The sequence below is a fragment of the Rhinolophus ferrumequinum genome, chromosome 9 (assembly GCF_004115265.2).
Source record: "Rhinolophus ferrumequinum isolate MPI-CBG mRhiFer1 chromosome 9, mRhiFer1_v1.p, whole genome shotgun sequence".
In the NCBI taxonomy this organism is placed as follows: Eukaryota; Metazoa; Chordata; class Mammalia; order Chiroptera; family Rhinolophidae; genus Rhinolophus; species Rhinolophus ferrumequinum.
Window position 1 is genome coordinate 24,283,823 of NC_046292.1, and position 144,179 is coordinate 24,428,001.

The following is a 144,179-nucleotide window of genomic DNA, read 5'->3' on the forward strand; positions in this document are numbered from 1 at the left end:
ACCTATTTTATGGAGTTTTTGTGAGTAAATACTGAGTATTTCATGAGTAAATAAATATGAAATACTTAGAACGGTGTCTAGGACATAGTAAACACTCAGTAAATGTTAGCTATCCCACTTATGGGGACAATAAGACTAAGCATTTGAAATGAAAACTGTTCTCAATATCTGAAAACTTAGAATTTCTTACTACAGACCAGGTGTTAGGAAAGAAACCAGATAGGCCCAGCCAGTAGCCTCCTTATAATGAGGCAAATGGGGTCTCCCTCTGGTCTCTGTACTTTGGAGAACCTTCCATACTTTTGAGTATATAACGCACAAACACACACACACACACACACACACACACACACACACCCCACAACTTATTAAAGGATACATGTATGCCTCTGTTTTAATCTAGAGCTGTTGAAATTACATATAGTCACTATGTTTGACAAAAAGGCTAAAAAAGATAGTACAATGGATAGTACTACATAAATATAAACTTTAATTAGAACATTGGCATGATATTTTTTAAAGAATATTGTATTTTGTTATTTAACCAACAAAACCACGATATTTCCAGAAAGGAATAGATATTTTCTAGATATAGTAGAAATGATTTTGAAATTTAATGATAGAATGGACAAACATATGAGATGGATAAAAAACTAATGATAAATTAAGTAATCATCATCTGAAATGGAGAGTTCAAAACGAGATTAGTAATTTAGTGGGCAACATAGTGAGAGAAGAAATTATACATAAAATTTCTAAAAATAAATATTACCCCATTTAGCTAGATTGTACAGGAATGAGTCATTTTGAACAAAAAACTTTTAACTTTTTTTATTATAGTAAAATACACATAACAAAAAATTTACCATCTTACCCATTTTTAAGTGTACACTTCAGAGGTATTAAATACATTTACTCACCCCACTGTGCAACCATCACCACTATTTGTCCCCATAACTCCTTTCATCTTGTAAAAAAGATGGTAAATTCAAAACCAATCGTGTCGATAATTACATTAATTGTAAATACTCAAAACACTCCAATTAAGAGGCAGAGATTATTCACTTTAAAATTCTAAAAGAGGCTAAAAGCAAAAGTATGGGAAAGATATAAGATGCAAACACTAATAAAAATAAAGTGATGTTTCCTCTTTCACTTTTGATATTGGTAAATTATATTAGTATCTGACACAGTAGATTTCAGAACAAGGACTATAAACAGAGGTAAAGAGCTACATTTCATAATAGTAAGGAGTCAGTTAAACAAGAGGACATAATAATCCTAAATTTACATATATCTACTAAAAGAGCTTCAAGAAGCATGGAGAAAAAACAGAAAAGAGAAAGGAAAAAGTAGACATATCTACAATTATAATTAGAGATTTCAATGCTCTTTCAGCAATTGATAGAAAAAGTAGACAAATATTAGTAAATATATAGAAGACTTGAATATTATCAACCACTTTGATCTGACATTTATACAACATTCCACCAACACTGGAGAATAAACATTCCCAAGTACACAGGGAATGTCCACAAATGTAGACCATACACTGAGCCATAAAATAAAGCTCAATAAATTCAAAGGGATTGAAATCATGCAGAATGTGTTCTCTGATCATAATGAATTTAAATTAGAAATCAAAAATATAATTACATGTGGAAATAATGCAAGTGTTTGAAATTAAAACAAAATAATTCTAAATAATCCCTAATCAAAGAATATGTCACAGGAAAATTAGGGGAAAAAAAGTTAAACGGAATGAAAATGAAAGATGTATGACAATGCAACTAAAATAGTGCTTAGAGAGAAATATATACTTTGGGGGGAATACTGGGGTACAGTGTGTTTCTCCAGGGCCCATCAGCCCCAAGTCATTGTCCTTCAATCTAGTTGTGGAGGGTGCAGCTCAGCTCCAAGTCCAGTCACCATTTTCTATCTTTAGTTGCAGGTGGCACAGCCCACCATCCCATGTGGGAATTGAACGAGCGACCTTGTTGTTGAGAGCTCACGCTCTAATCAACTGAGCCATCTGGCCACCCCGAGGAATGTATACTTTTAAATGCTTATAGTATTAGAAAAAAATAAAGCTCCAAAATCAACAATCTACAATTTTACCTTAACAAGCTAGAAAAAGAACATATTTAACCCAAAACTAGTAGAAGGAAAGAAATAATAAAGATAAGAGCAGAAATCAAAAATGTAGAAAACAAATAATTTTAAATTAATAAAATATAAAACTGTTATTTAAAAGATCAATACAATTTATAAACCTCTAATTAAGTTAACCAAGGAAAAAAATGAGAAGGCACAATTTATTAATATCTAAAGTACAAGAGGAAACATCATGATCCTACAGGCATTAAAAGGAAAATAAGATAATATGAGCAAACTTACTCCAATAAAGGCAGTAATTTGGATAAAATTGACTAACCCCATAAAAGAAACAAATAGCCAAAAGTGATGAAGAAATAGAAAAATTCAATATCCTTATACTATTAAAAAGTCTGAATTTTTACTTAAAAACCTTACTACAAAGTCCAGAAGCACAGATAGCTTGAATTGTATCAAACATCAAAAAAGAATACTCTTGCAATAGACTGTTTTTTGTGTCCCCCAAATTCATATGTTAAAAATCCTGACCTCCAATGTGATGGCATTAGGAGGTAGGGCCTTGGGAAGTAATTAGGTCATGAGGGTAAAGACCTCATGAATGAAATTGGTGCCCTTATAAAAGGGACTCCAGAGAGCTCTATCTCCCTCCATCACAGTTGTAAGAATTATCACCACTATCCATTTACTCCCTTATATATCCAAACATTGTATAAGACATCTTATGAAAGCTGCCTCGTCTGGGTAAAATTGGGTGTGTGAAGGGGCAGTACTTTGCCAAGGCCCTATATCTGGAACATGATGGAACTGGGATTTCATTCTGAGTATCTCTCACTCCAGACCCCCTGCTTTTTCCCATTTCTATCTGAAGCTTCTGTCATGCCTTAATTTCCAAGCAGAATTTAACCATCCAAGCAAAATACTTTGAACTAATTGAAATATTAAACTTTGCCATTTTCTTTCAAATCATACTAATAATAGAGATGGCAGAGTAGATAAACACAGTGCTTGCCTCATCCTGTGAACACATCAAAATTACAACTAAATTGTAGAACAATCAACCTGGAGAACCATCTGAAGTCTAAATGAACAGAAATTTTATAACAAAAGATATAAAGAAGAAGCCTCATTGAGACAGATAGGAGGAGCAGAGACATGAAACCAGCTAGCCCCAAATCTCCATGTGGCAGATAAAAATTGGGACGGATTTCTCGGCCACAGAGGTTTCCCAGGGAGGAGCAAGGGACTCCAGCCTCACACCAGGCTCCCCAGCCTGGAGTACTGGTGCCAAGAAAAGGAGCCCCAACAATATCTGGCTGTGAAAAACAGTGGGGTTTCCAACCATCTGGGTGGGACGGAAGGCTGCAGGAAACCCCGGACATCTTCTTAAAGGGCCCACACAGACTCGCTCACAGGTACTCACCCTGGGCTCCAGCAGAGGGATGGTGATTCAAGGGGCGTCAGAGACATACAGGCAGTGGACTGAGGTGTGTGGCTCGGGGTCAGGGCTAGAAGATAGTCATCATTTTCCCTGTGTAGGGTCCTCCTTCCATGCAGCCTGCAGGTGGGCGCCATCTTTCCTGTGTTGAGCCCGCCCTCACACCCATGGCCAAATCTCAATCTGATTGGCCTGGTGAGCTCTGCTTGCTCCAACCTGCTGACTCACTGAGACCCCGCCACACCCAACTCCGCACTGCCCTGAGGCTTTATCAGCAGCTGAACCTTACAGGAGCCAGCAGGTGGCAGCAGGAATCAGTCTGTCCTGGTTTTTTTGCAGAGCTACCCTAGACCCAGTACTGGTGGCAGCCATCCTCGGTTCACAGAGTGGCCTCTCCCATGCACCTCCAGGTCCAGCATAGGCAGCAAACAATTGTGGATTGTTTTGTAGCTCCTACCATGTAGTCCCCGACCAGTCAGAGGCAGTGACTAACCTGGCCTGCACCAGAGCCCCTCAAAAGAGGCCCCAGAACCAGCATACTTGGAGGTTGGCTTCAGACCACAGCAGAGCACCACCCAATTAGCCCCACAAGTGGCACACCCAAAAGGTGATCTCAACAGGCACCAGAGCCCACTGGGGCAAAATCCCACTCCATGGAGTAAGCCCACCGCACAGTAGCCCATAAGTTGTGGATGTGGTCAAACCCCACAGCCAGTCAGCCTGAGGGTCAGTCCCATTCATTGATGTGCCAATGGCAATCAAGGCTCAAATATAACAGGTTGGCACACACAACCCACACAAGGGATACTTCCAGAGCACCCAGAGCAGGGGACAAGGGAGACTGTGCCACTGGGCCCTACAGGGCACTCACTACATAAAGTTACCTGGCCAAGTTTCGGAGACACAGCAGATCTACCTAATACATAGAAACAAACACTGAGAGGCCGCCAAAATGACAAAACAAAGAAACACATCCCAAATAAAAGAACAGGAGAAAACTCCAGAAAAAGATCTAATGAAAAGGAGGCAAGCAAACTACTAGAGACAGAGTTCAAAACACTGGATATAAGGATGCTCAAAGAACTTAATGAGAACTTCAACAAAGAGATTGCAGGCATAAAAAAAGATATAGAATACATTAATAAGAACCAGTCAGAAGTGAAGTATACAATAACTGCAATGAAGAATGCTCTAGAAGGAATCACCAGAAGACTTGATGAAGCAGAGGATGGAATCAGCAATTTGGAAAGCAAGATAGTATAAAACACCCAATCAGAAGAGCAAAAAAAGGAAAAAATAATTTTTAAAAAAATGAGGATAGTTTAAGAGAACTGTAGGATAACATCAAGCACAACAACATTCTCATCATGAGTACCAGAGAAGAGAAAAAACAAGGGATAGAGAACCTGTTTGAAGAAATAATGACTGAAAACTTTCCTAACCTGGCAAAGGAAATAGACATACAAGCCCAGGAAGCACAGAGCGTCGCAAATAGGATGAATTCAAACAGGCCCAAACCAAGACACATTATAATTAAAATGGCAAAGGTTAAAGACAAAGAAAGCATCCTAAAAGCAGCAAAAGAAAGGCAACTTGTAACTTATAAGGGAGCTCCCATAAGATTGTCAGTTGATTTCTCAACAGAAACTTTGCAAGGCAGAAGGGATTGGCAGGAAGTATTCAAAGGATGAAAAGCAAGGATCTACAAGCAAGACTACTCTACCCAGCAAGGATATCATTTAAAATCAAAGAACAGATAAAGAGCTGCCCAGACAAGAAAAAGTTAAAGGAGTTCATCATCACCAAACCAGTATTACAAGGAATGTTAGAGGGAATTCAAGACAGAAAAATAAAAAATAAAAAATATGAATAATAAGATGGCAATAACTATCTATCAACACTTTCAAAGTAAATGGATTAAATGCTCCAATCAAAAACATAGGGTGGCTGAAAGGATAAGAAAACAAAACCCTTCCATAGGCGGCCTACAAGAGAACTCACTTCAGACTGAGAGACACATATGGACTGAAAGTAAAAGGATGGAAAAAATTATTTCATGAAAATGGAAATGGAAGAAAAAGTCTGGAGTATCAATACTTATACCAGATAAAATAGACTTTAAAACAAAAACTATATATAATGAGAGACAAAGAAGGACCCAGTAATCCCACTACTGGGTATTTATCTGAAGAAACCCAAAATGCTACTTTGAGGGGATGTTTGCATCCAAATGTTCATTATAGCATTATTTACAATAGCCAAGATGTGGAGGCAGCCTGGGTGTCCATCGATGGATGAATGGATAAACAGGAGGTGATATATACATATGATACACACATATATATGTATGTGTGTGTGTGTGTGTGTGTGTATATATATATATATATATATATATATATATATATATATATGGAATATATAATGGAATATTGTTTGGCCATGGAAGGGAATGGGTTCTTGACATCTGCAGCGACATAAATGGACCTGAAGAGTATTATACCGAGTGGAGCATGTCAGACAGAGAAAGACAGATGCAATGTGATTTCACTTATATGTGGAATCTAAAGAACAAAATAAACAAACAAAACAGAAACACATTCATGGATACAGAGAACATTTTGATGGTTGCCAGATGGGAGAGGGGTTGAAGGGGTGTGAATGAAAAAGGGGAAGGGATTAAAAAGTACAAACTGGTTGTTCCAAAGTAGTCAGGGGGATGTAGGGGATAGCCCAAGGAATATAGTTAATAATATTGTAATAACAATGTATGGTGTCAGATGGGTATTAGATTTGTTGAGGTGATAGATGGGAGGGGAGTTGGGGGGCAGGGTGAAAAAGGTGAAGGGATTAAGAACTAAAAATTGGGGGGCGGCCGGATGGCTCAGTTATCTAGAGCGTCAGCTCTCAACAAGGTTGCTGGTTCAATTCCCACATGGGATGGTGGGCTGTGCCCCCTGCAGCTAAAGATTGAAAACAGTGACTGGACTTGGAGCTGAGCTGCACCCTCCACAACAAGATTGAAGGACAACAACTTGGAGCTGATGGGCCCTGGAGGAACACACTGTTCCCCAATATTCCCCAAAAAAATTTTTTTAAAAAAAAGAACTACAAATTGGTAGTTACAAAATAATCATGGGGATGTAAAATAAAGTATATGGAATATAGTCACTGTTAATATTAGGTAATACTAGGTTGGTGCAAAAGTAATTGCGGTTTTTGCAAATTTTTTTTTTTCATGTTGTTGTTTTCAACCTTTTAAACTACAATTACTTTTGCACCAATCTAATAACTATGTATATTGCCAGATGCGTACTAGTCAGGGGGATCACTTCTTAAATTATATAAATGTCTAATCACTACACTATACACCTGAAATTAATATAAAATAATATAGAATGTAAAAAAATCATACTGATATAACTTTTTCGCAGTTGATATTTTTACAAAGATAGTTTGCTCCTATGGACTACACTTTCTCTATGAAAACTGCTGCTGTTCTTTGAATTTTCACGGGTAACTTACCCCACCTCTGATTCCAGCTAATGTCTCGGGACAGAAACCCTGCAGGCTGCAAGTGAGGAGGTTATTTGACCACTCAAATTCCTGAGTGCCTAAGGCCAATAAAGTTTTTTTTTAATTAAAGTTTATTGGGGCCGGCCCAGTCGCTCAGGCGGTTAGAGCTCCATGCTCCTAATTCTGAAGGCTGCTGGTTCGATTCCCACATGGGCCAGTGGGCTCTCAACCACAAGGTTGCCAGTTCAATTCCTCGAGTCCCACAAGGGATGGTGGGCTCCACCCCCTGCAACTGAGATTGAACAGGGCACCTTGAGGTGAGTTGCCTCCTGGATGGCTCAGTTGGTTGGCTCAGTTTGTTGGAGTGCATCCTCTCCACCACAAGGTTGCCAGTTCGATTCCTCGACTCCCTCAAGGGATGGTGGGCTGTGCCCCCTGCAACTAGCAATGGCAACTGGACCGGGAGCCGCGCCCTCCACAACTAAGACTGAAAGGACAACAACTTGAAGCTGAATGGCACCCTCCACAACTAAGATTGAATGGACAACAACTTGACTTGGAAAAAAGTCCTGGAAGTACACACTGTTCCCCAATAAAGTCCTGTTCCCCTTCCCCAATAAAATCTTTAAAAAAAAAAAAAAAAAGGAACTAAAATTGTTAAAAAAAAAAAAAAAGTTTATTGGGGTGACAACTGTTAGTAAAGTTACATAGATTTCAGGTGTACAGTTCTGTAATACATCATCTATACATCACATTGTGTGTTCACCACCCAGAGTCAGTTGTCTTTCCATCACCATATATTTGATCTCCTTTACCCTCATCTATCACCTGCCAATAAACCATTTGATAACAGACTTTTCTTATTTTGTTTCCATCAGTATTAAAATGCTAATGATTCTTTCTTCCCAGAAAAACTACCATGGTAAAATTTACCATGTAGCATAAATTACTCATGTTTACTGATAGATTTGCTTGCAGCAAGAGGTCAATTAATTTGTTTTACTTTTATATATAGGTTGTTAACTGAAATTATATGAATGTTAATTCTGCTTATTACTCTGTTATAAAAGAATCCCAAGTCTTGTCAATGTTACCTTCTTTCTAGTCCTGAAATAAATCACTTGATTTTTTGTGAATTCTAATTCTCTGTTGAAAATATCTATTTTTTCATTCATTTTGTCCATATTTTCCTCTATTTTTGTAATAATTTTAATTAGTAATATGAAATCCTTGTCTTATTCCTCCAACATATGCGTCATTTATGGGTCTGCTTCTATTGTCTATTTATTCTCTTAATGACCAGTCACATTTTCCTGCCTCTTTGCATGTCTAGTGATTTTTTTTTTATTGTATACCAGACATTGTGTATAAAGGATATTTAGAACCTCTGTATGGTATCTCCCACCAGAGATAGTTCCACTTTTCTTTTGTTAGGCAAATACATGTTTCCCTGAAAATAAGACCTAACCAGAAAATAAGACCTAGCATGAATTTTCAGGATGACATCCCCTGAACATAAGCCCTAATGCATCTTTTAGAGCAAAAATTAATATAAGACCTGGTCTTATTTTTGGGGAAACACGGTAAGATAAGGGACAAGTTACCTCAATCTAATCAGGGTTTAAGTGACACAGAGCTGGGTTGTAATGTTAGTTTGATTCTGTCCACCTCCAATTCATTCACATTTTTAGGCTGACCCTTTTAAAGGTTTTGACTGAAAGTCTAGTGGTTCTTTGTCTCCTTGACCCTGAAAGATCTGCAGGAGCGTCAATTCTGCCCTTTGGAATTTCTGTACTTGGCACTTCAGCCTTTTTTCTTACCTGCTCTTTACCCCCACAGCTTCAAAATCTGGAAAATTTCTTGGGAGGAATACTAAGCGATATTTTTGTATCAGGCCTCATTTCTCTAGTTGGACTTTCTGTCCTAAGCATCTCAAGATTGTAAGAGATTTTATTTTGCATTTTAGAAGCCCTCAGCTTAGCTTCCACATTCAGTCTCAGAATCTGGAAAATGTCCTATGATTACAATCAACTGTGTTTTCAGCGGCTGAAAATTTTCATCTCATTGAACAGCCAAAAGACTTGCTGGTTCCTTTTTCTACCAGTAGAGGCTCTCTGCATGGGTCAAGCTTAATACTCAGTTCATGCACAGAATGAGCAAATGCTCCCAGGTTAGAAAACATCCATGACCATCAACTCAACTCAGAAGGGATACTCCCTTGATAAATACAAATCCCTTCCTGAGTTCCAATTCTTCTAGTCATTGTTGCTTCCATAGTTCTGCTGTGTCTTTAAAATATTATTTTTTAAATTTATTTGGCTCTTTCTAGTTATTGCAACTGAAAGGCAAGTACCAAAAGTACCAACGTACAAGTTTGGCTTGAATCATGAACCAAAAAAAAAAAAAAAACAGCTTTCAATTTTCAGCATTGATTTAAAAGATTGCCAAGAAAAAGTCTATGGACATGATGCTAGTATGACTGACAAAAAAAGATATACAAAAAAAAAAAATGATATACAAAGTAAAAGTTTGGCCACAAATATTCTTAGGCCATAGTTTGGATTTACTAAAAGACATGCCTCCAGTTGTGCTGATAGCAATGACATTTTTTGGAGTAATTCAGAGATTATATACAATGTTTTCTGGATATGGTTAAAGATGGAATATATTGATGAAACACATTAAATTTGACCTCAGAATCACTCTCAGACACATGGTGAGAATCTCAACTAAATGCCATTAAATCAATTACAGTTAATTTATATAAAATGTGATATGTAGTAGAAAAGTTAGAAGAAACAACTGAAATTCTCAAACAAAGAACAAATCACGGTCATTTGTGGAAGACATTAATTTTGAATATGTATTATCAACAGTTACTTGATTTGCACTATTGCTTGCTATTAAAAATGTTAGTAAATGTTAGTAAAATCTTATAAAAACAGTTTACTAAGTTTAAATATTTCACTTTAAAATTAAAAACATATTTCTATATATACTATAGAGACTGCTTTTTGGCTGTTAGATTGAGGTATAATCTTGATTGAAGAGATATTTGAACAAATTTAGCAACAAGTTGTCACTTTGGTTTTTTAAAAATAACCCATCATTGAAAATTTTGAAAAAAAGAACTTAAGAAATTCTTTGTGAATATAGAAATAGTTTGAACAAACAGGGGGAAAAAATCACATTATGAATGATAGTGATTTATATAATAAAATTAAAATATTTTATATTTTTGTGATAATAATTTATCATACATGACCCAAATACAATGTTTAAACATAATATGTAAAATTGAATTCAGTCACCTTTGATAACTTGCTTTCAGTCCTGAAAACCATAGCTTTACACATATTTTTCTGTCTGTCATTACAAAGGTATATTTGTCAATGTAGGTGAATGGAACACATTTCATTTAACAATGTGTTCCCTTGATTTATAACTTTTGACTATTTAGACATATAGTATGTAGGCCTCCATGTGCATGTACTCTTGCCCAGGACCTCACAAATGCTAGAGGCCAGCGTGAGTCTAGCACCCAACCACAACACATTTCAGAACTAGACAGGGGTTCACTGAGAATTCAGGGAATTCTCATGAAATCATGAGGAGGCATGATTTAATGACAATGTCTTTCTATGAGGGCTAGATGGTGGGCATGTGTAGAAAGGCAGGGCTGGGAGAGCCCTAGAAGTGACTGTTCTGGGAAGGAAGTCACAGCCCCTGAAGCTGGAATGTGGTCCAAAGAGGTGGCTCCAGGGTCAGTGAAGGATAGCTGCAGCCACAGCGGGAAAACACGATCCTCCTTCAAGCGCTAAAGGAGAGGGAAATATATGTCATGGCAAAGAATCCGCTGCAGAGAATGCATAGAGGCCTGAAGACAGAGAGAGAAATCAAGCTGAACTCTGAGAGGCTTCCCTATAGAGGTAGAGGGAGCAGGCGGGGCCTGGTCTGGAGGTGAAGATTCAGGTAGGAGAAGGCCGGGTCACAGAGGATGCAGGGCTGGCCAAGGAAACCCGGCAGGTGTGTGCAGAGCCAAGGACCTGGACCAGCCCTGGCCAAGGGCAGGAACAAGGTTGGACTGGGTTCAGAGACCTGGAGTGTGATTGAGCTGAGGAGAGAGTGGGGTCTGGTAGAGAAGGGAGCATTGTTCTGTGTCAGGAGCAGCTTCCCTGCACCACATTTGGACCCCACCGCCACAGGGTGTGGCCTGGGTGACACAGGAATTGGGCATTCCTGGCCCTGTAAGAGGAGGGGGAGTGTAGGGCATACTAACTGATAGCTGCTGAAAACAGATGGCAGATGAGTTCTCCCTGGATCCCTGGAGAAAGGGGGTGTTCAGCATTTAATCAAGGACAAACGTGGGCTCCCTTCTATTTCATCCTGGATTGAGGGAGGGTCTTACATCAAATTCTTGAAGGTTTGAAATAAATAAGGGGTCCAAGAATCCAAAAGGATTGCCAGTACAAAGCAGTCTGCTCTCTCTCATCCCTCAGGCTCTTTGCCTCTGGGTCCTCACTACAGGTTCCTGTTCTCCTGTGTGACAGGGAGGGAGGGAGGGAGGAGGGTGATTCCCAGTCACTGTAACTCTAGACAGAGGCCTTCTTTCTACCGTGTCTGACCTCCCAGATGCAATCGACTCTTAAGTTCTTTTTCCCCAGGTCCGACACAGAAGACTAAGTTAGACATTTCCCAAAGGAAACTGACTACTTTACTAAGGGAAAAGTCACATCAAAAGCAAGATAGTACAGACTGCAGGGATGGATGAGCCCACAGGGAATCATTTTTTATCTGGACAGAATCAAATTCAGCCTCAGGAGATTCAGCTGGCTCTAGTGCGGACACCAGAGCAATTTATTCCACCAGAGCAAGTGAATTCATGACGTGGACCCAGGCTGCCTCCTGGCCTTGGCACGAGATGCTGGTCAGCATTGCATGGAATGAGCCCACCTAATTCCCAAGGAAGGAGAGAGAAGTAGCAATTACTCTAGACCTACCAGTGTGTATTTGGGCTTTTGTTTAATTCCTCCAACAAGTAAGATAGGCTAAGATTTGGCTGGTGTGCGGTCTTAGGTGACACCCCCACCGCCACACCACCACCAGGTTTCAAATAGATATGGAGGAGACTGAGAAGCTTTCTAGGAAAAAGAAATGAATTAACCATACTCATAGAGAAGAATCCAGATTCAAGGAGGAGGCAGGTGCTAACTCCCACTCCGGGTAAAGGCATGTAAAACAGGGACTGTCACATATTATTGATGGGTATGTAATGGGTGCCGCATTATATACTGGAATAGAAAACATCTGGAAAGATACACATAATAAGAAACTGTGAACAATGGTTACTACTGGAGGAAGCTTTATTTTCTATTTTACATTTTTTTCCTACCGCTTTGAAATATTTTCATGAATATGTGTTACTTTTAAAATGAACAAGGAAAAATTTAAAGAAGGAATAAGGAAACGATGGAAGGTAACTTATGAAAAAAAAGGAGCTTACCAAATTTATCATTAGAAGGCAAATTCAGCAACAGGGCCTAAAGGTAAGACAGGTGGCTGATTGGTGGACCCTTCCTCACCCAGCCCACTTGGCAACATGAGCACACTGTTCTGTCATGAAGCTTGAACTCCTCCAGGCCCAAGCAGTCTTGCTGTGGAGGCCCCAGTAACATGGCTGGGGAGAGCGGAATGGTTCCCTTCCCCAACTGAAGCCAACCACTGAGTCTTCAGCACATAAGGAGGGAAAGCACTGATGGCCAGAGCCATTGGCAGGGATTTGCACCCAATGACAGAGTCCCAGCTCAGCTGAAGCAAAAGGCAGCACAGCTGGAGGATACCTGTCCCAGCTCCTAGCAGGATGAAGGTCCAGCTTGGTTTCCACCAAGTCTTGGCACAGTGGAGGTGATGACACAGTTGCAGGTATCCAACAACAGCAGAAGGAAACAATCATCAGGAATGGATCAGGAATGCATCCGGGTAACACAAGCGTGGAGAATCCCAGAAACACCTGAAGAAAATCTACCCGAGACTGGAATGTCTGAGTGAGTGCTTGAGCATTTTAACCTAATGATATTCAGCTTTCATTCATTCATCCGCTATACTGAGGTCTTAACTATGTGCAAGGCACAGTGGTGAGCACAGGGGATACAGCCATGAATAAGGTAAACAAGGAATTTACTAAGTTGAATTGGTTGAAAATAAAATTGCCAATATTCAACCTTTTTGGGTCTACAAAAATGGCACTTTCTCATGGGTCAACATAAATACTTCTGGCAAGAGAGAAAGAAAAGAAAACCAATGAATTACCCAATTAATTGCTCGATTACAATTATGAAAAGAGCTATGGAGGAGCAATCAGATCTAACCCAGTCGTGTGTGTGTCTTGGGGGGGGGGTTGTTTGCTGGTCAAGAAAGGCTATAAATAGTTACTTCTGAGGAAGTGACAATGATGAAGAGGAATTAACGAAGTGAAGAAAAGCAAGGGACATCATTCCTGGCAAAGTCAGGTGCAAAGGCCTGGGAGGGCAGGAAACTGGTCTGTTCCAGGGACTGAGAAGGTGACTGAACCCATGCGGAAAGGCAGAGGTAGAAGAGGTTGAGAGCGGGTGGGAAGCAGAAGCCAGACCAGGCAGGGCCTTGTAGGCCATTTTAACGATTTGGGTTTTATCCTAAGAGATTTAAAAAACAATGGCATATTTTTTTTTTGTATCCAAAAGCTGGCAAAGTCTAGGGAACATTCAGGCTACAAAGAATGTTCTATCCCCTTTCCACAGACGAGCCCAGCACTCTACAGCTACGCAGCTACCATGTTTCTCCGAAAATAAGACCTAGCTGGACAATCATCTCTAATGTGTCTTTTGGAGCAAAAATTAATATAAGACCCGGTTATACTATATTATATAAGACCCAGTCTTATATGTATATATAAATATACTATATTATGTAAGACCCGGTCTTATTTTATATAAGACCGGGTCTTATATTAATTTTTGTTCCAAAAGACGCATTAGAGCTGGTTGTCCAGCTAGATCTTATTTTTGGGGAAACACGGTAGTATGTGGTTGCATCAGAATTGGAATCTAGGTCCTTCCAAAGAGCTTTCTCCACTGAGGATGCCTCTGGCAGGGTGGCAGGAGTGAAGCAGGCGGAGGAGCCAGGACCTCTCTAGAAGGAGGCCGAGGGGGGCCACGTGTGCCCCAGGCTCACCCACCCCCGGGTGGCAGCTCAGCGCCCAGCAGTCCTGGTAGAAGCTGCACAGGGAGAAGCAGTAGACGAGCGGGTCCAGGCAGCTGTGGAGGCTCAGCAGCACCAGGCTGAGGGTGTGCGGAATGTCGAGTGTGGAGGCGGCACGGCTGTTGGGCTGGTTGACAAGCTGTGAGAAACGAGGAAGAGGCAGAAGTCCCAGAAACCTTGGAAATTTCCAACCTGGTGACTGGGAGGGTGGAGGTTCCCCTCACGGAGCGGGTACGGTTCAGATACGTGGGGGTACAGGCATGTGCAGTAAGCCCAAGCAAGGCAGAGCCAACTAGGGGTTCGGGAGAAACCAACCTGAAATACAGAGAATCCAACCCAGAAAGAACCCAAGCCATCCAGATCAGTGCGGGAGGGAGCAGGGCATCGATGGAGGGCCAGTCTTACGATGCACTGATCCAGAGGGACAGGCCTATACATAGTGACCTTCGACTTGCCTTTGTGAAGGTCTTCTCCTGACGCTTGCCTAGAGTACCTTCGGCAAGGTTGGTTGAAAAGGTTTCACAACTCTCAGACCTTCCAGCCTGTTTCCCACCTCCTCACCTTTTGACCACAAAGAAGTCCTGGGTCTGACTCAAAACTTTGGACAGCAAATCAGAAAGAGCACAGGCCCTGGAATCAGGCAGATTCTGGATACACACATTTATTTGCCATGTGACCTTGGGCAAATTACTCAGCTTACTGCGCCTGTCTTCTCTGCTGTAAAATGGAGATTAAAAGACCTACCTCACCGTATTGTTGGGAGGGTTATGAGAAAACATAAGTAAAACTCTGAGCACCGTGGCTGACCCTGGGGAGATACTTCATCAGCATTAGTTCCCTTCCCTTCCAGGCAGCACACAGATAACTGTGTACACCCACACAGGCACACACACAGCACTAGAGATACAGACGCCAAGTAAGCAAAACAACACGAAGATATCTGGGCATATTCCTCTTCTCTCCCCAAGGCGGGTAAGTGCACAAGCCAATGTCCTCTTCCTATGTTGGACACAGACACACTCCTGGGGTGTCCAAAACTCGGTTCCTCCAATATCAAAATTTGTACTTCTGCCTTTGAAACTGTCAGGCTCCCCTCCTCTGTGGGACCCTGAGTGAGCGGTAATACCCTCCTCTCCCCTCCCTCGCAGCTCTGTCCACCATGGCTGCCCCACCCTGAACCTCCCCCTTGCCATCCCACTAGTTTAGTCTTCTCTTACCTATTGCTGTTCTGGCTGCTGCAGCTCTCTCTGGGGCCCTTGGGTCCTAGCTTCACCTACACATCCTAGACCCTCCCTCCCATCAACTAGTTAATCCCAAGACAGGACCTGAAGATTGGGCCCAACAGCTGGAAGGGCTGGGGACCACCTGTGGCAGTCAGGGCCCAAAGGGAAGGGAATGTCATTGCAAGGCAAGAGGGAAGAGGGAGGGTGGGAGGAAGGGGATAGAAAAGTCTAAGGAAGCCCTGGCAGCTGAATGTCATTGTGTTGACCTGACGTAGGTTTAGGCTGCGGAGTGGGGGACACATTTCCTGGGGCCTCGCTTCTCCTTGGGCTAAGGAGCCAATGCTGAGCTCCTGTTGCTGTCAATCCCAACGGTTCCTCCATACCAGCTGGCCAGCCCACTCCTCTAGCACCCTGCCTTTTCCACAGCTGCTGGGGGGGGCCCTACAGCCAAGCTTGGGGAGCCCTGTGCAACTAATCTGCGTACGGGCCAAGCCTTGGTAAACAGGAACCCTTAATCTAATGCCAGCTGTGAGAGGTTTTACTCAAAGTCCTGGCTGGAGACAGGCTGGCTGTGGCATCCTGGCGGGGGAGGGGTGGAGAGATGGAGGCCAGGGTCCTAGGGGCTCCAGGCTCTACTTTCCTGAGCTTCAAAATTTTCATGCAGAGGGACAAGTCTGGAAAGCAAAGCAGACTTAATCACATTGGACAGATCATCCCATCTACCTTCAAGTTGAAGAGAGCACAGGTGCCATGCCTGCCCACTTCCAACTTGGCAGCTGGTGCAGTGCGAAGTGTGTGTTCTGGAGTCAATCAGGCCTTAATTCTAGTCTCAGGTCTGACACATAGGCACTTAAGCTTTCTGAGTCCATCTTCTCATCTGTACAACAAACCAGTATTTAATAATAGCATTTATTGAGCACTTATTATGTGCCAGGCACTACTGTCAGCACTTTAACTCACTAAATCCTCACAGCAACTCTAAGAAGTAATTACCACTATTAAACATATTCTGCAAAGAAGCTAGTACGTGGCAGAAACCATTATTTACCTTCCTCTCTTCTTTGCACTCTAGTGTGGGTAAATCTTAACTAGTTTAAGTCCATCATGGGAATTCCATTCTCCTTGCTAGTGACTGGTCTAGGAATAGAAATGTGACATAATTCTGGTCAGTTAGATATGAGGGGAAATCTAGGGGTCTTCTAAGAGAGCTTTCCCCTCTCTTTTCACCTTTGGATGTTATGTGTAAATGTGACATCTGGAGCTGCTGCAACTATTTTGCGACTCTGAGGGCAGTAGCCAACAAATTGACAACAGCAGAGCAGAAAATTGAAAAAACATGTCTTTGATGTCATCATAAGGCAGCCAAATTACCCAACATTGAAACTAAAGCTATGCTATCTCTGGAACTGTTATGTGAGCAAAAGCTTCCATATTGTTTTGACTCTATATACGTGGTATACATATACTAGTACATGTATATGTACTTCATATATACTACTGTATGTGAGTATGTAGTAATACATGTATATATGTGCGTGTTATATATATATATGGTGAAGATGGTTTTTGATGTGACAGTAGGTATCCTAACATGGTCACTTTCCCTTGAGAGTACACACACACACACACACACACACACACACTCCCTGCTGACTCCGTAGAACCTCTGGGATTCATCCCAGGCTTCTGGCACTACTTTAACAGGCAGCGTCCCTTGGAGTTGACTGTCCCCTACCTCCATGTAGGTATCCAAGGAGCACTGCACTGAGTGCCCCACCTCACCACCAGAGGCTGGCAGTTTCAGGTCCTGTAAAATGACTCAATGCCCACATTTGTTAGCTTTGCAAATCTAACGTGCCCGAGATAAAAAGCAATGTGAGGGAATACCTCATGTGACTCGGAAGGGCACAGGCAGAAGAAGGCACTTATACTCTGCTGCACTCAATGTGCAAATTTTAAGTATGTAATAAAAACCTTAAAAATGTGCATATCTTTTGAACCAGGATCTTCACTTTTAGGGAAATAAAATATGTATGCAAAGGTGATTTACTGTGAGGTTTATAATAGCAAACCATTGGGAACAATCTAAATATTCCTCAGTGGGCGCTTGATTAAACACATCCTCACAGTGGAATACTATGCAGACATTAACATCAACAACGTAGAACAGACATGGAAGGGAGTATATTAGCTTTAAAAAGCCAGTGATAAAGTAGTACATATGGTCTCATTTTTAATTTTAAAAAAATCTATATAAAGGCATAGAAAAGAACTGAGAGGTAACAGTTATACAAAGGAATTGAAAGTAGTTATTTGGGGGCATTAAAATGTTGGGTGATTTAAATTTCTTTTCTGCTTATTTTCTATTTTCACATGACAAGGAGAATGTTAGTAAATGTCAGAAAACAGCAGTAAATGTCCGAGAGGAAGCAGGGCCAGGTAGACAAGATGTCTGTTTCAACAGTGTGGCCATACTTTGAGCCTGGATGTACTGTATTGGTAACAAGGTGGTGGACTCTGTGTGTTCCATGTTCCTGCTGTGACAGTGACAAGGCACAGACAGGCAAGAGACACCTACTCTCAGGATTCCTTGAATGTTCTTGGAGTCTTCCTCCTAGGAGGTCTGACCACTTTCTTAGGTTGGACTAAGAGCCGGCAGATATCCAGCAGCAGCCAGAGTGCCAGGCAGACGACAGCTGGGATGCAAGTGTTCAGTGACTCTTTCAGAGACGCCAAAGTGAAGATAGCCCCTGGAATGGAAAGTGAGGTCTCTGAGACTCCCTGGGGGAACCCAGGAAATCCAGGACCTCAGGGCTCTCCATCCTATGCTAACCCACTCCAGCTCAAGCACTCCCATTAAGTACCACCCACTCCATTCCACACACACACACACACACACACACATGCACACACATGCACCCTAAACAAACACTCAGCTGTCTGGCCTCCCAAAGAGAGCAGGACCCAGAATCAGAAGCTTTTTGAACTACTAATGTAACCTCTCTCAGAGGGCAAGAAAGAAACAACAATCCAGCCAAATAGGGCAGGGAAGTGGGTAAATAGGCATTTTTGAAACATATTCTCCCTCATGCTATTCCTTTCTTAATCCTACTGGAGGGAGGGAGGCCAAGGGTTTGGTGGTGGAAGTAAAGGAAAAATCTGAAAATGAGGGAAGCTCCAGAAATGGAAAGGAAAGCCTGGGGGAAGGGTGGTAGTGGTGGTAGCAATGGTGACACAAGGCTGGGACACACAGATGAGCCTGAAGATGTCTCGCCTTTGAAGCAGCAGCTGTCTTTGTACATCAGCAGTTCCTGTGGGCAGAGCTGCTAGGAGAGGGCCCCTCCAGGACTGCTTGACCCAGGAACTCTGCGTTTCTGTTCAGGGGGCTCAGCTTTCCTGTTCCCAACCGCCAAACACATAAGTGGCAGCTGCTACTCTATCCTCTCATCTCAGGTGTGGGATCAGGGGAGAACAGTAGGGGCTTCTAGGTTACAAGACATCTTTATAAATGGAATACCACACAGCCAATAGAACTGATGAGGTAGAAGGCATAGCTGACATAAAATAGTGTTACAGTATATTACGTGTGAAAAGCATCTGTCCTAGTCTGAAGACCATGGAAATCACAGTACAGCAAGAAGTGCTCCTGGTTCGAGAAAAAGGAAGGGTGGCAAGAATAAAGGGGAAGAGAGGAGCAGCCAGGTCTTTCCATCATCCTCCCCAAGAAGTCCCCCTTTCCTGTGCCCAGGTGGACCCCTCCTTACCCATCATGAGCACGGTCAAAAAAAAGTTATGATCTCTTGCAGCATCGGTGGACCCAGGACCAGCAGCAACCCAGCCAGCAGTTCCAGCCAGCCCACAGCCACTTGGTAGCTCATGGGATCTGCCTGGTAGCTGAACACCAACAGCAACACGTCAGTGAACTGGATGAACAGGGCTTTCTAGGGATGGCAGGGAATGCCTGTCAGCCACTCACCAAGGACGCACTGCCCAGGTGCCCCACAGGGACATTTAGTGCCTACGTCCTCCACTCCCCCAACAAAGGAGCTACTTCTCTAGGTTAGGTCCAGGGCTGAGGTCAGCCTGGAAAGGGGAGAGCCTCTCTGGGGGCGCTGAGCTTTAGAATCAGGAAATGGGCTTTATGCTTTAAGGAGAAGGGCTGGATGGTGATGGAGACATGCCGTGTTTCCCCGAAAATAAGACCAGGTCTTATATTAATTTTTGCTCCAAAAGACGCATTAGGGCTTATGTTCAGGGGATGTCATCCTGAAAAATCATGGTAGGTCTTATTTTCGGGGAAACACAGTAGACTTGTTTTCTCACCAGACTCAAAGGAGATTACAACCCAGCCCCAAATTTCAGGAAGAGGAATCAAGGCTTGGGCCTTGTGATGTGTTGTCAAGGCCTCGGGAACTATGCAGGGAATATTTGGGCTTGGGCGAGAGCACGGGAGGGCAGACTGTTGCTTGTTAAACAGATTCCACCCTGAACATCACATGCTGAGTCCTGGATCCCACCACAGTAGAGACAAGAGGAGGTGAGGGGCTTGTGACTCTCTTGCTGAGTCGGGCTCTGTCCTGGGCCACATGACAACACCCCAACCCTCAGGTTAGCTCCCTTTTCCTGCTCCCCCACCTCAGCTCTGCCTGCCCTACTCAGCATTTAAGGAAGAAGCTCTAAGCTATCTGGCTCTGGAGATGAACTTCCGCAAACCTATCACTACTCTAAGCCAGGAAAGGAGGGGAGAATCCAGGCCTTGGGAGAGGGAGGCTGTCAGGGTCTCCAGGCTTGCTATTTGAGGGGTTTGGGAGATTGCTGGGCATAAGAACATGAAAGTTTTAGTGAGAATCTGGAACTAGACATAAGGTGGAAGGATGGCTTCTAAGGCCTCCCTCTCAGGTTCCATTCTCTAGGAAAGGGCTCTGTGGATTCTAACAGGAAGAGTGTCTCTTTTGGGTGCTGCTTTCTAACTAGCTGTGTAACCCTTGGAAGGTACAGTTCACCTTCAGGGCGGTTTCCTACCCTACCAAGCAGGGATTAATAAAACCCTCACCAAGCTCCCAAGAACTCAAGCAAAGGAAGGAGGGGATAGGGGCGGGTAAGGAGCTGTGACCCTGTTCCATTCCATCTTCCTCCCCCAGTCCCGGAGCATTTCTCCTCCAGCTCTAGATTTGCCTAGGCGACCAGTGATCAGCTGGAAGGGGACATGCCCGACCACTTCCATCAATGGAATACCCAGAGAACTCAGAGGAACTCCCCAGGCGGGCGCCCACGTCGAAGTCGAGGTCCAGGTGCTCTGCCCCCAACCCTGGCGCCACTTTACCCAAAGTCAGGTGCCTCCGCCGGGTACGGGCAAGGGCAGGCGGGGGAGGGGCGCGCCGGGGTAACGGCTGGGGTAACCGCTGGGGCCCACCCGCCCGCCGCCCGCCGCCCGCCGCCCGCCGCCCACGCCACGCCGCTCACCATCTGCTGGCACGCAGGTGCCGCGATCTGCTCTGCGAGCTTGGCCGCCCACGGTGAGTGCGAAGAAGCCGCTCAGCAGGACACGCAGAGCAGCGAGCCGGAGCGCCAGAGCCGGGCTCGCACGCCCCAGGGCAGCCCCCCCCACCTCTCGAAAACCCGCCCCTGCCGCCGGTTTATTTCCTCCCGCCACCGAGCGGCCTGAGGACCTGCGCCAGAGCCTCCCTTTCCTTGCCTTCCAGGGGTGTTGCCACCCTCTCATTTTCCCAACACTGGTTGCAGGAGAGATGGCATTCGTTGCAGATGAGGACACTGAGGCCCACTGGCTCTTAACTGACTGTCCAGGCCCATTTGAATTCAGGGAAAGTCTCTGTCTCCTAGTCCCCACGGGCAGAGTGGAGGCAAGCATGGCTATCGACGTGGCTCACAGAAGAGCTCCGTTAGCATCAAAAGACCAGGGCTTCATTCGTGTCTGTGCCGCCTAGCTTTGCGTTCTGAGCTGTCACCTAACGTCAGCGGGCCTCAGTATCTGCTTCTGTAAATGGGGATAACGCAGTATCAGCCCTCCTAAGTCTGTAATACACCTAGCACAATGCCTGGCACATGTAAGAGCTCAAAAAGTTAGCTGCAAATCAGTAAGTTATTAAATTAATAGTAATAAACCAATAGCTAGTCATAAAATGAATTGCTCTTTTGTGTCATTACCTGAAATATATTTTCCCTCTAATTTCTCTCAGCTGAAATTGTAAAAGGTGCTTGAAAATTCAGATACTTGCAGCCACAGGAAGAAAGGCTTTCAAGAACCAAAACCCTACAGGCCACCCCTGGCCCATCTGCTGTTACCTGGAAATCTGTCTAGACCTGGATGGGCAAACTATGGGCCAAATTCCGTCAGCTTTCTGGTTTTTTTACTCCCTCCCCCTCCCCCAGCTAACGATGTTTGTTTACATTTTTTAATAAAATATTATAAAGGCATCTTTCATGACACAGGAAAATTATATGAATTCTTATTTCAATGTTCAGAAATAAAAAGCTTTATTGAAACACAGCTACACTCGTGTGTGTATTGTCTACAGCTGCTTTTGTGCTGTAGCCACAGAATTGAGTACTGCAGTTGCCACCTATGGCTTGCAAAGCCTAAACTAGTCATTATCTGGCCCTTTACAACAAAGGTTTGCCCTAAACCTTTGGGGGCCAGAGAAGCCCCCAAAAGGAATCTCAAACTCTCCTGCTGCTGTCATTTCCTGTTAGCCAAGTTTCTTAGATCTGTTTTCTACCTACCCACAACCTGCTAGAGTAGGAGGCTGAAGACAAAATGAAAATGTCCCATGTGCTTCTAAACGCCCAGCAGTTTCAACATCCAGATTTGCTATTACATAAATCGGGCCTCTCATTACCTACATATTTGTCACTAATCCAAATTATTCGATCAAGAATAAAATAGTTAAATTCTCTACCTTGGAATATTAAAACTATAATTATGTGTAAATGTGTAATTATTAAATTCCACAAAAAGAGAAAAATTATTAAAACATTTAATCACTGAAAGCACATATCCACATTAGGAAATTATATTTTAGGATACTTATCTCATACAAAATTTAACACAAAAGTATAGAATTTGATAATAAGCAATATGCATTTACTATTCTTTCTCCTTTACTAATTTTTCTATCCTTGGAATTAAAGATGTGACTGCAAGTCTTAGGGCAGCGCCAGAAACCAACAGATTCCTTTGTTTTGACTCAGTCAAAGCCGAAAATGTAGCATCACATAAATAAATAGTTGAAAAAGGCAATAAAAATTGCATTGCCTTTTCATAAAGTTCTGGGTAACTTGTCTTTGCATTTATCCAAAACTGAGTTACAGACATTGATTTAAATACTGATTGTAATTCTAAATCTGAAGATAACTGTTCCAGTTTTTCTTCTTCAAAGTCCGTGAGACTGCTATTTTGGTGATTCATAAAAGGATTAAGTATCCACAAATTTCCTGAACGTAAGTCTTCCGGTGGATAACAGTCATTGAACATTTGAGAAAGTCCTTCCAGGTGCTCGAAAACAATGCTTGCAATGCTCCTCATATTTAAGCCTGATGAGTTTGAGAATTCAGAAAATGAGGAGAACATGTCATAATCATTCTCCTGTGTGCGCTTCAACCACATTTTTAACTTTTCTTTAAATACATCCATTTTATTATACAAGTTGAAGAGTGTAGTCATAGTTCCTTGGAGACTTAAATTTAATTCATTTATAAGTGAAAAAATATCTGATAAATAGGCCAGCTTTGCAACCCACTCCTCATCAACAAAATACTTGGCCAGATCTGAATGCTTTTGATTTAGAAAAATTTCAATTTCATGTCGTAATTCAAATAATCTTTTTAAAATTCTCCCTCTCGATATCCAACGTACTTCAGCATGAAGTGGTAAATTCACATGCTCAGCCCCCATCTCTTCACACAAGATTGTTAACATACGTGAATTCAATGCATTGCTCTTTATAAAACTTAAAATTTGTGCTGACTGCAAAAGTATTTCATGTAAGCATGGAGACAACTTTTCTGCTGCTAAATGTTCACGGTGAATAAAGCAATGTGTAAATGCCACTGTATTCATCGCAACTTCTTGAATTTTTTCCTTTAAGCCAGAATACCTGCCAGTCATGCTTACAGCCCCATCTGTACAGAGACCAACACAATGTTTCCAATCCAGAGATTTACTATCAGTATATTTATTTATTAGTTCAAATATTTCAAAACCAGTTATTTGAGAAGGCATTTCAATACAACACAATAATTCTTCTTTTATGTCACTATAATCGTAATCAATGAAACGAATATAGCACAAAAGAAGAGTGATATTTGAGATTTCTGAAGACTCATCTATCTGAAGGGCAAACCACTTTGACTCTCTGACTTTTTGAATCAGCTGATCTTCAATGTCTGCAGACAGTTCATCAATTCTGCATCCAATCGTATTATTAGAAAGAGGAATGGTTTTCATTTCGTCTCCAGCACTTGAACCCAAAACTTCTGAACACATTTCTACTAAATATGGTTTAATTAATTCTTCAGCAATGGAGAATGGCTTCTTGCTGGCAGCAATTTGGAAAGCAATTAAGTAAGATGCTTTCACAAGTGACTTTTCAACTCGTAAACACTTTTTAAAAGAACTGTTTTGACATTCCGTTTCAAGAGATTTTTGTTCAAAAAAATCTACTGGTTTATTTTCTAATTCTGAATGCTTTGTCTTCAAATGATGAGAAAGATCTGCTGGCTTCATGTTTTCAGCAGATAAGATTTCTCCACAAATGACGCATTGTGGCCTTGGTGAACTTTCTTTTGATCCCGGACAGATAATAAAACCAACTTTTAAATATTCCGCATCATAAGTCTGGAAAAAACCTACTCTTTTTTTCTTTGCAGGTGGAGAATCAAGTTCCATATCACTTTGCTCATTAGGCATAGGTAAATCTGAATGAAATATTTGAATCTGTTATTTTCAAGAACAACTAAGCAATGTTCTTTATATTTTCCCCATGGATTTAAAATTTATAATTTTTTTTACTATTTATATTTATCAAAGGAATACACTAATTAAAGTTTAAACACAAACCATAATACTTCCATTATGCTATTAAATACTGAATTTTTCCTTTGCCCACAGCTTGGTCACTGACTGAAATAAAACTGTAGGCTGTGATAGATGAACTTGCAATGCTATGTATTCAATAGATTACTGGAATTACAGCAGAAGTCCATAGAATATATCAAACTAAGAAAGTTACTTAACTTTTTAAAAGTTCAGGAAAAAGAAAAAGAGAAAACAAATGTTGCAAAAAGTTAACACTTGGTGAAGGGTACATTGGTGTTCATTGTGCTGTATTTTCAATCTTTCTGAATTTTGAAATTTTTCCAAATTAATGTTGAGGGAAGAAAAGAAATGTTAATTATTGTATTTAATACCCAGTGTTAGTGAGGGTGCAGAGAAATGGATGCTCTCAAACTGGAACATAAATTGATGTAACTTTTTAGGAGGGCAATTTTGCAACACATATCCAAAGCTTTAAAAATCTATGATAGCTTTTGAATCTGTAATTCCACTACTTAGGATTTATCCTAAGGACATCATCAAACAATGGACAAAGATCCATTTATACAGCTTAATCAACATTGTTTATAATATTAAAAAACTAGACGCAATCTAAATGCCCAATCTTAGGGGGATGGATATGTTATATACATTGGAATCTATGCATCCATTAAGAATCTCAATGTATATTTAAATTTATATTGACATGGAATGGCTTCCGATGCAATGTCAAATGAAAACATAGTTCACAACAGTATATAGAAAACAACCCAATATTTAATATAGAAAAAAATCAAAAAATGTATAAACACACATACCCACACATTTAGATGTCCACAGATCCTCTACTACCTTCCACATGTGAATGTGTATATAAATTCATGTACACAAAGTATCATATTAACAGGAATACCAAATTTAACAGGAAGCAATCAAATTTACTGAGGAAATAAAACAGGATTCTCCTCGACTCTTACCAAAAGAATGGCACCCTACATAAAAACTCATGATTACTTGGTGATAGACTAAGCTTTTAAATACAGTATATTCTGTGACATAAAATTACCATTAAAAACAAAAATCAAAAAAATGCTTTGGGCAGATTAGGCTATGAAAGTAATTGAAAATATAAGGGACGTAGGATTAAAAGCTATAACATGGACTGGAGCAATTAGTTTTCAAGTATGAATTCAAGTAATTTTCCTGATCACCAACACCTCAGACATAGATAAATCTTTAACTCACAAATCAATTCATAGTATTCTAAAAAATAAGGTTAAGTCACTAATACTTTTAAATAAATTTATATCTTAGTAATTATAATAGCTTTTCTGTACATTTGAAAAATAGCAGTGCACACATGTAGAAGATGTTTGTCCACTCTACACATAGTGCTTTGTGCGCAGATGGGTTCAATTTAGTAATTGTTAGTGTTAATGACAATAATTATAAGGAATAATTTAGATGTTCAACATATGTGATCCAAGATTTAATGCATGTTTTCCCATTTAAGAAATTGTCAATGACTTTCTTTTCCTTTCTTGAAAAAAAACAAATAAAACAAAAAACAAACTTTCTACATGTGGAAAGCAAGGACACATACCTGTCTGACATTCCTTGTGTTGTGTATGTGGTTTGCAAGAGATGGCCTTGGTCTGTGTGACAGGCTTGCACAATAATGCTTTGTTCTTTAAAAGCCTGGAAGACGGGGAAGATGGAAGTTTCATGGCATCTGTCCGTGTATTTTCCTAGTTAAAAACAAATTCAGAAACCAAAGAGATTTTTTTAAATATCTTATCACTGACTATAACTGCTATCAATTGAAAGGTGGCATATATCGAGAAATATAATTCCTCTGAAAGAGTAATTGCAATAAAGAAGTCACTTTGGAAAATATGCACTAATTCCTAATTCTTCTAATCAGTATCAGTTCCATTTACTGATTTTTAAAACTACTCTGCCTATAGTACATACAATCAAAACAGACAGTTGCCAGATAGCTCAGTTGGTTAGAGCTGGGTGCGCTTAACAACAAGGTTGCTGGTTCGATTCCCATATGGGCCACTGTGAGCTGCGCCCTCCACAACTAGATTGAAACAACTACTTGACTTGAAGCTGACGGATCCTGGAAAAAAACACTTAAATAAATAAAAGTTTAAAAAAAAAAAAAAACAGGCCGGCCCAGTGGCTCAGGCGGTTAGAGCTCCGAGCTCCTAACTCCGAAGGCTGTCAGTTCGATTCCCACATGGGCCAGTGGGCTCTCAACCACAGGATGTCAGTTCAACTCCTCGACTCCCGCAAGGGATGGTGGGCAGTGCCCCCTGCAACTAAAATCGAACACGGCACCTTGAGCTGAGCTGCCACTGAGATCCCGGATGGCTCAGGTGGTTGGAGCGTGTCCTCTCAACCACAAGGTTGCCGGTTCGACTCCCGCAAGGGATGGTGGGCTGTGCCCCATGCAACTAGCAACGGCAACTGGACCGGGAGCTGAGCTGCGCCCTCCACAACTAAGACTAAAAGGACAATAACTTGAAGCTGAACGGCACCCTCCACAACTAAGATTGAAAGGACAACAACTTGACTTGGAAACAAGTCCTGGAAGTACACACTGTTCCCCAATAAAGTCCTGTTCCCCTTCCCCAATTAAAAAAAAAAAAACTAAAAAAACCAATGAAAACAATCTTTGCTGATTAGGACAAGTGGCTAGTCACAAAAATTAGATCCAACATCAGGCCATATCAAAAATATATTCCATATCGATTAAAGACCTCAATATGAAAAAAAATAACTTTAAAATCACTGGAGAATTTTCAAATTACCAGAACAAGGAGCAAATATTCTTAAATAAAACACAAAAGAATTAAAAACCAAGTAGAAAAGACTGATATATTTGACTACCTTGAATTTTATGCAAACAAAGGTCTTTAAAAAACAAAGTTGAAGGATAAGCAATACAGTAGGAGAATGTATTTTAAAATGTTTTTTCATTCAGTAAGTACTTACTGAATGTTTATCACAAGCCAGGAACTATTCTAAGTCCTGAGGATAGAGCAGAAAACAAGACAAAGCCCTGCTCTTAAAAGGCCTTACATTCTAGAGAAGAGACAAAGAAGATAAATAAGTCAAACAAATACGTAATGTGTAATTTTAGGTAGTGATTAAATGCTATGAAAGAAATAAAGCAGGGTAAGGGAATGGAGAGTGATGGTGTAGAGGAGGGTAATATTGGAGTAAACATCTGAGCAGAGACCTGAATATTCAAAAGGGCAAGCCATGCAAAGGCCTGAGGTCAGAGGATTCCAGGCAGAGGGACTGTAGGGAAAGAGCTTGGCATGCTTTAGGAATATCAACAAGAACAAGGCTGCAATAAAGGAAGGAGGAGCTAATATGATAAGTTTAGAAAGGTAGGCAGAAGCCAAATCATACAGATCTGGAAAGTATGAGTTAATAAAAACAATCAAAAGTTAGGATTGTATTTTAAATGTGATGGAAAGCCACTGGAGATTACAGATGCAATAATTCTGAGTTATGTAATAATTCAAAGGTATAAAAGTGTATACTTCAAGTTTTCCATGCCTGTCTGCCATCTATCCAGACTCAACCTTGAACATAAACACTATTCCCAATTTCTTATACATTCCTCTAGAGATGGTCTATGTAATTAAATAAGTTGCTTCTGACTACCAACGATAGCACATTATTAGCAAGGTTCTGCACGTTGCTTTGTCACTTATCAAGTTATCTTGGAGGTATATTTACATAACTTTGCATAAAGCTGCCTAGTCACAGCTTTATACCCTGAATGTACTTCAGGTAATCCTAAGTGCCTCTGCTGCTGAACATTTAAATGTTACAAATCTTTTGCTATTATAAACAATGCTGCAGTAAATATCCTTACACATAAATTCTACACGTGCTATTACATCTATAGAATAAGGTCTTACACGTGCTGTTTGGTGGGTCAAAATATATTAAAATCTGTATGCTATGGGCTTTAACAATGATGGTACTGCCGAATTACTTTCCATAGAAGTCGTATCAAATTAAATTGACGTTCAGCAATGCATGTGAGCCTGTTTCCCAACACTCTGGTCAACACAGTATGATCTGACTTTCTCAATAAGTGAAAAATAATCTAACAGTAGTGTGGTTTGGTATTTTTCACGTTTAAGCATTATTTGTATTTCCTCTTCTGTGAACTGTCTATTCATATCCTTTGCTGTTTTCCTTTACCTTTTTAAAAAATTGTATGCATATTGTTTTGAATGGGTAATATATGAGGTATAATCAAACTCAGTGAATGTTTAAATAAAAAATTTATTACAGTAAAAGACACATTGCCATTAATCCCCCCTCAAAATACTCCCCCTCGCTTGGAACACACTTATCCCATCATTCTTGCCACTTTCTAAAGCAGTTCTGGAAGTCCTCTTTAATGAGTGTCTTTAGTTGTACTGTTGTGGCTGCCACCAGGTCCTGAATCATTTTGACTTTAGGGAAGAGACAGAGGTCTCGCAGTGCCAGATCCGGTGAATAAGGTTGATGAGGACGCACCATAATGTTTTTATTTTACAGAAACTGCCGTATACCAGAAGCAATATGTGACATGGAGCAGTGTCATGATGGAGGATTTATACTTTAAAACACACCTTCTCTCAGCCATAGCTCACACCCGACTGACTGCACCAAACAAGTTGAAACTTGTCACACAGTTACTAAGGTTCCATATGCTGTTGTTTTTAAGATCCCTGTCTTTCCACTGGATGGTATTCGGCAACAGCATTCACGGTTTTTTGTGATCACAGCGGAAAGGCTCCATGTCAGTCATACTCCGCTTCTGGTATGGCAACTTCTGTCAAATAAAAACATTACAGAGGGCGCCGGATGGCTCAGTTGGTTAGAGCATGAGCTCTGAACAAGGCTGCCGGTTCAATTCCCAAAGGGGATGGTGGGCTGCGCCCCCTGCAACTGAAGATTGAGGGAGGCGACTGGACTTGGAGCTGAGCTGTGCCCACCACGGCTGGGGGACAACTTGGAGCTGACGGGCCCTGGAAAGACACACTATTTCCCAATCTTCCCAATAAAATTTTAAAAAACAAACAAAACACATTACAGTGTGTCTTCATCCAACTTATTTACTGGATCTGGCATCGTGCAACTTCTGGCTCTTCCCCAAAGTCAAAACGACCATGAAAGGTAAACCTTTTGGAAGAAGTGTGTTTGAAGAGAGGGCGAGTATTTTTTTTCTATTTTAATGATGATTATTTTATTCTAGATGAGTGATTTTGAAGGAGATTAATGGCAATGTGTCTTTTACTGTAATAAATTTTTATTTAAACATTCACCATATTGTTTGATCACACCTTGTAATATGACATAAAATTCAAAGATTCACATAGTAAGCAATGAAAAAATAATAATTGTCCCTCTTAAAATTCTCCCTCATTCAGTTCTCCTCAGAGACAACCACTATTATCTATTAATTGGCTGCTTCCCGAGATACTCTATACATATGTATAGGCATGTGTTCAAATACAAATGACAGTATGCTATACAGTTTTGTATTTTTTCACTTGTGTATGACTGCTCTATGTCTGTATATATAGAGCCACCTCATTCTTTTTAACTGCATAGTATTCCACTGTATGGATATGACATTTAATTTAACTACAGTCCCAACAGGTCCGCTGTGTATGCTTGTGCAGAGGACTCCATTTGCCAGGCCATGTGACTAAGTGTGGGATTGGAGAGGGGTGCATTTCAGGCTCTAACCATGTAGGGGTATTTTTTGTCTAATTAGTGCAATAACTCAGGATGAACTCACAGTGGCCCTGACCACTGTAAAACAACTAGTTTGTTTTCAAGTTTTTGGTACTATAAACAATGCTGCAATTAGTTTCCTTGTAACATACTTCATTTCATAAATATGTGAAATATATCTGAAGGATAAAGTCCTAAAAATGGAATTCCTGGGTAAATTACTATTTACATTTTAAATTTTAACAGGTTTTACTAAATTGCCCTCTGTAGCAGTTTTTGCAACTGCTGTTGGCAATATGTAAAACTGCCTTAACAGTGTTATCCATCATATTTATCTCTGCCAATCTGATAAAACTGTAGTTCTAACTGGCATTTCTCTTAATTTTGCAGTTGAATATCTTTGCATATGTTTAAGATCCATTTTTATTTCCTAATTTATAAACTGATGGATCATACTTTTGCCCATTTTCCCAGTGGGTATTACGTCTTTTTACTGATTCACAAAAGCTCTTTACGTATTAATATAAAAGAAAAAACCTAGCCTCTTATGACATGAATTACCACCTTTTCGTTTTTGTCATTTGTCTTTGAAATGTAGTTAAATTTCCCTAACAAATCTTTTATGGCTTCTGGGTTTTGTGGCATATTTAAGAAAGACTTTCCCCATTTCTGTATTAAAATTCTTTCCTATATGGAGGGGAGTGTGTATGAGGGAGGTAAGGGGATTAGAAAGCACAAATTGGTAGTCACAATATTGACATGGGGATATGAAAGACAGTTTGGGAAACATAATCAATAATGTTGTAAAGATTTTGTAGGGTGTCAGATGGGCACTTGTCTTATTAGGGAGACCACTTCATGGACTGTTTATATGCCTGGCCACTGCACTGTACACCTGAAACTGAAGCTGAATAATATTGACTGTCAACTATAATTATATATATATATATAATCACAGGATGTGGAGTACAGCATAGGGAATAGAGTCAATGGAATTATTAACAGCTATACACGATATCAGAGGGGTAGTTGATTGGGGGAGGGGAGTCATCACTTTGTGAAGGGTATAAATGTCTATTACATTGTTTTGCACACCTGAAACGAGTAAAAAAAAATTCTTTCCTATATATTTTCCTGGTACTTTTTTAGTATTTTTTTACATTTAAGTCTTTTCTCCACCTGGCCTTCATTTTGGTTTAAGTTGTGAGGTAGAAATCCAACTGTATTTTCTTCCACATGTCTACTCAGTCGTCACAACACTATTTATTGAATAATCTAGATTTCTTCTAATGATCTAAAATGCTACCTTTATTATTTCTAAATTCACACACACAGAGACACACACACACACATATATATATATATTTTTTTTTTTAATTTCTGACTTCCTTTCCACCTATTCATGGCTTCAGTATCAGCTGTTGTAACTATATAGCTTTATAAAATTTGTAGTTTTCCTATAAGTTTGGATACTAGCTCTTCCCTTTCTTTATTCTTCTTTTTCAGAATTTCATTGAAGGTTTTTAAGCAAGGGAGTGACATAACCTGTTTTAAGATCATTCTGGCAACAGATGGAGAAAAAAAAAAAACTGCAAAGGGCAAGAACAGAACCAGGAAGACAGGTAGGAGGTCCCTGCAATAATCCAGAAGAAAGATGATGGTGGCTCAGACTAAGAAGTTAGCAATAGAAGTGATAAGAAGTAAGGAACACTGGAGAGGAAGTCTTGGAGGAATAAAGGGTCCTGTTTTATACATATTGTTTGAGATGACTATTAATTATCTAAGTATAATTATCATCTAAATGTCAAGTAGGCAGTTGTATACATGAATCTGGAACTCAGAGGTCAGGGCAAAAGAGATAAAACTGGGAATCAGGCACCACCTAGGTGGTGTTTAAAACCACAGGACTGGGCCGGCCCGGTGGCTCAGGCGGTTGGAGGTCTGTGCTCCTAACTCCGAAGGCTGCCGGTTCGATTCCCACATGGGCCAGTGGGCTCTCAACCACAAGGGTGCTGGTTCGAGTCCCACAAGGGATGGTGGGCTCCGCCCCCTGCAATTAACAACAGTAACTGGACCTGAAGCTGAGCAGCGCCCTCCACAACTAAGACTGAAAGGACAACAACTTGAAGCTGAACGGCACCCTCCACAACTAAGATTGAAGGGACAACAACTTGACTTGGAAAGAAGTCCTGGAAGTACACACTGTTCCCCAATAAAGTCCTGTTCCCCTTCCCCAATAAAATCTTAAAAAACAAAACAAAAAAGACTCCACAGGACTGTATGAGTCCCCTAGGAAGTAAAGTATTTTGAGAAAATCGACAAAGTATGATGACCTGGAAGCTGAAGAAGGTATTTCAAGAAGGAAGGAAAGATCAACTGTGTCAAATGTTACTGAAAGGATGAGAAAAATGAACTGAAAATTGACCACTTGATTTGACCAAATAAAAACTGATAGTGACCTTAACAAGTGCAGTTTCAGTAGAGTGGTGCAGACAAAAGCCTGACTAAAATGAGCTAAAGAAAGATAACAGATAAGAAAATGGAGGCAACAAGTTGAGGCCACGTTTAGAGGAGTTTTTTTCAAAATAGAGAACAGAGAAATGGGACAATGGCTAGAGGGCCATGACGTTAAAGAAGGATTTTTTTCAAGAACTATTACTGCATGTTTTTGTGCTGATGAAAATGATGGGGGGGCGGGAGGGCAAATCCAGAATATATATAAAAATCCTATAAACCAATAAGAAAGAGACAATTCAACACAAAAATGGGTACAAATTAAAAACAGGAAATGAAAACTCAAATGTTCAAAAACAGAAAAATAAGCAAACTCACTAGTAATCAATGACATGCAAAATAAGACAGCAGTAAGATATTACTAAACAGATTGGCAAAATAATGTTTAAATCTGACATTGAATGATAGTGAAGCTGTGGGGAATAAGTACAATCATAAACTGCTGATGGGAATAAAAATTGGAATGGCCACTCTGTGGGGCAATTTAAAAACTAAAAATACAAATACACTTTGACCCCAAAATTCCACTCTACACTATACAAACACCTGCACACATGCACAAGGAGACATCTACAAGGATGTTCACTGTAGCAGAGATTCTTAATAGTAAAATACTGGAAGCAACGAAATGTGGTGCCCACATACAATATAATACTATATAGGAGTCCACAGGAATGTACCAAATCTATTAAGTATCATATGGTATTTTTAAAAACAATTATTAAATATTTTCCATGCATTTGTACATATGAATGTGAAAGATTAAAAATGGTCTGAAAGGACACACAGCAGACTCCTAATAGTAGTTACATCTAGAAACATGAAAAGGGAACTGGTGATAGTGATTAATTTTTTTAAAAAGAAATGGGAAGAATAAAAAGGTAAGAGGGAAAAAAACTGTGAGCAAATAAGCCAAATCTAACAATGGTTAATTCTGGATAGCAGGAACACAGTTGAGTAGGAGTTGGCAAAGAATGGCTCTGGGCCAACTCCAGTCCACTACCTGTTTTTGTAAATAAAGTTTATTGGAACACAGCCACTTACTGCACTAAAATGGCAGAGGTGAGGAGTTGCAACAGAGACCATATGGCCTGCAAAGTATAAAATATTTACTATCTAGAGCTGTATACAAAAAGTTTGCTCACTTTTGTAGTAGATGTCCTTCTTTGTATTTTCCTTTATCTTACCTTTCCCCCAAATTTAAGACCATTTAAATAACTTGAAGGAGATTCACACTAAAGTCCCAGAGAAACAAAGAAATAATTGTAAAACTGTCAAGTTTTTTTAAAATCATAGAGTATTACACTATTTATTATTATACTTTTTTTTTGTTTTAAGGAGCGCACAGTTCACAGTGGCCCATGCGGGGATCGAACCAATAACCTTAGTGTTATTAGCACCATGCTCTAACCAACTGAGTTAACTGGCCACTCCTATTATCATACTTTTCAATAGACAAAACTGAAAATATTAATCAGAGCTATTCTATAACACAGTTTAAATAACTGGTTAATTATAGGATTCCACATAAGGAAAACATATATAAGACAGTCACATTTAATGAGGGATATGTTCCTGAAAACTGAATAATTCAAAACTAACATAATCCAAGACTAACTGTCCTATACATATAAAATAGAGGAGAGATGCACTCTCAGAGTACATAAATCTACAATCAATATTTTTATAATACATATTAATATAAAACATAATGCATTAATACTTTAATCAATTATATAAGGATGTGGTTAATAACAAAATTATTAATTCTATAACAGTGATTAATCATGTGATTTTAAAATAAAATTTAATGTATAGTATAAAATATACAAATAATTACCAAGTTAACTTAATGATAGTTCACTAATGTAGTATACTGCCTGAAAGTAATTAAGCAGAAGCTATTATTACCATCTTCCAACAGCACAAATAATGGGAGAGTTAAGAGGTATCAAATTAGGACAAGCTCTCTCTCTCTCCACATTATGGTGAAGCTGGTCTGATTCTCTGAAAGACTTGCTAAAGAATGAATCTACTATGGTTTCATTTATCTCATTTTTTGTCACTGCGGACTTCTTGATGTGAAGATACACTGTCCATCTTTGGCCACCATGGAACAGCCATCCACATTTGGCTCATCTTCTTCAAAAATAGCAGTTGTTGCTGAAATATGGTCAAAAGCCTGTGTCAGTCACTTCACTGTTGGTTGATGTTCTGAGGGCCCCGACTGTTGCCAGGGCCCTCTTCCTGCCATCTTTGTTTTTCTAATTCTAACAAGTCTTCCTTTATTAATTCACAGGGAACAACCTAAGCAAAATGTCAACACCCCCTTACCAACCTTGCACAAATTTACCTTCTTTACCACTTTCACAGATTCTTTATTAGCAAGAGTCATGATGTCTTCCAAGTTAAAGCCTCTTTAAATTATAATAAAACTGAAATGTTTTGATAGCTTTGGAGTTAGCAGGTATAGCTTGTCTGCTCATTTTTATATACTTAAAACTTTGGTGGGCTTTAAAATGAGACATTAGTAAACCTTTTTGTTTCACGGTCACCTCCTTCCAAATCATTAAAACCACTTCATGCCTTAGCACAGATGATACCTTGGCTTTACGGGAGCATTATGGCAGCACTGATCTTGTAGCCCTGTTGCCAGGATTTTATCCATTTATTCTATTATCTTTGCCTGGTTACAAGATAATTTTGTGAACTAAAGGGTCTACCTACTTTAATGCTGCTTTTGGTCTTTTTGAACATTATCTCTAATATTCTGCAGGGTGCACTCTCCTACATTAACAGAATGAGATACTGCAGCAGTAGTTTGGCTTCTTCAGAGTTTTATCACATTTAAACTTCTGTTCCAAATTTATTGAATTATGGGCATATATTTTAGCACTTGCACCACCACTTAATGAACCTGAATGACATTGTTAGTTGATATTTTTAAAAATGATTTTTAATTGTATCAAGAGCAAATGTTGAGAGCAACACAACAGTCATCAAAAACATTAAGCTAAGATCTAACATCTTTACTTCATGTGATATTGATCAAGAATGATGGGAATTTTATTTTCCTGCTAAAGTGATGCTGAGACAGGACAATAATGACATAGTTTGTAATCCTTTCAGCCTGCCAGATTTGAAATTATATATTTCTTCAAATATTTTTTTTTTAATTTTTGGAAGTTTTATAATATTTCAAATTTGAGTCATAAAGTAGGAATTTAAATATTTTTACTTTGCACTATTTTCAGCCTCACATAATTCAAAGATGCATAAACTGACATTATACTGAACATTTTCAAGAAAATTTCTAGTCTAAAAGAAAACTACCTGAATGCAGTAAAAGAGAAAAATAAGCAACCAGATGGAATTGACAAGTATTTAAAGAAATTAAGGAGTCAGACACAAATAAATCAGGAATGCATTCTTATTCATGATCTAACTTTAACATTCAAAAACAAAAATTAATGCATAATATATCACTCCACTTTTTAAAAGACTAAGCTGCAAACAGAAATGTACTCAGATATATATTAGAAGGCTATATCCAAAATGAAAATAAAATGGCATTATCAGGCAAAATATTAACAATAAAACTTACATCTTCAATGATCTTTGTTGCTTCTTTAGTTACTGCACCTGTTACAAAACATACATTATTATCCCTAGAATATACAGAAGTAAACAGTGAGACCAAGAAGTTACTTTCCTTTCACTAAAGTGGTCTACAGTCTAGTCCAGAATTTCTCAAAAACGGTACAAGGAAACTCAGCATCAGTATCATCTGGGGTCCTTGGTAAAGGTAAGAATTCCTGGGCCCCAATCCCACCCTACTATATTAGAATCTCTGGTGGTAAAGGCAGCTAGATTAAAATCATTTGTGTTCTTAAAAAAACAAATTATAACATACCTCTTCCTTCCCTATCCATACCACCCTGCTAGCGACCCACTTCCCTCCGAGACAGAGGAGCATTTCCTCATATAAATGTAAATGTAAATATTACCAATAAGAGCTACTTAGACTAGACAACACTCACTTCCACAGCCTAATCAAATGCCTTTACATCAAGTCATACCTTTCAAAACACTGTTAGTGTTCCCTGTGGGCTGGGCAGGAGATACTTTTGCCAATGACACCACACTGGTTATAACTGGCGTTGTATTTGTCCTTGTAGAAGGGAGCGCCACTGAAACAGTTGGTGCCTTAGAAATATTTACTGATTAAAATAAAAAGGTAAGACCTAGTATAAACAAAAGGGACACACACACACACACACAAACCTGTTTAACAACTAAGTTTTCAAGGTGCAATGCAAATGTCTAACTGTACAACATTGGGTTAGGTGACTCTGGTCACATTAGTGTTCACTAGAACTTAAAGAGAGGCTGATTCTCTAAAATTATTAACTTCAAATGATATTTAACAGGTAAAAAACATAGTATTAACTGGGCTTTTCTATTCATGAATATTAAAACTCCTACACCTAAGCTTGCTTCAAATAAAAATTTAACATGGCAATTTATATACATAAGTTGGTGATGTAGCTCTCCATCCAGATAATGTTAACGCACATTATAGAAAGAAAATTCTACCCCCCACCTGACTGGTCTCAGGGAATGGATGATAATACAAAAGATTAGCACAAGGCATGTCTGGATTAAGGGGATGATTAATAAGACTGCAAAGGTACACAAGGGCCAGACTGCAAGGAGTCAAAGCACATGGATTCTGTCAATTCAGCAGCACTCCAGGCTTTGGTCAGAGAACATAATATCAAATGTTTTTAATCTAACCCAGTGAAGTCCTACAGCAGGGAGCCACTCTAAAAACATACCACGTAGCTATCTATTCATCTGGATATTTTGACCACATTAGCTGTCCTACTTGCAAAATTATTTTATTCTTAGCCAGAAAAAACTTTGCTACCCATGAAGAACTGGTCTACTTTATTTTTTGTGATATAATTAATGTGTTGTTCTTTTTCTCTTGGCTACAAGCAAGCTCTGGATCAAATCTTACACCAGTCACGGCAACTACATTAACATACTTATATCCTCTCTCCCTTTGTTTGCTCCAATTTTCTATTTTTATTTCTAGTTAATTAACTGAATAGCATATATCCCTTAGTGTAAGTTATTTATGTACAGATAAATTCAATCAAAAGCAATCAAATCTAATTTCCCTATAAGATTAGTGTTTCCACATTTATTATTCTTGGTGTGTTTGATTATGATAGCAAAAAACATCCGGATTAATTTTTCCTCAAGGGCAATCTTTAAAGATTCTTACAAGAAAATTTAAGGAAACTCAGGCTATCTGAATCCAGTGCAATTTTGTTTTTATTATATTATTTACAGCTGTGTATGCTGATAGTGTACCCTAGCACCGACATAAAGATCCCATTAGCTAAGTTTAATTTTACCTTTTCTTTGTGAAACAGGGTCATTCGTAATTTGCTGATGACAAAACTCCAAGACACAAAATAGGTTACAGAAATGTTTGATGTTTCCTTGCCATTTTATGGACTCACTTAGCTTACCCTGTCGTTTACAAGCATCACATTTGGCCATCTGAGAAAGAAATGTAGGATAGAATAGGCTTAAAACTATAAAATAATAAAAAATTAATATTAATCATAAAACCAGAAGGCATTATGAAAACAGGATATATGAGTCAGTTGAGATTACAAAATGCAAGGTTCCTTCCCACCTTAAAATACCGTGGTTAAAAAAAAAATATATATATATATATACACACACACACACACACACACACAAACACACACACGCGTCGGACAGTTAAGTTTATGAACTTTCCACCGTGTGTGTATGCGTGTGTGCGTATGTACCTGTATATGTATAGTATACACACACACTTAATTATTGCTTTCATATAGATATCCTCAATCAAGAGAATATAAAAGTTGATCTCCTATTTTCAAAATTACCAATGAAGGAATCTAAAGATAGGTTCTCTTTTTAAAAGGTTACAGGGCAGCATATTGCAGTAGAAAGAATATGGGCTTTGGAGTCATAAGCTCATATCTAGTGGTATCCTTTGTCTTGAGCACTGAGATAGGTCCTGGTCATATAATTATGAAAATACATACCTCCCCCCAAGAAGATTATATTTTGGGGGTAGGGAGACCAGTAAACAGGTGATTTCACTGGAGTGTTATAGGTACAGTCTAGCTGTCATCTACTAGCTTCTTCAAGGGAATGTTACTTAATCTCCCTGGACCTTACTCTTATTCCTTATTGATAAACTAGCACTAATATACCTACCTCTCAGGACAGTGGTGAGGATTAAATGAAATAACACTTATGAAGCATCAGACATGTCCTATTAGTGGTTCGATTAATATTAGCTTTTGTTGTTAGCCTTTCAAAAAAGTAATTGTTTTTACAAAGGAGGTGGACAAGGAGGTCAGTAATAGTCATTTGACCTATGAAGTGAGAACAAGGTCTGACTTCAAATTCTTCAGAGTAACTTTCTGACTGCGAGAGGCTTAAGGCAACATAACTATGTAAAGTTCTAACTTGAAAGAAGTTATAGCTAAGGTCAATGTGCCTTATAAGAAAGCAAATAATAAAAGGAACATACCCTCAAACAACGACAAAGTCTTCAGAAATTCTACACTCTTTACTCCAAAGATTTCAAGTTTATAATCAACTGAATTTTGCTTGGAGTTCATAGTTTATTTTATCCAGTTCTAAACACAAATTTTTATTCACATAATCTGAACATATTTTAAACAGAAAATAATTTTTACAAACCTCAGAAAGCCAGAGGTATATTACATTTACCTGATAAAACAGAACTGTAAATTTGGACATGCAATCTTCACAACAAAACTCTTCTAACTTGCCCTCTAATCGATTTTCTACCAAATTAGGGGATGTCTGGGAACAATAACTACACATCCTACAGTAGTTTCCCCACCGTTCTCCAAAGTCACGGGCAGACAGGTACTTGCAAACTGAGAACCAGAAGAGATGAAAAGAAGAAACAACAAATTTACATTAAACTTGAAGGAGGTAAAGTGACTTCCTACAGTCTTAGATAAAAACTTGAAGCAAATTTCTAAATACTCGACACAATTATTTGCCTTTAGGTTAAAGTATAGTCTCTATATTCACAAAACAAACTCATATTACCTTTTAAGTATACTCTAAATCAGCCATCTATATTTAGAAACATCAGAGGTATAAAAGTTTCTTAAGCCAAAAAGCCATAATTGCTTAAGTACCGTCTTCACAAATGGGTACAAGAACAAAAAGTTCTCTGAAGTTACAGCTAAACTCAGCAAGAGATTTTCTATACTCTATACTAATAAAATTGATCTCATTATATTTAAGAAGTTTTTCTTTACTAAGATTATTGTAACATTTAAAAGGATAGACTTTAAAGTGAAGTAAGTATAAACTCAATATAAAGGCCTCAAATTATACCACATAAAACAAAAATTACTTGAAAATGAATTATGGATTAATAGACCAACTCATAATGAATACTTCATAACACATGCTCTGTGGATAAAACTGAACTTTTTTCTTTACCTTCACTACAGAATGGCTTATCAACCCCTGAGAACCGTACAGTCTCCTTTATAATTTTCTGTAGTTTACAGTAGTCACACATTGCTATAACTTTATTTTTCTTTTTGTAGTCATCAGAGCAAGTCTTGCCACAAAACAGAAACATTTTACCCTGCAGAGAAAGAATACTCATTAAGACCTAATTAAACGGTTACTTTATTTTTAAGAAATCCTTTCCTCCTCGTTTAAAAGCAAATTAAATGATCATCAAAGATGAAGAGATAAAAATGTTTCTATTGGATACGTTTAGATTCAATCCCTTTCACGATCTCTCTTTACCTTGTAGAAAAGAAGTTCAGGTTTCGTGGCAAACAGATGGTTGCAGTGCTGACACTTGAGTTTAACAACTGCATGCGCAGGAGTAACTTGCTGGGCCTCTGAGGCAGGAGACTGGTGGCCCGCTGCTGCAGAGCCACTGATGATGCTTGCAGAAGTGGCAGAGGTGCTACCTCCTCCTGCTGACACCACTGACCCAGAGGGCGGGCTTCCTTGGCCCTGAGACAGGGGCACTGCTGAAGAGCTTGTTCCTTTTGGCTTGTTAAATACATTCTGAATGAACACAAATAAGGCCAACATTTTAACAACTGAGAAATAACGGAACTTTTCATCTTCTCATTTTGATACATTAATTCCCCTGCCAACATTTCTTTAAAGTGTGTAAAGTAGTACACAGAAAGAGTTTCAATGGCATACTTACAGAATACAAGGACCGAGAAATGCAGGCTTCTAGACAAACAACTTTAGTATACATGACCTTAATAAATTAGAGCAGGCCTCCCCTTTCCCCCAAGACACCCCTTCACCTGCAGCCCCATCACCAAGCAGCCTCTGACAACTATTAAGAACACTAGGCTCTCTCTCCTTATCACCAGGGACACTGCATCAGGAATCTTCCCACCCTGGAGGATCACTAAACTCTACTGTCTGTGTATCGCGGAGAGTGAGGAGAAGATATGACAAGTAAGTGGAAGCTTACAATTCCATGCCAGGAATTGCATCTGGCCCAGGATGAGAGGAAGGGACACATGAACAGATCATCATACCATGTATCCAAACCATATCCTAGCTTCCACCCTTCTAAAAGGGAGAGAGCCAAGGGAAAAAGTGAGAAGGAAGGACAGTTTAGGTGAGAACTCTGAATAAGGAAGAAAGCACTGAGGCTCCATACCTGGGCTCAAACATTTTGCAGAAATGACCTTTGGAACCACAATTGAACTTTTTTCTTTCTAACTTACAGTGTAATCTTTTATGGACCTTCAGCCGTTAACATTTTGCCACAGACCAATGCCTAAGAGAACTGCAGGGTAAAATACTCTTAGATCATACCTGGAAAGCCACCACACAACTGGAGCTGCAGAAGCTGTATATAGTTCCATTGGACATGGCTAGGTGATACTGAGGGATTGCTGAGGTTTTACAACTATGACACGAAACCTGGACTCCTTGGTAACAAAAAATAAAAACCAATGAATAAATGACACAGATGAAAAAATAATCCAAAAATGTATTAGAATAAAAACACAAATAATATAAAACAAAAATCAAGGAACTTTATTATAACCTGTAAAGCTAACTATAACTTCTTCAATTAAGTCCGATTTACACAAAAACTAATTTTGAACTTATGTGTTTTTTTTTTCTTTTCACATTCGAAACTACAAAAAAAAAAATCTCAACCAAGAAAATCAGTGAAAAACATTTTTCACTTAAACATCAGTTCTTTGAACCTACACCAATCTTGGGTCTTTATCTAACCATATAGACAAATTTAGTTTGTAACAAAATAAAGGAAAAGCAGTTACATTCTTCTTCAATAGTTATTAAATCTATAAATTTATCAAATTTAAACATTACCTGAAGAAATAACTGTCTTAACTCTGTAAGCAGATAAACAATTAACAGAGCAGAAAAGTTCTGTTTTTCCTGAGTCATTCGTAGTCTCAATCATTTCAGCTGAGGGCCTCAATGATTTCCCCAAGGCATATGGAGGGGTCTGGGCTGAATTCTGTTAATAAAATAAAATAACATTCACATACCTAGTACAAGCATACATATGCACATATTGTTTAAGAAAAGAATAAAGAGGGGAGTATTTGAGGTCTTGCTCCCTGGCATATGTCATCAGTTTGGTTCAAATAAACTCTTATAAAAATTAAAAAAAAAAAAAAGAATGAAGAAAAGCTACTTACAACTACTGCCTTTGGTTGAAATATTTGAGCATGACAACAAGGCCACACCAAGCATGGACTTTTCAGAAAGTTGGGATGTGGGAAAAATAAATTCTTTTAGATAATAATAAAATGTAAACTGAAGAAAATTAGTAACTACTCATATATATACTAGCAACAACATACCACATTAAAAGGAATGAATTAGATAGTCTTAACATTCTTTTCTCATTACAAATAATCAGAAAAGACCAGGCAATCCCTGAACCAAAGGGCCATCCTCAGTACAGACTTGGACATTAATCTAGGAGACAGTCTACCACTGTAAGGTTACTTAACTTGTAAGACTCTTTAGGAGGCGGAAATAGAAATGATGTTTAAGGTATATTATGTCATCCTGAAGAACTACTTGTTTTCAAGCTAAGCTTCATAATAAAATTTGCCCATAAGTTTATCATGTTTTAAGAAACAATAATAATAATGGCTAACATTTACATAAATTTCCAATATTATTACTTACTGAGTGTTTACCATGAGCCAGGACCCATGCTAAGCAATTTATATACAGTGCTTCATAGAATTCTTTCAACAATTTAGTGAGATACTTTAAAATATTGAATTAACAAGAAGTTTATCTTTAATTAGATAAACACATAAACAGAAAAGTCAGAGATTAAACTTATTTCATTCATCTGACTCCAAAGTCAAGCTCTTAACTGCTAAACTAACTCTATCATTGACACAATATAAGGTTTCTCAGTAAGAAATTATATGGGGAAATAAATGGTAGGAATACATAAATTGTGAAGTTTCACTACATAATCTTCCTGGTAAAAGAGGAACATCATTTATGCAGTTGATAGCCAGTAACAAAATTAGGAATGAAATGGATTTTTGGATCATATATATATATATATATAAATAAAATGGAGTCTATTCCTGTGAAAGTAATAACCAGACTGCCAAAAGTTGCAATTCCTAGAAAAGTGATACTTTTCAAAGATGAATGTCCATTACCAACTGCTCAGAGGAATTACATATAAATCAAACTTGCTAACTAAAAATTTTTTTAATTATTACTTACACCCTTTTTAAAAAGATAACTTTTTAAAGACCAAAATCATTCAGCAATAATTAAGTTGACACAAATTGATATATTTAGTAACCAAATGTATCAATTATTCAATAAAATAAATAAAAATTAAACTATTCTAATAAGGCAATGTTGCCAAAATAATTACAATTCATTCCAAAACACATTAAAAAACGTATTTTGTAAAAGGAAAAGATATACTTTAGATTCACTGATTTTTATCATCTTTTTAACTTTTGGTCATAGTTGATTTACAATAACATGGGATTTTCTTCACTTTGATATATCACAAAATATTTCAGACTGAGCTAATCATGAAATGACATTTGTGAATTCCTGGCCATGAAGGAAACCTTAAAAAATGATCTAGTTCACGTATATCATCTCACCCCTACAATCAATCTTTACAGTATCAGAACCTATCCCACTTTTCTGGAGGGGATATCACACACCAGGATTAACTGATGGGAAGGATCCTCTTTTATTTTGTATTTCACCCCTGTGCAGCCATCTCAGAAGGGGTGAGCCTAACTATATGCAACAGACTGATATTCATTCATACCTGCTTATATGCTGTGACACTTGTTGAAGTGAAAACCTTCTGGGACTGGCAGGGACCAGAGCTACTATAGCAATAGCTCCCACAGTTCTCACAACATTTCATGGTAAGGTTGTTGGTAGAGTGAAATTTTGAAAAACAAGCATCACTACAAAGACCATGTACCACATTTTGATATTTAACTTCAAATCGAATCTAGGAAATAAAAATACATACACATACAAAATAAGCAGAGCCAGTTAAAAATCTCTGATCTTTGATTAGAATCTCAATAAAGATAAAAGGAACTTACATCAGCATTCTTCTGACACATGCTGCACTTAGTTGAAATGCTATTGGTATATATGGTAACAACAGGTTTTTTCTTTAGCTCATAAGAAGAAAGGCATGACTGGCTGCAGAAATCTTTGCTGGGAGAAGAATTTTCAAATTGGGTTGTGATCACATCCTTTGAATTTAAAATGTCTCTAAAAATAAATAACAAAGCCAAAATGAAATGTGTTCTTCCTCTTTGTGAGCTAAAATGACTATAGTTACTAAGTACAGCTAATTTATAGTAGAAAATGGCTGACCCTGCATAAGGCATGTGGAAACCTGGGTTTGATGATTAGTTCTGTTACTTATCAGCTGAGTGACAATAAATGAGGCAACTACTATCTCAATTTCCTCATGTATAAAATGTTGTTTATAATACCTAACTTATAGATGTGTGAAGAAGAATTATACTTAAAATATATCCAGCCAGATACCCATGACAAAAACAGTGAGGCTTCCAGCTCTAACCAAGTTTCATCCACTGGAGCTAATGGAGTGAGCGGCCATCCCACAACTCCAGACCACAAAACACTTGTCCTCTTATTAGCCAGTAGCTGCCAAGAGTAGAAATCTGAATGAGACAAGAAATGAAATTTAAAAAAAAAATTTTAAATGCAAGATTTGGGAAACAGTGAACTACAAAAGATAAATATAAAAAATTAGCATGATATATAAAATTTAGCTATAAATGAAGTGAACAAAGAAACAGATAACAAAAAGGCTATTAATGTTTGGTAGCAGAGGACGGAAACAAGAATAAGACAAAAAGGACACAAATAATTGAGTGGTTCTGTGAGATTCCTAGAGTCATTTTATAAGAGTTCATTGTTGCAATAAACACTGACAGTAAAAACAGAGGCTGATTATTGATATTCTTCTGACAAGTATAAAAACTGAACAGTCATTAATCAGAAACACTAGTACAGGCCATAAAGTAAAATAATAATGGCAATAACATGATATACTATAATAATGTGTATTTAGTAATTACTATGTGGCAGGCATTGCTCTCTTTACTCAAATTATCCAATTTAATTATCAAAAAACTCTATGAGGTAGGTATTATTATAACTGCCATTTTATAGATGAGGAGACCAAATCTGAAAGGTTACATAGCTTGTTAAAGTCACACAGCTGGTAAGCAGCGAAGCCAAAATGTAAATCCCAGCAGTCGGATTCTGCAATCTATGGAGTTAATCACTTGACTGTTCTGACTCCCATCCTGTACCTTTATTATACAGAACTGTTCCATGGTAAACTAAGAAAGAACAACAACAATAACAAAGTACTTTAATCTCCTAAAACTCACCTAACCTTAAATATATGACAGTGAATCTTGGAAACCAAGTGAATATGCTTACACACAGGTGAAGTACTAACTTAGAAAAGTGATTTTTTTTCTCTAAAAACAGAGTAATACAGAATTTCATTTAATAATGTGAATCTATCTGTGTCATAATGTATGTATAAGTAAACCAATGAGAATGTCTTTTTAATGAAATATAAATATAAATGTGCACATAAATATAAATGTGTTCTAAACCTTACACATCCAAATGAATGTTACACCTTAACATTTATCTTTAAAAAGCCATACCTCTTCCAACAACATGGCTCCAACTTTTTTTCTAGTTTTTCTTTTAATTTATAAAAACTCGAAGAACTTTTTAATTTTATAGCCAAATATCATGTTTAACAGTATGACTAAGTTTAACCCTTTACAATAGTCAGCTGATTAGGCATCAAATAACTTTTGGCAATTTGCAAAAATCAAACCCATGCTGAAAAGATAGATTTATTACCTAACTTAGTCTAAAGGAATGTTTCATAGGTTCTGAAAGCAATGCCAAATCAAGAGATTAGAAAATTTTTTTTGAATAAGAACAGTAATGTGGTTAAAAAGTCCCTGACACTAGTGACTATTTTTAAGAGAATAATACGCATTTGGGTATATAAATTGTGCTGTGTTCTTTAAAATTTAATTCATTTTCTCTTGATATATGACATGTTGAAATAGAATATCTAAAAACAGAAAACTAAATTTACTTCTTCCAGATCAGTTTTATGAGGATGACATAAAAGAGTTAAAGTAAGGCATTAGAAAGGCATTCTAGAACAAAACTAAATTTTAATATTTAAGTAAAATATTTTAAAATTCCTCTTTCCTTTCAGTTGGAGATTTCCATTTTAACAGGACCTACTTTTAGATACCTAAGGCCAACACACTAAGCAGATAAAGAACCTGTCCTTTATCTCCAAAGACAAAATAGGGGCCTATAAATTATGTTACATATACACAATATTAATTATTAAAAATAATAAGATCCCACTTATTAAGCATTTGCTATGTGATAGGCCCTGTGCTAACACTGTCTGATTAAAATCTGAGGGAGTAGATAATTCCAGTGAAGTATCTATCAATGAAGAAACTGAGGCTTAGAAAAGTTAAATATCCAGCCAAGGTTATCCAGTTAGTAAGTAACAGAGCCATGGTCTAAAACCAAGTTCTTAACTTTTATTGCTCTACATTAGTAACTACTGACAACGTACTATATTCCTAGAATTACACTACCACAGGAACAGGCAAAACATGTCAAATTCTTCAAACATACTAAGGTAAAGAAAGAAGTTTGTGTGACTTTGTTGCGATTTCTTTCTCTTTTTGCATCTATGCATTATTTAAAATAACAATGATCCCCAAAAAAAGCTCACAAGCATTTTTTTTAATAAACATATTTTTGTGGCCATTTAGAGTTTTTACCTTCTAAAGAAAATAATTTTCACATACTTATATAACTGACATTATTTTATTCTATACTTCAGTAACATTCAAGATAACAAGTAATTTTGAATGGTTGTTGTCTACAATTACAGGATATATGAGAGGTCCTACAATTCCCACAAATAGTTTGTTATTTCTTTCCATAGTAAAATTTAAACTGAAAGACATAAGGAAAACTCATTTAGACAATATTTTTAACACCAAATCACTTACTTTAGAATTTGCAAATTTCTCAATTAGCCAAAAAGCTATTTTCATAGAAAGGTGCTAAAGAGATTGAGAGTAGCAATAGCATTTTGAACTAAACTATATACAACTAAACAAGTAAAGTAAAAAGGGATGGGATTAAGAATTTTATACTTCGAGCAGTTTGTGCAGGTTTTCTTGGGAGGAGGTAGTAGGCAGACAGGTGAAGGATATCTGGTGATGCACCACATGGAGCAAAAGAGATGAGGAGATCCTGTCTTATGATACGCAGTTTGCCCCTTGTAGAGCAGTTTTTTACAGCCAGAACAAACAGCTACAACTGGAACTGAAGGAAGCCATCTATTTGGACCAGATGATGCAAGAGGAAACTGAAAGCCTGGGGTCAACTGCTGAGCTTTAAAAAAAAAAAAAAAGTTTTAGGATCAACTGAACACATACACATTCTCTATTTCTTAAGACAAATTACCTCAGTCTTGAAATACAATATGAATAAAGCAATAAGCACTCCAGGGGATTTCAAACTTTTAAAATCATAATCCATAGTAAAAACTACATTTCACATTATAATCCAGGACACACATACATACATGTGTATATATGATTTAATAACTGAAACAGTAGTTTCATGAAATGTTTCCTTACTACAAACATCGTACTCTGATATAATCTTATTCTATTCCAATTTTTAAAATGCTGGTTAATACCAGCTACCCAGTTTGAAAAGCAATGCTTTGTCTAAAGGAAGGAAAAAAACCTACATGAGGTACTTTCCCTAAATTCTACTAGTCAGATATAACATATTAATCATAATTAACTTTTGCAGTTCTATTTCTTACCAAGAGGACTGTCATTAACTGAAAACACAGCACTAATTTTCAGTTCACTTTCTTGAGTTTTTGGCTTTGGGGCATGTCCATACTCCTTAAAGAAAAAAAAAAGAAAGAGAAATGAATATGGTGTTAGTTTAGTATCTACTAAGTTAACTAGAAATTCAAGCAAAAAAATAATTGTTATATTCATCTCTTCTACATTCTAATCATAATCACCTTTACAAGTACCTCAAAAGTTAAACTTTACAAGTTATCAAACTAGCTTTAGTCTTTACAAAAAAGGATCTTTCAGAACTCGAATATCTTTTATAATGGAATATCTTTTACTTTTCAAATGTAATCTTTATATATAGGGTAACAGACAGCTTTTTTTTTTTTTTATTGGGGAACAATGTGTTTTTCCAGGACCCATCAGCTCCAAGTCAAGTCGTTTTCAATCTAGTTGTGGAGGGTGCAGCTCATCGGCCCAAGTGGGAATTGAACCGGAGGCACTGCGCTCTCACCTCTGAGCCAACTGGATGCCCACTGGCAGCTCAGCTCCCAGCTCAAGCTGTTGTTTCCAATCTAGTTGTGGAGGGCACAGATGACAGGCCTATATGGGAATCGAACATGACCTTGGTGTTATGAGCACTGTGCTCTAACCATTGAGCCATTCGGCCACCCCAATAGACCACTATTTCAACACTGAGCACTATCCTTTTTTTAGGCTGTGTTTATAAGGGGTAAATTAAATTAAATCTGAATAATTTACAGTTTGTATCAAATTGGTAATTTTAGCCAAGAGATTTACAAGCTGTCATATCTGTTAATAGCAGAATGAATACAAGAGCTTCAATGTAATCTGCTCATTATCCATAAAATCACAGCCTAAATCAGATTTATGCTTAACATATTCTTTAAAATGTTTTAAAATATAATCATGAAACAAAATTTTAAAAATATAAATACCTATCTCGAAAAAGACGCTTTATTCTGAGATGACAACCATCCTACTTTTTTATGTGTCAAAATAGCCTTACATATTTCAAAATAAGTTTTTAAAAAGTCTTACTTTTCTGAAATAATGGTGAGAATATGTGGTAGTGTATTTTTAACCTCCCTAAACCTAGCAAAATAACTGACTAATGTATCAGTTCCCAAAGTTACTTTTGAAATTTCTTTGAACTATTAAATGCCAAAGACTAGGAACCACTGCATTAATTTACCACTTCCCATAATGTTCATTAGGGCACAAAGAAGCTGCTGCTTACAAGGTAGGAACTATGATACTTTCTTTATAGATGCGGAAAGTGAAGCTTAGAGAAGTTCAGCAATTTGTCCAAAAGTCACAGAGATACTAAGTGCACAGATGGGAATCAAACCCAATTATGTCTCTTCCCAAACCCATGCTATCTCCCCCATAAATGTACAAATACAACAAAACATAATTACTATAATAAACTCAAACCCTGGCCCCCAGTTGAAAGTAATTTCTCCTGTTATAGACTCTCAGATCTCCTTTTACTCATAGTACCTGTCATAATACATTTCATATTGATTTGGGTGATAATTTAATGTCTAACACTGCTCCTCCGCATGCATGTGCACACGACCATGTCCACGATGAATAGGGACCATATTTGTTTCTCCACCTCTATACAGGCAATGCCCAGCACAGTCAACATAACACAACAGAGAAGACTGGGTTCTGACAGCAGAAACAGATGGACCTTGGCTCAAACAAGTTATTTGATCTTTCTTAGTTTTAATTTCCATATCTATAAAATAATATTATCTAACCCATTAGGCCATTATGGGGGGGGTGTAAATGATTTAATACAAATAAAGTACATAGCATGATGCCTTACAACTAGCCAAAAGTTAAGTGTGATTTACACATAAAAATGCTAGTTCTATTTTTATAATTATGGCATTAAAAAATATTTGTTGAATAAATGAATCCAACTCCATTCAACCTAGAGTAGATGTTCTTAAACATTATATTTAAATAACAATATTTATTTAGTGACACTTGCAAAAAGAGAAATTAAAAGTACCTATATATACCTCCTTCAACTTACTAAAAAGAACACTTAAGATTCAATAAAAAATTACTCTGCCTTATCAACTCAATCTTTAATATTTTTTAAATATGCATGTTGCATTTCCCTGGTCAGCTCATTTTACTTCATAAAGTAACTATTCCAAACTTTTGTCACTCGTGAGTCCCAACTCCACATATTTCCTGCTCACAGTGATCTTTCAATTTTACCAAGAAAAAAGAAGCAACTGAGAACTCCCTCAACATCCTGATTTCCCCCTTCCACCATAACTACAAATTAATCAGCAAACTGTCCTCCTATCTTACAGGAAAAACATTCCTAGCCACAGCTAAAAGAGTGCTTGCATCCGGGATCCCTTTCTCTCTTTTCTTTCAGCACTCTATACTATCTTTGTGTATATTCAGCCTCTCTCCACCTCCATATTGGTTTCTTTCCCTCAACTTATATGAGGTGTGATCAACAAATACAGTGAATGCTGCTGCCGAGTGCCATCCAACGGAAAGGCAGGAATCTTCAATACAGGAAACAGCATGTCAAACCTTAGTAACCGAGTGTGACAAGTTTCAACTTGTTTGGTGCAGTCAGTTGGGGGTGAGCTATGGTTGAGAGAAGGTGTGTTTTAAAGTGTGCCGTAAATCATGGATCACGAACAACTCATTAACATGAAATGGGCAGTTTCATCCTCCATCATGACAACGCTCCGTGTCACACATCGCTCCTGGTACGGCAATTTCTGTCAAATAAAACATTACAGTGTGGGGGCAGCTGGATGGCTCAGTTGGTTGGAGCGCAAGCTCTGAACAACAGCGTTGCCGGTTTGATTCCCACATGGGCCAGTGAGCTTCACCGTCCACAACTAGACTGAAGGACAACTTGGAGTTGATGGGCCCTGGAGAAACCCAATATTCCCCACTACAAAAAAAAAAAAAAAAAAAAAGATTAAAAAAGCAAAAACAAAAACAGTGTGTTCTCCTCCACCTTTGTTACCGGATCTAGCACCATGTGACTTCTGGCTCTTCCCCAAAGTCAAATGACCATGAAAGGGAAATGTTTTGAACCGATTCAGGACATCGAGGCAGCTACAACAACACAACTAAAGACACTCACAAAAGAGGACTTCCAGAACTGCTTCAGAAAGTGGCAAGAATGATGGGATCAGAGTGTTCGAAGCGAGGGGGAATATTTTGAGGGGGATTAATGGCAATGTGTCTTTTACTGCAATAAAATTTTTTTAAACACTCACTGTATTTTTTTATCACACTTTTGTGTCAACTGATAGTCATCAGTGCCAACTCAATGCCAACAGGAATCTCCAATTTGGGGTACAGTGAAGGAGGAGACTTTATTCAGAGTAAACAGCTCAACTGTGATGTAGCACAGCTGTGGAACAGCTTAATTATGAAATATCATGGCTGTGGAACAGCACAGCTGTGAGGCTGCCCTCAAGTGAGGCAACAATCTCCAGTTAGACAGCTCTGTTCCTCTCCACTCAGGTCAGCTGAGACATGATAATTTCCACTCTGTTCTGGTCCGGCAAGTCGTCTTCTGTGTTTCAGGTTCAGCCAGGGAAAGTCTTCGGTGGAAAAGGAAAGTGCGCTCCTCAGAGCCAGAAGGGAGCGGACTTATATAAAGAGAAGTCTCTGGTCCTGGTCCCTGATTGGTCCATCCTCATGCAAATGAGGATTCCAAATCCTCAGTTTGATTGGTCCAGAAAGCACTGTTCTGATTGGTCAGTGAAAATGCTAATGGGGATACAGCTATACAGCTCCAATTGGATGGGGAAAATCTCAGTCCTATTGTAAGAGTTTGCTCAGACAACAGATAGTTTGGATGCCACATTAAAAAGTTTATGCTTTATCACATAAACATGAGAAGACAGGGTCTTTAAAGGGAGTAGTGTCATCAGATCTGTAAATAGTAAAGGCAGGCAGTTGAATGTGGGAGGCAGGAAGTTCAGTGCAGATACAGGCAGATTAGTGTAGGCTTCTCCCTGAAGCACGGCTTCTGTGATAAGCTCCTGTTTAGAAATGGTTACTTGGCTCTTTTTAAATTTTAGTCCAGGAACACTCGGTAGGTATCTTTTTTTCTTGGGTCAACATAAGGAACCTATTCCCTTAAGAATTTCTGCCCTCTCTTCTCTTTTTACAACCAAGCAGAGAAAAAGTATTCTGGGGCCGGCCCGGTGGCTCAGGCGGTTAGAGCTCCGTGCTCCTAACTCCGAAGGCTGCTGGTTCGATTCCCACATGGGCCAGTGGGCTCTCAACCACAAGGTTGCCGGTTCGACTCCTGCAAGGGATGGTGGGCAGCGCCCCCTGCAACTAGCAACGGCATCTGGACCTGGAGCTGAGCTGCGCCCTCCACAACTAAGACTGAAAGGACAACAACTTGACTTGGAAAAAAGGCCTGGAAGTACACACTGTTCCCCAATAAAGTCCTGTTCCCCTTCCCCAATAAAATCTTTTAAAACAAAAAAAGTATTCTGGTTCTTTCTCTACTTCCTCACTTTGATTCCCTCCAGAACTCAATGCTATCAGGATACTGCTTTAACTGTCTTAAGATAACCAATCATCTCACAATTGCCTAATCCAATGAACACTTTTAGATTTTATCTTTTCAGATTGCCAATTATTCCATTCATTGCCTTCCAGTTGTTACTTTAATTCATTACTATATCTTAGTTTCTCCCTCATTGATCTTCTTACATTTACCCCTAAAGTCAATCGTTCCCAAATTCAATGACATCAGAAGCCCCTGGAGGCCTTGTTAAGACATAGATTGTTGGGCTTCAGCCCCCAACATTCTGATTCAGTAGGTTTATAGCAAGGCCCCAAGAATACACCTTTCTAATAGGTAATGCTGAAGCTGCTGGTTGGGGGACTACTTTGAAGCTACTCTGAAGCCCTAAATTAATCCAGTTTCCAACTTTCTATCCTAAGCTCTACTCTACTCTCTACTCTTGTTCCTTTAATAATCTCATTCACATTCAAGATTTCAACTATCACCTATATAGGGTTACCAGATTTAGCAAATAAAAATATAAAACACCCAGTTAAATTTGAATTTCAGATAAACAACAAATAACATATATAACTATGTTCCAAATACTGCATGAAACTACTTATATAAAATAATCATTGTTTATTTAACAGTCAAATTTAACCAGGCATTCTGTATCTTATCTGGCTAGATCTACAACACTGTACCTACAAGTAGATAACTTTCTAATCTCTAAATACCACATCCATATGGCAAATGCCTCCCAGTGCAGATTACCACTTGAGTGTCCCACTAACCCCTTAAACACAACAGATCCCAAACTACGCTAATTACTTCCCCCCATATCCTTTTCCTAGCCCCTCAATAAATGGAATTATCACTCAGTGCACTGAGGCCAGGAACTTGTAAGTATTCCTTGACTCCACCTTGACTCTCACACCTCATATGCTATCTCTAAGTTTGATCAATTCTACCTAATTATATTTTTTCAATTACAGTTGACATTCAATATTGTATTCGTTTCAGATGTACAAAGTGGTTAGACATTTATATAACATACTAATCCATCCCAATAAGTCTAGTACCTCCTTGACATCATAGTTATTATATCACTCATTATATTCCCCATGCTGTACTTTACATCCCTGTGACTATTTTGTAACTGTCAATTCATACTTCTTAATCCCTTCACCTTTTTCCCCTAGTCCCCCAACCCCCCTCCCACCTGGTAACCATTAGTTTGTTCTCTGTATCTATGAGTATTTTTCTGTTTTGTTCATTTATTTTGTTTTTTAGATTCAACATGTAAGTGAAATCACATGGTATTTGTCTTTCTCTGTCTGACTTATTAGCATAATACCCTCTATGTCCATCCATGTTGTCACAAATGGTAAAATTTCATTCTTTTTATGGCCAAGTAATATCCCATTATATACACATATATGTACCACCGTTTCTTTATCTAGTCATCTATGGATGGACACTTAGATTGCTTCTATATCTTGGCTATTGTAAATAATGCTGCAATGAACACAGGGATGCCTATATCTTTTAGAATTAGCGTTTCGGATTTCTTCGACTACTCAGAAGTGGGATTGCTGAGTCATATGGTAGTTCTATTTTTAATTTTTTGAGAAACCTCCATACTGTTTTCCATAGTGGCTGCACCAATTTTGGTGGTAACCCCACCAACAATGCGCAAGTCCTTTTTTCTCCAGATCCTCCCCAACACTTGTTGCTTGTTGATTTTTTGATGACAGTCATTCTGACAGGGGTCTACCTAAATATCTTAAATCTATTCTCTTCCCACTTTATTATTGAACTATCAACCTCTAAACATACCACATTCTCCCATGTCTGCATGACTTGGCACATGCTGTTTTCTCTGCCTAAAAGTCTTAATGCACCCCAATAAATTTAAAAAATAAAATTTAAAAAAAAAAGTCTTAATGGTTGTAACGCAAATGCTACCTGCCCTGTGAAAACTTCCTCTCCTCTCCAGACTTAAGGGTTCTTTCCTCTATGTTTCCAATGCATCTTGCACAATACTTTTTATTGCAGTAACTGCTTAATACTGTGATTCTGTTATCTGTACAAAGGTGACACAAAGCAACAGGAAGAATACAATTTTGAAGCCAGTCAAAACTAAATTGCTATTCTAGCTGTGATGTTTCCTTTGAGTTCGGTAAGTTACTTAACCTCTCTTTGCCTCAGTTCCCTCATTTGTAAAATGAGGTACGGCTATTTCCCTCATATGGTTATAGAGTTTAAATGCAAATGCATAAAACATGCTTAGCATAGCTTCTAATGAGGCACAGCAACTCAAATAATTACCTCTCCCTTGTACTATCAATTCCATTGAAAGCAGAGGCCCTATCTTTTCATCTTTGTAGCATTTCTGAAAACAAAATAACACAACTTAGCCTGTGGTATCCTGATTAAGAATTTGGGTTCTTGAACTAGATTCTTGGGTTGAAATCCTAGCTCAACCATTTACCAGTTGTGTGTCCTTTAACAAGTTACTATCTGTGTCTTAGCTTCCTCATGTGTCAAGTAGAATAACAGTACTTAACTCTTAGGGTTGTGAGTATCAAATGGATTAATACATATATAAACTGCTTATAACAGTGTTCAACATGTGCTGTGGATTATAGTAAGCAGAAATAAAAACTCACTGAATGAATGAGAGCTCAACTATAACTTTAATATCCAAAACAGACACTTAGTATATCAGAAAATAAACATTTTCGCATTATTGTCTATTTTCCAATATTCAAATGCAACATGGAAAAATAGCACACACTATGTTCAAATGGCTTTTCTATCATAACCCACACTCTCATGAAAAACCATAACATATTCACCTTGAACAGTACTAATACAAACCAAAGAGAACTGAGTAGGTACCTATCTACTTAAATTTACAGTGTTCACTATTAGTGGGAGTTTCATTATCCTAATTTTTATATTCGGAAGGAATACTCAATTAACTCTTAGCACAATATTGTTAAACTTATATACTACAGACAAGCTATAATGAAAGAAATTTTTTTCTGGAATTTAAAAAACTGGTTTGGGGGGTGGTAGATGAGGTAAAGGGGATCAAACATATGGTGATGGATGTAGAACTGACTCTGGGTGGTGAACACAAAATGTGATTTATAGATGATGTAATACAGAATTGTACACCTGAAATCTATGTAACTTTACTAATAATTGTCACCCCAATAAACTTTAATTAAAAAAAAAAATCTGGTTTATATCCCAGCTTTGCCATGGGACCTTGGTGAAGTCACTTGTTTCAAGCTGTTCCCTCATTGTGAAAAAGAAGCTCTTTTATTCCAATTATTGAGTATGTACTTTCTGCCTGTCATTGTGCTAGGAAATGAGGATTCAGGTCAAAAAAGACCAGACTCTGTATGAAACAAAACTTATTGACCCATAGATGCCATAATAAAAGTGAAAGCAGTTTACAATGGGGAGAAAAAATTAACTCTACCTGAATGACATTAAACTGTATCAAAAGAGGAGAAAATTTTTGCCAGGCTACCTAGTTTAGGATACTGCAGGCAGAAGAAATGGCATGTTTGTGCAAAGGCAAGGAAACAAAACTCAACAGAATATACCTTTGAGAGAAACGCAAATAGTTTGCAGGAGCATAGACCAGAAAAGATGGGAAGGATGAGTGATGATACTAAAAAAGGAAACAAAGGCCTAAACATGGATAGTTTGGATGCCACACTAAAAAGTTTATGCTTTATGACACATAAGACAGGGTCTTTAAAGGGAGTAATGTCATCAGATCTGTAAAGAGTACAATGTCATCACTATACAGTGTTTTGAAGGAGATTGTGACTGAAGGAAAGAGGCTAACTGGGCCAGCCCAGTGGCTCAGGTGGTTGGAGCACCGAACTCCTAACGCTGAGGTCACTGGTTCAATTCCCACATAGGCCAGTGAGCTGTGCCCTCTATAGCTAAGATTGTGAACACAGCTTTCCCTAGAGCTGGGCTGCCATGAGCAGCTGGAGGTTGGTGTAAGCTGCCACGGGCTGCTGCCATGGGCTACCGTGTGCCGCCGGTGGCCAGCGTGAGTGGCCAGCGGCCATTGTGAGCGGCTGGCAGCTGGCCAGAGCTGCCGTGAGCTGCTATGAGGAGTGGACCAATGACTGGCAATCGACTGCCTCAGCCAGGGGGGAGCACAAGGCTCATAATACCGGCATGGGCCAGGAAGCTGAGTCCTACATAACTAGACTGAGAAACAATGGCTTGAACTGGAGTGGCGGGGGTGAGGGGGTGGGGGAGAAGTGGAAGAAGGGGAAAAAAAAAAGAAGAGGATAAGTAGGAAATTGTTATAAAAGTCCAAATGAGAAATAATGAAATAGGGAGGAAAAGGAAGAGATAGAGTCAAAAAATACTTAAAAGGCAGAATCCACAAAACCTGGCAAACAAATAGTTACTTCTGGCAGAAGAGAAAGATTTACCATCTGGAGGGAAAATAAGTGTCATGGAAGCCACCATCCCCCACCCCACATCCTGTAGACTGACACTACCTCAAACTCTTCTCAGCACAGCACTCTGGGAAGGCATGAATTTGATGAGTGAGACAAAACCTAATTGGTATCCCAGTCCTGGAATGATACTGCCTTTAAGATGGTATGAGAAATAAATATTATCATTATAATTATTTTGTTATTTATATTATTATTTATATTTTAAGTTATTGCTTTGCTTATACAATAAAGCCAGTAACTACAGAGTATAAAGCAAAAGAACTGTCCAAAAAGAAAAAAATCATTTTCTTGCTAAAATAACTAACTAGTCTCTCCACATTGATCTCCACAAATTTCCAACCTGGGTTCCTAAAAGGTAGCCAGATGATCTTTCCGAACATGTTTATCTTACTCTCCCACTTAAAATCCTACAATGGCTTCCCAGTGCTCTCAGGATAAAGACCAAAATTCCTAACAAGGTCCACAAGGTCCTGCATAATCTGGCCTCAAACTACCTACAGAGCCTCATCCCAGAAGCAGGATAGCATAGGCTCTGAAGTCTGACTATCTGGATTTGAATCCAGCCCTTGCCATTTACAATCCATGTTCTGTGGTAGAACTGCTTGACCTGTTTATACTTTGGTTTCCTCATCTGTAAAATGGGGTTGATAACATGGACGTGAGAATGGTGGCTAGCCCAGTCTAAGCACATGTAAGTATTAATAAGTCAATGGGCTGGCCCAGTGGCTCAAGCGGTTAGAGCTCCACGCTCCTAACTCCAAAGGCTGCCGGTTCGATTCCCACATGGCCCAGTGGGCTCTCAACCACAAAGTTGCCAGTTCAATTCCTCAAGTCCTGCAAGGGATGGTGGGCAGCGCCCCCTGCAACTAACAACGGCAACTGGACGTGAAGCTGAAAGCTGAACGGCGGCACCCTCCACAACTAAGATTGAAGGGACAACAACTTGACTTGGAAAAAAGTCCTGGAAGTACACACTGCTCCCCAATAAAGTCCTGTTCCCCCCTTCCCCAATAAAATCTTAAAAAAAAAAAATAAGTTAATATTTATGTCACGTTATCATGATATAATATACGCTACATATTGATGTATTAATGCCATCTATTAGTACTGTTGTTATGATCATCACCACCATCATCATCACCATTTTCATAACTTTTCTGTTCCAGGTCCCCTGGTCTTGCAGTTTTTCAGAGGAACCACACATCTTTGCAAATCACTGCTTTCCCATATGCAGATCCCTGTCTACAACACTTTCTATGCCTCTGCCTAGTCAATTCGTTTTCCATAATTCATCTTATAAATCCTTCCCTCTGGGAAGCCTTTCATAGCCAGTCTCTGCCTGCAACCAAAACTAGGTCAAATTGCCCATTTTAGACTTTTCTTTCAGAGCACTTATCATAGTTTATAATTATATATTTATCCCTTGATCAATTACTTGTGTAATGTCTAACCTATAACTCTATGAGGGAAAGGACTCTAGTGACTGGTCACTCCTGGATCCCCTAGCATAGAGGAGACCACAAATACTTAGCAAATAAAAAAATAAAAACTACTGTCAGATACAAAAAAAAAGGTACCAACTGTGGAAAAATGGTAACAACATATTACTTTCTTTTTACAAAATGAAACATCACATAGTTACCAAGCTCTTTCTTTCATTCAAAGAACAGAAAAACTGATTTATTCATCTAATGGGGGGGAAATATCAATTTGGGTTGTTTGAATTTATAAGCCAGAAACTGCTTAACTAAAAATATGAATTCACCAGATAGAAAAGGAATAAAAAAATTTTTTTAATAAAATGAAATGCTTACTTGAGCATTGTCAGGTTCTTCTTTAATTTTGTCCGGAAGCCCCTGTTGTGGTGCCATTGCTTTGCCACATTCACCATCCAAAGGTTCTTTCATTCTAATTTTTTACGTAAAGGAATTCCCCCGTCTATAAACTAATGGATTTCTTCTTGGTTATGGATAGCTGGGCTCCTAAAACACAACACAAAGGATTGGTACTAAGGTTTATTCTTTTTTTTTCCTTCTTCGTCTTCTTCATGTTTATCTGTTAAAAGCTTTGTGTTGAGCACAGGGCTTTAGGGTTGAAGCATTTGAAAAAAAACTTTTCTAAGGCCATGGCTAACTCTAGTCTCCTTTCTTCTTGCTTTCTGCTCCTTTAGAAGTTATCTTCACAAAAGAAAATATTTTGGCAACAGCTCCCACTTCCCCAACAGCTTTAAAGACAAGCACTCTGGTCTTTTATATTTTGAAAGTTAGAGGGAATTAGACCAGCAGACCAACATGTAGGTGGAAGTTGCCAAGCTCTTGGAGAAATTTCTGACTCCATGGAAATCAGTGCTTGGAGGCCCACCTCAGCTTTTATTTCTCAAAGTGGACTACACCGAGCTCCCCACCCCCATCTCTAACTCAGCCTTTACTGGAGGCCTCCATAGGGCCCCATTTCTTGGCCTAAGATGCCATCACAAGTAAACAATAGGTACTCCCTTACTTAAAGCGGACCACCTGCAGCTTTCAGGGTCTCCATGGGAGCCATGCCCAGGAATGAGCCCCTTTGAGCGCTGCTTCACCTTCGCCTTCCTGTAAACAAGAAATTCTATTAGCCATTAAGCAGACTTCCCTTTCCCTAGTAGTAAACATACTAAACAAGACGTAGTAAACCTAAAGCAAAAAGATAGCTCCCCAAAGTTATCTTTATCCGGGTAGTCAAGCCAGGCTTGAAATGGGCAACTGGTTTTTAAAAACCTGTTCTGAAAAGAGATGGGAACTTCGGTCCACTTGCCAGTTATAACAGTCAACGGGCGCTCATCCCTCCTCCTAGCATAGTATTCCCTCCGAAATTCTCGTCCCCACCAATAATTCCCAAGCGCGTCACAGATACAAACGCGGCAACATTGTATCGTAAGGAGAATACGCGACCCACAATCGCCTGCCAGTGCGCCCCAGCCCGAAATCTGCACCGCGTCAGCCACGCAGCCTGACCGGACCCGCCCCCGTCCGGCGCCCGCCCCGTCACATGGCGCGGCCCCGCCCCGCGCAGCCCCTCCCGCCGTCGTGGTCGCCCTCACCTCCTGGTCGCTTCCCTACCCGGGGAAGCACGACCGGGGAAAGAAGGAATATGACCCAAGACTCTTATTGGAGTTATCTTTTCTTACTGAAATCCTTTCACCAGACCCATCGCAACGCAACACCCTCACTACCGCGCTTGTGCAACACTGGTCTCCGTTCCCCCCCCCCCTTCCCGTCATGCTCCAAACCTGAGCAGGGTGAATCTTCCCAGCATTCCTCTTTCCTCAGTTATGGTTGACTTTTTAAAGAGACCGAGACCAATTGTGAAAATTAGAGGAAGGGGCTTGGGGGAGAATGTTTGGGACATTAGATGGCGCTCTAAGTGTTCTGCACCATTCTTTAATGCTCATTTCCAGAAAGGAGGCTAACAGAATATATTAATAAACAACAGCAATCACAAGACTCTGAATAGCCAAAGCAATCCTAAGGAACAAGAACAATGCTGGAGGTATCACACTCCCTGACATCAGCTTGTACTATAGGGCAACGATAATCAAAACAGCATGGTATTAGCAGAAAAACACACAGAGACCAATGGAATAGAATTGAGAACCCAGAAATAAACCCACATAAATATGGACAGGTAATTTTCAACAAGCCAAAAAACATACAATGGAGAAAAGATAGCCTCTTCAATAAATGGTGCTGGGAGAACTGGAAAGACATGTGCAAAAGAATAAAACTAGACTGCTCTCTGTCACCATGTACCAAAATTACCTCAAAATGGATCAAAGGCCGGTCTTATATAAGACCGGGTCTTATATTATGGTAAAATAAGACCAGGTCTCACATTAATTTTTGCTCCAAAAGACACAATAGAGCTCATTGTCTGGCTAGGACTTATTTTCAGGGAAACGCCGTAGTAGAAATGCAGATTGGTGCAGGTGCTATGGAAGGGAGTGTGGAGGTTCCTCAAAAAATTAAGACTAGAATTACCATATGACCCAGCAATCCCTTTTTTGGGTATCTACCCAAAAAATCTAAAAACATTTATCTGTAAAGATATATGTGTTCTCATGTTCATTGCAGCTTTATTTACAGTGACCAAGACAAGGAAACAACCAAAATGTCCTTCAATAGGACATTGGATAAAGGACATTGGATGATTGGATAAAGAAGATGTGTTATATATACACAATGGAATACTATTCTGCCATAAGAAAAAAATGAAATAATGCCATTTGTGACAACAAATGGATCTTGAGATTATAATGCTAAATGAAATAAGTCATTATAAATTAGTGAAAAGTTGAGAACCATGTGATTCCACTGATATGTGGTATATAAACAGAAAACAACAAAAGAACAAGACAAACAACTGAAAGAACAAAAATTCATAGACACAGACAATAGTTTAGGGGTTACCAGAGGGTAAGGGAGGAGGGTGATGGCCTCAAGGTTAAGACCAACTTAATAGTGCAGCTGTAAGACCACATTAGGAGGTAAACAGTGTCCCGTGGACCCTCTCATCTAGATAGAAGGGCTTCTAAGAAACATAAGGTCATTGTCCCATAGCAATTTGACACACCCAAAGTAGAGAGAGGTTTGTCTCAGAAGTATGGATGTGGTTCGGGGAGCATGGAGGGAATCCCAGTAAGATTCATGAAATACCCACAAGGTTTTTAAGGGAAGCAATTTGGCAGTTGACTAACCACTGGATTTTCTCAAAACCAAAACCTTAAATTATAAGGAGCAATGTCAGTTTGAAATGAAAAGATCTCTAGATTCCCCACTTTCTATGAGCAGAGAGAAGCTGAAAAAGCTATGCAGTGGCAAATATGAACCATTTCTTACGGAAAAGAAAGGTTTTCAGGGGGGCAAAGCCACGAGCCCAGAGTGATGTGGGAGAGCTCCCTCACTACAAAAGTTTTAAGCCTCCTTCACTATAGAAATTTTAAGTCTCCTTTTCCCTAGTTTCTTAGCTCCTTAGCCCCTGGCTTTGATTACTCTTCTAATCAGTTTCTGAGTCCTAGACTAAAGATTGCTCATAGCCTGAATCACAGAATGTCTCACAGATAACTGTTTAAAAGCTTGTGACTTCCCAACATCCCCCAAGCCATTCTGGACCTAACTTTTAGAATTTCCATCCCAGAGACCAAATAGGTTTTAACATACCCCCAGGCCAGTAATCATTGTCCAACCCCTTCTGACCTCAGCTCCTGGACAATTGACACCACTTAAATGACTGGTTGAATGGCCACAGGCTCTAGAGAGCTAACGGATTTATTAATTAAAATCTATTTTTCCTCATTCGGGGCCTTGGGGATACAGAGGATACCCCAACAAGATTGCCAGTGACAACCAAAGAAGCCAACATGGTCTTCCAGGCAGATCTCAGGATCCCTTCCTCTTATCTGAGATCAGATAGGGTGAGAGTTCTGCGAATCCCCCAAAAGGTAGGGACAGCTCTACGCCCCTGCCCAGCAGGAAGCAGATACAGAAAAACAGACCTTCTGTCCCTCAACTTCCCATAGAGATTTTATGGGGATCACGTCTCTCAAGGGGAAAACAAGGCAGGCAGTTAGACATAGGCATCACGTCTCTGCATTAACGCCCAAAAGACCTCCCCTCTCTGTCCAAAACTTCCCCTTTCCATTGTAAACAAATGGGTACTAGATATCCAACTAGATCAAACTGGCCACTCACACCTGCACAGTTTAAAACAGATGAGGTAGTAGCCTCTTATCAATCACAGGTGTCAATCAGGTGGTCAACACTCTGGGAAAGGAACAGCCCATTTGAGAGAAAAAGATAAAAACCACCAAGACCTCATTAGTCAGGGCCCTTGAGTCATTCTCTACTGTTCGGGTCCACTTCCATTTCTTTGAAGTGTACTATCTCTTCTAATAAACTACTCTTTCACCACTTTATTTTTGTGTCTTGTTCAATTCTTTGCTTGAGACGCTAAGAACCTGGACATCGTGCCGAGAAGGACTCACTCTCTGGTAACAAGAGGGCAGAAGCAAAAGCCTCCAAAAAAATGGATTAGGGAACTATTCCCATAGAATAAAACAAAGAACATCCCTGTCTTAGAGTATAAGAATCTGTATTAGTGGATGGGGGTGGAGGGTGGCTTTCTTTTCAAAAGGGTTCCAATTCCATTTGAAAAGGGAGAGTCTGTAGCACTGGAGAGGATGTCTGTCTGTCTGTCTGTCTACCTGCCTCCCCACCTCTCTGTGTTCCCTGGTCTAGAAGGTTCTGTCTGTGCTTCCTTGCCCATGCACTACCTCCCACAATGTTAGACTGGGCCTCTGAGTCCCCTCCCTCCCTCAGCTATACTGGCCTGGCTGGCTTGGGGAGTGATTGTGAATTTAATTATTTAGTTTCTCCAGATCGGTAGATTAATCCATCCATCACAGGCAGGCCAAGCCTTCTCCACCGCTCCCCCTCTCAGCACTGCCTGGCCAATCCCAAGAGAAAGGAACTACATTGCTTACCTGGGCCTGGGGACAATGGAAGAAGTTTTAATTAGGGTGAAGGAGAGTGTAAAAATTGGGGGCAGTGAGTGTTTATTTAGTGATGTGCTCAGATTTAAAACATGTGTATCTGAGAAGGATATATGAAGATGAACATTCATAGAAACATGAATATACAGGCAGGTGTTTCTGTAAGTTGTATGTGAGTTAAATTACTATAAATATACGTGTGCAGATACAAACAAGGGCTAGAAGGAGTTAGGAGTTGATTAGGCTGTGACATTCTCCTGAGTGGCCTCAGGCAACCTTGACAATGACAAGACAGACAGCTTTCTGCGTGTTGTGCCTCTCTGGGACCAGCCTCGGGTCCTCCCACAATGTTAGACTTCAGAATTGGAAAGCACTTTGGTGATTACATGGTTGAGGCTTGAGAAGTACGTGAATCCCTGCCGCGGCATTCCAAAAAGAGTCTATGGTCTCTATTTGCACACCTTTCAAGGCAAGGAGTTAACTCCTCCTTGGTAGTGGACAGCTCTGCCATCAGAAAGGTTCTGATGACAAACCCTGGCCGGGCCAAAGGAAGGTATCTCCCTTTCCTGCCCTCACCCACACTTACTTAATTCAGTTCTGGGGTTTCATCAATCACTGTGGCTAAAGTTATCAAGTATTGTTCAGCCAGAGCCACTGCTGGGCCCTAGAGACACATAGATGGATGAAGTAAATTTTGGCTTTTAAAGTTCATGCCTTAGAGGGAAGGCGGATATGGAAAAATTATAAACAAGAATAGAGAAGGGAGTGATTAACTTGGCGTGGGGGAAGAGGGGTGGCTTTCAGGAAAGGATTCCTGGAGGAAGGAAGACACCAGAGGTAAATCAGAGGGCAAAGTCAGGCAGAGGGAACTTTGCAGTCAATGCTGCCTCCTCTACCCACATACTCTCTTACTATGTCCCTAGCTTTAGGCTCTCTTCTGTCCTGCCAAGTCCAGAAATCCAGAGCAAAGAAAGCAGGCATAGAAATCCCTGAGGCCAGGGCAGGGTCAGGCAGAGTTACAGGTAGAGCTGAAGGTGCCACCATATGAAACCAGCAGTTAGCCAGCTGCCCCGTGGGGCCCAGACTTATGCTTGACACCACTGTGGAAGAGGCCCAGAAGGAAAGGACAAATCCTTGATGAGGCAGAATAGGGTTAAAAAAGTGAACGTGAAGCAGGACTGCCCAGGCCTGCATCCCCTCCCCAGGAACTGCCAAGGCTCATCCCCTAGAAATAAATCTGATGTCTAAACCCTCATAAAAACAGGAGATAAGACCCAACTGGTTTTCACTGGTTCTTCACACATGTGCAAACTGCCAAGACCTGCCCATTAGTTGAACTCCAGCCTAATGATAATGCAATTAGAATGGAATGAACATTAAGGCCTGCCACCCCACCTCTGTGGGTTTCTCTGTATGCATTCTGGGTAAGAGCATGCTCAGAAAAAAACTAGTTATATAACTAACATATGTCAATCAAGTGACCTCAGTCTATACGTCACATCTCCTGCCATAAGGAAATTTACCTACACTTTCCTGTATAAGGAAAAGCTAACCTAAAGTTAGGTGCAGTCCTCGGTCCTGGCACCATCTAGGCCGGCTTCTTTCTTCTTGAATAACTTACTTCCTTGCTCTCCTCATTTCAAGCTGAGTCTGTGAATTCTTTTCATCTTTTGTAAACGACCAGGGATTAATTCCATGGCACAACAGTCCTGATGCTGAAAACCCCCATCCCAGCTCACGCAGAGAGCTTACAGGAGGGTGTGGTAACCCAGGAAGCAGTCCTGGACCCCTGGACCAGAGAGTAGGAAAGGCCATGGGCCTGGACAAGCTCTTGTGTCATGGATCCCTGCTATGGACTTGGGCTCCTAACTACTGCTCTGCAGGCAGAAGTCTGTCAGCACCGTGGAAGCTAGGACACACCTTGGACTCTATGGTCACACCATCCCAGCTCAACACTGGTCATAGATTGTCAGACTAGAGAAGGCTCTAGGGCTCTAAGGAGGAAGAAAGGAAGGAAGCAAGTGAGTTCCTACTGGAACAGCCACTACACCGGATGCCAGGTGTTTCACACAAATTAATACCACAGCTCTTAACTTCAGCCTGGTCCCAAAGAAGGATACACATTAAACTATTAACAGCACTTATCTCTAGTGAGTAGAATGCTAGCGGACTTTGTTTCAATGTTTTACAGGATGATATATTATCAGGAATAAAATATTTCTAACAGCCAAAATGTCAGATGATCGATATATCTGTAATCTGCATGGATTTAACAAAGAGTCTCTAAGGGCTCTTCCAGCTTTAATAAGTTATGATCAGATGCAATAATTTTAAAAATATAGATAAGATATATACCTTATTTCCCACTTTGTTTATGTAAGGAGTCAGTCATTAGCATTATAGAACTAACTTCTGTCCACCCTCTCATTCTCCCTCAGTTGAGGTAGTGACTTCTCTAAATGGAGAGATTGGAAGGATAAACTGATTATGTGCAGTCTAGCCTCTTCCTCTTTTCTTTCTACATAGAAGCAAGTTGTCAACAGGGAACAGTAGTTGTTGTTTGGTTCTTCTCTGCCTTAAGCTTCACAGAGGCAGGCTTGCCATGTGGGGAGGCTATATCCTCCAACCTAGCCTTTTCCAGCGATGAAGGTGATATTTGCCATTTCTTGAGTCTTATTTCTCAATTGGTTTAGAAGTTAGTGGGGAAGAGGAGTACTAATTATTGGGGCCCCTAAAGACCCCCAATAATTTAGTTGAAAGAACACTAAATCAGGAGATGCAAGGTCAAGTTTGTAATCGTAGATCTGCCACTTATGAGTTGTGCCCTAGGGTACCTCACTTACCATTAAGGCCTCAATTTCTTATCTGATAGTGTCTAAATTCTTGATTATAAGCAACAGTAACAAGGAATGGTTATTTTAAGCCAAAAAGGGAAAATATGTGGTAAGAATATTTATTGGTGGCTTGTAGAATGATAAAAACTAAAAGAAACGGTTGAGACAATGGACAGAATCAGGGACCTCCCAAGATCTTGCAGCTTGATCCATATTACTGCTATTGCTAAAACAAACCTTATGCTAAACATTCTGTCTTTTAGTCTGGGTAAGCTAAATACTAAAATAATCTCCCAAATTACAGAGGTTCTACACAATGCAAGTTTCTGTCTCACACAACTGTCCAACATGAGTGCCACTGGTCTTGTAGCTTTTTTGGGCAGCTCTCCTCCAGGCAGTGTCTCAGGGACCCAGACTCCTTCCATCTTGTGGCTCTGTCCTCCTCTATGTCTGTGGAGTCCTTTTCATTCAGCCGACTGGGGAAAAAAGGGAAAAGATCTTGTGTACGAGGTTTATACAAGTCTGGCCTAGATGTTGGGCATCGTTTGTATCTACATTCCATCGTCCAGAACTCAAGTCACATGAATACACCTAACTACAAGGAAAATGTAGTTCATCTGTATGCCTAGGTGAGTAAGAAAATGAGGTTTGGTGAACATTTGACAATCTCTGTCACAACATCACTTGAACAAAATTCAAAGTTCTGAGAATGGTCATCTGATTGGCCAAGTTTAAGTCACATGCTAATCTACTGGCCATACCGTTTCCCTGAAAATAAGACCCACCCCAAAAATAAGCCCCAGTTAAGATCATCAGCCAGACGGATACATTTAGTACGTTATGATGATGTTCCAGAAGAGTATGACATGACTGTATTTGAATAAATGTAGGTTGTTATACATGAAAAAATAAGACATCCCCTGAACATAAGCCCTAATGCGCCTTTTGGAGCAAAAATTAATATAAGACCCCATCTTATTTTCGGGGAAATATGGTCTAAGACCTGGTCTTACTCAGGGAAACATGGTATCCGTAAGGAAATACAGGAATAATCTATCCTTCTTTACGAATTTCCCTAAAAAGGGGATCAGGGTGCTTAGAAACAGGGGAGAATTGGATGCTAGGCAGCCAAAAATTACAAGTGTCCAGTATATCTATAATATGCATAGGTTAAACAAGAAAGTCTGTAAGGGCTTTTCCAACTTTAATAGTTTATGATTCAAATGCCAGAACTAAAAAAATATATAGATGCCCCAAGATTTCTAATGAGGGCAATAGTCCTCCCTGAGTCCAGGACCTCCCTTACTCTCAGAAGACCAAATAATTCATAGAACAAGATAATATTTGTCAATGTATAGGAAAGCATTAGTGGTCAATGGAACCATATACTGTAAGAAAAGTGATTCAGAACATATTAAAATCGAGAATAGCGCTGCAAGGTCATGACCTTAAAATATTTTTTCCCCAGGTTTCTCACTACTACTTTAGCAGCTCTTAATAATTTTGCCAAACATTTACTCTCAAGTATACTCCTAAATCTTAAAAGCAGTCTTTAGTATTTTTATTCACCAAAAGAATCTGGAAATCATTGCAGAGTAGCTGATTCTATGGGACTGGAGGGAAAATTCAGTATGATTTTAGAACATTCTGTTGTGTTAAGAAAGAAAGAATGTTTCAAGGATGTCAGGAGTAGAACTAAAGGGAGAAAGCTTAAAGATGTACCCACTGGCCAAGTTGTAATAATTTGATTTTAAAACATAATTAAAGTTAATAACAATAGGTCAAATCTACAAAGACTATGCATTCATAATAAGACTCAAAAGAGAAAAATTAAAAATAACTTTAATATAAGTTTGAATACAATGTGATACATTTAATAATGAGTTATATGTGTACCTTTGCATTTGCAAGTATGAATGCATATTTTTTTCTTCTGTAAACGGTATGTTGATTTAAATATATCCACATATAATTTACTTGTATTTATGTTTTATATATGAGCAAGCAGGTAAAAATGAACCAAAAACTTATGAATATGCCAAAGCACCTTTTAAAAGTACCAAGTACAGGAAGGATCCGTCAGCACTAAGTGATTTCATTAAACTGTTATGACCAGATAGGAAAGTCCATCAGTTAGTTAATTAGCACCAGATTAACAATAAGCAAGTAAAAATAGAGTTCAACAGATATTTTAAGAATGAAAAGAGTGAATCAATCCTTCATCTCTCAGGATATAAAACAACTGCATGGCCCTGCTAATTATAATAAAGTACTGATAAGAAATACGTAAGGTTTTAAGCAGATTGATGTCATGTGATGGCAGGATGATTGATTAGGGACTACTTGTCATGCAAAACTTAGAGCTTACATCATTTCCAGAATAGAAATGATGTTTCAAAAATTAAAAACCATAGGAAAACACAGACTTATAGGTCTCACGTTATTAAAAAAAATTATTATAAAAAAGCATTAAGTTAATGGTCTAAATTACCTTGGACAGAAAAACTAGGTCTTATATCTCAAGCAAGAAAGAATTAGTTGATATCACAGATCACAGAACCTCAATTGGTCTAAAATTGTATTTCTTTTGCTACTGGATTTTGGAAGATTTCTGAAATCCCAGAAAATAATCAAAATAACATTACTTAAACTTTAAGAAGAGATCAAAGTAAATATAGGTATAATCTTAAGAGGTATAAAAACAGTGCAAAAATAATGCAATAATATCTAACCCATGGCACTGAATACGTTTAGCTATAAGTGTAGTCGACTTTGTAATCTGTGTATTTGTGTATGCTTTGCTGATGTTTGTGGTATATGAGGTACTCAAATCAACCATATTAAATTTGAAATTGCAATTTAAATTGTTTAAAGGAATTAATCAAATGTGTAGTCCATGTTTGATGCTCAAGAAAAAATGATCTAACCTTTCATTAGAAATATGACTTTGGTAAATTGTTACTAAACAACAAATTGTAAGTTTTCTTCCCCAGGCGAAAAAGCCCCTTGGAAATGAAAGAATCCATTAATAATTCTGAGTCATAAGGCACAAAGTAGATAATGTGCTTTTACTACTCCTTAGGAAGAAGAGGAAATAATAAATGGGAGACTGGAATATGGGGTAGGTTGAAAGAATTTGGGAAACTGTCGCATACACGTTCTGAGAAAGATGGACAACCAAACGGATAATTAGTCCACAGTGTGGTGAATATTGCAGAAGGGATGCTCTGGGAGCACAGAGGAATAAGAAATTAACCCAACCTATTACATACCAGATATAGTAGAATACTATGTAATTTGCAACCAAGCATCATGGAAGCCTCACATCAGTTCTAATTACAAGGATTTCTCAGAGTGTGGGGAAACCAGATTAAACCTAAAATGTCCCCATGGCTATGATCTAGATATATATTCTCCAGGCCTACCTAATTGAAAGGATAGCCAAGAAGTCTGTTTGCCAATGGACTTCTGGAAGAGAACTGATGTGAAGAGAAAAGATAAACCATCAGGACAAGCCTGCTACAGTAACAAGCCTCAGGGACAGAGGAGAGGCAACCAAACAGATACAGTGTCTGTCACTTGGATTTGATTCAACCTCAGTTCAAATGGACTCATGTCTAGGTCTCGGGAAGGGAAGAAAGACAGGACGAATGAGGTCTCGAGAAGAAGCAAGAAAGAGCAATAATCAAAACTTTCAATATCAGTTTTAACTAGAATTTCTGACAGATATTAACACTACCTTGGGACCCCTTTAATTGAGTATAACACAAAAATGGGAGAGATCATCTCCTCACTTTTATTATAGATATCAAGAGGTCCACATTACCAGGGAAAGAACCAGGAAAATGTTGAGTATAAACAAATTAGGGGGCTCAGAGATTAGTTAAGCAGCTTCTGCCAGGTTGTAAGTGATAGAGTTAGAGTTTGGATCCAAACATTGTGTGGATCCAATTCCTATCCCTTTTTCAGTTCAACATGCTCCTCCGTGATCTCCTGGCTTTGTTTATTTCATATGATAACTACTTCACCTGCAGCTCTCACAAGTGGAGGATGCTCCCTCTCCTATACCACCTGCCTTAGGATCTCAAGTTGAATCTACATCCCCCATGCTCCCTATTGTTGCTCTTATGTAAAAATTCATGTTTCTTTAAAGCTTATATCATCAGGCTTTATTAGACACTACTCCTTATTACTGGCATCTACTCATCTCCTAGTCACTCTTCAACACTCATTGAAGAATTTGGCTGCTAGCTCATTATTTATCTTTTCTGCTAGCTCATTATTTATCTTTTCTGCCATGATTTCACTTTCCTCATGGACACTTCTAACCCCCTATCTCTGTTTTTTAGCTTCTCATTTTCAGTGAACTTTCCCCCGTTCCACTTGAACTTCCCCATCTCAGTGACCACATCTTGAATCCTTTGATTGCCTAAAATTGCTCCACCTCTGAAAATATATTCAGATATCCCACTTTATAAACATAGCCTTTTGTCTTTTCTGTTTTCTCATTCAATTTCTCCTTCTAAAGCTATACTTCTATTTATATAAGCTATAAAGACTTCTGGTTCCTCGCTCTGTCTACTTTCTTCCTATTTACTAACCGTCTGCTGTCTTCTCCTCCTTTTATATTTTTTCCTAGTCACCTGCCAATATCCTAAATTCTCTCCTATGGACCTGCTATTGTACCAGTTAACCTGCTATTGTACCTACCTGGTACAATAGCAACTTCTCCATGCCCATCCCTGGGCTGCTTGCTATTGTTGGTAAAAATCATGCAGACTACCAACTTGATGCAAATATAAATTCAAGGTCCTCAGCCTCAACTGGGCTAATGGTATTGCCCAGAAATCATCCCATGCCTGTTCTCTCTTCCATTCTTCACAAAGACTATTTAGAGTTTCTCATTTCTTTTCAAATCTCTTACCCTATCACCTCATTCACAGCAGATGACCTGACCTCTTATTTCACAGAGAAAGTACTATAGAAGCCATTAAACAAGAACTTCCTCAGCCCCTAGCACAAAACTCACAGTTTTCTGCAGTTATGCCCACGATTCTTTCTCTCCTCCCATTACAAAGGAAGGAGTGTCTCTCCAGCTACCACTTTGTCTTTGTCACAGCCACACACCTCTTAGAAGAGCTGACAACACTCACTGTTTTCATTTCTTCATATCACACCCACTCCTCAATCCACTCCTATCCAGATTCTGCCTTCTATAGAAACCACTCTTGGTAAATTCATTAATGACTTTTTTGCTAAATCCTATGGAAGTTTATCAGTCCTTATTTTATGAATCAGCAGTATTGCTATTGTTGACCTCATCCTCTTTTAGACCCCCCTTTTCACTTGACTTTGTGATACCATATTCTCCAAATTTTCCTCGTACGACCTTGGCCGTTTCTTCTTAGTCTCTTTTTGTGTTCTCATCTCTATGAGATCAGACAATTAAGTTTGCGAACTCATCCTAGAAAAAGTGCTACATACCTCATTGCTGAGTATCATTACGGTCACCTTCGAAGTACTCCCCTTGGATGGTTAATAAGCTATGCACCGACGCCAACGCCTAGTCCACCCTTCAAAGCAATTTTGGAATTCTTTCTGGAATGGCCATCAGAGCTGTCATCATATTACCATTGATGTCCTGAATGTCATCAAAATGTCTTCCTTTCAATATTTCCTTTATCTTTGGGTAAAGGAAGAAGTCACTGGGGGCTAGGTCAGGTGAGTGGGGAGGATGTTTCAATACAGTTATTTGTTTACTGGCTAAAAACTCCCTCACAGACAGTGCCGTGTGAGCTGGTGCATTGTCGTGATGCAAGCGCCACGAATTATTAGTGAAAAGTTCAGGTTGTCTAACTTTTTCATGCAACCTTTTCAGCATTTCCAAATACTAAACTTGGTTAACTGTTTGTCCAATTGGTGCAAATTCCTAATGAATAATCCCTCTGATATCAAAAAAGGTTAGCAACATCGTTGCAACAAGTTTGTGAACTTAATTGTCAGACTAATTCTTTAATTATAAGTCTTCCTCAAGGTTTCTCTCTTTGGACGTCTTTTCATCTCACTCTACCCACTATAACTATACTTTCACCACCCACTTCTATGGCTGTAATGATCAACTCCATATGATGACTCATGAAGCTGTAACTCATTCCCAGATATTTCTTCTGAACTGTTTATCCAACTGTCTATTAAATATTTCCCCTTGGGTATTCCACAGCATCTCAGACTCAACATATCTAAAATTGAACCCATTATTTGCCTGAGTTCCACACCCCCTCAACTGCTCTCCTTCTGTGTTACCTATCTCATGGAATGATACCACTATCCACCAGGTTTTCTGATCGTCATACTTAACTCCTTCATCACCCACATTCATCTACAGTGATTCTTCTCTTAAACATCTCTTTAATCAGCTCATTTTTCTCCACCCCCACTTCCACTCTCCAGGTTCAGTATACCATCATCTTCTGATTTGGTTCAGGACACCATCATCTCCAATTTGGAGGCTGGAAGTAGATGAGGCCACATCATGTTAAGCATTATAAACCAGATTACAAAGTGGGAAGCGTAGAGGGAAGACATAAAAGGCCTTTGATCAGCAAGTTACTTGATCAGATTTATATTTCAGAGAAATTGCTCTGGTTGCTGCTGTTGGGTAAGAAGGGAAGAATAATTGTTATGTACAGAGACCACTTCTGAAGGCCAATTTGGAACCTAGACTGGAATCTGAGTACTCCATCTCCCAGGTATTTTAATTAAGTGAGTGATGGTCATTTAACAGACTCAGCACCTTGTTGAGATTATTTTCCCCTCTAAATCATCAGGAAATACATGTCTATATCCAGTAAAAATATCCTTCAGGCATGGAGGTAAAATAAAGACATCGTTAGAGGAGAAAAACCAAAATAATTTGTTGCTAACAGACCTGCTCTAAAAGAATTGCTAAAGGGAAGTTCTTCTGATAGAAGAGAAATGAATGGTACCTGAAGGAAACCTGGAACATCAATAAAAGAAATGGTAAATATCTCAGTAAACATAATATACCACTCTTCTCCTCTTGAGTTTTAAAAATCCTTGATAGTTTTAACATTGACGGGATTTACAATTCTAATACATAAGACAACTGTAACATAAAGGGTAGGGAGAAGATAAAGGGACTTATATGGGGTAAAATTTCTACATTTCACTTGGAGGTCAAATATTGATTCTAAGTGGACTATGAAAAGTTACTTATGTTTATTGTAATCCTAGAGTAACCACTAAATATAACATACAAAGAGATATGGTCATAAACAAAAATTAAAATGGAATACTAAAAAGTGTTCAAATTAGCCAAAAGAAGGCAAGGGAACAAAGGGAACAGATAACAGATATAAAATGATATACCTAATTTCTATATACTATATTAGGAAGGTAAGAATAACTGTTGGAGAAATAAACTTCAGTTACCAGTCTAGTACAGCAGATCCTCCAATAACATTGTTTCAGTGTTACTCATTATAAGGATGCCCTAGGAACTTAACTTGTCTGTATCAATTAGCCTGTGGTAAAATTGGTTTCGTTATACTTTGTTTCCCTTAAAGTCAGAACCTATGGATGATGTTACACGAAGACTTACTGTATTCAACATCACCAAAGGGTCTGAATTTGAGGTTAACTATAGAGGATATTTAGGGACCAAAACAGCAGGGTCAGCAGGCGCCTAGACATCACATTCACAAGGAGCCTCATAGTTAGACTTTTCATAGTATCTTAAGAAGTATGGTCAAAGACAGGATTGCAATAAATTAATCATTCAACTTTATGTATCTTTTATAATCCTATTATGACTTTAAGAATAGCACTTTTTTTTTTTTTAAAGATTTTATTGGAGAAGGGGAACAGGATTTTATTGGAGAACAGTGTGTACTTTCAGCACCTTTTCCCAAGTCAAGTTGTTGTCCTTTCAATCTTAATTGTGGAGGGTGCCGTTCAGCTTCAAGTTGTTCTTTCAGTCCTAGTTGTGAAGGGCGCAGGGCGCAGCTCAGCTCCAGGTCCAGTTGCTATTGCTAGTTGCAGGGGGTGCAGCCCACCATCGGATGTGGGAGTTGAACCGGCGACCTTGTGGTTCAGAGCCCACTGGCCCATGTGGGAAGCCAACGGGCAGCCTTTGGAGTGAGGGGCACCGCCTGAGCCACCAGGCGGCCCAGCACATTTATTTGATCCCATACATTTTTTTAGGTGTTGAAAGTGTTAAAACTTGTTAAATAGCATTTAAAACCTACCATGATTTTTGCCACACTATTTTGGGATTATGCTAATTGTAATATACTAAGAGCTCCCCAAAATGGAAGAAGCGGGAACCCCCTCACCATCTCTGTGAATAATTCCTTTTATTGGGAATTTACTCTGTACCTGGCACTTAACTAGCATGGCCTTTCTAATCTTCACAAGCCTATGAGGTAGCCATTATAATTATCCCCATTTTAAGATGAAGGAATTGGGATTGACAGAAGTTGCCAATAGAGACCTCTCTCGAATCCAGGATATCCAATTGCCCTGCCTGAGCTCTGAGTCAATCGACGCTGCCTCAGCCTTCAAGGGTCCAAATGTGGCTGCCATCTAGATATGACTTTAAGATTTAAGAGCCTAGGAGGCCGTAAGGGCTCTCCCCAGTCCCGTCACCCACCTCCTCCCTCATTCCAAAGTCGCCCTTTCCAACTACAAAAGGGGCCTTAAGAGGGTGGCTGCGCTGCGCATGCTCGGCCGCAGAGCACTGCGGGAAAGGGGCGGGGCTCGCGCGTCCTTTTGCGTCCAAGTTCCTGTGAGAATCCTCGCGTGGCGGGCGTCCGGGAGAGAAATTGGTAAGCTTCCCTGAGCCGCTCTGGTGTCGGTCTTTATTCGTGCCTTACGGATGGGCGGAGAGTTTCGCGTGTGGGAGGGAGATGAAGCGTGTTGGGCAGGGTTTTTAGAAACCGGGCCTGCGTGCGGATTCCGCCTTCTGGCGTTCGGGAATTCCGGGACAGGCCCCTCATTGTGTTTGTGGTCTCCTTTAACCTTGTCGGCAGAGAGTCGGGGGGCCATTGCCCCCAAATTCCAGTGTTTCTCGCCGCCTACTGCTCCTGCGTCGTAACTGGCCTTTCAGCCTTTGGTCTCTCCGAGGCCTCCGTTTCTAAAATATTCATCTGGTCACATTTGTGGCTTCTCCTTCATTAACTAGTGATTTCTTTAAGCTTGAAAACCTGGAGCTCTTTTTGCAAATTGAATTATACACAGGATCTCAGCTAAAAAAGATAAATAATTACAATGAAAGTTAAACTCGATGAATGCGGACTTGAAATGGGATTAGACGAAGGTGCAATCTTTATCACTTTATTTCAGTATTTTGCTGTAGTGGACAAGATTGAGAGTGTCTTGGTTTGCTTGGACTAGTGTTTGCAGACGGTTAACTTTTTTAGTCTCGTTCTACTTTTCAATTAAACTGATTCAAAAGCTGGAAATTAGATAAGTGAATTTTCTCTTAAGAGTTGAACCACCGGCAACCTCTGATAATAACATGTATTGTTCATCACAAATTTATAAGACAAGAAACCCTTAAAATTATAACAAGAACTGTAATACATTTATCCCTGACAGTAGCAGAATTTAACACTGCCCTTTTAACTCCTAGGTTGAGGCAAGACCATTAGTGGAGTAGATGCCCTTGCATTTGAGTGAATTTGCTTTTAGGGTTTTCTATGAGTGAAAAAGCATAGTAGGTCCAAAGCTGTAACCTGCCTCGTCAATAACCTAGCTACAAGGAATTTAACTATTTTCACCCAGATCGCAAAAAAGCTATTTTCTGAAAGTCTGTGCTAATCTAGCACAAATTAGTGCTTTGGACATCTCCAAAATACTTAACATTTGGTATGTAACACCTTCAGTGTATCTGGTGATTTTATCAGTTTTTTAAAGTAAATTTTTATTTAAAAATGAGATGTGAATGAAATGTTTGCTGAATCCCAAAAGCTATTGATACACAAGATTAATTTCAAGGTTTTTTGTGTCTAAAGATCTTCTTGATACAATACCTGTCTGCTTTCCCAACTTCATTTCCTTCCACTACCACTCTTGCATTTTATCTTCAACAATAACTCCACTCCTTATGTTTCCCATATACTTGTGCTTTTGTACATGCTATCCCTATACCTGAAATAGTCTCCATTATTGCTTCATAGAAACCTTCTTTAGAACCTATCTCAAATTCACCTTCTAAAAGACTTGAACCATCTTCTCTTTCCTCATTTCTACTTAGTACCTTGTATATACTTACATTATTGCAATTATCATACTGTGCTAGGCAGAGCATTATGAGTGTGGGGACATATTAATAATCTCTGTAACTTTGTAAATGGTAGCTCCCCATTGCCTATAGAGCTAAACATGGACATTTTAGTTTAGTTTGAAAATCATTTCATCTTCTGCCTCCAACCTTCCTATCAAGCCAGTTAAAAACTTGCAGGACTCAACTGAATAGTTTTATCTTTGCAAAGTGTAAAGGATAATGAAGCATCTGTAATGCAAAAAAAAAAAAAAAAAGAGGTTGGAGTATACCTGCTTCTAGACTCTTCATTAGTCATTTTATGTTTGCTTGTATCCATACTACACTATCTTAATTATTGTAGCTTTCTAGTAAGTCCTTCAACTTCTTTTTTTTTTTTTTTAGATTGTTTTGGCTATTATCTGCCTATTTGTGTGATGACTGACACTTTTGAAGGGATTCCAAGATGCCAAAGCTCAGAGATGCTTTATTTTTAATTGATGTTTGGGCTTGCATAGCATTTTTATTTCAGGTGAAGGAAATCTACTTAATGACAATCTAGTAAATTTCCAGTGACTTTTGCTTTGCTGGTTGTATGTATTAGGTTGGGGCAAAAGTAATTACGGTTTAAAGGGTTAAAAATAATTGCAAAAACCAGCAATTACTTTTGCAGCAACCTAATAATACTCAAATGGGCTGGACAGAGACCATATGAACTTTTATTGCACTTCACAATCAGGCCTTATTTGTAGGGGCTTTCAGTAAAAGCTGAGTTAAAGATCAGGGTGGTGGACTTTCAACCTCAGAAATAAAAAATAATGGCAAAATTTCTTGGGTCTTTCATGTACTAACTTGGAATAAAACCATAGAATTACTCCTGTAAGAACCTTAACTTATCCATGTTTTAGTTATCCCCTGCCCTCCATCATCGTGAGTTGTAAAATTCCTTTTTTTTTTTTTAAAGTTTATTGGGGTGACAATTGTTAGTAAAATTACATAGATTTCAGGTGTACCATTCTGTATTACATCATCTATAAATCCCTTTGTGTGTTCACCACCCAGAGTCAGTTCTCCTTCCATCACCATATATTTGATCCCCCTTACCCTCATCTCTCACCCTCCTCCCCCCAAAATTCCTTTTTTAAAAAGAGTATCTTTGTCTTGGTGATCAAGGAAGGGGAATCCAGGAGGCTTGTACTGTGCAGCTAAGCTGGGGGGGCAGGACAGGAAAGAGGGCCCAAGGATTTAGAATCAGAGGTGGCAGCTGCCAGAAAATTGGAGAGGAGACCTCAGTTAAGGAAAAAGAACACAAGGAACCGGTTTTCCTTGAAAAAGACCTTGGGGCTAAGCAATCAGAAACCCCTGGGATTCCTCAAAAGTTATAAAATGGAATTCTTTTTTAAGCCTGAATGTGCAATAATTTTTTATATTGTGGTTTTTACATTTTAGCTATCTTTTTACCAAAAAGGAATACATTGGTTGGGGGAGAGTGTTGCAGGCATGAGCTGTGATGAGAAAATAGATTCAAGACATATGTATTTAGAAGGTATATTTGATCCAATTTGGTGGTTAGATGTGGGGACTTTGGGAGACAGGAATTTAGTACTACCCATAGATTTCTGGTTTGGGAAATTGGGTTTATGTGGTAGTGCTATTTACCAAGAAAGAGAACATGTGTAAAGCAGGTTTATGGGGGTAATATAAGAATATAATTTTAAATTTCTTGAATTTGAGGAACCTATGGAACACTCAAGTGGAGGTATTTAATAGGTAATTAGGTATATGGGCTGGAGCTCAGGAATGTAGAGGAATATATAGGTGTTAGTTGAACCCCAGGTTGTACCCGTAGAGCACGTGAGAACAATCCTGGGTGTTAACGTAAAAACCATCCAAACCTGTAGAGAATTTTTATAAGTTTATTTGAGCCACACTGACAGACAAATGCCAGGGAGCAAGTCTCATATGCTCCAGAGAAGAACAGTTTTTCAGTTTTATGCATTTGAAATTAAGGAGGGGACATAAGATTACATGAAGGTAGGAGAAAGCAAGGTGAGGATTGGATTACAGGATACTGTTCTCTTGAGGATGGTTACGTCTTAGAAGGAGGGCTCTGAAAGGGAGTATTTCAGAGGTGTGTTAACCTAGATGCACAGAAACTGTGGACAGGACTTACGGCAAAGATAAACCTTTTACTAAAAAGGTATATGCCTGGGGCGAGACCCCTCACCCTGACCTACCCAGTTAGGAATTTATGATCATTATCACCCTGTGAGGTGACTTTCAATAGAAACTTTCTTTTTGTCCACATGGGGAATTGTGCGTTGGAGGAACACAAATAGTTTAGAAGCAGTGAAATAAATGTTCGAAAAGAAGACTGGCAAAGAGGTAGGAGTAGAAATAGGTCTTGGAGTCATAGGACTCAAGGCAGGAGAGAATTTCAAGGAGGAGGGAAAGCATAGTCAGAGAGAGGGCAATAATAGCTTTAGAAATTGGATCCTTGAATGTACTTAAATGCTTACCTGAGAGGAACCTGTCAGGACGGAAGAAGAGTTGAAGATGCAGATGATGACTGGTTCTATAGGAGGGCAGTGGTGAGGAGAGGTAGTGTGGACGTACAGTTGACTGGATTAACCTCAGATGGAAGGCTTTACATTTGTAAGACTTTGATAAGTTAAAAATAAACTTGTGGCGGTGGCCTGTTAGTGCAGTTGGTTAGAGCACGGTGCTCTTAACAACAAGGTCGCCTGTTGGATCCCCACATGGGCCACTGTGAGCTGCGCCCTCCACAACTAGATTGAAATACTACTTGGAGCTGATGAGTCCTGGAAAAACAGACTTAAACTAAATAAAGGTTTAAAAATACATACATACATACATACTCGTGGGTTTAATGATTTTATGCTGGAATCGGACCTGGGAGAATAGAAGTGGCGACTCGTCCCAGGTGAAAACATAGAGGACATAGAGGGGTATCTACCAGATGAAGTGTAAAGCAAAGCTCTATTGGGGAACAGTGGATGAAGGGAAGAAAGTCAGTATTGGTACTCCGAGAACCTTGAGGCCTAGCTATCTACAGACCCTTTTGTGCTTCCAGAAAATTGCCATATTCAAATGGACTAATTTTAAAATAAGACTCTTCATCAATTACTATTTTATTATAGGAATCTGGAGGAAACTATTCCCCAAAAAGAAACCTATTGGTTTGGAACTGGAGGATTCCTTTGTGTCAGATTCTCAGATGAAGGAATCACCAATAGAGGGTGAACCTGACAAGGCAGTGGCACCACAGCTGCTGCCATTAGATGAAATTAAGACAGAACCCGACAATACCCAGGTAAATAATACTTTTCCTTATTTTCTTTTCTCTAGAGCGGCGTTTACGTATAAATTTTAGTTATACAGATGCTGGTTTGTCGGTTGAAAATTTTAAATCCTATCTTCCCCAAAACAGTTGATCAAAGAATATAAGGTTAAGTGCCATGACAAGTATTTGCAAAAATGTGACTTGACAGCATGAACTGTTTGGAATTGGGTTTTTGGATTGATAAAAGGATTGGTTAGGATATCATGGTTCTGGCAAAGGTTAGCACGTTTTTTCTTTGTTTTAACTTGAAACAATACAAATAACTAATACATTTTTATGCTACTGCCTCTATTAAGTAGTAGAATTAATACATTTAAATTCTTAGAATTGTTTTCTTTATAATTTTTTAATCCAAATTAGTTTCATGTTTTTATTCTTAAACTTTTTTCAATATTACATGCTAAAGAACCAATAAATTGATTCAAGCTGTGAGTGTTCTGTAGAACCAAATTTCCTTAGAATGTTTGCATATGATCTAGCTGAAATTTCTAATGAAATAAAAAGTAAATTTAGTTTTAATTTATTTCTCATGTTCTGTTTAGAAATAGCCTAAAGTAAATCAGTGTCAAGTAATGATATGAATACCATTGAGTTGGTGACACTGGAATGTTGTCCATCTAGGAAATATCTGTTGCCTTTTCACACATAGACATTCAAAAACATCGGTCAAGTTTAGATAGATTGCCTGCTGCTCTGAAAAAAGTCCTGCTTTGTAAATTTAGCCCAATCTAACAATTCTTGTGTTTAGGACTTTATGAAAACAATTAGCTGTTAGAGATTAGAACAAAGAGGGAGAAATAGGTGTCATTATTGAATATGTCTACTCTCTATTTGAAGTAGCTAATAAGGGGCTGTGTTAACAAAAATTTCTGAAGTCACATTTAGGTATGATAGAAATAATGTAGTAACTGGTTGCTGTTTTCAGCCAAAGGTCATTAAAAGGGGAATGCTTACCTATGTACCATGGTTCAATTCAGTTATACAATTCACTGAATAGACTTGAGCATAATTTATCATTTACTATTCTGTCAAATGACTTGTTTAAAACACATTGTATTCATTATTTTCAACTTTTTTTTAGGAGTATTGTCAAGCCCAACATTCCAAAACTCAGGAGAATGAAATGAAAATAAACACTACGTTTTCAGACAGTGGTAATAGGATTATTTAAGTTAATCATATTTATTCTGATCAGTATGTTGGCCAAGTTATTCTACTGTTTTAGAATGCATTGTTTGTTTTGAGTTTGAAGTCCAGAAGTAACTTCTAAAATAAAATGAAAGTATGCTTAATTTTATATAAATACTAATTTTTGTCCTTCCTGTTTTGTGTTTATAGCTTCACAGTTGACAACAGGCATTCTGATTTCTCTGACATCATCTGGCATGAATAAAATGCTTCCTTCAGTTCCAGCCACAGCTGTTCAGGTTTCCTGTGCTGGTTGTAAAAAAACCCTCCAGAAGGGGCAAACTGCTTACCAGAGGAAAGGGTCTACGCAGCTGTTCTGCTCCACGCCGTGCATCACTGAGTACATCTCCTCTGCCAGTGCACCGGCTCTGCCTAAGAGAACTTGTTCAAACTGCTCAAAGTATATAATTCTAAATCATGCCTCCTTTTACTTCCCTACATAGCTCTTGATCAGAGTCTTGGCTGTAGTTTTATACATTTTCATTTTTTCTGAAGAAGTATCACCTTGCTTTAGTGAAAAGAAGCTGCTTCTGCTTTCAGTGCCTCTAATAGTCTTTAGAAATAGGGTGGTGGTGGTGGTGTTTATTGAGAGATTTGCAAAAATTAGAATGTGAGGAGTTCTGTTTCTCTTCGACTTTAAATAGTGTGACTTCCAAAACTTATTTTCCTATTCTTTTCATTTGAAATTCTGTGTAAGTGAGGTTGTATGCCCGTTTTATCATTTAACTGTGTAAGAACAGCCTACTGAAAAATTAATCATACAGTTACTTTGGATCTTCCAAGGGATAAAATTGTTTCTTTTGTAGTTGTAAATGAAGTTATTCTTTTGAAAAATTGAATAGCCATTGGTAAACATGGATGGATGGATGTAATCTTACTAAGATTTCTGTGAGCTATTGTTGTGGTCTTTGATGCTAACTTCTTTACATATTCCTATGTATAGCTATGTAGATGCAGAGAAAGGAAGTAATGGTAATTTCATAATAAATTAGTGAAAAATGTTCAGGACTTTGAGTTCTACCCTGAGATGTATGAGTATAAAGGAGAGGCTTATCGTAATATAATCCTGGTTTGTTAGTATTCATTAAATGATAATGCTAAGTTTTAAATATCTAGTTCAGAACAAGAAAGCAGATAGGCCACCAATTTTACTTTAAATATAATAAATTCCTTTAAAATAATGTCTTGTTTTGGAGTTGGATTGCCATTTAGAATTACATTTTGCTACTCAAAGTGTGATCCTTGAGTAGCTGTTTTAGCATCATCGGGGACCTTGTTAGAAATGCAGAATTTCAGGTCTCACCCAAATCTGTTGAATAGTAACTGCATTTATCCCCAGGTGATTCATATACAGTAGTCCTCCCTTATCCATGGGGGATATATTCCAAGACCCCCAGTGGATGCCTGAAACCATGGATAGTACCAAACTCAGTATACACTTATGTTTTTTTCTTATACGTACAGACCTATGATAAAGTTTAATTGATAAATTAGGTACAGTAAAAGATTAACAACAATAACAAATACAATAATTAAAACATACTGTAATAAAAGTAAAGTGAATATAGTTTCTCTCAAAATATCTTACTGTACCTGCACTCATCCTTGTGATGATTCTATGACCTCAGGTAATGAAACTGGAAAGCCAAACCTTGGATAAGGGGAGACTACTGTACATGAAGTTTGGAAAGCACTGAGAACTTCTTTCTTAGTATTCCCATCTGTTTTGTTAAATGTACATAGGAAATATGGACATTAAATAATTAAGTGATCCAGATAATACTGGCGTGTAATATAATAACTCTTAAATGTTAGGTATCACTATTACTCTCTTAACAAACTCACAAACCCTCTTTATTGGTTGCTTCAGTTCCTCATTTGGCTGCTGCTTCAGGTGTTATTTGTTGTTTCAAGTCTTATTCCCTGGAACTTTCCTTACCTTTCTCTTGGGAGTTTTCAACCCTTTAATACTATACTTTGTCTTTTTTCTTTTTGCTATGGGCTGTATGACACTCTCTTCAGTCTGCTTCCTTCTGCAGAATCATAAAACTGGAAGGGACCTTAGAGATTATCCAGTGCAAACATTTTCTTTGGGTTTTGAGGAAACGGAGGCCCTGAGAAGTTTAAGGTATCAAGTTGCTATGTTTGCAGTTTACCCATTATACATCTTTAGAAGATCTCCCAGATAGATTGAAAAGGCTGAAGCAGGAAGGATTTAGTGTGTAAGTTGTTCTCAGAGGCAAAGAAATCAAATCTGAGCAAAAATGTGAAACAAGTTTTACTTCCTTTGGAATAAAAAAATTTTTTGATACAAAACACTATTGATAGGTTGGTGGAAAGGTGGTAGAGTAATGCCTAGGCTAGGAGAGGCCATCCATTGTTCAGAGGAACCTGTGCTTTTTTTAGAACTTTTTTTTTTTTTAATTTATTGGGGTGACAATTGTTAGTAAAATTACATAGATTTCAGGTGTACAATTCTGTATTACATCATCTATAAATCCCATTGTGTGTTCACCACCCAGAGTCAGTTCTCCTTCCATCACCATATATTTGATAGAACTTTTTTTTATTCCACATTCATTATCCTCTTGTATTAATATGTAGTTCCCAAGATTTTTAGCTAATTATCAGTTACTATTGAGGTTTCTTTTATAGCATGATTTAAAATGTTTTTGAGTTGATGAAGTTTTTATTCTATTTCATGAACCAAATGAAAACTATCTTTGAAAATGATATTTTAAATCATGTTAAAGATTTTTTTGAGAGCAGTATATTTAAGAAGTGTCATTTCTGCACTCAGTATCCCAGTTGGAACCAACCAGAGATCCTGAGAGCAACCAGTCGAGTTCAAAACAGGCCCATGCACTAATGCTATAACATTTAGAGGAAAGTTCTCAGACCTATGCTCAGAGTCTTTTAAAGCTAATTTTAGGCACTTTGAACAAAATTCACTTTCTGATTTTTTATTTATTTAGTAAATTAGAAACCAGCAACCTAGTATGCTACTAGCAGTATAAATCAGTAAGCGTTTCCATTTCCATGCTTCTGTCAATGCAGTTTTTCTGCCTCCCTTCCCATCTGGCTAATTTTGTATCCTACAGGCCGGCCTCAAATATCTTTACCTCTTGTCTATTCTCACATTCTTCCTCTCCTCTTACTACCTGCCACTCACCCAGATTACTTGTTCTATGGTGTGTGTTTTGATAGTGCTTTTAACTCCCAAAGCATTGATCATAAAAGTAATATTTTTAAAGAATTGATATTGCCCAGGTTAGACTACGAGCCTCTCAACAACAGGGACTAGATTACAGTCATCTTTATATCCCCAAGGCCTAAACACTGCCTGGCACACAGTGAATCCTAGAAGAATTTTTGTCAAATGAAGTACAAGAATAGCACAATTCAGATACGGCATTTACAGCTGTATTTTAAACCAGTAAAATGATTGATGATTTGGTAATGAAATGAGCCTGTTGTTTTTGGTACCACCTGTTTAAGAGGGTGGGGAAATCATACACTAAAAAAATTTGTAAATATTGAAGTGTTAAAATAATGTTAATTTTAGGAGTATTGCATCTGAAAAGCTTATCCTGAAAGATTGGTGTTCTGAGGGTCCTAGGTAGCCAGGTATCTTGGTATTTGTTATAGCAACAGTTCTTAAATTTTCTGTTTCACACTCTTAAAAATGATTAAAGACCCATAGAGCTTTCGTTTTAGGTAGGTTATGTCTACCAGTATATACTGTGTTAGAAATTAAAACTGAGAAAATTTATTTAATCATTAACGCATTTAACATACGTATCTTGGTGCATGTTGACAAATATTTTTATGAAAAATAGCCATATATATTTAGTGAGAAGAGAAATTTTAAGAAAAATTCAGTGAACATTGTTTTATCCATTTTGCAAAACACTTTAATGTCTGGCTGGGTTTTCATATCTGCGTCTGCATTCAGTTTGTTGCAAAATATTGTTTTGGTTGACATCTAAGGAAAATCTGGCCTTATAAATATGTGATTGGAAAAGGGAGGTGTGTTCTGCTAGCCTTTCAGTTAATTGTGGATATTCATCTTTGATACATCAGAAAACAAAGGGTAGTTTTTTAAAGGTTAGTTGTAATGTGGAATCTGAAACCGTATCAGTGAAGTTTTTGTATTGTTATTAATGTATTAAAATTCATTGGTGTACTTTGGTATATTTGTACTTTGGTCCTTTTACCCATAAATGATTTTTGTTACTTGCAATCTTTGGGAAATACTGGTTCACTGAGTTAAGCAGATCTTCCAAATGTTGACATATTTCATTATGCAATAATTCAAAAACCACATTTGTTTTTAAAAGTCACTGATCTCATTAGGAAAGTCTTCAAGTGTTGGGAAGTGATTAAGCTGGTGGTGGCAGATACAAGTTTTCCAAAATTCTGTCAATGAAAGCTCAACTTTTATCAGTGGCAGTGATACTGACAGTTGTTTTTCTTGAAGTAATAGTCTTGCTTTATTCATTTTTGAGAAAATATCTGCCAGGTATCCACTTCTGGATAATAGTTTGTCTGATACTTGTTCTTTAAAGTAACTGTGTTTCATGAGAATGGTAGATAACTCAGGTTGTAACTCTTAACATTCCCATATGAAGTTTTCCTTGAGACAACCACCATACTTTGACGTGCAAGGGAAATAGTTTATGCCTCTATCCCATGCATCACACAGAATGTTAAAAAGATGTGATGTACTCAAGAATCAAGTTTAATAAAGTGAGTAATTTTTTACAGGGAATGCATGGCAGTAACAGTAACAATACTGGTACCTTTTGGTGCCACTGCCTTAATTTGTGCTAAGGCTCTGGCAGTTTTACCCACTATTGCTTATTTTTCCTCCTAGTTTATTGAGGTGAAATTCCTGTAACAAAAACGTTTCAGTAGCACTTAGGGACACTCTGTCTAGTTCCAGAACATTTCTGTCATGCCAAAGTCAATTGCTTTGTTCATTAGGCACTTTCCCCCCATTTCCCATTCTCTCCCCTCAGCCCCTGGCAACCACCAACTTGCTTTCTGTCTATGGATTTATCTGGATATTTCATATAAATGGAATCATACAACGTGTGACCTTTTGTGCCTGACCCTTTTCCCTTAGAATGTTTTCAAGGTTCATCCATGTTGTAGCACGTATATCAGTACTTCATTCTTTTTTATAGATGAACAGTATTCCACTACATGAACATACCACGATTTATCTTTTCATTGATGAACATTTGGGCTGTTTCCTTCCTTTGGCTGTTGTGAATAGTGCTGTTATGAACATGCATGTGCATGTTCTTCTTTTGAGTACTTGTTTTCAATCCTTTGGGGTCTAAAACAAAGAGTGGAATTGCAGGGGCCCACCATTGCTTTTGCACTGCCAGTTCAAAGGTCAACACAGTGAAAAAGGCAAGTAACACCTTAATATGAAAATAGTTTCGATCCTGTGGACCCCCTGAAAGTATCTGGGGAATCCCCAGGGATTTGCAGACCAGATTTTGAAATTCCAAAGGCGGTCAAGTATGAATATGACTTCTGATCATTCTATTATCGCTAGCACCAACTAATACAGGTTAGATAATTCTTAAAACAGCACTGTCAAGTATGTTTTATAATCCCTGCTGCATAGATGAAGTTAACATTTAGGGAGCATAAATGACTTACTTGTTCATTGTTACTGAACATAAATGAAAAGAACTGGATACCAAATTCAGGTTTTCTTATTTCAAGGCTAATATTACTATTTCACAGTTCTTCAGGTAAATGAAACAGAGGAGAGGGTTGTTTGAGAGAATGATTTAGCTTATAACGAAAGAAATTATCATTGTGGTATAGTGCTTAATGGTGCCCTTGGTGTTTATTTTTTAGAGACATTTTAAATCTAAAGGATGTGATCAGTCTCCAACTGGAAGACACTACCTCTAGCAAAAATTTTTGCAGTCAATCTTGTCTTTCATCATATGAAGGAAAAAGAAAACCATTTGTTACCATATATACTAATAGTCTTTTAACCAAATGCAGCACGTGTCAGAAGACTACTCTCGTAAGTTGCAATTTTTTTCCAACCTTTAGGAACTCTGATTCTGCTTAAATAATCAGAATTTTTACTAAACCTTTTTTATTTTTTATCCTAGATTCAGTATGAAGTAAAATACCAGAACGTGAAACATACTCTTTGCAGTAATGCCTGTTTTTCAAAGTTTCACTCTGCTCACAACCTCATTATGAACTGCTGTGAGAACTGTGGAACTTACTGTTACACTAGCTCTAGTCTGTTTCATATACTTCAGATGGAAGGACAGTCTCTTTATTTAAACAGTTCAAAGAGTGTTACGGCATCTAAGCAGGTATGAATAAAGATCTCTTGCCTAAAGTGAGGACCACTCCATTTGAATTTTATGCATAGGACTCAAATGAAAAGTCGATGATTGAGTTCCTTCCATTAATTGGCTTGTGAATGGTTCCCCTTTAGGAAAATATGGAGATAATAGATTTTAGTACCATTGGGAACAGTTTCAGTTGGTAAGATGATGAAGGAGATGAAGTAAGACTTCTGCCAGTTCCTTCTTGCAATTCCTTATACTTCATGATAAATGCTTTATGGAGATTTTCCTAAAAATCTGATCATCTTACCTTGAAGAAAGGCAAGCAGATAGAAGCTTGTTTGTAAACTACAAAGATAGTGAAAATAACAATAGTCTACTGGTCAGTCAGACTAACCACAAAAGTGAGGTTAAGGCGAATCATGAATGTTATGCTTTTTCTGAATCAGTTATGGGAGGAAATAAACCAATGAGAAATAATCCCCTACAGTATATAAGAGAACCTTGAATGGGTGGTTCTGAGAACTGAGAAGCTGGCCCTACTTTGGTGGGCTGAGATGAACACAATTAGTGGTCCAAGCCCATTTCATGAGATGGGACTGTAACATATCTTGCTTGTTTAGATGTTTTGAGACCCGACGCTATCCCTATAAATTCTTCCTTAAAAACAAGCAATTGAGGATGGGTATCTTAAGCCTCATTTCAAATAGGTCATTTGTGAGCCACATCTTTGGCTGAATGCCCACACCATGAGTCCCGTCTTGGGACCAGAAATGGGAGGGTAGAATGCATGGAAGCCTCCCAAATGCAAGAAATGTCGTTCCTTCTTTTTCTTTATCCCTTACACTCAAATAGACTGTGGCCTGTTTCAGGAGCCTATGTTGAGTACTATTATTCCGCCTATGTGATGGGGCAGGGCTGATTTGTAGAGACGAGTAAAAAAGCACGACCTAACTAACCATGCACAGCATGTAAGATATTGTGTGTGGTAATGGAGAAAACCCAAATTGTTAGTGAACTGAAATCAAGTAGAAAATGTTCAAATCTGTGAATCTAAAAATGAGGTGGCTTTGTATTTTCAAAAGTGATTTGGTATAATTGTTATTATTTAGGCCATTACCGTCTTTATTAATAGAGTATGTTAAGTATTAGCTTTCTCATATGATTAAATCATAAACTATACCACTATTTTTGGTTAATGTTAAGTACTGGTGAATGACAAAAATTTATAATAAAGGATAAAAATATAAATTTTCAGTTACACTTTTTGTGTCATTCTTCCTTTCCCAGTATCCTGTTCTTTCACAGAAAAACAAAATTCAGTGTATTTTCATTTATCTGCACTTTTTGCCCCAAAAAGCAGTTCTATTACATCATTGCCATTTAGTATTAACTGCTTAAGTCCAGGAATGACTGTTTCTCTTTCACTAGAAATAGGTGGTGAACCTGTTTCTATCCTTTTCCTTGGCACACTTACTGCTTACTAAACATGTTATATTCTATACTTCTTACTCTTGTATGCTGCTTTCATTCAGTGTTTGCAGTGTTTACGTGAAGTTAGTCTAATGACTCCCACAGCGTCTTGTAACGTGTTAAGCACCCGTTTCTGGCTCCTCCTCAGCATCAGTAGGTTTTCCTGAGCTGATGCCCAAATAGGCATTGAGGGAAGATCTGTAAGACTTTTAAGTTTATCAAGTTGGCTTCGATTGCCTGGGATGGTGAACTTCTATGACCACTTTCTTCATTGCTTGCATATATATTATTACTATTAATGTATCTGAAAGATCATACAAATAATTGATTGACCAATTTCCTGTGTGTTAATCGTTGTAATCCATGATACCTTTTTTTCTGTTTTTTAAAAAAATGTAAAAATGTGGCTTGTCATTATTTGTAGAGCAGTGGTAGTGGGTATGTTTTTATGTTAATAACTTGTCATATACCAGGAACATGAATATTATTTTAATCTCTAACAGAAACCAGCCAAAACACTTATATCTGCTCTTAGCAAATCATTGAAGCCCTCAGATGAAATGATTGAGATTACCAATGACTCGGGGAAGACAGAGCTTTTCTGCTCTGTTAATTGTTTTTCTGCTTACAGTAAAGCTAAGATGGAATCTTCTACAGGTAATATGTAGTAGTTATCAGAGGTTTAGTAATTATTGAATATTACTACTTCCTTTAATTTATAACCTTGATTCATTTCCAAATTAAACTGACTTAAAAGTCAAAAGCATTCAAAACTTGTTGCAAAGAAATGCTTTCTAGTATTTTTGTGTAAAAGGAAGGCTACTTCACAACCAGAGATTTAGTATTTATTTATAAAGACTGTTGTATTAGATAATCTTGTACTTAGCCCTGCTTTGTTAAAAAAAAAAAAAAAAAAAAAGCTATTAAGTTTTTCACATGAAGTAGAGCGAGTTGGAAATAGTTTATGAAGTTCACCAATAGAAAAGCCCAGGTAATCCAGGGCCAACTATGTTTTCCATCAAAGAGCCACATATAGGACCAGTGGTGCTATTTACATAGACAGTGGAGTGAATGATGCCCCTGGAGTTTGTACATTTTGCAAACTGGCTTACTATAGAAATCTGCAATACTCAGAAATCTGAGACAACAGCCCAGCTTGATTTGTGTTGAGGTTTATGCATCTTGAGTTAGAAATTATACCATTAGGAGATTGTATAGGAGTCTCTTTTCTGTTCTTCATTGGTAATTTCACAGAAAAGATATGCTTGAAATTTCAAGCAAATAGTATAAAGACTGAGAAATTGTGTGCAAAGGTAGTGGTAGGAAATCGATTGGTTTAATGTTATTGATGCTATCCTAAAGAACCTGGCTACCCCTAAGCCCTAATAGAATTTACTCAGCAATTCCTAAAGCTATTAGATATTTGCAGTCTGTTGAAACATGTTATTAAACAGTGCTTTCTGATTAATTCTGCCTTGCTTATAAGAAATCTTTTTATTTTTATCAGTAAATGTTTCCATGGTGCATGATACTTCAACAGAACTCCTTTCTCCGAAGCAGCTTTCTCCAAAGAAAGATCAGACTCCAATTATAAGCAATATAGTGTCGTTGGCAGATACTCATGTTGCCCTGCCCATCGTGAACTCTAATGTCTTACAAGGTAAAAATGGATGTGAGGATATTTGACATATATACTGTTGCCATACGTGATGAATTTCTTTAAGTTTTTGTTGCCTGACATGAAAGAAGCAATTATAGTTATGTTATTGTTTTATAGATTATGGCGTAAGTTCTTAAATTTATGCTTTATTTTAAAATAGGTACAGTTTCTTCAGTAACAGCAAATGTGACTGCAGATGTAAGTTTTATTAATTTTTTTGGCTCTTCAACTTTTAAAAGTATATTTTGTGTTCATATATATGTGTCTATATCTGAGCATATTAACTTCTATTTTGATCCTACAGCTGAAAAAAGCAGAGCAATAAACCCTTTCTGGTATTTACATTCAGTTTGCCAAATCTCAAGTTTGACTCGAAATTATTAATAAGAATATTTAAGCAGAAGTATTATTAGTCATAGATTTTCCTCTGGGTTCTTTATTACTTTTCCTAATACTTTAGCAATTCTCACCACAGTAGTAAGAATTATTTTTATTACAATTACATACCAAGTGACCCTTTGAACAATTAATGCTGAATCTAGATTGCAAATAAATAAATTACAAATAATTAGTAATGTTTCCCCCGAGTGGAGCTTATACTGTAACATGCCCATTCACTTTATCATGTTACTAGAATAGATGTATTTGATATTTTAATTGACTATTTGAAAACTGTTAAAACAAATGTTATTTTATCCTTTTCTAAAGATTTCTAAGAATTCATCTAGTGAGTCAAGTAGTGGTGTTGCTAATAGAAGTGTGGAACAGCCAAGTCTTTCCCCATCTTCATCAGTACTCAGTCAGCATACGATTGACTCCAGTATAGAAGTAAAGAAAGATCAAGTATCAAACCAAGATGATACGTGCAGTATGGAATCTGTGAAAATAAGTGACAGACTGTGTCGCCCAAAATTTACATCCAAAGTACAAAAAGTTAAAGGTAAATCGCAAAGTATTAAAAAATCTTGGTGTTCAAATTTTCAGCAATTAGAAAACAGTGTTAGAAAGAATGTGACATTCTGTTATTCATGCCAGTTGTTCTACCAAAAAAATTCTAGGTATGGAAGGGAATCATTTGCAGCCCAAGGAATTGCTAATTGGAAAAAAACTCTGGAAAAATTCAGAAAGCATGAAAAAAGTAAAATGCATTTGAAGTCATTGCAATTTTGGAGGGAATACCAGTTTTGTGATGAAGCTGTCAATGGTAATTTATCTGTTCATTCAAAACAGACTGAAGAAAATACAAAGTACCTAAAGCTTATAATTGAAAATATTTTATTTCTTGGAAAGCAGTGTTTACCCTTAAGAGAAAATGATCAGTCTATTTCATCTGTGAATAAAGGCAATTTTTTAGAATTGTTAGAAATCAGAGCAAAAGATAAAGGAGAAGAAATATTTCGACTTATGAATTCGCAAGTTGACTTCTATAATAGTACACAAATTCAAAATGATATTATTGAAATAATAAAGACTGAAATGTTGCAAGATATTGTGAATGAGATCAATGTCTCCTCAGCTTTTTCTATAATATGTGATGAGGCAACTTATAGTGTCACTAAAGCACAGCTTTCAATTTGTGTAAGATACCCACAGAAAACATCAAAGGCAATTTTAATTAAAGAAAGATTCTTGGGTTTCATAGATGTTGAAGAGATGACTGGGACCAGCTTACACAGGACTATCATAACTTACCTACAGCAAATTGGAGTTGATTTGAATAAAATACGAGGCCAGGCCTATGACAGTACCACTAATTTGAGGGTGAAATTTAATAAAATTGCAGCAGAATTCAAGAAGGAAGAGCCAAGAGCTTTATACATACATTGTTATGCACATTTTTGGATTTAGCAGTAATTAGGTTTTGTAAAGAAGTAAAAGAACTCCGAAGTACTCTAAAGATTCTCAGTTCTTTGTTCAACACTTTTCATATGTCTGGGGAAATATCTGCAAATTTTCAAAAGATTTGTAAGCTAAGTCAAAACAAAACATGCAAGAAACATACATCACAGTCATGTTGGACAGTCCACGATCATACATTACTATCTGTGATTGAGGGTCTTCCAGAGATTATTGAAACACTGGAAGTTGTATCAAGCCATTCTTCAAATACAAGTTTGGCTGATGAATTGAGTGATTTGTTGACACTGGTTTCCAAATTTGAATTTATTTTTTGTCTGAAATTTCTTTATCGAGTATTAAGTGTTATAGGAATTCTTTCCAAAGAGCTTCAAAGTGAAACCATAGACATTTTTTCCTTGTCTTCAAAAATAGAAGCAATTTTGGAATGTTTATCCTCTGAAAGAAATGATGTCTATTTCAAAACTATCTGGGATGGAGCAGAAGAAATATGTCAAAAAATAACCTGTAAAGGTTTTGAAGTTGAAAGACCTTCTTTTCAGAAAAGAAGAAAAATTCAGAAAGTAACAGACCGTGGCAATTCAGGCAGTACGTGTTTGTCTACCTCAACAGAAGAACAATATAAAATTAATATTTATTACCAAGGATTAGATACTATATTACAAAATTTAAAAGTATGTTTTTCAGAGTTTGATTATTGCAAAGTGAAGCAAATTTCAGAATTATTACTTAAATGGAATGAACCATTAAGTGAAGCAACAGCCAAGCATGTCCAAGAATTTTATAAACTTGATGCAGACATCATCCCAGAACTTAGATTTTATCGGCAATATGCAAAGCTCAACTTTGTCATAGATTATGATCACATCAACTTCATCAATCTTGGCTATTTGTTTATTCAGCATGGTCTTCACAATAATATTCCTTGCATATCAAAGCTATTAGATATTGCGTTGTCTTGGCCAGTTACTTCAGCAAGTGTTGAAAATTCATTTTCTATACTGCCTCGTCTTAAAACATATTTATGTCATACCATGGGACAAGAGAAGTTCAGTGGCTTGGCTCTAATGGCTGTTGAACAGGAATTGGTAAATAAACTGATGGAGCCTGAAAGGCTAAATGGAATTGTGGAAAAGTTTATCCATCAGATGAAAGACATATAGTACTTGCTAATTTGAATTTACCTGAAATTTTGTGTTTCTATTGTAACAAGTTTTTATTTTAAATTTTTGTCTCAAGAAAAACACTTTATCTTCACAACTTGCCTTGTTCACTTTTTTTTGAGATTGTCCCATCTTACAACTGTAAGATTTAATTGTTATCGATGTACCATAATATATTGGAACAGTCCGTACTGCTAAACACTTTCTTTCTAATCTTTTGCTAGTATAAATAATGCTGCATTTAATAACCTCACAGATCATGTTGCACATTAATGAGTTACTATAAGGTAAAATTTTAAATTAGAGCACTAGGTCAAAATTTGTATTTTTATTTTTGATAGATATTGGCAAACCCCTTTCTACAAGGATTGTGCTGATTTACAGTACCACCACCACAGTGTGAGAGTGCCTGTTTCTTCAAATCTTTATAAGGCAGTGTTAAATGTTTTGATTTTTGCCAATCTGTTAGCTAAATGGGATTTTAATCTCTGTGGCAATTAAATCTCAGTGGAATTTTGTATTTTCACTTAAAAATAAGTTTGGGTATCTGCTTGAGCCATCTGTATATCTTTTTCTACGTACTGTAACACACTGCTGTGTTTTTGGTTGACGCAAGGGCTGGATAAACACAATAGGAATTCTTAATCTACTTTATGAAAATAAGACTCTTTTTCAAGTAACCCTAAAAGAAAGGACTCTCTATACTTTACAAAAGTTTAGATAACAAGGAAATCTTTTCCTCAAAGATCTGAATTTAGTGGTAGATATAGCTGGGCCTGGATTCCCCCTCCACCCCTTTTTGGAGGAATATTTCTCTGCCATTTTTCCTTGGTGTTTCATCAATTTTTATAATTTGTAATTTTTTCTAGAAAGAGCATCCATTTCATCGAGGCTCTCTCTCAAATCTATTTGCTTCGAGTTATAGAAAGTACTCTCAATTTCTTCTCTATACCTTTGCTAACTTTATTCATTCATCTTCTATACCTTTTTTGATTACGCCAACCAGTGATTTCTTTAGTTGATTTATTTTGTTTTTTCATACACATTCTTAGGTTTATTTATCAATCCTTTTTTAAAAAGTTATGATTTTAACACAGAAAAATAAAAAGAACAAGTAACATTTAGTTCTATTAAATCCTAACATTTTGCTGTGTTCCAGGTTTTTATTTCAGAAATTAAAAAATTATAGATCACAGTAAAGCTGCAAATCTTTTCCTGATAACATTTCTATAATTTTATACTTAGTACGTAACCTTGTTTATAAACTTTATATAAAACTATGTTGCATTGTACATATCTTTAATTTGCTGTTTTCACTTAGTTTTTGAAACATGTGGATTTCTAGTTATTTTAACTGTTTGTTGAATAAAAATCTGTTATATGAATATACAGGTTCTTCCTTTTTCTATTTAAGTGGATATTTTAATCTCGATTTTGCACTTTTATAATACTCCAGTGACCATTTTTATATGCACTTGTACATTCATCTAATATTTATTGAGCAAGTACTATATATCAGGTACCATTCAAACTGCTGGAGATTCAGCAAAGAATAAAATAAGGACCTGACTCCAATGAAACTTAGCTTTCTAATGTAGAACTCCAAGAAAGATACTAGAAGAGGTTGCTTATCAGCTCTTTTCATGTAAGTAGATATTTGTACACTACACTAAGATAAAAGATGAGGTTCTGAGAACTGTGGCCATTTAAGGCCCTATCCAACCAGGGATCCCTGGCACACCAGTTGAAAAGGTCTGCTCTGGGGTGCTTGAGGGCCTTAGGAGTGGAGTTGATGGGTCAAGGCTACTGTGTTTCCCAGAAAATAAAACCTAGCTGGACCATGAACTCTAATGTGTCTTTTACAGCAAAAATTAATATAAGACCCGGTCTTGGGCCTGGCCCGGTGGCTCAGGTGGTTGGAGCGCTGTGCTCCTAACGCCAAGGCTGCCTGTTCAATTCCCACATGGGTCAATGAGCTGTGCCCTGTACAACTAGATTGAAAACGACTTGACGCTGATGGGTCCTGGAAAAACTGTTCCCCAATATTCCCCAATTAAAATACATATTTAAAAATAAACTGATTGCTACTTTTATTTAAAAAAACAATATAGAAGGTAGTTAATCTCTAGTACTGAATACTTTTTGCATTTATTTTCCTTTTCTGCTTGGTAAAGTGTTTACCACTGAACTTTCCTCTTAAGTCACCTTTGTCTCCCATGTTTTTCTCATCATTATTTTCTAGCTATTTGTACTTGTTTCTCTCTTGTCATGCAAGTAAGAGTTATGGATTTTTATTTTTCAAGAAGCTGGATTTTTATTTTTAATTTTCAAATGTTTTTTTTACTAAAAATAGACCACTATAAAGCCAGGATAGACGTAGACCTGAAAAAGGAAACACAAAACAGCTATCTTTGTTGAATGCCCACTACGTAACCTAGAACTTTTCTCCATGCTTTGTCTGTTATTTAGTTCTCAAAACAACCTATTTTATAGAGGAAATTAAGACAGAGGTTACGGATCACACAATTAGTAAATGGTAAATCTAGAATTTGTGCCCAGGTAGTATGACTCAAAGCCCATGCTTTCAATCTTACTTTTTCCCGGCTTCTTCTGTCCCCTCTCCCAACCCCCCCGCCCGCCCGCCACTCAGCTTCAAGCTGTTGTTTCCCAATCTAGTTGTGTAGGACACAGCTCCCTGCCCATGCTGGTATTATGAGCCTTGTGCTCCCCCCGCTGATGCAGTCGGTCGCCGGTCAGCTGCCAGTCATTCACGCTGGCCACCGGCCACTCATGGCTGCCCATGGTAATCCACGGCAGGTCATGGCAGCTCACGCCGACCTCCGGCTCACGGCAGCCCAGCTCCAGGGAGAGCCGTTGTTCACAATCTCAGCTGTAGAGGACACAGATCACTGGTCCATGTGGGAATCGACCCGGCAACTTCAGCGTTAGGAGCATGGCGCTCCAGCCACCTGAGCCACTGGGCCGGCCCTCTATTACCTCTTATACAAACTTACCAAATATTCCTAAACATGATTAACTACCAGGAAATGCATTAAAGAATAGAAGATGGCAGCAATAACTAATTTTTTAATCTCCCCAAATCCCTCCGTAAAAGCAAAAACCCATGCACAGCATGGTGACAGAGTAATCCTCACAATCCCAAAATGAGATTAGGTAGTAACAAACTGAAAAGCAGGTATAAGACCTGAATGTTATCAGCTGTCTGTATAAGTCTTGGAGGAAAATCAGTGAGATGTCTGGTGGCCTCGAGAATAGGAGGTCCCCCAAATCAACAGGCTTCCTTCCATTGGAAAGTATGCAGGCCAATTTGAAAACTGCCAAAACAGGGAAAATTCCTGAAGATGCCAATTTGCAGTTCAGTTGAAGGGGACTGCTAAGTTCTGAAGATGTTCGAGTAGGCTAGGTCCTTATAAACTCGTGAAACTAACAAAACTAAGCATTCCAAAACAAAATCCATTTAAGGAGAAACTGCTGGCTGTAGATACCAAATTGAGCAGGACAGGGAATAGAGACAAAGGAAAGACAATGTACAGATTGAAGTGAGGAAAAGGAAGCAGATCTCAATACTAGGTCGTATCTCAGTTACTGTGAAAATAAGATTTCTTGAGTCTTGGGACTAGTAAAGTTATTCTGTCCCTTTCCCTCCCACCTAAAAGGAAAATGCATGTCACATAAGTGAGCAACAAAAAATTGTGAAACATACAAGATTAAGAACAGAGAAGAGTAAACCCTTACAAAACAAATTAACTTGTTTCAAACCAAACTAAATGAAATTAAGAAAATGATAAAAGTTATAAAACAATGTAGATCAGAATTAGATGAGTAGACAAAAGATTTGAGGGTGACAAGAATTCAAGAAAGCATTAGAAATTAAAAATAAAAATTGGGCCGGCCCAGTGGCTCAGGCGGTTAGAGCTCCGTGCTCCTAACTCCGAAGGCTGCCGGTTCCATACCCACATGGGCCAGTGAGCTCTCAACCACAAGGTTGCCGGTTCAACTCCTCGAGTCCCGCAAGGGATGGTGGGCTTGGCCCCCTGCAACTAAGATTGAGCACGGCACCTTGAGCTGAGCTGTCGCTGAGCTCCCGGATGGCTTAGTTGGTTGGAGTGCATCCTTTCAACCACAAGGTTACCAGTTCAGTTCCTCGACTCCCGCAAGGGAAGGTGGGCTGTGCCCCCTGCCACTAGAAAACGGCAACTGGATCTGGAGCTGAGCTGCGCCCTCCACAACTAGGAATGAAAGAACAAGTTGACCTTGGAAAAAAGGCCTGGAAGTACACACTGTTCCCCAATAAAGTCCTGTTCCCCTTCCCCAATAAAATCTTTGGAAAATAAATAAAAATCAGTTTAAAAACTAAAAGGAACTCAAGTGAATAAACACTGTTGATCCATAACAGGATGGAAAGGAGGAAAATGTTTTAAATCAAGAGACTTGAAAACGAAAGCAACAAACGGAACACCCGATACCCATATAAAGTGAATCCTCAAAGAAATCCAAAGCAATGGAAAACAATACTAAGAAGTATGTAGCTGTCTTGTTGGTACAACTGCTTTGTTAAATTCACCATCCAAAGGTTTTTGTCTTAACATTTGATAAAAGAAATCCCTGGCTCCAAACCAATAGGTAAATGGAGTGCCAGTCTCCCTAAGACACAAAGTAAAATATTGATAAATCCTCAAATACAAAAATCATTCCTCTTTAGGTCTATTACTGCCAAGGGCAGTGTTTCTCTGCTGCTCAAAACCCTTTTCTTCGACACACTGGCTTTCCTTTTTTCCAGTATAGGGCTGCTTTCCAATCTGTTGGGACTGCTGTTACAGCCAACTGTCATTTAGATGTCTTTTCCCTCTCTATACCACAGGCTCAGAGTGGACTGTTCTCCAAAGTCCCTCTTCCTCACTTGCCTCAAAAACAGTCACCAGTCTGTTTTCCTTTTAGGAATTTAGACATACCTATTTTGTGGAAACAATATAAATGTCCCGACCATCTCAGCTGAGGCGTCAGATGAGTGAAATAGCCATGTTGGACAATAGCCATCCACCCTAACAGTCTTCAGAAGACTGAGCTCCAACCTTCACCTGCGTCACTGAGACCGACTCCCAACACCGGAATTTACTGTCCTAAGCCACTAAGTTTACTGCCGCTGTGCTGAAAATGGATCTCAGTGGGCAAGGAGTAAACAAGTTAGGAGGCCACTTTAATAATCTAGGTGATCTCAGTGCCTCTTGTTCAAGTGATTAGCAAGAACAAGGAAAAGCTTAAGATCAAAATCCTTAGCATAGCCTACAAGGCCTTCCATGATGCGATTTCTGCCTTACTGCTAGCCATACACTAACCACTCCCATGGTATTTTTAAAAAACCTTTTTTGAAATGTAATTCATATTACAATTCATCCAAAGTATGCCACTTAATGGTTTTTAGTATATTCAGACATAAACGTCACAGTAATTTTAGAGCATTTTCACTACCTCAAAAACCCTGTATCCTTTAGTAGTCATCCCTCTGGCCCATTCCACTCCCCTTCCTCTACCCTATCTCCCCCAGTCCTAAACCACCACTAACCTACTTTGTAGATTTCCTTGTTCTGACTATTTCATATAAATAGAATCATATGTGGTCTTTTGTGACTGGCTTCACTTAGCAAGGTTTCAAAGTTTATGTTGTAGCATGTATCACTACTTTTTATGGCTAATAGTCCCTTGTTTGGATATACAATTTTTAAATCCATTTATTAGTTAATAGACATTTTGAGTTGTTTCCACTTTTTCACTATTATGAATGATGCTTTAAGCATTCACATATACATTTTTGTGTGAACATGTTTTCGTTTCAGGTATTAAAATTGCTGAGTCATAGGGTAACTGAGGAACTACTAGACTGTTTTTCAAGGTGGCAGCACCATTTTACATTCCTACCAGTCTGTGAGGATTCTAATTTCTTCACATTCTTGCCAACACTTGACTATTTGATGTTTTTTAAAAAACTTTTATTTAAGTATGTTTTTCAGGACCCATCAGCTCCAAGTCAAGTACAGTGATACCTCGGTTTTTAAACATAATTCGTTCCAGAAGACCGAGTTCTGAGACGTTAGAAAACCAAGGCACGGTTTCCCCATCCATAGAAAGTAATCCAAAATGGATTAATCCGTTCCAGATCTTAAAAAATCAACCCCTAAAACTACAAATTTAGCATGCATTTTACTAATACCATAGGTCCATAAAATTTACAGCGTTCATAAACCGAAATGTTCAGAGACGTTCGAAAACCAAGGTACCATTGTAGTTGTTTCAATCTAGTTATGGAGGGCGCAGCTCACAGAGGCTCATGTGGGGATCGAACCAGCAACCTTGTTGCTAAGAGCACCGTGTTCTAACCAACTGAGCTAACTGGCTGCCCCCTTATTTGACTTTTTGATTCTAGACATTCTAGTGGGTGTGATTACCTTTCCCCCTCAGCTTTACTGAGGAATAATTGGCAAATAAAACTAAGATATTTAAAGTGTGTTGTGATTTGACAGTCATGCACTGCTTATCAGGGATTCCTTCTGAGAAATGCATCACTTTGCGAACATCAGAGTGTAATTACACAAACCTAGATGGTATAGCCTACCACACACCTCGGTTATAAGCCTGTACAGCATGTACAAAACATGAGATAAAGTCAAGCACAAGAGAAAATGATGCACTGAAGACACAGTAAACATGAGATGAGACTGCTGCTGGTGTAACTTGGCATACTGTTTAGCAGCAAACTATCAGAAAGTACACTAATGACAAAAAATTCGTGAGTCATTTATTATCAAATATTGTACAATGTACCGGCAGATTTACACAAGCACCACCACAAACACGACTGATGCGTTGCACTACATGATGGCGGTCACTACAAGGAATTTTTCAGCTGCATTAATCTTATGAACTACAGTATACACAGTCCATTGACTGAAACATTGTGGCAAATGACTATATATACATTTTTGAAAGCATTCACCTCACCTTTGAGAACATTTTCGTTCTACTCTTAGCAAGTTTCAATGCAGTTATTAACCAGTCAACATGTTATATATTAGACACTCAGAACTTACTCGTCTTACACATCTGAGTTGGAAGTGGTATCTCATGGTTGGTTTGTAATTCTCTATTGACTGGCTTCACTTAGCATGGTTTCATGGTGCTTAGCATGTTGTTAAGCACCTTTTCATGTGCTTATTGGCCATTTATCTTCCTGGGAGAAATTTCCATTCAAACCTTTGGCCTATTTTAATTGGTTTTTTTAAATTGTATCCTTTTTAGATAAAAGTCCCTAATCAGGTACATGATCTGCAATTATTTTCTCCCCTTCTGTGGATTCTTTTCACTTTCTTGATGGTGTCCTTTGAAGCAGTTTTTAATCTGTTAAGTCCAATTTACCTATTTTGTTGCTGCATTTTTGGTGCCATAGGTAAGTCTCCTTTGCCAAACTCAAGGTCATGAAGATTCACCCATTTTCTCCTAAATTTTTGTTGCTACATTTGTGTTTGGCCCACTTTTTGTTAATTTTGTATATGCTATAAGGGACCATATGAATCTCAGTTGAATTTCAAGAAGTCAGTTGGGATCATGTTGAAACTGTAAATCAGTTTGGAGAATACTGACATGCTAACAATTTTAAGTCTTTCAATCCAGAACATGAAGATGTTTTCCCATTTGGTTCTTCACAATTTCTTCCAAGTCATTTCCACTTTCAATCCTTGAGTTATTTGTAAGTACTGTGCTTCCTCTTGCCTCAGGCATGTTTGGAACTCAACCCATTTTGGGTGCAGAACACATGCCCCATCTATGTGTTAAAATCTTGTGGGCTTTATCGTGTATTTCTGAGCTTAGGCTTGCTTTCCCCCTACCTTGTCTCCACACACTTACTGATATCTATGTTGGGCATTGTGCCAAGTACTTAAAATACCAACTAATCAACATACAACTCTGCTAGGCAGGGATTCTTATTTAACCCATTTAATATTTGAGGTCAAATAACTTATTAAAGCTAAATGGTCTCTCCCAGGGCTCCCAATCCCTTCAGTACTAAGGATCTATTACCGTGTTTCCCGGAGAATAAGACCTAGCCGGACAACCCGCTCTAATGCGTCTTTTGGAGCAAAAATTAATGTTAAGATCAGGTCTTACATTAATTACATTAATTTCTGCTCCAAAAGATGCATTAGAGCGGGTTGTCCGGCTAGGTCTTATTCTCCGGGAAACACGGTACTAATTTTCCCTTAAGGACTACACGGTCTAAAAGCTTACCAAACTTAATACATTTCTCTACTCTTTGCTATCAAATATTAAACTATTATTTATCAGATCTTCTAATCCCATGCTTTATAACCAGGTAAAGAATTCTCAACTTGTTGTCTATAAACCCTGATTGACTATTTGAAAATACCACATACTTCTTTTTTTCTAGGAACTGTGCTAAATGCTTTATGTGCATCATCACCTTTTATCCAAATGACCCAATTAAAGTTATTTTCTTCATTCTACCAGTGAACAAACTGCAACTTGGGTAACTTGCAAGATAATGCAGATGGGCAAATTGCTCAATACTTGAACTCTAGAATTATGACCCCATTATGCCCTTAACCACTGTCTTACACTGCAGGCTGTTTTTGCCTTGAGATCCATAAACCTTCAGATCCTAAGTTTCTAAGCTCGCAATCAGAAAGAGAAAGTTGAACCAATACACGAACTCATAAAAGATTTCTTGATTAAGGATAGCTGGCCTCCCTATTTGAAAAAAAATATAGCAACCATAGATAAGCAGAATGACCATAATCAAGAGAAAAACAGGATCTTGGTCTCAACCCTAGTACTGACTATACAGTTCTTCAAAGCAAATTCCATGGCACCAGTGACTGCTATGGCTTTCAACTCTCTTCCTTTGTGGCTATTTTAACTAATTTTGAACAAACTTCTGAATTGCAACTTTCTTGTCTTTAATCACAACAAGCTAATAAATTAGCACTTTAGGTATAAAACCTATAATGAGTAAAGACAATTTTAAAATACTGGCGGCCAAAACAGGTTAGCCTGAAGAGCCATCTAACTGATTAGTAATTAGGTTTAAATAGCTCTGCCAAAAAAGCCTCAAGAAACAGTTCTGAATTATATATAATCTGTTCTATGTCTAGAATCGGAAAATCTTTAAGTCACCTAGAAACAAGTTGATAACATAGGAAAATTCTAGAAAATGAAAGAATCCTACTTAAAAACAAAACAAAAGGACAATCTGATTTTAAAATGTCTTTATTAACAATTAGGCTGTTCACTCCTCTTTGCCCTCTTCCTCACTGGTTTCCTGGACACAGTTCACCTGATCCTGCCAATTAAAGGAAACGATTACTCCCAAAAGACGTAAGAATAGTTATCAAGTTCCCAAACATTTATCAGCACCAAGCAAGTAAACTTCCTAACAACAAAAATATTAATCAAGGAATGTGGTATTAATAGTATTTAATGGTCCACATACATGTAACTACAGCTTAAGATGCAGAGATTGTTTCCATTTCTAACTGATGAGAGCCCTTTAAAACCTGACTGATACCTTACCTATCTATACATGCAATTCACATTAGATAAGGGGACAATAAGCTACTACCCACGGCCACCCTTTTGTAAAACAGTCTTATTGGACACAGCCATGTCCATTTGTTTATACACTGATTGCTTTACAGCTAGAATAGCAGAGTTGAGTTTAAAATTGTCAATCATTCTAGTAGATCATTTTATATTTTCTCATTTACTTTCAACTGTAAAAGATCCTACCATGTAATTATATAGATGAAAAACGAAACAGAAAACTTCCAATTTTCCGAACCCCCTCTGCATGGTGCTATGTGCAGAAGTGACTATATATACCTATTTCTTATTGAAAACTGAAGTCCCCATTTTTCTGAGGCTAGAGCCAAATCAACAAAGCCTACAACCTCAGAAGGCTGTTAAAACAAATATTTTAGTACTGTAAAAATATTCCCCACAAGAAAGTTTTACTGTAGAAGAAATGAAAATGAGATGTTCATACTCAAGTGATTATTTTTGTACTATACAAGAGTTCTTTTTTCTAAAGGCAGTTTACAGAGTAAGGATTGTGTAACTTACCTAGACACTTCCTCAGTCTAGCAAGTTTTGGCTTTCCTTTCTTGGTTGGCTCACGCTGTGTGATGTCTTGAGAACAAATATCCACCTATCATTAAAAATGTAATTTTATTAAAGTAACATTGCTCAGCATTACATTCTTATTAATAGTTAACGTGTATATTTTATGTTTGGATTCCAATCAATGGTTTTTTGTTTTACTATGGCATTGCTTCAAAAAGATCCGGCCTACACTGGTAAATTCTAAAATTTTTCCACAAAAATTCTAGAATTTGTACTTTTGAATGTGTCCTAAGTTGAATTTACAGTACTAAAAATACAGCATCTCTCCACTAATTCAAGCCCACTTTTCTGCTCTCCTATGATTGTTTTCCCTACATAACCATGCACCTTTTCTCAATTCTTTTATTGTCTGACATTTTCATAATATATATTCCCCATCTTTTCTCTTTCCCACACACACACATAGGTACATGCCTATTTTCAAAAACACAAATACAGGATTATCATCTTAGGAGTGACAAAACACGTAAAAATCAAATGTTTCACCCCACATGCTAAGTCAAAATTATTTAACCATTATGTAGCGTACCCAATAGACACTTATTAGGGAGACCACTTCAGGTACAGTGTAGATGCCTGATCACTGCGCTGTACACCTGAAGCTGAATAATGTCAACTATAATTTAATATATATATATGTATATATATATTCACATAAAGTGGAGTACAACATAAGGAATAGAGACAGTGGAAATATAATGGCTGTTTTCGATGTCAGAGGGGTAGTAGATTGGGGGAGAAGGTTATCACTTTGTGAGGATATAAATGTCTATTACATTTGTTTCGTACACCTGAAACTAATTTAAAAAAACCTAATCATTAAATAGAAGAATCAAACCCCAAAGTCCTCTACTTCTAAGGTTAAGATTTCTAAGGCAACTTACTTCAAGTGAATAAGCACTCCAATCAGCCAACATCAATCATTGGTACCTAAAGAATAATTAGAAAAAGTTAGTATAAAAGACAAGGGTGTAAAGTTTGAAAATGCTATTAACTTCAAATTTTAAAGAATAAAATTCCAGAGACCAAGATTGGGGGCAAGTTACAGCATTTAAAAAAAAAAAAAAAGGAAGAAACTTCATGGGGGAAAATCTAAAATTATTCTTACGAAAAGCAAAAAAGCAGACACCTGAATTAGAATGAAAACTGTATCTTCTTAAAATACAAAAGCCTAACTGCTATTTTCACCAGTCTGAGCACAAAGTTTGACTGCAACCCAAAATATACTATCCCTTATGTGAAGGTATGTGACAACGTTTACCTTACCAAATAAGTTTTAACATCGCCTCTTTTTTCGTAAAAGCACATACCCTGCTCCTCATTCAAGTATGTCTTCCATTCTCAGGTGGACTGACCACCTTCAGCAGTCCTCCAAGAGTACCCTCCCCATTCCACAGTACACAACAATTCAGTTGTTATCCTGCAATCATGGGTATTTGCCTCATTCTTTCCCTCTAAGTCCTCACTGAGTTTTAAGTTAGGGCAGGGAAACTATGCCTTATCGGGACAGCAAGGAACCTGAGTTTTTTCTGAGGGAGAAGACATTCACCTTCACTATATATGCCTGCAGGGCCACAGTGCACAAAAACCAGAAAGATCAGCCTTAATTCTAGTTCCAGGTTTTTCTTTCTCCCTAATTATCAGTAACTGCCAAGAGTATATGAAATCGAGTTCCCTGTTGCACATGTACCATCCATAAGGGATACTATATCGTTTTGCATTCTTCCCCCATTCTCCAGATTACCCTATTCTGCTTCCAGCCTCCCTTTTCACCCTCCGAATAAAATCTTTTCAGCACTGGTGTTCAAAAGCAACATTTTTATGGTTGATGGTTTACCAACAACTGTGAGGTTTCCACAGTTGAGTCTTAAAAATTGCCAATCATTATCTAGCAGCAATGACAGATGATTAGGAGCAGTCAAATCCTCCAAGTTCTTTCCCTAATAGGCAGCCATTTGAGAACTGCACTAGCTGACAAGAGCACTGAAACATATCAGCTAAAGCCAAAACCAAGTAAGGCCCAGAACAAACATCCTGGCTCTCTAAAACCTGTCCAGAATCATTAAGGGAAAGGCAGTAAATGCAGGACTGTGGATCGTGTCACTGCAGCTGACAATGATTAACAATAGGAGACATGCAACCCCCATTAAGGTTTAAAAGTCCAAAACTAGTCACACGCATCTCTTTATTTGGGAAAAGTGAGACTATTGTGCATTTTTTTGTAGGTTTTGCAACCTTGTGTGAAGAGCACCCATTGCATTTCTTCCATCTTTCAGAAAGCACCTGTTAACTGTTCCAATGGCCTAACAGTACGAAAATGCATTCTGGCATCACACCTCTGAACATCAGACCATTCTCATTAAAAATAATAATTTTGGCTTGTAGCAAGAAAAGATTATGAAATACAATGCAAGCACCTCAGCAGTGTTATTACTGAAACCCATTTATTCCCAGCTTTTTGACTGAGTGATTTAAGATCCCCCCTGTACTAAGATTCACGAATTATAGCTACGTACAAATCAAAACTAATAAGAATCAACTTAAGTCACAGGTTTCTCATTCGAAAGTGCAAAAACCTATTCACTTTGAAATAAGCAGAATGAAGCAAAATTAACCCCCCACCCAAATGATGTTCCTAAAGTCCGTATTTTAACAAGTACATTCTCTTGAAATTGTTATGAATATTAAGAAACAGAACCTGATCTTTTATTTCTAAACAAGCTCTAAATCACGGTAGCACGTGCTGGCCACCGATTTAATGGATTATGCCACAGGAAAACCCCATCAGGGTTGTATGCAAATTCAGTGACACTCTTGTCACTATTATATAGCATTATGTTTGCTTTGCATTGTATTATTCACATAGAGAGCTAAACTAGTCACCATTTACTCTTTTATCTAGTAGCAGAGTCTAAAGTTATTTGCTTGAATGGACTACATGTTAAAGTACAAATTTGTCCCCACCTTGTGAATTGCTTGCCAAAGAGCAAGCCATTTTTTCTTGATACAACGGAAGAAAATTCTCAGTCAAGAAGTTTTTTTACACATTTATACAAAGTAAACCAAACTTTCCAGTTACAGAGCAGAAAGCATTATACATGAAAGCTATTTCTCATGCGTGCTAGCTAAAAACGAGTTCAGAGACCAAATATGAGTTGAGTTGAGGTCAAAGCTTACGTCCTAAGCAACAAAAGAAGGTGTTTTTAAAATCTTATATTTTTTTGGTAATTAAATATTTTGGATTATATCATCACATCCCTAAAGCTAAGGGAACCAAATTCAAAACGCTACTCTGAACATTTGCAGTTATCCTACAGAATACGACGAAGTCTTATGATTGGGAAATGATTCCCAAAGTGTGTTCAACTGTAGGCAAGTCAACGTGCCACACCAATTTCCCCCAGGTTTAGAGTATAGACATATTTAGACAAATCACGTAACTTGAACTATTCACATTAAATTCCCATCTAAGCCCAAGTTAGTAACAAAGGTGTTTCCATGGAACCCATTAAAAAAAAAAAAGGCATTTTAAGTCACATTACAAAAAACTGTACTTTCAGTCTTAATTCACTCAACCTGCCGAATTACCAAGATTGCATTCTGAAATTACTGATATTGCTGACCTATGGGCAGGTCAGTTTGCTACAACAGACACTAAGTATCACATGCTATACAGTCCATGTCAAGATGCTAAAAGCACTCTAGCAGGAGAGTCAAGTATGGTTTGGTTCCCTTTCCCCCACACCACTGATGTGTTCCATGTTATCTTCAGTTACAATGCAACTAAAGAAAACCACACAACTGAATCAGATATACCAAAGAATCAAGTTTGCACTTTTTATCTGAGAACTGCAACAGCACTGAATTCTGCCTGACAAATTACAGCTCTAAGCCCAAACCCACGCAGTTTTGATAAGCTAGCTTTAGCACACAAGTGTTAGGTGCTGCACTGTTATTTCATTGTCAGAAGTGTGATGTCAGAATGCCCACGGATTAAAAGTACATAGCAAGTCACCAAGTTAGATTATATTGCTTGTTACCTACCTGTATGCAGTCGGCAATGAGAATCTTGGAGCAAGCAGGAATACTACATCCGGGTCCTAATGTCCATTGCCATTTGCGGTACTACGTTCCTCACAGTTACGCACTGCAGAAATGCTGGCTAAATGCAGTTATGTAGCAGGCCACTACTTTAATAGTGCATAATTGCAGTCCAAGAACACCAGAAAACATTCCGCCACAACTTAGTGGCTTGCCCAAGAAAAGCCAAGTATCTCAATTTTTACCTGCCATAATATGCCACTTATAAAAATTGCACAGGCGTAACATTACAATTTCCCAAATTATAAACTGTTTATATTAGTGGTATGATACATCTATAAAGAGTGGTGGGGTTTATAGTTCTTAAGGAGCTTAATTAGTGTTCCAAGAAAAGAGAGTTACGATTTCACTAAATAATGTGAGCCAATGGGTTAAGCTTATAAGATACCTATTAAATACACTGGGGTCTCTTAGAGAATGCGGTTTTTAAAGATTAGGAGTACCAAGTTTCAAAAGGATGTGTTCCTCTTAAAACAATAATATGAGAGAAAAGTGGAGAAGAGGAAAATGGGGGCAGGTGATTCCTTTAAATGAGAAAAATGGCTAAATTCTTTGAAAGTACTACCCTTCCCTTTCCCACCCCAAGTTTCGCATCAACTTTTAGGCAACTACTTTTTAAGATGACTTGAACCACATTAAGCTAAAAACTATCATATACATTGCAAGACTTCTAGAAAGTCTATTTGAGTAGCTTACAACCCTTGGTACACTATTTCAGTGATAAAAATAAAAAACTTAGTTGAAACTAAGCAACATTATTTGCTAAACAACGTTTAGCAATTCTACAGCTCACAGTAAGGCTATCAAAAACCACAACTTTCAGCAGATTATCCATTAGCATCTTTCACCACTCTTCAAAGGTACAGTACTACCAAAAGCTTATTTTAGGGGTCTGTGCCAGCATCCCTTATAAAGAAAGGCATGTAATCTGAAAAATAAACTGAAACATTAATTTTATAGGCAGATTTTCCCACTTCCCCACCAGCCCCCACCCACCCACACACACAAGTTCACCCTCTATGGGTGTCCCATGAACACCCCTTATTTTATGATTAGTGGAGTCCCTACCATACAATTCAAATTGTAACGGACTCCTTTCTAATCAAGACCCTTGTTTTCCGCACAGAAAATCTCATACATTATCACCAATTCATAACTTGACTGGGGACAAAACTCCCTCATTGATAATTATGGTAGAGCTACCCATTTCCAGGTGTCGTGGTGAACAGAATGAACATTATCTAATGACATTCTCTCCCTTAATTAGCACACCATGTACCTGTCAGTCACACAACCAGAATTGGGTGACATGCCTTTATACTCAACTAGTATTTTGCTTTTAGTATTATCCAGTTTCCTATGCAGAAAGTGCTCCTTGTTTCAACAATAGATTTCCCCCTTTACTCAGGCACAATACTAAACTTCAGCATTTTAACAAAGAATTGATTTAGATTTTTTCTTTTGCCAATTACCACCAAGAACAGAGGTGAAGAGGAAGACACATTCCATAGTAAGAGTTCTATAATGTACAAATTTGAATGGAACCGTGAGTAAGAACAAAGCCAAACCATTCGATTACTTTACCTACTTTTAGGAAGCTGTTCCTCTGCTAACACATAAACACTGGGAAAGCAAGTTCCCACTGTACTAACAGACACAGTGATGATGTACTGTAAGTCAAAATATCTTATTCTAATGGAAGGAAGTTCGATGAAGTTGACAAAAAACTGACAACACCATCAAAACACTCCAAAGCTTTATGGTGGGAGGGATATTTATATTTGTACTGTGTAGCATGAGCAACTCCAGATTTAGTGCTACATCAAAAGGAAATTATGGAAAAACGGGTTAACAAATATTTTACAATTAAGAATGGTTATCTGCAACCCTATTTGTTAACAGTCACCACTCTTAGAAAAGAAGATTTTTATAGTCCTACAGATTTTGCCCATCAGAAGTAGCACAAGGATATGTAAAAATTAGAGTACAAATGTATATGTACCTACACCTACTTTATGATCCCTATACTTCTTCCTTTCCCAGTTGAATTTTTCAGACTAAACCCCATCTTTATAAATCGCTTGAAGTAATACATGAAAAGACTTCATGTTTAACAATCTTTAATTCAAATGTGAAAGTTCAGTACAAGCCATTTGTAGGGCTTGGGACTTAACTCTTAAAAACAAGAACGGAGGAATGCAACAAAATGATCTTTCCACTTTTTCTTCAGAAACTTTCAAGGAAAGGATAGATCACAGGGCCATAAAAGATCCATTTAGTCATAACCACTTTCTCCCCCTATCAATAGTCTTACACCCATTCCATAATCTTAAAACACATTCCTGAAGATTTACAGTTCAGCTTTGCTTACATAACCATTTAAAAGTACTTAGCACCACTTGCTTCCTATAATGCCAAACAAATCAAATCATGAAACTACTTCAGTATGTATTTCTTCTTTTTAAAACAAGGGAGTACTTATTTGTAGAAAGCAATACTTAGCCTACAAATACATTTCCCAGAAATGGCATGTGCCATTTGAAGGTCTAGACACTCTCATGCTTTCAAAATGGAATACCTAGCCTAATGTGCATAGAAGCATGAATGGCAAAGTTGAAAATCAATATTATAACTATTTTATCTATTTATTTGAAGCACAGTAAAAAAAAAAAAAAAATGGTACACTTTGGAAATTCAGTGGCACAAGGTACACTGCCATAACTTGAGGGGACATTATACAGTTTAAAAAAAAAAAAGAAAAGGAAAAAAATTCCCGTTTCAAACACTGCATTACATAATTTTACCTGCCCAAACAGACCATTTACAAATATTAGGTCAATAAACTGCTAACATCCATAAAAAGTAGCTTTCTTACTAAAATGCAAGAATTTAAAAGATTGGTATCTAAACAAGAAAAGACAAAAACAAACTGGAATGAAAGCCTTGATATCATCACATCTAAAATCGGGGTTTTTTGTTTGGGCCTTCATACTCTTCTCTCCCTCTACCATATCCTGCTGGAGTTCCAGGCCCCATTCCTCTAGGACCCTGTCCACCCACAGGTCCCGCACCTCCCTGCCCAAAGCGCTCAGTACGCTATTGGAACAGTAATTAACAGTTCATTATATGTAGTTGATGTCCATGTGTGTTAAGTAAATATTTTAGAAGGTTCCGTAGTCAACGTTCGTCGATACAATCACCAATGAGTCGATCCACAGGTACCGGGAACATAGAAAGGAAAAAAGGGTAATTTGAAAATTAGTTTACGATAATACATGCCTTGTGGTATGTTCCCACTTGAGCCATTCTCATACACCTGTTTCAAAGAACAGATCTTCCCTGTAGTGCTAAAAAATTTAAGAATTAGTGTAGATGTGAAAACCCATTCCAAAATGAGTTTAAGAAATTTCACATCAGATTAACCCACTGAAAAGCTTGCAAACTTCTCACTTTCAAGGTCTGAACAGGAAATTTAATTTCCAAGTAAGCCTAACAAGCCCAACCAGACAGATTCAATTCACTCAATGAAGTGACAAAGACCTACTCACCAGTTAGTGGCATGTGCTGCATAAGAAACCTTGTGCTTTTCAAGATCTTAAGACACATCTGCTAAGTTGCAGAACTCTTAAAAGGTTCAAAGTTTAATAAAATGCTACCAGACTACAAAAAGAAAAAGCATAAAAGACTAATAGATTTAGTCACTTAACCGGCACAGTAACTTGATTAAAAAAACATGTTGCCATATTCTCACAGGTATACCACCTTCAGAGCCATCACTATATAACCAGAGACAATTATATTCACAGTACTGTTCTGTATTATTGCAAATTGACTGAATATACAGCCCACCCCCATAACAGCCCAACTTTTCCCTTTAGGTCTTTGAAAAGTCCACTGGCACTTAGCTATGATTTCATGTTTTGGGTATCTCCCGAACAGCCTAACACCAAGCTTAAATGACTGCAATAAAGCAGGAGTTCATTATTCCATCTAGTTTTAGGTACTTCTAGTCTTAGAAAGCTACGTACCCAAACAGAAGAACCCTATAGATATGCAAGCACCACAGCCTGAATTATCTTTCAAACTCCGTTTAGAATAGATCAGTTACTGAGTATTACTCCAATAAACATAAAACAAAACCAAAAATGGCATCAGGATTTAACTATTCCTATACATAATTTCAACATGTTCCTTACAAAATACTATAGGACTGCTTGAAAAGACTAAATCTCAATCCTTTAAATTATTTTTCAAAATCCTAAGTTTTAGGGTTTTAGCACACTGTACTATAAATTTCAAAAAACTAAAAAGGAAAATTTGGAGGTTTCACGATATTATTACAACATCTTAGAACCCAGAGGTTCTAAGAACCTGTTACATGGAATACAGAAACTTAACTGTGGGAGCATCATGTCAAATTAGATTTTTACAGATTTGTTTACATACCTACAGTCTGCCTTTTAGGAAGCACGTAAGCCAAATTTTACCCACATTATTTTTAAATTCAATTTGAAGAAGCTAATAGCACTACGTTTAACCCAACCAGCTATTTATGGTTCTAATTCCCAAAAAGCCGTAAGTGGATTTTAAACAGGTGAGGCCCCATACTAAATGCTATGTTCCTATTTGTAAAATGAATCTAGTGAATTACATGCTGCAGCTTCCTTCCTTTGCCAAAAGACTGTGGGTGAACTAATCAGATTCAAGTCAGTTGTGAAAATGAACGCTTCTCTAAACCCACTTCTAAAGCCAATATTCAGTTCTTTTAAGGATTTGTAAAGCCCTACATTCAGCCACTCAGACCAATTCACTTGGTTGTTCGTTCTAAAGCATCTGACAGGCTATCTGCACAGCTAAAATATGGTAGTATCAAGAAGGTTCAGATCAAATGCACACAACTAGTATGCTTAAAATTATCAGTGATTTTTGGCACCCTGTAGCAAAATAGAGATGTCAGTTTATTTTAGAAGGTATACCTATAGACAAGCCCAACGGGTGGGAAACGACGAGTCAAAACATTAAACAATTCCCTTTTCATGGGTAAAGCCACACCAGATATAGGTCAAAGTCCTGCACATCACTAAAACATGCCTAGAAGCTGCAAACTGCAAGTCTAAATCATACCTGTGGCAAATCCCAGCTTAATGAACAACAGTTTGCCGTTTGATTACTCTCACTTGGATGTAGAATAATCAGGTACATTACACCTAACATGTAGAATTTGGATTTGCCATGCGCTGGAGTGCAAAAGTACACAAGCAATGTAATGGAAAGCACCTAAGTCTATTTATTGCCAAGATAACTCCAACATACTACTAAGAGCATTGACTTCCGGCTGGCAACCGTATCTGTTTAGGTTACCACACAGAGTTCTTCTATGTTGCCAAAGTATTCCTCAATATTATGATTTACATGATAGGGAAACTAAAAGAGGTCCAGTCACCTACTTTAAAAAACAACAACACACACACGTAAATTGTGAAAATGAGAATTTCCTGTGTACTACGTCCCACAGGATACATTACCATGTCACTTCCCATCATGGAACCACTCATGGTTGCTGGTGGAACTCCAGGATTAGCTTCATAACCTATGCCACCACCACCACCTAAAGGTGGAAATTTCTGGCCTCCTGAACCATAGGGATCTAGGAAACAAAAATGCTGGTTACAACGCAACCAGAATATTGCTCTCTAATGGTTTTGCTAATTTAATTTTCATGCTTACCTCCCATGTTCATTGCTCCTCCACCACCCATTCTCATGTCTCTTTCTCTCTGAAAAAAGAAATCTCTTTCATACACTTGTACCATACACATACCATTCTTGAGTACAAAAAACCCCACAAACTTAATTGTTTTTATCTTTTAAAATAAGGTTCATTAAGGCAATTTCAAAGTCAATATTCTGAAACCAGTTACTGAGATTCAATTATCAAAAGACCTAAGAGCTTCTTCCCAACCAATGAAAACTGTAAGGCAGAGTAATCATAACATACTTGTTTTAAAAAACTGGCTATAATGTGAAATGTTGTGTATTTAAGTGAGTAAAATTTCATTCTAGGTGTCTATAAGCTTTGTAGACAACTCCAATTAGATTGCAACAGAAGTTTACTTACTGGATCCATGTAGCCCATTCGGCTGTAACTTTCTTCTCTTTGGCGTCTCATTTGTTCTTCCATTTCACGTTGACGAATCATCATCTCTTCTTCCCTTCTACGTCGTTCCTCCTCTTGCCTGGAAATGTTCAAGTATATAAACCAAAGTATTATCCACATCTTTTAAAATTCAGTCTGAAGAAAGCTAGTAGTTTGCTTAACAGCTTTACAAAGTCTAGATTAGAGCAAACATACGTAAAGGCCTGGAGAGTCTAGAATAGCCCTAGAGACATTCTGGCAAAGAAAATAAGCATTCTTAATGCAAACCTTACACACAATTCCAATTTAAGTGTTATACCAACACTGACAAACCTCTCTGTACTTCATTGGAGTCACCTGTAAAATTCAGGTACATCTTTTCTCTAAATGTGAATACAGAAGCAAAAAGCTTAGTTTAACAAAATTTTACCTCAATTGCATTTCTTTACGTTTCTGCATTTCTTGATTGTGAAGTTCTTCCATGCGTCTTAATTCTTCCTGGCGTCGCATCAGATCTGAACATTGGAAAATTTTGTTTTAGATTCACATTAAGGGTTCTAATAAGTTCAGAAAGCAATTGACCCTATCGGCAACATTCAGAGGCTCTTTTACCTTGACGCAAAAGATTTGCCTGATGCTCGTGATAGGCATCTTCCATTTCACTTTCCAATTTGTCTTTTGCATCTTTCATGTTTTTTTCCACTTGTTCCCTTTGCTGTTTCTCCATTTCATCTAGGGACTTCCATCGCTGAGAATATTCATACTCAAACGTGCCATGCTGGGCAAAACGAGGAGGGGTTTCTCTCTCCCTGTCAATATTTAAACATGATTCAATTTGGGAATGCACACGAGAAATACCTGATTCCCCTAAAAACACTGGTTTTCCCCCCGGGCCTGTCACTTGTAAGGACTACCAAGAGACAAAGACCACCCTGCTTCATATAAAATATCTTCCCAGTATAAACAACACATGTCCCAAAATGATACAGTAACAGAGAACATGGGCACTAAAAGATAAATCCTATCTTCCTCATTTCCTAATTGTTTCCTCTAGCAAAATGCCTATTCAAGGAAAATTTCCCCAACCTTAACAATAAGGATACCTCATGCCTCAGAATTGTTGGTTGTAAAGATAAGATTGTCTGTGAAACATACCTACCTCAGAAACAAAAGCGAGGCATTTGAATAACTGCTTCAAAATCAAACTTTCTGAGCCTGAGGTTTTTATTAAGCATATCCATTTTGAAAAACTTTGTATTTTAAGCAAAACTGAAAAATTACTAGAATAAGTTCTCACTTCAACTTGAAAACTGCCCCAAAATTTTATCAATCTTACTTTTGATACATTGGATTCTTCTGTGCAAGTTTTTCAGGAAGACCATCTTCATCATCTAATTGTTCAAGTGGCTCCACAATGACCGGACGAGGAGTTCTAATAACAAAAACAGTTCATCTTAACTTTTTTCCAGTTTTACTTCAACTTCCTCATACAAGTTTAACAGAAATTATTAAAATAAGCACAAGAACTTACGTTGTCAATAAGAAAACACCTTCACTGCATCTTTCAAATGCTTTTCTTGCTGCTGGTTTAGAAGCAAATTCAACAATGCCTTTGCCTGTCGATCTTCCACGATCATCCACAATTACAACAGCCCTTTCAATAGGACCAAACTGGCTAAAGGCTTCTTCCAACAGTTCATTGGAAACATAAGGTGAAAGATTTCGAACAGAAAGGGCAGCAGCATGTGTGGCAAAGCGAACCCGAAGCTGTCTACCTCTCATGGGTGTATCATCAAGTTCAGCTTTAGCAATTTCAGCCAATGCTCTGGATTCCTGAAAGTTATCAGACACACTCATGTTAACGACCTCAAAAATTGGCTAATGCCCATTCTGAAATTGTCATAAGCCTAATTCTCATTCCTAGTCTTCCTCCAGCTTAGTTCCAAGTTTCTTCAGGCAGCCCTCCTCAACACCATTCACTGTAGGTAAATGTCTTACCCACCCATTCCCCTTGTTTCTTAGATACTAACAATTATGCACTGTACAGCAGTTGCATCTTTTCTATAATGAAAATTTTAAACACTTACTCCTCTTGGTTAAAAAACCATACATATGTAGTAGCAAAAAATGGACTCTTAATTATACATAGAATCAAACTCACAAGCTTAATAAATCCGAATCCTTTGCCTTTGTTGATAAAAACTTCTCCTGGTTCTCCATATTTAGCAAATAGTCTTTTGAATTCATCCTCCGTAATATCAGCAGGTAGATTCCCAACAAACAACCGACAACGCTGAGTGTAAGTTTTCTCTCCAGGTCTCCTCAAGAGAGACAAGTTGGCTTTAAACCCCTAATGGAAAAAGAAGGGAATTTTCAAAACCAGTGACCCATGACAGCAGCGAAACCCAGTAGTTTTTGCTTTTCCCAAATTGGATGTTACCAACCGCGTTACTCTTCTGTTCCGTTTAAAGTCAAAGGAAGGTTCTACTGCATATGTGGGATTTCCAATGTAATCACTACCCTAACTTCAAACAGCACAAATCATTCAAAATACTCTTGAAAACTGACACTTAAACCTGTCTACAGACTAGATTCTGTATCTGCAATCTCGTCAGTCCTATGTGCTGAACGTCCTAACGAATTTAAGTCGTAGCAGACGACTTAAATTAAAATGGTGGTCAAGTATTAAATGTACAAAGAAAATGACCAAAATCCGGTTGTCACCGACAAGACTTGCGCCTGCGATTTTCACACCGTAAATCCCCCCATCTCTCCAACTCCACATTTCACGCTGTACTCTGCTGATTCCCACAATCCGCTAGTTTTAACGGGCCACCATAGCTTCTCATGCCCTCCTTCCTTAGGCAACCCCTCGGTCCTCTGCCAGCGGTGAGGCCAATCCCGGGGCCGGCTAGCGGACCCACGCGGTCCGCCCCTCGCTCCCGCAGCCCGCCCCGCCCTCCGCGCGCAGACGCCTTTCCGGTCTCCGACAAAATGGAAGCCGACGGGGGGGGAGGGGAATGAAGAGTGGGTCGCCGCCATCTTAGGGAAACCGACTCGTAGGGAAACCGACTCGTAGCACCGGGAGACACTCACCTCCGAGTCGGAGATCTTCTCCTCGCTGCGGCCGCCCGGCCCGCCGGGCGGAGGCCCCTGGTGGTGCTGCTGGTGGTAGGGTGGGTGGTGCTGCCGGCCTCCGCGGGGCTCCCCGCCTCCTCGGTGCGGCGGCTTCGGATGACCGCCAGGAGTGCTTAGGCCCGGGCCACCGCCGGGCTTCGGCCCGCCTGGCATTTTGACGCCTTTGGGGCCGCCAGGTCCTGGACCCTGCTTAGGCCCTGGCCCCGGGCCTTGGCCACCCGCGGGTGGAGGCGGCGGACCCCCGGTCTGAGGGGGGGTGGTAGGGACCCCACTGCTCGGCGGCGCTGGCGGGGGCGCCCCGGGGGGCGCCGAAGTGACAGCGGGCGGCGGGGTTGGAGTGGGGCCTGGCCCCGTGGTAGCCCCAGAGGTCGGGGGAGTAGCGGGAGGCGCCGATCCGGAGGCTGGGGGAGCGCTACCTACTCCTGGAGCCGGGCCGGGTCCCTGAGGAACGACGGGCTTAGATGAGTCCTGTGGCGGTGGTGGCTGCTGATGCGGTGGCGGCTGCTGATGCGGCGGCTGAAGCGGCGGTGGCTGCTGTGGTGGCGGCTGCTGAGGCGGTGGCTGCTGCTGCGGTTGATGCGGAGGCGGTGGCGGGATCGGGGGCTTGGGGCCACCCGGGACTGGGCCGGGACCCAAGGGTCCGCGGTTCTGATTAAGGCCCATGCCGGGCGGCGGGGAGCGAAAGTCGTGCAGGCCGCCGCGGCCGCCGCCTCCTCCGCGCCGGTGGAAGCCGCCACCGCCACCGCCGCGGCTCCGGAACCGATCTCTAGACATGTCTGTGATCAAGGGGCGGTCGAGACAGAAGCGGAGAAGACGCTCAGGGAACGTGGAGGCCACCTTGCTTCGCACAAGATGGCGGATGACACAGGCTGCGCGCCGCCTTTGTCCTCTTCTTATATAGGCCAGCTGGCGCGGCCCCGCCTATTTCTTGATCGGTAGCTCCAATAGCCAATTGCAAGTGCCGTACTTTATGACACAAAGTTACGAAGCGCTAATATTTTCTATTGGCTCCTGGATGAGAGGCGGGAGGAATGGGTAGCTTAAGTTTCCAGTTGGCCAATGAGCAGAAAAGGAGTTGACTGATTCGCTGAGAGAAATTTGAATGAGTTCGCCAGACCAATTTTCCCATGAAAGCAAATAGCAAAAGCTCTATCAGCTCCGAGGGAGATGTTAAAAGACCCTTTTCTTTCTTGATTGCACTGGGAGCAGTCGGCTGGTATGTTGCCTGGAAACAACAGACGTTCTCTGGTTCAAAAGCATAAATTAAGTGCCTGCTATCTACTCTATCTTGTCCTGGGCAAATGAAATTTGAGAAATAAAATCACTGATTTCACATACACAAGCTCACTGATTTCATTTTGGAATCTAACTGCAGTACAGGTTTGTCCAGCAGTATAAACGTCGCAATAGGCTTAAGTGAGTGCACTCTTTGTTTAAAAAAAAAGTCCTTGATTTTGTGTGTTTGTGTGTATGGACTAATGATTTACAAACAAATAATGGGGAATATAACATTTTTCTTAATTGTCAAAACACTTTATGCACAAATTAAGATACTTTAAAAATTACAATATTAAAATATCTATGTGGAATCATCCAATGGGCAGTGTCTTACTTCCAAATTTCCAACCTCTGAACTGCCCTCGCCATATTCCTTAATATCTCTCTTAGTTACTGTTATCTATGAACCTTTTAGTGGATCATTCCTCCCTCAATATTAGCTCATGACTTATTGTCTTCTTTCTACCTCTATTTCTGTTCATCATCCAACATCTATGGGCATGATCACCTAATACTCTGTCAATTTTTTACCTCCTCACCTCCAACAATCTTTTTTCTTCCATCCAATATCAGCTGTTCCACCCCCTACGACTGCCCCACATGTCATCCCTGTGTTTGTTATTGCTAATAAGTATTTCATCTCTAAAATCTCTATTTCAAGAATCCTGACTGTCTGATCATAGCCACTCTGATTCTTTGACTTCATCAAAACCTCCAAGCCATTAAACGTATTACTGTTTCACTATCTCTCACATTCTTATATGCATGACTTGTGTCACACATTTTAGACATTACTATTGCCTACAAACACATACAACTGTTCCTCTTTCTCCATTATGCACACCTGGTAAAACCCCAATTCTAGTTGGACCCAATAAATGACCTTCTTTAACAAGGGTTTTACTTTAAATTCTTGATCACAAGCCTCATAAGGGCATTAGACTTTTCCTGGCACTCGTACTGAATTTCCTTAGTAAGTTCACTTTCCCACTTCCAGAAATAGTGTATCTCACACCTTCTCTGTTCGAACTCCTTCACATTCTTCTCTCACTCCACTAAAACTAATGACTTCACATCATATTTGAGAAAACAAAAATCAGACAGGAACGTTCTCGTCCAACTGGAAAGCCACAAGCCAATTTGATTTATACTGTGGGGGCACAAAAAATAACTTTCCTCCCACCTAAGTTCTTCTCGTTGAGCTAATAATCAGATTAACTGATTAATTTGAGACAGATTAATAGAAGAAAATGTCCATAATTTATTATGAATGTATATTTGAGGGTGCCATAAGATATGAGACCTGAAGACTCACTGGGCAGCTGAGATTTATATGCCATTTTGAACAAAGGAGAAGGGGGGCAGGGGCCTGGGATTTTTAAGGAAAAGTAGGCAATTCACAAGTAGATGAGAAAGAGTAAATGTGTTTAAAAAAAAGTTATTGCTGGGCCACCCAGAAACAATGGAACACGGAAAGCCAACAAACAGGCTTTGCCAGATTTTTTTCCCTGTCTGCCACATTTAGTTTATATTATGATGCTAAGATGATGCTTCATTCCTTTAAGCAGGGCTTCTTTCTGAATTCCTTTAGACAGGAAGGGGGAGGATCAAAGGTTCTTTCTGAGTCCTTTGTTTCTTAATAACCAGCTTAAAAATCAATATTCCAAAAGGGACATTTTGTGATGGCAAACTTTGGCCCCCTCAGTACCCATCTTCCTGATAAGATGAAAGATGTGTCTTTGCCCCTATCAAAGGGCAACCCTCATAGTACTATGGATCCCACCTGCTCTTGCCTTTTCTAGGACTTTTCCTTCCAGTATCATCAATTACTTCTACTAGATCATTATCATCTTAAAAATAAACAAAACCCTCCCTTTATCCTATCATCTATCTCATTTATTCACTTTTTGTAACAAAACAAAAACAAATTGTCTACACTAGAGGTCTCCATTTCCGAACCTCTATTTCCTCTTCAATCCACACAATCTGTTCACCCTTCTCCTCTTAAACTTGCCAAGGATACCAATGATCTCATGTTGCCAAATCCAATAAACACTTCTCTATACTCATCTGTTATTACCTGTTAGCAACATTCAACATAGACATCACTCAGTCTTTCATGAAACACTTTTCTCACTGTCCTCTTTGAAACCACATCCTCATAATTTTCCTCCTGCCTCGATGATCTGTCTCCTTCTCTGACTCCTCCCTCATAGGACCTCTAAATGTTGGAATATTTCATGGTTCATTTCTGGGCCCTCGTCGAGACTTCAAATACCATCTAAATATTAATAATCTTCAAATTTACATTTCCATGATAAGGTAAATCTCTCCTTTGAGTCCCCAACTCATATATCCAACTACTTATTAGACATCTCTACTTGGAGTCCTAGCTGGAATATCAGATTTAATATGTCCAAACTGGAGCTCTTGATTATATCGACCTAATTTGTTTCTGCCCCTAATTTCCCCCACCATAGTAAATAGCATCACCTTTTTTTCAAAACAAGGATTCCTCCTTTTCATAAAATCCAATAGTCGATTCTACCTCGAATGTGTAGCTCAAATCCATTTATTTCTCTTCATCTCTATCACTACAACCTAATCTTTTTCACCTCCATCTCTCACCTGAGTTACTGCAACCACTTTTTAACTTGTCTCTGTGCTCTCTTTCTGGGTCTTCTCTAATCCATTTTCCATATGGCAGCTAGGGTGATGTATTAAGAAAAAGCGATTCAGATGTCATTTTCCTTCCCTATTTAAAGGCCCTCAGTGGCTTCCATTCATCTTAGAATAAAATCCAAACACCTTACCAAGATCTGTAAGTCCTAACTTGATCTGACCCGTCTGCTTCCCTACTTTCATCTCTTTGGTTCCCTAACCCTAACCACAAGAGGCCCCTATCTGTTCTGAGGATTTATCAAGTTACTTTACATGCATTTTGCCTCAGGGTATTTGGACTTGGTGCTTACTTAACTTGATACACTCTTCTTCCAACTTTGTGCAGTTATGGTTTGTTTATTCTTCTATCTCAGCTTGAATGTCACCTCATAAAAGCTACCTCTGACGATCAGCACATCTACAGTAAACCTCTCCTCTGTTACATCATCCTGTATGTGATGTAAGGTATACAGGTCTGACAATTAAGTTCGTGAACGCATCCTAGAAAAAGGGCTACATACCTCATTGCTGAATATCACTACGGTCACCTTCGAAGTACTCCCCTTGGGAAGCTATGCACCGACGCCAGCACCTAGTCCACCCTTCAAAGCAATTTTGGAACTCTTTTTCTGGAATGGCCATCAGAGCTGTCGTCATATTACCCTTGATGTCCTGAATGTGATCAAAATGTCTTCCTTTCACTATTTACTTTATCTTCGGGTAAAGAAAGAAGTCATTGGGGGCCAGATCAGGTGAGTACAGAGGGTGTTCCAATACAGTTATTTGTTTACTGGCTAAAAACTCCCTCACAGACAGGCCCTGTGAGCTGGTGCATTGTTGTGATGTATGAGCCATGAATTGTTGGCAAAAAGTTCCGGTCGTCTAACTTTTTCACACAGCTTTTGCAACACTTCCAGATAGTAAACTTGGTTAACTGCTTTTTCAGTTTATACAAATTCATACTGAATAATCCCTCTGATATCAAAATAGATTAGCAACATTGTTGCAACAACCATGTTTCCCCAAAAATAAGACCTACCCCAAAAATAAGCCCCAGTTAAGATCGTCAGCCAGACGGACGCATTTAGTACATTATGACGATGTTCCAGAAGAAGATGACATGACTATGTTTGAATAAATGTGGGTTGTTGTACATGAAAAAATAAGACATCCCCTGAAAATACGCCCTAATGTGTCTTTTGAAGCAAAACTTAATATAAAACCCAGTCTTATTTTCGGGGAAATATGGTATAAGACCCGTTCTTATTTTGGGGGAAACATGGAAGTTCGAGAACTTAATTGTCCAACCTCATATGATAGCTCTCTTCACAATTTGTATTTATCTTGTTTATTTTTTCATTTGTTTATTGTCTGTCTCCTCTATTGGACTGGGATTCTGTTTGTGTTCTTGAGGCTGTACCACTGGTACCTAACACAGAGACTACTAGCACAGAGATGCTTAATAAATATGTGTTTAATGAATAAAAGAGTGGATGAAAGCCTAACAATGAAGAATAGGCTCTAGTTCCATCTCTAGGGCCTTGTCCCAAGGTCCTTCACATTTCTGACACACTCCTTAAGCAAGTCATGAAGATTGTGTGAAAAGTTTAATACTAAGTGCTCAGTAAATGCTATTAATAACTATTGTTATGAAAAAAATCAGAGACCTTCAAAGACACTTGAGTGTTAGAGCCCAGAAGACAAATGGAGTTGAGTAATAAAAGTCTGGTTAGTGTATTCTTGAAGCGGCAAGGAAGTTTGTAATGCATTTTAGAAGAAAGCCTATCCTTGAATTTAACAGTAGATTAAAAGAACTAAGTAGGGCTTTTCTTAGGAATACTGGGATATCTTAATATTAGGAAAGTTATTAAGATATAAGAAGAAAAGTATTAAGCTAATACATCTCATCAATAAATCAAATAAGGAAAAGCATGTGGATGCTAAAAAGACATTTGATAAAATTCAACACATTGAGTTTTAATTTAATTTAATTTAATCTTACTTATTTTTATTTTTTTAAGGAGGGCGCAGCTTACAGTGGCCCATGGGGGGATTAAACCAGTAACCTTGGTGCTAGTAGTATCACGCTCCAACTAACTGAGCTAAATGGCCACTCCTGAGTTTTAATTTTAAAAAAATTTGGAACAGTAGGAAAATTGTTATAAAAAATCTTTGTCGTTTTGTTGGGTGAAAAAGTGTTCAGATTATACCAACCACATCTGGAAATGGAAAATTGCTGATTTCCTCCATTCTACATCATGGGAATAGCTGCCACTTAATGACCATTTAGTACTTTGTACCAGACACTCCATTATCTCAATTAATATTTACAACAATGATATGAACTACATACTATGATTATTCCCATTTTACAGATGAGGAAATGTGTTTACAGAAGCTAATTAACTTTTCTGGTGTTATACACAGTTAATGAATGATAGAACTGGTATTTGAGTCCAGATATCTCTCATTCTAAGTTTCAAGTTCTTAGCCATTCTGTTATTCTTTCTCTTTCATTCTAGATGTTGATGCTTAGGTTAAGCTATAGACTGTTTTTAATTTTTAAAAATTACCCAAGTAGTACATTACATACATGTTAACTGTAAAAGATTCAAGTAATTAATAAGTTTCTAGAGTAAATTCTGACCCTCGTTTACTCACTCCCACTCTATTGTTAAAAGTTTGATGTGTGTACCAAAAGGAAAATCCTTTAATATGAAAAAAAATAGCTGCCTCAAATAATAGCCAATATCGTAACAATAGCCAAAATTAACTTACCACTTACAATGTTAAACACTATAGTAAATACTTAATATTTAATTCTCTTACAACTCTACCACTACTGTAATCCATGCTAACACGGCACCATGATTTCACACCTAGACCTTTGCAAAAGCTTCCTAAATGGTGTCATACTCTCACTTTCTACTTTCCAGACAGCAACCAAAATTATCTTTTTAAAAAGCAAGTCTGATAGCTCTTAATCCCTTCTTTAAAACTTCTTGTCTTCACATTGCCCTTAGGAGAAAAAATACAAAGTAAGATGGCCCTCCATTCTCTGGCCATCACTTTCCTCTTCAGTCATCTCTCCCTCTTGCATTTTTTGCTACAGTCACACTGACAGCCTTTTAGTTCTTTTAACTTATGCTCTTACCTGAAATAATCTCTCCCTGACCATCCTCTTTCCACTTTGTGGTTAGTTCCTATTGATCTTTCAGGACTTGACTTATACCTACCATTCTCTGAAGGCCTTCTATGACCCCAAAGATCAAGTTGCTTCATTTGATTGGCACCCTGTGCTTTCTCTGTCATAATGCTTATCCCACTTAATTGTAGAGGCTTTCTAAATTGTACCCTCTAGACTGGAAGATTGTGAGGGCAATGACTGAGATTCTCTTTTAACCATCAAATCCCCAGAGCCCAGTGCTGGGATACTCAATATATATTTGAATGAATGAATAAATGAATGAATGAATGAATCCATTAATCTTTCTTTTTTGAACCACTGAAGAATGCCCCTAGTCATAAACGACTAATTTCAGATATTAAACATAACTTCATAGCTCAACTGTGTGTTAAATTATGCTGGATGGCATGTAGAACAATCTTCACCTTGTAATACTCTGAATGTGGATGAAGTTATGATTCAAAACTATAATTGCAATAAGTAAAAAGTACAATTTTCCTCTGGTTTGACTTTTTATGAGGCCTAAAAGGGGGAAGGATGGAAATAATGTGCTTGATTAAACACATGCTGCTCCCCAATGAATATTAATTGAATTGACTAAATTTACATCTTCAACTGTATCCTAGAGCCTGAGAAACTATGTTGGTCAGTTTAATTTGTGTTAATTTAGCTTCATAGTTCCAACTTTGCAGATGCTATTTATTCAGCTACCAGATCTATCAGCACTTGTCTCTGTAGCTTCATGCACTCAATAGAGGCCTCAAGTAATTTTGTTTGGGAGCAGAAAAGAGGGCACCTAAACTCCCAAAATGCACACTCCCCTGTAATAAGTGGTTCCTAGATCCACCCAATTGGCAAACTCTAACGGTGCAGTAGAGATCATCACCACTAGGTGTCTCAGTGGCCGTGCCACTTCCTCCAGAACTGGAAAACAGTTATGTGCACATACTCCATTACTCTATTGTTATTGAGCCCCCAAGCAAATAACCTTTCCGAAGGGTTGATTTCTATACCTGGGTAAATTTTCCAACAGATCTAATCAGTATTTAGATCGCCTCTCTCAATAGAAACATTGGATTAACTGTAGTCTCTCACTCTGTTACTGCTTTCCTTTGTTTGGAGATAACATACTGTGTTGGTAGTAGACTTATTTATTTATTTCCCTATCTATTTATTTGCTTATGAGGGAGGGGAGAAGTCTTAGCCTGAAGGGATTATGATGTTCTACCTGATCTTGAACACCTCTCACCCCCACAGTGAACTAAATGTCCTTCTAGGCTTTCTCTACAGAGGTACTATAGTCTTAAAGGCATTTATCACTTTTTGCTGCTAAATTGACCACTTGGGCTGATTTTAAAGGTCAAAAAAAGTTAGAACTTAAAGAATCACCAAATGGAGGAAGAGAGCATTGAGACAGATCCCATATATATATGAATTTTTGTCAGAAGGGGACATCGGAAATCAATGAGAAAAGAAATAGTCAACAAATGGTATTAGAATAACTAGTTTACAAAACAAATTATCACACTAATTCCAGAGGATTAAAAAGATAAATATATTTTTAAATCAAATCCTGAAAGAAGAAAAAAATATGCGCGAATGTCAGATTTTTGTCAGGAGGAGAAATTTCTAAGATTTAATATAATAACTACAAAACAAAATATCAATAAATTGCCCTGCATGAAGATTAGAAATCACCATGTGAAAAAAACAAGACAATAACAAAAATTAAGTCAAACTGAAAAAAATAATTGCAAAGAAAAATTGTAAATGGTTAATACCTTTAACATATAAAGAATTTATACAATTTTATAAGGAAAATCACCAAGAACCCAATAAACAGCCAAAATAAATGAACAAACATATGGAAAATATTTATCTTTACTGATTATTTCTGAAATATAAAGTAAAATGAGATAACCATTTTTTATCTAAGTTAACACAAATTGAAACAGCCACTACTAATATATCCCTTATGGAAAATAATTTAGCATATCCTTCAGCAAATGTTTTCTCTCTGTCTCTCTCCTCCTTCATTCTCAATCGCCCCTCCCTTAGACTCTCTCCCCCGTCATTCATTCATTTTTATTCAACAAATACCCTCTGTGTGCATGCTAGGTGCTGGAATCTAGCCTAAATTCTAAATATGGAAAAAAATTGGTGTACAAATTTGTTCATCTCAATGTATGTGACCAGTAATAACCTCAAATTGAAAACCTCCTACATAGACAAGGGAGACCAAAAGTCCTATTTTACTCAGGACAACCTTGGTTTATGCCCGATGTTCTTGTATAATTATTAAATGGTACCCCCTCTTAAGACAACTTTCTGGCTGATGGCAGTCAAGTATCTTGAGGAAGGGCCAGCTTTCCTAATTTGTACAAAGCACCATGGGGATTAGCCACAGCCCATGGAATTACTGAGGTTGTGATTATTGGTTTTGTCTCTATTTTTCTGTAATTTCCAGATTTTCTAAAATGCATGTGGTTTTTACGTGGATTAACTCATTTAATTTTCGTAACTATAATTTTTTAAATTATTTTGCTGCTTTTTTTTTAAAGATGGAGGAAATCAAAGTACTACTGAGAGATTAAGTTACTTACCTAGAGCCACACAGTTAAATGGTAGAACCAAGATTTACACCCACAGTCTATTTCCAGACATTTACACAACTAAGGTAGCCTACTCATAGTGATAACTATATCCAATTGGGCTTGTTATTCAATTTATGGGGGAATAAAGATTACCTATACTTATAATTAGAAAAGTACTTACAAATGGTAGCCAAAAAGGTCTTTCTTTATTTCTTAGAAACAAAATCTTTTTCTTAAGTCTACTAATTAGAAACATATTAAAAATATAAATAGTTGATTATTTTTAAAAACATAAGATGCAAAAATTCATAAACAAATAAGTAAACTATAATAATCCCAAACACCAAGTTATAAATGTGTCTTTTTGATATGTGGTTATATTTCTGTTTAAATTTCAATGTACATTAAATATACTCAATAAAAATATGTGTTTTAAATGTGTTGGTGGACAAATAATATTTTTCTTACATGATTAAAGTAAATTAAACAATATGCATTACTATTTAAATGAGGAAATGTAAAAAATTATGTATATTTTGAGTGTTATTAAAGATTTATAAAAACAACTATATAATGCTACCTTTAATTATATGTTAATCTAAAGTAAACTTCAAATCACTTTTTTGTCATATACTACAGAAGGACAAAATTTATCTCCTTAAAAGGGATCCTGGTATATTTAAGTATCACCTCAGCAGTATGAATCATACTATAGTGAGTGTTACCAAGTCTCCTCAACTGTGGATTCACAGATCATGGTGAACTTTCACTGTAGATGTCTCATTCATTATGTGTTGACATTTCCTAGATTCATTTTCAGACATTGGAGGCAGCTTAGCTCAGCTATGAAATGAAACAGATCAGGTTCCCATCCCAGCTCCATCTCAGGCCGTTTGTCCCTGGGCAAGTTTCTGAATCTCCCTGAGCTTTATTTTCCTCATTTGTAACAATAAGGTAATAACATCTCCTAGTGTTGGCTTGAGGATTAAGTGAAATGGGTCACATTGAGTACCTAACACAATCTGGCTTCTAGTAAATTCTCAATTTAAGTTAGTAGTTTTGTGACGTCCAATTTCTGGGAACCTAACTGGGGCTCTTATGTGGTGACTATGGTTGGACAGGGTCAGGTTTGAAAATAATCTCACTGGCTTGAACAAGGCAGGACACAATGGAAGTACAGTTTGAGTGACATTTCCTGAGAGGATATAAGGGAAACTATTTGGAAGGATAGGGCAAAGCAGGCAAGATCACCAAGGCTGGTCAGTTTTTGGCAGGCATGGTAGGCATTGCAGGGGGGTATCTGGGGCAAGCCAGATTGAATTTTAATATCCTTCAGGCCACAAAGGGAATAGGCTTCCTGTACTCCTGACACTGCAGTGAAAGCCAGTTTGGTTTCTGACCCTTCCCTCCTAATCACTGGGACTGCACCAAGAGCCGCAAAAGGGCCTTTGCCTCTTCTGCCTCCAACATGCCCAGAATGGGGCCTAAGCTCCAAGTTAAATGCCTCTCTGTATTCAAGGCTCTCATTATCATTGTATAACATGCCTAGAGAATCCATGAACTTAGTACCACAGGAATAGGTGCATAACATGGGAGGCAGCATGCCTTGAAATCCGTTTGCCATCATTCAAAGTCCAATTCCAGATCAATGTTGCAAGGATTAAATGAGATGATGCATATTTAGTACACTGCTCACCACAAAATATTGGCTGTTATTCCTCTGTATCACCAAGATTCACATGACCTGGAATGCAATGGGCATTGGTTGATTAAAGGTTATCTTCACTGGGCTTTTTCAGGCAGGACCTGTCACTTGCTCCTTTGGGCTCCTAACCCCTATGTTCTTGGTTTGCCACTGTACTTACCACTCTACATTACATTTCTACTGGCTGCTGACTTCCATACTTTTTCCATAAGACTGAGTTCTCTGAAGGCAGGGATCACATCTGTTGTCTGTGAATTCATATCTTAGGTGCTTAATGAATGTTTCGTGACTATTGAATAAAGCAAAATACATTGAAAAAAGTATGCATTTGGAATCTTTACTGACTTGGATTTGAATCCTAACCTCAACATTGAAGCTATGTTTCCCTAGTTATTTCCCTGAAAGTAGGGATGATAGTAACTCCCTTCTAACATTTGTGAAGGATTAAAGAGGATAGTGTAGGAAAGGATGTAGCCCCTGGACCTGGCCAATTTTAGGTGCTCAGTAAATGTGTTCCCTTTCTCCTCTAGGAATTTACACTGAAAATACAAATCTCTTGGTCTCTGAGTTTGCTTCATTTCTAAAATTCTCACAGAGTAAGAATACGTGAGTTAAATGTAAAATACTATGATGTCTTTGGCTAAGCAATGGCTGTATTAGCTGGAGGAAAAGTCTAATGTGTTATTACTGGGCTTAATTAAGTCTTCTTTGATATCCTGCCATCATGGAAGAAAATACATTCTCCTTGGCGTTAATTCAAGGAACACTACTCACAGGAGGAAAGTCTGGGGCAGGAGTCATCAAGGAGGATGAGCTCCACGTCCCTACCTCAGGCAGCAGCATTTCTTCCCAGCCCTCTTCACAGACACTAATAGACCCTGCTAAGTGCATCCTCCTCCTCCCCTGGGGTTTCTTTGTGAATCACCCCAACCAGACCAAGGCTGGAAACAGGACTGGGATTCGTCAGGCCTGGTGGATGGCTGACAGCAGGAACTGAGTCTGACAGAGAGGGCTGGATTTTAAATAAACACAAATCCGATTGGACAGAAGGTAAAAGATGAGGAGAAGAGGAGGTAAACCAAAGGTGCAGATAGAGAGATTTTCCTCTGAATGCTCCTGTAAACCAGATCCTGAGATTGCTTAGTAGCTCCTCCCCCGATTCCCCAATACCCACCTTCCATCCCTCCCCCACTGCCTTTTCACTGCTTGCTGAATTTAGACCACGAACCACGTGCCTGCTGCCTCTTCAGAGCCTTCCTGGGAGTGAGAATCTCATGCTTCTGAAGCAGCGGGACGATCCACAGCACAAAGTCAAACAGCCTGCTCCTTCTGTTTTCCACAATTGGTCCCGATTATTTGAGAGGAAAAGATTCAGTCACACAAAAGATGACTCTAGGAGTCAATGGCCTACAATTCTAAACAGCATAGTCACAAAACTGGATTAAATCCATTACCTGCCCCCAGCCCCTTTGAGCTATTTCAGCGCTCATCAACCACTGTCCACTGCCTCTGTTCTCTTTCCCATTGCCTTCCCACTGTGATCCACTCAAATGAGAATGGCCTCTTCTGCCCCCACTGACTTCCTGGAGTTAAAATATTTTTCAGCAAATTACCTGAGCCTCACAAGTCTGGAACCACGATTTTGAAAAAGCTCAAAACCTTTCATTCTAAAACATTGGCACCTCCAACCTCTTTTCTTAGGATGTTTTATCCACCTCCATAAGAAAATTGCCCTATGCTATGTTTCTCATCCTCTCAAAATTCTCAAGGAGCTATCTACCCCTAGATACCTTAAATCAGATTTTTTCTTATAAAAGAAAAGCAACAATAACAAAACCAAAAATGTTTCAGGAAATAGAGACAAACTCACTCCTGAGAGGCAGGCAGCATAGCTTTTAGAAAGTACATACACTCTAGAGCCAGACTGTCTGGGTGTGAATGCTGGGTGGGTCTTTCACTTACTAGTTATTTAATATATGGCTTTGTCCAAGTCCCTTACCTCTTTGCACCTTGAGAAGTTTCCTCATTTGTAATATGGATGATAATAATATTTGAAGAACATAGACATGCTATAAAAACATATGCTATTATTTTACTAGAATATAGATTTGAACACACACACACACACATATACACGTGTGTGTGTGTGTGTGTGTGTGTGTATTAACTGGAATTATATCCTAGATCTTTAACAGCTCAGCCACCCTGGTACATTCTGACAAGCCACCATTCCCAGTCCATTCAAACTGAACTCCAGCCTTATACCTTTCTCCTACTTGGCCATTTGAAAGCTTGTTCTTACAAGAAAAAAGTAACTTCCATTGTTGAAAAAAGAGAAATGAACCCATTTGCTTTAGTGAAACTGTAGTGGCTCAATTTCTAGGTTTGAAGAGATTTCAATTCATGGAAATGAGATTGTTTGCAGAGTTGAATGGAGGAAGAGCGACCTTTAAAAAGGACAGTAAGGACTGATTTGTGAGTTAGAAGGGTCAGCAGAGTCCATAATCACAGACAACAAAAGACAGGTTTCAATGCCTTGAAATTTAGCTCTTGTCACAGCCACACAACTTTAGTTGTACTTTGAAAGGTCACCAGTGTCCCCTGTGAGCCAGTCTAGGTCTCTTATCAGTCCTCATCCCTCTTGAATCTTTGTAATTTCTCCTTGGCTCCACACCAAAGTCTTTAAGTTCCTAAAAGGAATATTCAGAGGATAGCCGCAAAGGTACAGTCTAAAGGTTACAAGGATTCTACATTAAAAAGTGGAACAGTGGAAATAACACACAGGCTAGAAAAGATGGAGGGAAATGGATGCAAATTGAACCAAAAGCAGCTAGGACAAGCTTGTTACCTTCCCCCTTTTTTGCTTTCTATTTGCTTTCCTAATGCTAAGTATAAACTACACTATAATGAGGAGAGAAACTTTTTAGAAGGAAATAGCAGATTACATGTAGAAAAGTTAATAATTTGTTGTTTCTGTCACCGCACCTTCCTAATTTTTCATTTTATTAATTGGCTTCTTGGTTTTTGTCTGTTACTCCACTACAGTGTAGGCTCCAAGCGGGCAAGGAACAGGCCTTTGCTCTTGCTTATCCTTTTATCCATAGTAACCAACACAATGCCTGGTATATTGTAATAGATTTTAACATAGAAAACAAGATATAAAAACACTAGGAGGAGATATTGGAAAACATTAGTTTTATATTCTTGGGGGACATCAAACCTTCCTAAACAAGAAAGAAAATCAAGAAGTCATGAAGAAAAAGATAACTAGATCTCACTACATAAAAAAAAGAAAACTTTCTGCCTGAAGAATAATAATAACCAGTAATTGTTTGTCACTTTATATGTGCCAATTTCTGTTCTAAGCATTTTACATGTCTTAACTCATTTAAGCATCCTAATAATCTTATGATGCAGGTACTGTTATTATCATCTCCCTTTTATAGATAAGGAAACTGAGGCCCAGCAAAGTTAAATATTAATAGTTTGCTCAAGATCAAACAACTATTAAGTGGTAGAGTCTGTATTTGAACTAATGCAGTCTAGTTCTACGTATCAATAAGAAACATACAAATAATCCAGTTGAAATATTGGCAAAGAATATTAATAAAAAATTCACTGAAGAAATAAACACATATGGTTAATAAATATTTCTCACCAGTAAGTGAAATATTCCTAAAACTATAACAATACTGAGATACTACTTTTTACCCTCTAGATTAGAAAAAAGTAAAATATTGCTAATATCCAGTATTGGCAAAGGTATGGGGAAATAGAGTAAATTGGTAAAACCACTTTCTTATTTTATTCAATAGGTTATTTTTTATTACTCTCATTAATGATTGACTAATCAATGAGTGTTGATTCTCAAATTGTCCCGGATTTGACCTGTGGGAAACCCTTCAAACTGGCTCACATGTCCTTTTCACATGTCCCATATTTCTTTGAGCACTACTTACTTTCTGGCACAAAATATTTACAGGCTCATTCTGTCCCAGCCCTATAATCAGTCATTTCTCTAAGGGGCCCTGGTTCCTTGTAGAAACCAATTATATTTAGTGTATGGTAGTGTCATTGCTTTTAGGTCCTCTTGAAAGGCTAGAAAATGAATGTGTGTAAAATGCTTAATTATAAATATTAAGTAAAATAACCCAAAGAGAAAATTGTATATACGCGTACAGTATGGTAGTTTTCATTCATTAAACACACACATACACACACACACACACACACACACACACACACACAGATTAGAAAGGGCTGAATTAATGGTGTTTGGGGTGATTTTTTTTCATTTCATTTTGTATTCCAAATTTTCTGAAATGCAGCATGTTATGTTTTATTACTTTTTCAATACACTTTTTCTTTTAGAGTAGATTTAGATTACAGAAAAGTTGCAAACTTAGCACAAGGAGTTCTCTTATACCTCACACTCAATTTCCCCTATTATTAACATCTTTTGTCACAACTAATGAACCAATATTAATACAATTCTTATGAATGAAAGTCTATACTTTATTCAGATTTCCTTAGTTTTTACCTAATGCCCTTTTTCTGTTCCAGGATCTCATCCAGGATATCAGGATATCACATACATTTAATCATTATGTCTCCTAAGGCTCTTTTTTTTTTTTTTTTTTTTTTTTTTAAAGGGGAACAGGACTTTATTGTGGAACAGCGTGTACTTCCAGGACTTTTTTTTTTTTCCAAGTCAAGTTGTTGTCCTTTCTATTTTAATTGTGGAGGGTGCCATTCAGCTTCAAATTGTCCTTTCAGTCTTAGTTGTGGAGTGCCCGGCTCAGCTCCAGGTCCAGTTGCCATTGCTAGTTAGTTTCAGGGGGCGCAGCCTACCATCCTTTGCGGGACTCGAGGAATTGAACTGGCAACCATGTGGTTGAGAGTTCACTGGCCCATGTAGGAATCGAACTGGCAGCCTTCGGAGTTAGAAGCACGGAGCTCTAACCACCTGAGCCACCAGGCCAGCCCATGTCTCCTAAGGCTCTTGCTTGTGATAGTTTCTCAGACTTTCCTTGTTTTTGATGACTTTAGTAGTTTTGGGGATCACTGGTCAGGTATTTTGTAGGATGCCCCTCAAATGGGATTTGTCTGATGTTTTTCTCACAACCGGACAGGAGTTACAGGTTTTGGGGAGGAATATCCCAGAAGTAAAGTACCATTCTCATCACATCATATTGAGAGTACACATATCACTTGTTGGTATATTATTTTTATAATGAAAAGTAAATGTGTTTATCTGGACGGTATTTTAAGATTCTAAATCAGTTGTCTTAAGTAAGTTTTGAAAACTTGTATCTCTTCTCACAAATTTTTAAGTTGATCTCTTAAATTTTCTCATCATAAACATAAACACAGTTGACCCTTGAACAACTCAGTGGTTAACGACATTTATTGTCCTTGCAGTAGAAAATCTGCATGTAACTTTTGCCTCCCTGGAAACTGAGCTAATAGCCTATGGTTGACCAGAAGCTTACTAATAACATGACACATATTTGATTAACACATGTTTTGTATTATACTGTATTCTAACATATACTGTATTCTAACAATAAAGTACGCTAGAGAAAGTAAAATGTTATTAAGAAAATCATAAGAAAGAGAAAATACATTTACAGTATTTATTGAACAAAAATCCACATATAAGTGGATCCATACAGTTCAAACCTGTATTGTTCAAGGGGCAACTGTAATTTTAAAATATGTAGTTCACAGAAAATTGTGAAGGTCGACATAAAAATTTTATCAGTCTTCGTAATGTGTTTATTTGATTCCCACCATAACCCATATTAAAATACACAAACTCATTTTTACAGTCAGAAATTCTTCATTTTTTTTCTCTCTGAACTCCTATTTCCATACCATTTTTCCAATAGAATTTTATCATAGTTTAACATATTCTTTATGCCTGAAAGTCTTTTAGTGGTCACTTTTTTTCTGCCATAAAAATATTCATGTACATGGAAAAGTAATTAAGTTTGTGACCATGAGACTCCAAGTGTTAACATTTCTTCTGAATTGAATTTGTATTGTACTTATTAATATAAAATTAAGCAACATAAATAATTGTACCTTTAGATAATAAACATAAAAATAACATAAATAAATAAATAAATAAATAAATAAATATGCTTTTTAAAGGTCTGCCTAAGAATCTATGTAATGCATTTTCTTATATGTTAGTTTAGGATGTAAGTTTGGCTGCTATGCCAAAAGGAAACAAAAATATTAAAACATAATAGAAGTTAATTTCTTTCTCTTATAAAGGTCTAGACAAAGCGGTCCAGAACTGGTAGGGCAATTTGCTTCACAAAGTTGGTAAAAGACCCAGGTTCCTTCTATCTTATGGTTCTGTCTTCCTCAATAAGTAGCTTCCATGGCTACAATGAAAGCTTCCATTGTTGCTTAGCTAAGATGGGTGCTCTAGAGCCTTCCATTGCATCTAGTGGGAAGGGGATGATATGCTGTTTCCTTTTAAAGACACACCTAGAAGTTGCACATTTCATTCAGTCTGCTCATATTCCATTGGCCAGAAACTAGTCACATGGCCACACCTATCTGCAAGGGAGGCTGGGAAGTGGGGGCAGCTCTGTGCTCAGCTAAAACTTCTTTAACAATTAAAGAAATGGAGGCCGGATTTTGGGGAAACAATCAGCAATCTCTGCCAGAGCTGGAATGTAAGCATGCTAAGGGTGAAAGATGCATATGGAAAATCCAACACCTAGTGGCTATTAATCATTACCTTCATTACATCACCACCAAATTTTCAATATGAACACCAGACATTCCTTTTCTAATGTCATTTGGCTACCCCACTGCTAAGAAATTTACACCAACCACTTTCACTCTACATAGCCTCTACCCCATCCCATTCTCCTTTCCTCTTCTTTTCAGGAACAAAATCAAAGTCCTCAATTTATTTGAAGTAGTTTATCAAGCCATAGTCATGCCCCTAGGGTTTTACCTTCTACTTCAAAAAGATTATTAATATATTCTCCCAAAGACAGACCTTCCCTTAGAAAAATTGTTAAAATGTTCAGCATGTTTACACTAAGAACCACCTTCCCACCAACAGAGGAGGTAGAATTTTCTTGTGTCTAGCACACATTGAACAGTTCTTCACATGGCAACACAAGATGAAAACCATTGTTTTGTTTTTTTTTTTAATTTATTGGGGTGACAATTGTCAGCAAAATTACATAGATTTCAGGTGTGCAATTCTGCATCACATCATCCATAAATCACACTGTGTGTTCACCACCCAGAGTCAGCTCCCCTTCCATCACCATACATTTGATCCCCCTCACCCTCATCCCCCACCCCCCAACCCCTTTACCTTCTGGTAACCACCAAATTACGTTCCCCAGATTAATTTTCAAACCCGTGGCCATCCTGTGGTCACCGACTGCCCTCCAATCCCCTCACCCTCCCCCCCACCCCCCACCCCTCCCGCCCATCTAGCAACCCTCAGTTTTTCCTCATTGTCTCCAAAACTGTTTCTGATTAGTTCATTCACTTATTCTTTTCTTTAGAATCCGCAAATAAGTGAGATCATATGGTACTTATCTTTCTCTGTCTGACTTATTTCACTTAACATAATGTTCTCTAGATCCATCCATGTTGTTGCAAATGGTAAGATTTCTTTCTTCTTTATGGCTGCATAATACTCCATTGTATAAATGTACCACAGTTTCTTAATCCAGTCATCTACCGATGGGCATTTTGGTTGTTTCCATGTCTTAGAAAACCATTGTTTACATCAGGCTCTGACCCAATGTAAGACTATAACATTGGAAAAGTTTGTCTTCAGATGCCTTTAGTTTTCCCCTACACTTCCCCTAGCCCTCAGCCTCTCCTTTCCTTCCTTTCCTATCACAGCACTTCCAAGCCATCCTCCTGTCTTTGCTTTCTCAAAACAATCAATGAACCACATTTGACTAAGGTATAAATAACAGTGGGATATCTAGTTACTAATTTCAGGGACATTTACATTTTAACACAGTTTAAAGGCTGAAGCTTAAGAGGTGAATGTCTAAAATGGGAGATTTTTAAGTACCTCATCGTTCTCAAGGGAAATTCTTCATCCTTGCTATCACTCAGGCGAAAGCATGAGATAAAAACAAACTTTTACTGAACAGCTGGTATGTACTAGGCATCGTGTACAAAACTTTCACATAATTCAGTGTATATAATCCTCACATTAATTATAAGTGGTGTTATGATCCTTATTTTACAGATAAATTGAGACTCAGAGAGATTTAACAATTTAAATCCAGATCTGTCTGATTTCCCAAATCTGCATTGTTTCCACAATAGCACCTGTGTACATTTGCCTGAAGAAAAGAAATTAAGGATTGCCACAATCTTAGGGGCCAAATTTTCTCTGGAACTACTCCAGATAGATCTTGGGCCAGAATTAACAATATAGGGAGTGGTTGTAGGAGAAGAGTAAATTCTGTACCCAGCCAGACTCAGTCCCTTTTGTGGTGTTTCTCAGGAAGAAGTCTATCAGAATCATCAGGCTCTTAATCAAAATGTGGTGTCCTGAATTTCTTTCCAAACTACTGATTCTGACCTTAGGGACAAAGACCTGGAATCTGCATTTTAAATAAGACCCTAAAACATACTAAGTTTATAAATCACTGGTTCAATGAACAAACAGAAAATCAGAGCTGTCATCCTCCTTCCTATGATTGCCCATATTTTTGTAATTTTATCACTTGTTAGCACTCTTATCAGAGGCTGGGAACCAAAAAAGCTAGGATTTGTTCTTTTAAATTATTCATTTGACAATTATTTATTGCATGCTTTTAAATGTGCCAGGCATGAAACAGACTCATTGCTTTCGAAATGTATTAGAAAGGAGGGCAAAAACGTGGGGGGAGGGATATTTAAAAGCAGTGGTCAGAAGAAATTGAAAAATTATTTGAGTGGTCTATCACTCACATGGACTTTCAGTGTCTCCAGAGAGGTAGCTGCATTAATCTTGGACTACACAGGAGTTACTAGTTACCTGTGTGCTCTCATGTTCAGGACTGGAGCATGCCTGCCCAGATATGCTGGTCAAAGGGAGAGGCAAGAAAACCATTTCTCCTCTGCTTCCAGTGGAGAAGTCAGATTGCTAGCTTTCATTTAGCTGGGGAGGGATATATTTCTATACTCACAGTAGGACCTAAATTTTACAATTCTGTAGGCCTTCTTCAAGAAAAAGAATACAAAATTATGAGTACAATATTAAGTATGAACGTGAATAATTGTTTAGAATGAGAAAAGAAATCAAGACAAATTATTGAAGACTCAGAGATTCAGATCCCTCTTTTCTGAGATCTTGAAGCAATTTTGCAGAAACGCTTACACAGAAATGCTTCTTGATTGCAAACTGCTTCCTCTCCTCGACTCCTAGACTACAACTCCCATTGACTTCTACCGCTCTCAGGGATCCCTGCAAGTGATGGGCCCTGAAACATAAGCTTCATTAACTTCACAATAAATCCTCCTTCCTCCCTTCTTTCCTCGTAGGGCAAAGTGGTAATCTTTGCTCCAGTGGCCTTTGCTGTAACCTAGCACCAGCAAATATGCACAAGGTCAGTTGTTAAATTCATGTACCTGGGGAGCAATCTTGACAGAATAAACTCTGATGAGGGTTATAGGGGGAGAAAATGGATTGTTGGATCTAAAAGCGTTATCCCACCCCGTTTACCCTGGGGAATCTGGAAACAGCAAAGGGGCCTTTGAGAATTCCAACATAGTTATATATTTGCTTCAGCCTAGAAGTGCAAGCTGGATAATAAAATTATTTTGGCTTGAATTTATTAATTCACTTAGCTTACAAGAGGTATCTCTCCCTTGTTATTCAGAAATGCTCACCTTGTACAAGTAATACACACCAAGAAAGAGAATAAATAAGAATGTCTTAGAAAATGCAATTTCTTTAGTAGATAAAAACTGGTATGCAAAGGAAGGGCCTCAGTGGTAAAAAAATATTGAGAGGTATTGTTCTGGTCCAAGCTTCTCATGTTACTTACAGATGCTAAAACTGAGGCCAAAAGAAAGGAAGAGATGTGTTCAAAACCACACAGTCAGGCAGTAGCAGAGCCAGAATAGAACTCCCGGTCCAGGCTTATCTTTGGTCAAACAACCTTCCCAGCTCAAAATCTCAGTTTCTAATAGAAGGCAGAGCAATGACCCAGGAGGCAACAAGAATAACCTCCTGTTAAATTGGATTTGATGCAGCAGGGCAACCTGGTGGAGGGGTGATGGGCCTGACTAGTTAGTTCTCTGCTGAGAGGAGTGAAAATCAGCCTAGTCATTGCTGGAGAGTTATTTGGCAGCTAGTATCAAAAGCCTTGAATATACGTAGGCTCCTGACCCTGAAATTTCACTTCTTGGAATTTATCGTATGTGCATAATCAGAATGAGTACAAAGATGTATACATATATATGTGTATATATATACACAAACATACACACATGGATTTTTTGCAGTATCATTTTACAAGTAATTAAAATATCAGTATGAGCAGGCTTATCATGAAACCTATGATGCTTTTCCTACCAGTCTTCACCCACTAGTTCTACTACTCAGGTTGTTGACTATGTTACCTGTATATTTTTTTCTGGTATCTACAGGCATACCTCATTTTATTGTGCTTTGCTTTACTGCACTTCACAGATGTTGCATTTTTTACAAGTTGAAAACAAGACCCTTTACCAGCAAAAATATTACGACTTGCCTTAATGTGATACTGGCTCTACTGTGGTGGTCTGGACCAGTCCTGCGTTATTTCCGAGGTGTGCCTGTACTTTCATGTCTTTTAATGATATGCTCATACCACTGTTTCTTGATTTTTCAAGTTTAGACGTTACTCATTGATTTCCAATTATGGTAAGTGAGGATTTAGCTGCTTACATTCACCATTCCCACTTCTTCTCTTCTTTCTCCGAGTATCACGACTGTTTGTTAAATCAGTAATCAGGATTTGCATTATTATGATTCCATAAGCATTGTTTATCGCTGTGCTATGGAATATACTATCATTGCAATTCATTTTTGTCCTTTTTTTCCCCCTACAGATATTGCTTCACTTTTACATTTGCTTAGTTTTCGATATCCATAAAAAAAGCTTTCTTTATGTGTTCCATGGTATCTGGTATATGTCTATCAACATTATTTTTCAACTGGTCAGATATATCAGATATTCTGTCAATTTCCTCTCCCCCCACCCCCCACCCAGACAGCTCTGTTCCAGAGCCTTCTGTTGCTCTGTTCTGGAGTGCTAGATTTGTAGATCTGCTGCAAGCTATTGCCGTAGAACTTTTTTTCACCATTTTCCTGTGTGTGCCTTCTGTTTTCTCCATCTAATTTCATCCTGTTTCTGTATTTATTCCCCTATTTTACCAGAGCACAGCCTCCACTGGTTTCTCTATTAGGAGAACATGTAAGGAAAGTCTACCGAGTCCTTGTAGATTGGAAATATCTTAATACTATCCTGACAATAGTATGGCTAGGCGAAAACAAACCAAACTAGGTTGATATCCCACTTTTTCCCCTCACAACTTGGAAAGGCTTGCCCCATTGCCTTCTAGCTTCCAGTGTTACATTCCAATTTCAGGATGTCATCTCTTTCCCCCCTCTCTGGAAACTTCCAGGAATTTCTTTTTATAGCTTTGTAATCTAAAATTTTAAGATAATGTGCTTTAGGGTAAGCCTCTTTTCATTCATTGTACTGGGTACTTTGGAAGGCTCTTCCAATCTGGAGACAACTCATAAAATAAAAGTATATAAAATACCAATTGTGCATAGATTTCTTCTTAACACAAAAATATTAATAATATAGTTTGATTCTCTTAAACTTTTCTATATTAAACTCTAAAACTTTTCAGAGTTACAAGATGCAGACGAGGAAGGGAGACATTTGCTGAGATTATGAATGACCATAGACATACTGAACCCTATTTAAAATTATCATATCAATGACTTACTCACTTCAAGTGGAATATAACACAGTCTGTTAAATATATGCATTTCCTAACTTTTTCTTCTTTTCACATTCTACTTATGGTAATTGATTGAATTTTGCATTTCTCGGTTTTTGAGATATGTCTACAAGGTTGGACAACAAAATTCGCGAACTTGTTGCAACGATGTTGCTAACCTTTTTTGATATCAGAGGGATTATTCATTATGAATTTGTACCAACTGGACACACAGTTAACCAAGTTTACTATTTGGAAGTGCTGAAAAGGCTGTGTGAAAAAGTTAGACGACCGGAACTTTTCACCAACAATTCATGGCTCTTTCATCACGACAATGCACCAGCTCACACGGCACTGTCTGTGAGGAAGTTTTTAGCCAGTAAACAGATAACTGTATTGGAACACCTTCCCTACTCATCTGACCTGGCCCCCAGTGACTTCTTTCTTTACCAGAACATAAAGGAAGACATTTTGATGACATTCAGGACATCAAGGGTAATATGACTACAGCTGTGATGGCCATTCCAGAAAAAGAGTTCCAGAGTTGCTTTGAAGGGTGTGCTAGGCGCTGGCATTGGTGCATAGCTTCCCAAGGGGAGTACTTCAAAGGTGACCGTAGTGATATTCAGCAATGAGGTATATAGCACTTTTTCTAGGATAAGTTCACAAAATTAATTGTTTGACCTCATATATCAAAAAAATGGAAAAGTCTAAATGTTCATAGAGGATGGTTAGCTTTATACAATGGCATAGAATGAAGTCTTTGAAAATAATGAGTCCGTTTTACAGGTACAAATATAGAATTATCTCCAAAAAATATTGTTAGCGAAAAAACAAGGTTGAGAACAATGTGTATAGTACGCGATTATCTATGAAAAATATTCTGCCTCTGTGGTAGAAAACTAGATGGTTGGGAGACAATAATGGAAGGAAGATTTACTTTTCACTACATAACCTTTTATATCTTTTTAAAATTTCTCATCAGATATATGTATTATATTCAAAAATTTTAGTTAAATAATTAAGAAAAAGAAAATAATCTCAACAACACTAGGTAAGTGTGTTATCTATGGTTGATATGATATGATGGACATTGCAAAAGTGGAATTGATTGGTCTTGATAACTGATTTGATTAAAAAAAAAATTATTGGGGTATATTGGGGAACAGTGTGTTTCTCCAGGGCCCATCAGCTCCAAGTTGTTGTCCTTCAATCTAGTTGTGGAGGGTGAAGCTCAGCTCCAAGACCAGTCACCGTTTTTCAATCTTTAGTTGCAGGGGGTGCAGCCCAGCATCCCATATGGGAATTGAACCAGCAACCTTGTTGTTGAGAGTTCACACTCTAACCAACTGGCCATCCGGCCTCCCACTCAGAAGCTCATCTGCAGCTTGTTGCCTTTTCAATCTAGTTGTGGAGGGCGCAGCTCACTGGCCCATGTGGGAATTAAACCAGCAACCCTGTTGTTCAGAGCTCGCATTTTAACAAACTGAGCCATCTGGCTGCCCCTCCCTTATGTTTTCTTCTAGGAGTTTTATAGTTTTAGGTCTTACATTTAAGTCTTTGAGTCTTTTCAAGTTAATTTTTGTATATGGTATGACGTAAAGGTCCAACATCATTCTTTTGCATGTGCATATCCAGTTTCCCCAGCATCATTTGTTGAAAAGACCGTCCCTTTTTCCATTGAATGGCCTTAGCACAGTCTGTCAAAATCATTTTACCCTGTATGGAAGGGTTTTTTTCTGACCTCTTTATTCTATTCTATTGGTCTGTATGTTTGTCTTTATGCCAGTACCACACTGTTTTGACTACTCTAGCTTTGTAATGTTTTATAATCATGAAGTGTGAATCCTCCAGCTTTGCTCTTCTTTATCAGCACTGTTTTGGCTATTGAGGGTCCCTGGAGATTCTATACGAATTTTAGGATGGGTTATTCTAGTTATGCAAAAAACATCACTGGGATTTTGATAGGGATTGCACTGAATCTGTAAATTGTTTTGGGTGGTATTGACATCTTAACAATATTAAGTCTTCCAAGCCATAAGCATGGGATGTGTTTCCATTTATTTATGTCTTCTTTAATTTCTTTCAGAATTTTTTGGCAATTTTCATTGTACAAGTGTTTCACCTCCATGGTTAAATTAATTTCTAAGTATTTATTGTATTCTTTTTGATGCTATTGTAAATAAAATTATTTTTGTAATTTCCTTTTCAGATTGTTCATTGTTAGTGTGCAGAAATGCAACTGATTTTTGTGTGTTGACATTGTATCCTGCGACTTTGCTGAATTCATTTATTAGTTCTAACAGATTTTTTGTTTGTTGTGTAGAATCTTTAGGGTTTTCTACAAATAAGATCATATCTGTGAACAGAGAAATTTTTACTACTTCCTTTCTAATTTGAATGCCTTTTATATCTTTTTCTTACCTAATTGTTCTGTCTAGAATTTCCATTACTACATTGTATGTAAGTGGTGAAAGTGGGCATCCTTGCCTTGTTCCTGATGTTAGAGGAAAAGCTTTCAGTCTTTCACTGTTGAGTATGATGTTTGCTGTGGGCTTTCATACGTAGCTTTTATTATATTGAGATAGTGTCCTTCTATTCCTAGTTTGTTGATTGTTTTTATTATGAAAGGGTATCATATTTTGTCAAATGTTTTTTCTGCATCAATTGAGATGATTGTGTGTTTTTCTCCTTTAATTCTGTTAATGTGGTTTATTACACCAATTGATTTTTACGTGTTGAACCATCCTTGCATTCTTGGAATAAATCCCACTTCGTCAAGTGAATAATCTTTTAATATGCTGCTGAATTTGGTTTGCTAGTATTTTGTTGAGAATTTTTGCTTCTTTGTTCACAAGGGATATTGGCCTACAGTTTTCTTGTATTTTTGTCTGGCTTTTATAGTAGGGCAATGCTGACCTCTTAGAATGAGTTAGGAAGTGGTCTCTCCTCTTCAATTTTTGGAACAGTTTGAGCAGGATTGATGTTAATTCTGAAATGTTTGGTAGAGTTTATCAGTGAATACATCTGGCCCTCCGCTTTTCT

The 144,179-nt window shown here is 38.2% G+C and overlaps 4 protein-coding genes across 9 annotated transcripts; 1 reads left to right on the plus strand and 3 right to left on the minus strand.

Moving 5' to 3' along the window:
• Nucleotides 1–17,787: 17,787 nt before the first annotated feature.
• On the minus strand, nucleotides 17,788–21,244 carry TMEM35B (transmembrane protein 35B). Its single transcript, XM_033114483.1, is given in 5 exon segments — nucleotides 17,788–18,272; nucleotides 19,287–19,316; nucleotides 19,319–19,463; nucleotides 20,986–21,031; nucleotides 21,033–21,244. Coding segments are annotated over 5 exon segments (603 nt in total). The 3' UTR covers nucleotides 17,788–18,102.
• A 1,255-nt stretch (nucleotides 21,245–22,499) lies between these two features.
• ZMYM6 (zinc finger MYM-type containing 6) lies at nucleotides 22,500–60,678 on the minus strand. Of its 5 annotated transcripts, XM_033115462.1 has the most exons (18): nucleotides 60,385–60,461; nucleotides 59,953–60,041; nucleotides 59,268–59,435; nucleotides 48,411–48,495; nucleotides 47,728–47,968; nucleotides 44,563–44,737; nucleotides 44,274–44,465; nucleotides 42,305–42,455; nucleotides 41,777–41,892; nucleotides 40,730–40,999; nucleotides 40,412–40,562; nucleotides 39,659–39,831; nucleotides 38,275–38,422; nucleotides 36,928–37,068; nucleotides 36,453–36,490; nucleotides 34,922–35,011; nucleotides 26,178–26,322; nucleotides 22,500–24,456 (listed from the first exon to the last, which is right to left on the minus strand). In XM_033115462.1, the coding sequence occupies exons 3-18, from the start codon at nucleotides 59,358–59,360 to the stop codon at nucleotides 22,628–22,630; spliced, it is 4,038 nt and encodes a 1,345-aa protein (XP_032971353.1). In that variant the 5' UTR covers nucleotides 59,361–59,435; nucleotides 59,953–60,041; nucleotides 60,385–60,461; the 3' UTR covers nucleotides 22,500–22,627. The 5 variants fall into 5 exon arrangements, with proteins under 5 accessions (XP_032971353.1, XP_032971355.1, XP_032971358.1 ...); XM_033115464.1 differs by lacking the exons at nucleotides 59,953–60,041; nucleotides 60,385–60,461 and adding an exon at nucleotides 60,530–60,678; XM_033115467.1 differs by lacking the exon at nucleotides 34,922–35,011.
• A 14,194-nt stretch (nucleotides 60,679–74,872) lies between these two features.
• ZMYM1 (zinc finger MYM-type containing 1) lies at nucleotides 74,873–94,715 on the plus strand. The gene is given in 11 exon segments (XM_033114672.1): nucleotides 74,873–75,656; nucleotides 80,254–80,426; nucleotides 81,538–81,610; nucleotides 81,795–82,044; nucleotides 87,525–87,699; nucleotides 87,791–88,003; nucleotides 89,956–90,109; nucleotides 90,960–91,112; nucleotides 91,273–91,310; nucleotides 91,821–92,949; nucleotides 92,952–94,715. Coding segments are annotated over 11 exon segments (3,645 nt in total). The 5' UTR covers nucleotides 74,873–75,550; the 3' UTR covers nucleotides 94,133–94,715.
• An 8,683-nt stretch (nucleotides 94,716–103,398) lies between these two features.
• Nucleotides 103,399–118,601, minus strand: SFPQ (splicing factor proline and glutamine rich). Of its 2 annotated transcripts, XM_033113571.1 has the most exons (12): nucleotides 117,677–118,601; nucleotides 116,742–116,930; nucleotides 116,112–116,413; nucleotides 115,917–116,012; nucleotides 115,193–115,389; nucleotides 115,011–115,095; nucleotides 114,563–114,680; nucleotides 114,173–114,221; nucleotides 113,971–114,092; nucleotides 105,229–105,274; nucleotides 104,285–104,369; nucleotides 103,399–103,505 (listed from the first exon to the last, which is right to left on the minus strand). In XM_033113571.1, exons 1-10 carry the CDS (start codon nucleotides 118,490–118,492, stop codon nucleotides 105,251–105,253), a joined length of 1,998 nt encoding a protein of 665 aa, XP_032969462.1. In that variant the 5' UTR covers nucleotides 118,493–118,601; the 3' UTR covers nucleotides 103,399–103,505; nucleotides 104,285–104,369; nucleotides 105,229–105,250. The 2 variants fall into 2 exon arrangements, with proteins under 2 accessions (XP_032969462.1, XP_032969461.1); XM_033113570.1 differs by lacking the exons at nucleotides 103,399–103,505; nucleotides 104,285–104,369; nucleotides 105,229–105,274 and adding an exon at nucleotides 111,059–111,541 and having other exon boundaries at nucleotides 117,677–118,600.
• Nucleotides 118,602–144,179: the final 25,578 nt, after the last annotated feature.

What these genes read in the sequence shown, in the direction of transcription:
- ZMYM6 (XM_033115464.1), bottom strand. Translation starts at nt 59,360, where the DNA reads ATGAAAGAACCTTTGGATGGTGAATGTGGCAAAGCAATGGCACCACAA. An exon ending in AAGAACCTGACAATGCTCAA is followed by an intron (nt 48,496 to 59,267) that starts GTAAGCATTTCA and finishes TTTTTCTTTAAG; the next exon opens with GAGTATGGACATGCCCCAAA. An exon ending in TAAGCCATTCTGTAGTGAAG is followed by an intron (nt 39,832 to 40,411) that starts GTAAAGAAAAAA and finishes TCTGGTTCTCAG; the next exon opens with TTTGCAAGTACCTGTCTGCC.
- SFPQ (XM_033113570.1), bottom strand. Translation starts at nt 118,492, where the DNA reads ATGTCTAGAGATCGGTTCCGGAGCCGCGGCGGTGGCGGTGGCGGCTTC. An exon ending in GAATGGGCTACATGGATCCA is followed by an intron (nt 114,222 to 114,562) that starts GTAAGTAAACTT and finishes TTCTTTTTTCAG; the next exon opens with AGAGAAAGAGACATGAGAAT. An exon ending in CCATGATGGGAAGTGACATG is followed by an intron (nt 111,542 to 113,970) that starts GTAATGTATCCT and finishes CTGTTCCAATAG; the next exon opens with CGTACTGAGCGCTTTGGGCA.